Source organism: Myxine glutinosa, chromosome 3 (genome assembly GCF_964187855.1).
Source record: "Myxine glutinosa chromosome 3, kmMyxGlut1.1, whole genome shotgun sequence".
NCBI classification, from domain to species: Eukaryota; Metazoa; Chordata; class Myxini; order Myxiniformes; family Myxinidae; genus Myxine; species Myxine glutinosa.
Window position 1 is genome coordinate 183627694 of NC_136263.1, and position 144179 is coordinate 183771872.

At 45.6% G+C, this 144179-nt stretch overlaps 2 protein-coding genes across 3 annotated transcripts in view; one reads left to right on the plus strand and one right to left on the minus strand.

The window, feature by feature from the left end:
- The first annotated feature begins 19310 nt into the window (after positions 1 to 19310).
- On the plus strand, positions 19311 to 74117 carry LOC137422993 (ras-related protein Rab-40C). Its single transcript, XM_068109730.2, has 6 exons — positions 19311 to 19646; positions 43744 to 43804; positions 46568 to 46628; positions 53660 to 53737; positions 60468 to 60690; positions 73045 to 74117. Exons 1-6 carry the CDS (start codon positions 19505 to 19507, stop codon positions 73296 to 73298), a joined length of 819 nt encoding a protein of 272 aa, XP_067965831.1. The 5' UTR covers positions 19311 to 19504; the 3' UTR covers positions 73299 to 74117.
- Positions 74118 to 99130: 25013 nt separating this feature from the next.
- LOC137422991 (forkhead box protein K2) overlaps positions 99131 to 144179 on the minus strand; it is a 141518-nt gene continuing 96469 nt past the window's right edge. For both annotated transcript variants that reach the window (XM_068109729.2, XM_078774805.1), the window contains 5 exons: positions 110634 to 110827; positions 105071 to 105258; positions 104161 to 104361; positions 103463 to 103759; positions 99131 to 99702 (listed from right to left, as the gene is read on the minus strand). In XM_068109729.2, the coding sequence (XP_067965830.2) occupies positions 99461 to 99702; positions 103463 to 103759; positions 104161 to 104361; positions 105071 to 105258; positions 110634 to 110827 (1122 nt within the window). In that variant the 3' untranslated portion in view covers positions 99131 to 99460. The remainder of the gene's footprint in view (positions 99703 to 103462; positions 103760 to 104160; positions 104362 to 105070; positions 105259 to 110633; positions 110828 to 144179) is intronic.

A 144179-nucleotide genomic window follows, 5' to 3' on the forward strand; every position in this document is an offset into this window, starting at 1 on the left:
TCACCTCGGGCGAAATCAAGCCGCCGGCTCCGAGGGCACGCCTACCGGGTCGCTCACCGCGGTGTTGATTGGCTGTTAGGGCTGGTTCACTCCTTCCCTCTTATGACGAGGTGGAGACACGCCTTTCTTCCCCAACCCTACCTCGTGGCCAATGGTGGTTTGAAGAAAACCGCCCAAAATGCGGAAGGCAATTGGAAGGGAGGTTTTGGGGAAATTGGAAGGGCCTACGCTTATTTTGTTTGATACAATGCAAAGTCAATCTAGTGGGAAAACACATATTTAGCCTACATGGAATAAGGAAATACACTATTTAAAAGATATATCGTGACCTGCGTGTAAGTTTCATGCAATTAACTAGGACGCCGACTGCGACCATTATTTACATTAACAGGGTGTTACCGTACTTTTTGTAACGTTCACATTGTAACGTTTTTCACATTCGTTACACTTCCTCCAAAATTGTTACACTTCTCAAAAACCGTTACACTTCTCAAATTCGTTACACACTTCTCAAAATCGTTACACTGCACCCTCCTTTCTTCAGGCCCGTCCTCGGGCCTATTAAACTTTAACTTAGTGTGACACGTAGGTGTAATTCCCTCTACAATTAACCTGACCCTGAGTGTGACAATTTTAAAACACAAATAAGTATGTCCCCCTATTGCATTGCATCCTGTCTAACAGACTCAAGCCCACAGCTAACCGAATTACGGAATTATTCTCAAACTATACATTTACGGTGGGGAGCATTATTTACAATGACGTGATTTCTTATTTACAACGCAACCCAGGACCTGTGTTTTTTTTTTTTTTTTTTTGTTAGGGAACAAGAGAAAGAAATTCCTGTTGGGAGGGAGGAGACAGCACGCATTGCATCGATGCACCAGTACCAATACCACCAAAGCACCAAAAAGCACCAAAGCACCACAAAGCACCAAAAACACCACTCGGTGCGCAGTCACCATGGTTCATAATAAACACAACAAAACAACTGGTGGTGGTCTTCTCTTTCTCTGCTGGGCCGATGTTCTTCCCGACGTCTTCTGGCTTCATGCGGCCTAGTTGGAAATAATAAAAAGCACAACTTGTGTCCATTTTTATTTAGGGCCTCAGGGGCCAACTAAGGGTGGTCCACCTGTTTGGCATAGGTGCCACCTTACCGAGGTCCGCAAGCAAGATTCCCTGCCCACTATGGCCAGTCTCCAACAGAGGTGCCTTGCCCCAGAACCTGGGGTCCATCAAGTGGTACTTGGCCGCAGAACAGCGGTCCATAAAGTGGTACATCAACGCAATGCATGCTGGTTCTGGGAATCTCGGGCGCACAATGGCCACCTCACGCACGCTCCCCTTGGCACCCAATGGCGCACAGGTCATGTGGGAGACAAAAGAAAGACAATTGAGCGAGGGGTAAGGTCACAAGGGTACACGTCAATAAGGCAATGCAAGGCGAAATGCGTACGGAGGGCGAAGTGAGAAAGCTCGTCCCTACCGTACGTCACCCCCCTGTTACCTACCCTACTCTTGCCCTTACCCCATATGTACAAAATCTACACATTACCAATTCGTCACTACTGTCACGTCTTCCCCATATTTCCCCTATACCAAATTCGTCACCACAATCCCTCTACCTCAAAATTTGCCATCACCAATTCATCATCAATCCTCATAAGGAGGGAGAGATGGAATTACGCACAATGTCACACCCACGTCATGATGCGTCTCACAATCCAAACATTTGCATCATAAAAATAATCAAAACATGGTATGGTGTGGAGTACCTGTCACCTCAGGTGAGTGGATGCAGATGGTGCGAGGAGATCCTTCATCCTAACTATCCTCTAAATGACTTTAACACACTTTACACTACCCGGGGTCTTTCCCTGCCAATCCATTGGCCAACTTACACTATGGGTTCTAATAACCAATTCCCATTGACCAAACTGTGGTGCTTCTCAATTTGGGGTCTCACTCCCCCGATTCATCTCCCGGTGCCCTCGCACAATTTCTGGGCCGCGACGTCTAGCTCTCCCAACAGGTCTACCCACCTGCACACCTCCACCACTGTAGTTGCCACCCGAGCTTACCTAGCTCCTCACCCTAACCTAACTGGGGACAGCCCCTCTCCTGGCTCTGTCACCCCATGGTGCCCTCTGGCACTGGGCTACCCGGGTCCGTCCTCCGGATCCTCGGGCCCCATCCACAACAACTACTACCGGCTCCCAGAGCCCACCTGCGGCCTCTCCTGGCCGACATCCTCACAGTGGTGGAGTGCCCAAACCAACTACACACACTAACAGGCTACACGCCCAGCCATTTCCACAACACTAATGCACCCATCCACATACCATTCTGCCACCTGCACCACAGATGCCAATATCCAACCACAATTTACCTGTACCCTCTACCTAACACTTACACTACCCGCCCCGGGTATCCATGATGGGGGTCCACTCTTCCCCCATTCACACCTTCGCACCATCCACTCCACTCCACAATTTCCACCATTCTCACTCCACGACCATCCATTCCACTACTCCAGATATTCCACACTACCATTTATTCCACACAGCCACATACACCTGTTGTTGCACACCTGTGCCCTCACACCTAGTGCCACCTGCACCCTCCTTTCTTCCTGGACCATTTGGTCAACACAACACGCAATCACCACTACTCCCTCATACACTGCTCCACACACCTGTTCAGTTGCACACCTGTGCAATCACACCTGTTCCATTCTCACCTGTTCAATCCTCACACACACGGCATCATCTCAGCTAACTACTCCCCTCTGAAACTTGCGCTTCCCAGTCGTCCCTTTAAACTATTGAGCTCCCACGTCATTATAATCCACACTAATCTACCTGCGTCCCCACTACAGGTATCAGTCACTAACTAAACTTAACGTTACCTAATGTCATCTTCGCTAGATCCCTACAATTATCCAAGCCCTCCCTGGCTTGGTTGTCATAGCCACCCCATAAACTATTGCGCATTTGCCCCCCCTGCCCCCACTTCTGTGAGGGATGGTGGATTTGCCATCCCACCACATCGGGGGTCTCTCTCTATAAATTTTGCTCGTCCAAATTCCAACCAATTCAAAAAATTTCCATTTACTGCCAATTCTACCCACCTTTCGAAATTTCGTATCAATTCACTATCACCTTCCCCGTCTACTTATTACATCCTCTCGGTGCGCCAATTCACGTCTACAGCCCGGCTTCGTACAGCCGAGCAATGAACGCGGATTCTTTTGTGCCGGCGGCTGGATGCGTCCCGCATTCGGGGCAGGGGCGGGGGCTTACCCGGGCCGAGATCCCACGCACCACCTCGGCGTGGAGCCATCCAATGTCCCGATCTCGACCTGCCGGCACGTCTTAACAAAACGTGGTCGCCATGACGACCCTTCCTATCCAGTTGCCCGCTCCGCCTAGTGGAGCACGGACGCGGCCGTTCAAAGCGAGGCCCGGCACGCACCGAGGGCCCGATTCGGCTAAAAGTCGACCTAACCGCTGCTCCGTTTAACGTCGATGCTTCACCTGCATGCTTACACCCCGCAGCCCGTTCCTTGCTCACACATCCAGCCGTCTCCATGCTCCTCGTACCTTTCCTTACACACCTCGGTACACTCATTCCACTCCCAGCCTTGGTCACACACCTGACCACCGAACACTTTGGCACACATTCGTTGGTCGCACACCTCACCAACACACCTCTTCGCGCCCCCTCCTCGGTCACTTCCTCTGTGACAATCACAGGTGTGCTCTCATTCGCACACCCAACCACGTGCCTCACTACCAACTCAAATGTGCCTTCCCACACACGCTCTGCCATTCCAGGTGTGCATCCTTCCATTCCAGGTGTACATCCTCGCTCACCTGTCACAACCAACTCACGCTCCGTTTCACTCTCACTACTCTCACCTCCACTCTTGACAGCGCACTCACCCTTACTCTCGACAGCACACTCTTTCCTCATGCACCCGTCCGTTACACACCTTTCTCGCGCACACCCTCCCGTTACATCCTCTGTAACACTCACCACAGGCGTACACTTCCTCGTTACATCCTCTGTAACACTCACCACAGGTGTACACTCTCTCGTTACTTCCTCCGTAACACTCAGCACACCGCGCTTCCATGTACCCCCTCGCACACGCGCTTCGACCAACTCCCTCTTGACGGCACACTCACTCCTCGGCGTGCACTTTTTCCTCACACACCCCATGGTCGGACATTCTCGCACACCTCTTTTTTCGCACACCTGACCTGTCACACACTTCACCAACGGCCTCTCACGAACACCCGGATCCAACCCAATCCCCAAGCCGACTGAAGCTTTCCTCACATCATATACATTGCCACTCACCTCCGTACTTCGTCTCCGCACCTCCTTTGCCACCTGCAAACTCTTTATTTGGTTAGTGAGCATCACATTATGAGTTGAGCACCGACCTTGCACATATTCCGCTATCTCCTCCTTTATTTCTCTCTTAGTTTCTGTCCGTCTCTTCTTAATTTCACTCACCTCTTCTTCCACTTCCTCTAGTTTTTGTTTAACCTCTTTTATTTCTCGGTGCGTCTCCTCAAGTTCGTCCTCTAGGGCTACCGTGACCGTCTTTATGTGCATCCTCACCTGCCGGTCCTTTGTCTCCATTATCTCTGTCACCTCGTCCACCCTCATTGTCAGTTCCTCACGTACCATCTGACATTGCCTCTGTGTCGCTATCAAGTCATTTTTAATTTCTTTTTGTGTCGCCTTTAACCCTCCGAGTACTGCAGTGTTCCTTTGAACCTGCTCCACTAACTTCGTTTGTCCCTCTGTCAGCTGTTCCACCTCCTCCGTCAGATCTTCTATTCCCCCTTGTAACTTTGCCGTATTATTTCTCACCTCTTTCTCCATACGCTTCTCCCCTCGCTTTACCTCCTCGCGCAGCCCCGAAACCTCCTCACTTACCCCTCGTCGTATTTCCTCCATCTCTTTTGTAGATGCCACCCTCATCTGTCCCAATTCATCCCTCTGAGCATCCAGTTTGGTTTCTACCCCGATTTTCACCTCCTCTATCTGCTCTCCCATTTGTTTGATTTCCCTGGCAGATTGTTCCCCTATTTCCCGCAATTTGTCCTCCATCCTATTTTCTAACCCCATTAACCCATTTTTCACCCCCTCTAACTGATTCTCCTGGGCAGCCATTCTGTTTTCCACCCCCGTTAACCCATTCTTTACCTCTTTTATCCCGTTGTCTAACCCCTCAAAATTATTGTCTAACTTCCCAAATTTCTTGTCTAACTCCTCAAAATTATTGTCTAACTTCCCAAATTTCTTGTCTAACTCCTCAAAATTATTGTCGAACTTCCCAAATTTCTTGTCTAACTCCTCAAAATTATTGTCGAACTTCCCAAATTTCTTGTCTAACTTCTCACCGGTACCCCTCGCTTCGTCCCTCATTACCCCCATTTGGTTTCCCATTACCCCCATTTGGTTTCCCATTTCTCTTCGCTCTCGGGTGGACTTATCATTTTGGGCATCCATTTTTGCCATCATTTGGATCATAAAGACTCGCATGTACTCTGGCATCTCTGGCTCGGCTGCCGCGCCCATGGGCGTGGCTAAATTTGGTGCCGCTGTAACCACGTGCGCGAGAGCGCCATTTTGTGCACCTGATACCCCCTCAACCGCCTCCTCATTGCTCCCCTCCATTTGATCCTGGGTTACTCCTAACCCCTCCTCTAGCTCACCCACCGGCATTCGATCGCCTTGATTGTCCATGGCGCGATCTTAAAATTCGGGTTTTATATTTTCGTAAAACAAAATCAAATTTCGCCGTTATAATTTTGAGCGCGTGAAACGCGCTCCGGATCGAATTCTACTTCCCAACACCAATTGTTACCCTAATGGTACAATTGGTGTTCCAAAATTTGGGCCTAACAAATTTAGTCCCAGGTCCGAATCCAACTCCTCGACACCAATTGTTACAGACGCGGCTTTAGATGTTATATTGACCGAGCGGTGGTGTATTTAACCGCGTCCGAACAATTACTCCCCGATTAAAACCCGATTCCACCCGACGTTGACCAGATCGCCCCACAGATATTTAATCGGGAAACCTCTACAGCGACCGAAAGAGAATGAAAAAGAAGAAGAAGAAGAATACGGAGGAAGAACAGATTTTATTATACACACACAGCAATGGATGGAAGAAGCAGTAACACAGCGAATCATTAACTTACACTATTCATTTTTTCTTAACCCCAAGACAATGAGCAGGACAGGACGTTCACACTTACACAGGGGATATTGCAGGCAGGTAGGGCTTGAGATGGATTGCTTGAGAGGGAGGCAAAGTCGGGAGGCCGCAGCTCACAATTCCTCGTGGTTTTGGCGGGAAACCCGCCGTCGTGTATCCGCTGCGGTAGACGTCACGCGCTGGTTCGGCACACCTGCTCCTCTTCTTGGGGTGGAGCCGTCTCCCTCCTTTCAGCGCGTCTCTCCAAAGCTGGTTTCCTTGCCGAGTACCTCTCCTCTTTGGCTTGGAGCGTTTCACATCTCACCGCTCCTGTTGGTGCAGCCTCTTTGCTCATCTCCCAGGGTCATCTCCAAGTCATCTCTTAAAGCAGTCCCTTACAGTCGCTTTTATCACCTCGGGCGAAATCAAGCCGCCGGCTCCGAGGGCACGCCTACCGGGTCGCTCACCGCGGTGTTGATTGGCTGTTAGGGCTGGTTCATTCCTTCCCTCTTATGACGAGGTGGAGACACGCCTTTCTTCCCCAACCCTACCTCGTGGCCAATGGTAGTTTGAAGAAAACCGCCCAAAATGCGGAAGGCAATTGGAAGGGAGGTTTTGGGGAAATTGGAAGAGCCTACGCTTATTTTGTTTGATACAATGCAAAGTCAATCTAGTGGGAAAACACATATTTAGCCTACATGGAATAAGGAAATACACTATTTAAAAGATATATCGTGACCTGCGTGTAAGTTTCATGCAATTAACTAGGACGCCGACTGCGACCATTATTTACATTAACAGGGTGTTACCGTACTTTTTGTAACGTTCACATTGTAACGTTTTTCACATTCGTTACACTTCCTCCAAAATTGTTACACTTCTCAAAAACCGTTACACTTCTCAAATTCGTTACACACTTCTCAAAATCGTTACAATATATAGTCCGTGCTTGGAGCCTTCAAGTTCAACATAAAGTTTTTTTAATGAAAAATAATGCAGATGTATAACAATGCACCAATGCAAGTTCAGAAATGAATGCAGATCCTTTACTTTGCGATACAAACGCAATTCCCGCCATTTCCACTCACGATCGAGGCCCTCCACAGTGGCCGCGCCATTTCTTCCTCCTACAACTTCGTCTCACTTCTTTCACTCAAAATGTACGAAATTCTGCCGCATGAAATTATGTAGAGGCCTCGTCGGGGGGATATAAGGTACATAAGGAAGGCGTTGTAACAGAAGAATCAAAATAAAAGTGGAAGAACATGAGGAAATGGGAGCTATTCTGGACCCACAGCCAAACCCGACAAACCATTGCAATACACCCCGAACGTCTAGCGCCGCCACAAACCACCATGGAATTGCAGGTGGCGCGGTTTTTTTAAACCATTGATATTAAAATAAAACGTAGCCTATAACCACCAGGATTTTATGCTGATTCCGAATCTGTGTCTAAAACTTTTCTCCGAGGTGTAGTTCTTGAGTTATAAGCGGACATCCAGAAAGACACACATATACACACACACACAGACAGACACTCCTCCTTTATATATAGAGATGGTAAATTTTCCCAATCAAATTTTTCGAATAAATCAATAAGTTGTTTAACTGAATTTATTCTCTTCTTTTCTTTAAGCACCATGCAGGTACATACAACTCAAGACGTTCTTTATTGAATCTTCCATTTTTGAGCTCTTTCAGCCAGCGCAAGAATGAAATGATTCCTTTTTCTGTTTTTCTTTTCTTTTTCTGTCGTGGTATTTTTTATCATGGGTTTGTTTCTGCTAGTTTGATAAATAAGGGTTTAGTAAAGCTATCTAATTACTGGTAGTGAATCATCTTGTTTGATCCGGTTCTCCTTAGATGCCAACTAGAGATGCTATTTCTCTCCAGCAGGATTGTGCTGTGAAATCTTCTAAAAAGAATGTTTTCAAAGGAATGATTCATCTTCCATGTTTCCTTTGGGTTTCTCTTGATGTTTCTAGCTTGAGTGGAATTTGACACTGCTGGAACACATTAAGCATTCCAATATATCACATAAAGGTGTGCTTTGCGCAAAGCAACCTTTACACAATTTCAATTTATGACTTTTGTGAAATATTTGACAATTTAAGTCATATGTATACATACTCAACATCAAAAGAAACTCATCAAATCTTTAGAAGGACACTCATTGAAATCCTCCACGCAAAAATGAAAAATATTTGAACACAGGTAAAGTTCAGCTATCTTTACTAAACACATGTCAATAAACAAGAAGTTGCCTCAATCACAAAAAACAAAAAGCATGAACATCACAAGGGGTGGGGCAACAAAAGTCACAGCACTGCAACACAAAGGCACACACCTGAATACAGTCAAAACAAAATGACAAAGGAATGGACACAACACTCCTAACAGTCAAAGACAGAATGGCAACAGTCCTCAATATCGCGTGTATCCTCCCTGAGCTGTGATGCAGGCTGTACACCTCCGACGCATGCTCTGTACCAGGCGTCTGAAGCGGTCCTGGGGAAGTCTGTCCCACTCCTCCTGCATGTCTTGAATGAGCATTTGCCGATTGACAGCCATTGATCTTCTCGATGCAAGACGTCGACCAAGTTCATCCCATAAATGCTCAATGGGATTGAGGTCAGGGGAATAAGGCATCCAAGGCATCACTTCAACCCCCTGTTCCTGGAGGAAGTTGGTGGTCAGGCGAGCAGCATGGGGTCGAGCGTTGTCCTGCTGGAAAACTGCGATGTCAGGATGACCCTGGAGAAATGGCAGCAGATGAGGTCTCAAAACTTCATTGACATAACGCTGACTAGTGAGATTGCCTTCGATCACGACCAGAGGTGTCCTGAAACGGGTGGAAATTCCAGCCCATACCATCACACTGGGTCCTCCCCAACCAATGATCTGGCGAATACAGCATGATGCATACCTTTCCCCACCTCTGCGCCATACCCGTTGACGTCCATCAGCAGCATGGAGGCAAAATCTGGACTCATCGCTGAACAAGACTGCACACCGCTGTTGCTGTGTCCAGCGGCAATGCTGCAGACACCATCTTAGTCTGTTCCGCCGATGCACTGCGTTCAACACTGGACCTCTGCATGGACGTCTTGCCACCAGGCCCCAACTTCTCAAGCGCCTCCGCACAGTAGAGACACTGATGCGGTTGTTGTGGCGACCTTTTGTCACTGCAGCTATTTGCGTCGCAGGACGGAAACGATCACAAAGATGCTGCAGCACAATCCAGTGGTCTTAGTTTGGGGTGGTTACCCGTGGTCTTCCTCTTCGTGGACCATCATTCACAGTTCCACCGTAACACCTGGCCAGGTTGGAAATTGCAGGCTGTGAGCAACCAAGACGTTGGGCAATTGTTCGCTGGCTTACACCAGCCTCAAGCATCCCAATTGCCCTTCAACGTTGTTCAGATGTCAGGCGTGGTATCTGAATTCTCTTGTTGTTTTCCCTGTCAGAAGCCTCCAGAGTGACTATAGACAGCAGTAAATGAATGTCTAACCACAAGAACTGAAGGATTTCATTATGAGGGCCATTATTTAAAAGGAAAGATCCCTAGATCAACCTCAATGGTTGAAAACTACAACGGACATATACAGACCCGATTGAAGTGAAGTTCCCATTACATAATCAGCCATTACAATTGAAGACACGTATTTGTAAAGCTGTGACTTGTGCAACCTTGTGCTGCTTACGAACTAAGAAAATTAAATATCGGAATGTACCCCAAAGACCTTTAGAGTTAGACCATCTTGAACATTTTATAAGCACAACACACAAACATCTCTAGTCTTCTGGCAAAACACACGGTCTATATATTTTCAGCAAGTAATGCGAAAACTTGAGACACCCGGAATATGGATGGATCCTCTGCTAGTTCAACATCTATATTATAAAAGGAGCCGTATTATATCTGTCTGTTTGTTACTTGCAAAGTCGAAGATTTTTCAAGTATATTGGTCGGTTGCGTTTGTGGTTCTATCTGTCTGTCTGTTTGTTTGTTTGTCACCGGCCTACAAGTCACAATTTTCAACCAATTTTCACGAAACTTCACCAAATGATAGAGTTGGTCAAAGGCAAGAAGCCTATTGTTTTTGGGGTCAAAAGGTCAACATAGGCCAAAGGTCACTAAATTTGCTAAATTTCTAAAATCCTCAATTTTCATCCGATTGACTTGAAATTTGAAGACCACTTGCATATCTGGTCACTGAATTCAACCACCAAGTATTTTTGAGGTCAACATAGGCCAAAAGGTCAACATAGGCCAAATTTCTAAAATCCTCAATTTTCATCCGATTGACTTGATATTTGAAGAGGACTTGCATATCTGGTCACTGAATTCAACCACCAAGTATATTTGAGGTCAACATAGGCCAAAAGGTCAACATAGGCCAAAAGGTCAACATAGGCCAAATTTCTAAAATCCTCAATTTTCATCCGATTGACTTGAAATTTGAAGAGGACTTGCATATCTGGTCACTGAATTCAACCACCAAGTATTTTTGAGGTCAACATAGGCCAAAAGATCAACATAGGCCAAATTTCTAAAATCCTCAATTTTCATCCGATTGACTTGAAATTTGAAGAGGACTTGCATATCTGGTCACTGAATTCAACTACCAAGTATATTTGAGGTCAACATAGGCCAAAAGGTCAACATAGGCCAAAAGGTCAACATAGGCCAAAATTCTAAAATCCTCCATTTTCATCCGATTGACTTGAAATTTGAAGAGGACTTGCATATCTGGTCACTGAATTCAACCACCAACTATTTTTGAGGTCAACACAGGCCAAAAGTTCAACACAGGCCAAGTTTTTAAAATCCTAAATTTTCATTCGATTGAGTTGAAAATTGAACAGCATTTGCACATTGAGTCACTAAATAGGGAAGCTAACTATTTTTGAGGTCAAAAGGTCAAAGGTCAACCTTCCAAAATCATAATTTTTCATCTGAAAAATCGTCACTTTTCGTCCTATTGACCCGAGCTTTGATCAAGATTGTAAATTTTTAAAAATTGCTGTTTGCTGTATCATTTCTTGATGAAATGGACAATTTGCTGTATCAATGGAATTTTTTTTCTTCGGGGTGGGGGGTGGGGGTGGATTTTGCAAGTATCGTGCTCCGCATGACGTCTTCTTTTTTTTTTTTTTTTGTCGTGTTATAACTTGAGAACGGATTAACGGATTTCAATAAATCCAGACATGGTGGATTGGGGTAAATCCCGGGAGTGTTTGTGAGCCAAAAAATGTTTTATTTATTTTTATTTATATGCCTCCGCTGACAAAGTCGCCGTAGGTATTATGTTATCGGGTTGGCCGTCCGTCCGTCCGTACGGGCTAAACCTTGTTTTTCTCAGTAACCATATATCCGATTGAGACGAAGCTTGCAGGGTAGGAGTGACACCAATGCAGAATGTCTTTTATGATAATTGTGATGTCATAGGTCACGTGGTATGGCAGCCATCTTGGATTAAAAGCAAATAATTAAAAAATTATTTCTCAGAAACCGCTGAATGGAAAAATTTGAAACTTGGCACATTGTCAAGTACTCCCAATGGGGAACAAAAGCATGATAATTATGACATCATAGGTGAAGTGGTACACCAGCCAAAAATGTTAAAAGCGAATTCCTTATCCTAAAAATCTTAAATTGCATGCACATGATCTATGACCCATTTGTATTGAAATATTAAATTTATGACATCATAGGTCACATGGTTTGGCAGCCATATTGGATTGAAGGAAAATATTAAATAATTATATCTGAAACCGCTCACCCTATCGATGCAATTTTTACAAATATCATCTAACAGCACTATTGCATATAGTTTGAAAATGATGATGTCGTAGGTCACGTGGTTTGGCAGCCATCTTGGATAGAAAAACGAACCTCATCCGACCAACACGAAACTTCACAAACGTGATCCCCTACGCATACATATGCAGAGTGATGGCATCTACCCGTTGTGGGACTATGTGGAGGCATATTGGCGACACAGTCCAATTGTTCTATTTTGCTTTAAAAAAAAAGGTTATGGGTACATGGATACATATGGACGGACGGACGGACAAATATCCAGACATCATGACCCATTTTAAAATGTTCACGTCTTCGAGAATCGAGATGAGATGACCTAAAAATGAGCACAAAAAGGCGAATGGTTATTCTAGCTTAATTGGTGCCTTCTTTTCCCTTAAACATATTAATCGAGCAGAGAGGCACGATAGTTCAGCAGGTTGTGTGTTAACCTCTTATAACTGTCTCGTCCTGAGTTCGCTTTCCAACAGAATTTTATTTTACCAAACTAGTGCATGGTGCGTGGTGTCAGCAAGAGCCCTTGGCCTTGCAACATGGACGTCGCAGTCTTCAAAGCCAAGTTCAACTGCCTGATGTGTAATTTCTACATTGAAGATCTTTATACGGATTAATTTTAAGGAGCGAGCTGCTTGATTGTTCAGTACCTGGACAGTATTTCAAAATCATGACATGAAATTGGGGGCTGGAAAGACGGCCAACAGGTACGCACACTCGCCTCTAAGATTTCTAGCATGGGTTTGAATCCCGACCCAGCTATAAACTGCCATCCTGGTGTTTCACAGCAGCGTGATTCATCGATGTGTGTCGTCCCTTGGATGGATGTTAAACTGGGCGTCCCATCTACCGACATTAGTTGGTGAATGTTAGAGATCCCACGATGTCCTTCGTGAAGAGCAGGCGAGCTATCTCCGGCACCATGAACAAATTCGTCCCCAACGAGCAGGAGGCACTGCATCAGCGGCACAGCTGCGCCTGAGACAGAGTTGCGACTCAAACGGGATCATATAGCCAAGTCACTGTTTTGGCAGCACCAACGATCTGCATAGACAAAGAATATTGACGACGACGACGAAAACTGAAACTCATTAGATTAATTTAGAAGAGACAGAGAGAGAAAGGAAAAAGATTTAAATTTCCATCAACATGACCCTTGATAAATTCCAAACCGAACGAGGTGGTGCAAGATGCCCATGAATGCTTGTCCCCAATGTAAACCCCACATCCTGGCTCTTGAGATGATATTGTTGCGTTCCTTGCGATTAAAATCTTTCCAAGGAATGGATAGCCGAACAAGCTGTTACTCCGAGGCGTTCAGTTCAAATGGCAGAGAATATGCATGGGGAAGCAAGAGGGGGGGGGGTGGGGGGGGGGGAGAAATCGGAGCCTTACCTGAACGGCTTACGTCTCCATGCCTGAAAAAAATAACTCAAACGAAAACGGATTTTAAATGTACAAAAATAACAAGTTTATCTATCTATAATTCCAGTAATCTCTGTGTGTCTGTGTGTTTGTTTGTCTGTGACCGCTGTTTCTCGACAACCACGGGTCCGATATACTTGAAACTTGCCAGGTATATTGCTGGGGACCCGAGGATGTGCCTTTTCAAGGTTTCATATTAATCGGAGAAGTAGTTACCGAGCTATGTCCAAAAAACGATTCAACCAATCAGAGAGCAGCGAGCTATCACGTGTGCCGAACGTGGCGAACAGACTCTGCCTCGGACGGCACATTTGAGAGCGTATTCATTTATTTCACGTTGGCAAACTATGTTGGCGCTATGTTGGCGTTAAACTATGTTTTAAAACTAATTAAAACTAATTTGCGATTCATCGTAACTGCGATATGCGACCTTCCGGACAGTCAAATGAGGACGTCACTTCCGGACTTACGGATAGTCATAGTGACGACGTACTGATGCTGAACGTGGCGAGCAGACGCTGTAAGGTACGATCGATTGTAGTACACGTTTATAATAACTCTGCCGATACAGGCCCGATTAACTGCAGCGCCATCCGAGCTGCGGCGTCGGGACGATACATTCATTGTACGGTCACATCACGCACTTACGGGCACGCCCATGGGCCCATGGGCACGCCCATGCATGCATGGGCGAAGACATTTTTTTATTTTTTTTTGGCAAGGAACGGGCACCCACGTACGGGCACGTCCTAGTTTAAATAAATGCCAGTACAAAGAAAATGTGCGATAAACTAAATTCCTAAATTGGGATGTCCCCACGACAGACCCGAAAACAGATGAAGGTAAAATAATTGGAAAATAAAGAGCGTTTGTGCGCACTTAACTCTGATCCCTGGTGGGGTCTCGTCAGTAATCGTGGAAATCGTCCAGGGCCTTGGCGGGAACCGCACGTTCATTGGTATGCAGCGCGGGTAGCCAGGCCTCGCGGTGCATCTGTTCACTCCGGGTCTCGTCGCGCTGCAGCGAGCAAGTAGCGCCCGTCCACCTGTCGCTCTTGCTTTGAAAGCCGCAGCTATTCCTCCTCACAACCACCAGCCAGATCTCTAAACATGCCATTCACGATCGCTCCCTTGAGCCCGAGAGAAAAATGCCACCCTTCGTATGAGGTCCAGGCGAGAAGAAGCGCAAAAAGTAATCGTGACCATTCTCTATCGTCTTCAGAATGACAAGGCACATGGGAGGGAAATGTCGGTCTGAGCGAGGAGCCAAGGAGAAGAGAGCAAAATGTCCACCAGAGTGTTCTTTTATCACCCAGGCTCCGACATCATCTGGGGTGCTTCGCCAATCAGCGAGGCGCTTCCTACCAGCCCTTCCCTTCTCCTATCAGCAAGTCCCATCTTACCCCGGGCTTGTGCCAATCAAAACCCTGTCCAATCACTGTCCTTCTGGGCATGGCCTCATGGATCTTTCGCCCTATGTGCTTCAAAAGTTGGGGTAATTAGCACTATGCTTCATGCATGATTTCCGGTGGCTTATGTAAGTAGTTAGCTCAATTAGGGTGTCGATTGTGTGGCTTGGCTATGTGTCTGTGGTGTGGTGCCAAAAGGGACATAGGAAATAAATTACAGAGGTAACAACATACAGGGGATAAATTACCCATAATCCCTAAGCTAATTAACATTCCCCAATCCTTGTAATGGGGACGAAGATACACCTTACATGACATCCGGGCTAAACAGATTCCCGACTTATTACATGGTGGTCCTTCTTATTCATCAAGTCATACGGAGCATGTTAATTTATGCACTCTACCTGGTCCATGGTATCCCTACCCCCTACAAACGTAACAATATTATAGCATTTCTAATCTTTCTCCTGGAAATAACTTAATATGCGAGCTTTATAGACCCAGTCTCGTGTTATTTGTCTGTCTGTTGTCATTTCATCAACTTTTCAACATTTGTTGTACAGATTATCCACAAGCCGAAACCTCGACTTAACAAAACAAGAACGACAGCACTGTGTTCACAACCTGCGACAAAATCCGGTAATGTGCCGATTGGGAAACACACATTTAAAACAATCTTTAAAAATGAACAATGTGATTGGGAAACACACATTTAAAATGCTCTTCAAAGTTGAACAGCATGATTGGGAAACACACATTTAAAATGCTGTCCAAAGTTGAACAGCGTGATTGGGAAACACACATTTAAAACGCTCTTCAAAGTTGATCAGCGTGATTGGGAAACACACATATAAAATGCTCTTCAAAGTTGAACAGCGTGATTGGGAAACACACATTAAAAATGCTCTTCCAAGTTGAGCAGCGTGATTGGGAAACACATTTAAAATGCTCTTCCAAGTTGAGCAGCGTGATTGGGAAACACACATTTAAAATGCTCGTCAAAGTTCAACAGTGTGATTAGGAAACACACATTTAAAATGCTCTTCCAAGTTGAGCAGCGTGATTGGGAAACACACATTTAAAATGCTCTTCAAAGTTGAACAACGTGATTGGGAAACAGACATTTAAAACGCTCTTCAAAGTTGAGCAGCGTGATTGGGAAACACACATTTAAAATGCTCTTCAAGTTGAACAGCGTGATTGGGAAACAGAGACATTTTAAACACTCTTAAAAGATTAACTGCGTGAATGGGAAATACACACATTTAAAACACTCTTCAAAGATGAACAGCGTGATTGGGAAAAAGACACATTTAAAACATTCTTAAAAGATGAACAGCGTGATTGGGAAAAACACTTATAAAATGCTCTTTAAAGTTGAACAGCGTGATTGGGAAACATTTAAAATGCCCTTCAAAGTTGAGCAGCGTGATTGGGAAACACACATGTTAAATGCTCTTCAAAGTTGAACAGCGTGATTGGGAAACATTTAAAATGCCCTTCAAAGTTGAGCAGCGTGATTGGGAAACACACATGTTAAATACTCATCAAATTTGAACAGAGTGATTGAGAAACACACATTTTAAAAGTTCTTCAAAGATGAAGAGCATTTATGGGAAACACACATTTTAAAAAACTCTTAAAAGATGAACAGCGTGATTGGGAAACACACATTTTAAATGCTCTTCAAAGTTGAACAGCGTGTTTGGGAAACACACATTTAAAATGCTCTTCAAAGTTGAGCAGCGTGATTGGGAAACACACATTTTAAATGCTCTTCAAAGTTCAACAGCGTGATTGGGAAACAAACATTTAAAATGCTCTTCAAAGTTGAACAGTGTGATTGGGAAACACACATTTAAAATGCTCTTCAAAGTTCGACAGCATGATTGGGAAACACACATTCAAAACGCTCTTAAAAAATGAACAGTGTCATTGGGAAACACATTTAAAATGCTCTTCAACGTTGAACAGCGTGATTGGGAAACATACATTTAAAATGTTCTTCAAAGTTGAACAGCGTGATTGGGAAACACATTTAAAATGCTCTTCAAAGTTGAACAGCGTGATTGGGAAACACACATTTAAAATGCTCTTCAAAGTTGAACAGCATGATTGGGAAACACACATTTAAAATGCTCTTCAAAGTTGAACAGCGTGATTGGGAAACATACATTTAAAATGTTCTTCAAAGTTGAACAGCGTGATTGGGAAACACATTTAAAATGCTCTTCAAAGTTGAACAGCGTGATTGGGAAACACACATTTAAAACGCTCTTAAAAGATGAACAGCGTGATTGGGAAACAAAAATTAAAAACACACTTAAAAGTTGAACAGCCTGATTGGGAAACACACATTTAAAATGCTCTTCAAGGTTGAACAGCGTGATTGGGAAACACACATTTAAAACGCTCTTAAAAGATGAACAGCGTGATTGGGAAACACAAATTTAAAACACACTTAAAAGTTGAACAGCGTGATTGGGAAACACACATTTAAAATGCTCTTCAAAGTTGAACAGCGTGATTGGGAAACACACATTTAAAACGCTCTTAAAAGATGAACAGCGTGATTGGGAAACACAAATTTAAAACACATTTAAAAGATGAACAGCGTGATTGGAAAACACACATTTAAAATGCTCTTAAAAGATGAACTGTGTGATTGGGAAACACATTTAAAACACTCTTAAAAGATGCAACCAACAACATAAACAACAGCAGCAGCATCTGCAACGTGAAGCCATATTAGACATACAACATACATCGCAGGTAAAAAAGAAGACTTTCATTTGTACTGCTAATATTGCCAACATTGTTTACACAAATGTCAATAAAAATTGAACTTGGTTTAGAATGTGATCTTGGTCAGTCAACGGTTCATTACTAATACTATCCTCCATGGTGATTCAAATCAGGGATGTGAGCTCATAAAGCTACCCTGGGATGGAACTCGGTAGAGAGAATACGGCCTCCACCAGGATCATCAGTTTACGTTTTGTATCCCACCAAGGTCGAAAATCCCATTGTAAACCAATAGGACAAATCCCATAGGAAATTGAACCAGTAGGATCTACTGGTTTCAATAAGGAAAGTGAAATATTGGACCATCAGAAAATACCAATAACAAAACTGTATGTCAGTGTGACCAGTAAGAGACCAATAGAATACCAATATATAAATGTACAGGATTGAAAAAAAACAAACAATTGACATATGTGGGAAAATTGCATGCCGACACTGGGAATTAAACAAAGCCCTCTCCTGAACTGTAGAGAACATGGCTAGAACTCAATTCAATATGGAACTTGCGTTTGTTCATAACAAAATAAAATTAAAGTATTTTGGTTTCTATGGGTTTTCAGACCAGTTAACTCTAATGGTTTCTGCAGGACCCGTTGAACTTTAGGCTCCTATAATGGTTTCTATGGAATTTTCGACCTTGCGGGCACTGATAGGCCGGATCTGGATTCGGACCTGAACCAAAATCAAATCAACTTGTTCTTATCACTTACCCAACTCATCCACCAAGTTTAGTCATAATCCATCCACAACTTTTTGAAATGTGATGCTATATATCGTTTTTGGCCCTATATCACCCAATGGTGAAGAATCACTTATAAATTAAATAATTCTCGTATCCGGATCCGTATTCGGATCTTCACCAAAATGGAATAAATTCTTCCTCGTCACACACCCAACCTGTCCACCAAGTTTCGTCCGACTCAGTCCACAACTTTTTGCGATATCCTGCACAGGCAGACAAACAGACAGACAGGTGAAAACAACCTCCATTCACCTACTGGCGGAGATAAAGATTTAAAATGGAAACAATTATACCAAAACGTATTAAATGGACAATTAACTTAAAATATCGATATTTATTCGAAAGCAGGGACACGAACATTCCTTTCAGAGCTGTAATTAAAGTGCTCGATCGACATTCGTGTTATTTGTCCAAGATTTCACTCAGTGAGACGTGTGGGTAGGCCGCAGGCTCAGCACATGTAATTATCTGACGGATTATCGCGCTTATGGTTATTACATGGCCAGGATGGTGACGAGGTATCAAGCCTCGGTTGGATTCCCGACCGGCTAGACCCCAATCATTAACCGTCAGTTACATGTGTTATGGGAGCACAACAACTATGTTGTCGGTTGTGGCATCGTGTGATCGTGAGGTGCGTAAGAGACTAAGAGGGCACGGCAGTCGGCACGCCCTCTCTTGAAAAACCACGCCCCCGCCTGTATACAGGACACGCCCTGAAAAAAAACCACTCCCTCGCCTGTATGCAGGACACGCCCTGTCAAAAAACCACGCCCTCTCCTGTCAACCATGCACGCCTTCTTCTTCTTCATCAACGACACGCCCTCGTTTATCTCGAAAACAACATTAGATCCCGCCTTTTGGGCGACTCCCTTCTACGATAATCCCGCCTCTGATCCACGTATACTCTTATCTGCGTTGCGTACGGCCCGACCCATTCCGCTGAACGTGGAGTCCCGGTCCTGGTGTGATCCCCCTGCACCCAGCCCCAGGCCTGGCGCGCCACGGAGTAACAAGGCCGGGAATGCGGCGCGGCTCGGGCAAGAGGCTGTCGACGATGTTGAACGAGTGGCGAACATGAGCCGCGGAAGTCCGGGAAAGACGTACGACTACCTTCTGAAATTCCTGCTGTGCGGGGATAGTGACGTGGGAAAGGGGGAGATTCTGGCCAGCCTTGGGGACGGACAGAGCGAGGCGTCCGAGTACAACAGCGGGGTTGGTAGGTGTACATGCGCTGCGGACACGAGCACTGCGTACTTTCCGCAGGCACTCCCCGTTTGGTATCCTCTCTTCTCACCCGCACTCCCCGTTTAGTACCCTCTCTTCCCCTCACCCGCACTCCCCGTTTGGTGCCCTCTCTTCCCCTCACCCGCACTCCCCGTTTAGTGCCCTCTCTTCCCCTCACCCGCACTCCCCGTTTAGTACCCTCTCTTCCCCTCACCCGCACTCCCCGTTTGGTACCCTCTCTTCCCCTCACCTGCACTCCCCGTTTAGTACCCTCTCTTCCCCTCACCCGCACTCCCCGTTTGGTACCGTCTCTTCCCCTCACCCGCACTCCCCGTTTGGTATCCTCTCTTCCCCTCACCCGCACTCCCCGTTTGGTATCCTCTCTACCCCTCACCCGCACGCCCCGTTTGGTATCCTCTCTACCCCTCACCCGCACGCCCCGTTTGGTACCCTCTCTTCCCCTCACCTGCACTCCCCGTTTAGTACCCTCTCTTCCCCTCACCCTCACTCCCCGTTTGGTACCGTCTCTTCCCCTCACCCGCACTCCCCGTTTGGTATCCTCTCTTCCCATCACCCGCACTCCCCGTTTGGTATCCTCTCTACCCCTCACCCGCACTCCCCGTTTGGTAGCCTCTCTTCCCCTCACCCTCACTCCCCGTTTGGTATCCTCTCTACCCCTCACCCGCACGCCCCGTTTGGTACCCTCTGTTCCCCTCACCCTCACTCCCCGTTTGGTATCCTCTCTTCCCCTCACCCGCACTCCCCGTTTAGTACCCTCTCTTCCCCTCACCCGCACTCCCCGTTTGGTATCCTCTCCTCCCCTCACCCTCACTCCCCGTTTAGTACCCTCTCTTCCCCTCACCCGCACTCCCCGTTTGGGACCCTCTCTTCCCTTCACCCGCACTCCCCGTTTGGTACCCTCTCTTCCCCTCACCCGCACTCCCCGTTTGGTAGCCTCTCTTCTTCTCACCCTCACTCCCCGTTTGGTATCCTCTCTTCCCCTCATCCTCACTCCGCGTTTGGTATCCTCTCTTCCCCTCATCCTCACTCCCCGTTTGGTATCCTCTCTTGCCCTCATCCTCGCTCCCCGTTTGGTACCCTCTCTTCTCCTCATCCTCACTCCGCGTTTGGTATCCTCTCTTCCCCTCACCCTCACTCCCCGTTTGGTACCCTCTCTTCCCCTCACCCTCACTCCCCGTTTGGTACCCTGTCTTCCCCTCACCCGCACTCCCCGTTTGGTACCCTCTCTTCCCCTCACCCTCACTCCCCGTTTGGTATCTTTTCTTTCCCTCACCCAAACTCCCCACTGGGGACCTCCTCCCCTCCTTATCCGCCTCCACCTTCCTTTACGCCTCCTCCTCCCTTTACGCCTCCTCCTCCCTTTACGCCTCCTCCTCCCTTTACGGCTCCTCCTCCCTTTACGCCTCCTCCTCCCTTTACGCCTCCTCCTCCCTTTTCGCCTCTCCCCACCTCTTCTCCCCCACGTACTCCTGGCCGAGGACCCTCCATACGCACTCCCTGCGGGGAACCCCTTCCCCCAACACCCCTCCCAAACACGCAACCCCTGCAGGGGACCATCCCCTCACCCAAACAAACGCTCCCCGTCAGGGGTTCCCCCACCCACACACACTCCCCTCCCCCCGGGGACCTCCTCCACCTCACAAGCTTTCCCTGTGGGGGAACCCCTCCCCACAGTTCAGTACCTCACCCACCTGCACGAATTCTCCACCGGGGACCTTCCCGCCTCCCCCCCTCCCCCACCCGCACGTAACCCCATCGAGCTCCCTCCCTGCCTCCGCCCCACACGCACTCATCGCTGGTATCCCCCACCCCTCTCCCACATGCACCCCAGTTCCCCTTCCTCCTCAGCTCCCCTCCTCCCTAGCCCCCTTTCTCCCCAGCCCCCTTTCTCCCCAGCCCCCTTTCTCCCCAGCCCCCTTTCTCCCCAGCCCCCTTTCTCCCCAGCCCCTCCTCCCCAGCCTTCTCCTCTCCCCGCTCCTTGCCTCCTCATCCCTCCTCATCCCTCCTCATCCCTCCTCATCCCTCCTCATCCCTCCTCATCCCTCCTCATCCCCGCCTCATCTCCTCGTCCCCCCCCTGCCCCACACACGCTGCATGCCGGGAACACACATACCCCTCCCGCATAAGCACTCCCAACTGACGACCCCCCCACCCTCCACATACACTCCCTGCCCGGTACCCCTCTATCTTATACTTGCTGCCAGGTAGCACTCCCTGTTCGCATTCCCCACAATGTATGCCTCCTCTGCCAGCAACTCTGCCCCACCCTCCCCAATCCTGGTCTGTGCGCTGGTAAAAACACACCACGTACAAAATGTTTTTTAAAACCTTGCTATGTTTTGGACATCATTCTCAGAACTGGTTGATACCGCATGTTTCTGTTTCGCAAGTTGTGATAGCATGTGGTACATCGACTTTTCACAAGGAGGTATTGGCCAAAAGTTTCTGCACAACAAGGTGGTTGCTGCATACCTACCTACGTCACAACAAGGGGGTTGCTCCGGCACAACACAGAGTCCTCGACCCCTCCCTCACAATATGAGTCCACAACCCCTCCCCCCTCCCTCACAACACCGAGTCCTCGACCTCCTCCCTCCTCCCTCACAACACCGAGTCCTCGACCTCCTCCCTCCTCCCTCACAACACCGAGTCCTCGACCCCTCTCCCTCAACACCGAGTCCTCGACCCCTCTCCCTCACAACACCGAGTCCTCGACCCCTCTCTCTCACAACACCGAGTCCTCGACCCCTCTCCCTCACAACACCGAGTCCTCGACCCCTCTCCCTCACAACACCGAGTCCTCGACTCCTCTCCCAACACCGAGTCCTCGACCCCTCTCGCTCACAACACCGAGTCCTCGACCCCTCTCCCTCACAACACCGAGTCCTCGACCCCTCTCCCTCACAACACCGAGTCCTCGACCCCTCTCCCTCACAACACCGAGTCTTCGACCCCTCTCCCTCACAACACCGAGTCTTCGACCCCTCTCCCTCACAACACCGAGTCCTCGACCCCTCTCCCTCACAACACCGAGTCCTCGACCCCTCTCCCTCACAACACCGAGTCCTCGACCCCTCTCCCTCACAACACCGAGTCCTCGACCCCTCTCCCTCACAACACCGAGTCCTCGACCCCTCTCCCTCACAACACCGAGGCCTCGACCCCTCTCCCTCACAACACCGAGTCCTCGACCCCTCTCCCTCACAACACCGAGTCCTCGACCCCTCTCCCTCACAACACCGAGTCCTCGACCCCCCCACCTCCCTCACAACACCGAGTCCTCGACCCCCCCACCTCCCTCACAACACCGAGTCCTCGACCCCCCCACCTCCCTCACAACACCGAGTCCTCGACCCCCCCACCTCCCTCACAACACCGAGTCCTCCACCCCCTCCCTCACAACACCGAGTCCTCCACCCCCTCCCTCACAACACCGAGTCCTCGACCCCTCCCTCACAACACCGAGTCCTCGACCCCTCCCTCACAACACCGAGTCCTCGACCCCTCCCTCACAACACCGAGTCCTCGACCCCCCCCCCCTTCCTCACAACACCGAGTCCTCGACTCCTCCTTCCTCACAACACCGAGGCCTCGACCCCCCCTCCCCTAACAACACCGAGCCCTCGATCCCCTCCCCCCCCTTCCTCACATCACAGAGGCCTCGACCGCTCCTCCCTCACAACACAGAGCCCTCGACCCCTCCACCCCATGCAACCCCATGTTTTAAATTCCCTCCTCCTCCTCTACCAAGTCACAATTATTTAACTTCCTCCTCCCCCCCACCCCCCTCCCTCACCCACCCACGCCCCTCCCCAGCCCAAAGTCCTCGGCCTGTGTTTGTTGACCCATATGACATTACTGTATATATGCATAGGAAATGCTTGCCACAAATTAACCTGTCTGTGGTACAAAAACAGTTTTGGAAGAATTCATGAAAAGGACATTTTAAAATTTGAATTGTCCCTGGAGGCTCCTAGAACTGTTTTGTGTACGACAGACAGGTTCATGTGTGGCAGGCATTTCCTGTTAGTCAGGATGCATGCAGCAATAGCTGATGTGGCACTTGCTTCCTGGTACCCACTGCAGTAATGGGGTTTCATCTCGACTTAATGTCTTGTAGGGTTTTACCTCTGGAGAGGAGCTTCTGCTCCATGCTGCTCGTGTAATGGGGGCCTGCTCCTATTGAGGAGTGGTGCAATGGTATGACCATGCATTCTGGTCCTTTTGGATGAAGATGTGTGTGTTTGATCGACCATGTAGTTTAATGTGGGTGGAGGCATATCGGTCGACATCGCGACGTCGAAGAGTGTCGTTCTGGTTTAAAATTTAAGTTGTTCCTGGCTGCCCTGAGAACTGTTTTGTGTTCCACACAAAGGTTAATAATGTGTGGCGGGCATTTCCTGTTGGTCAGGGTGCATGCAGCAATTGCTGTTGATGGTACTCGCTTCCTGGTACCCACTGCAGTAATGGGGTTTGATCACGACCATAAACGATGTCAAAATTAACCACGGTGACGCAACGTTTAATTCACAATCTCGTGAGATTCCATCAAATTCATGATGGTGGACATCACCCAAAAAAAAGAATAATAATAATTAATTAACATTATACATGGGAGTAATTGACAGAGGGTATATGGAAGTTGTCATAACATTTTTTGACACTCTTGACCCTTCTATTTTATCACAGGGCTTTGCTTAATGACGTTCGGTATACGCACGATAATAAAGGCTTCAACGGGAAAGTTGTAACGACCATGAAGTTCATACTTTTTGTAACGTCAGTTACCATAACTTTGTCTTTTCATCAGAGCACGAGAGTGGCAAGGAGTTGAAAACAGCCAATCATAATTTTTCACATCTTTAAAATTATTATTCAGAGAGCCTCTGAACATGGTAATGCGAGTTACTATGTAACGTTAGTTACTAAAATGTGAGGTCGGTAACGTCAGTTACCAATACATCGTGAAGAGATATCTTCCGAGCATGGTTCTTTTGTTTGTTAGTTCTTAGTAGCTCTGATCACTGCTACTAGAGGGCACCAACTCTTGCATCAGGAGTACCCACAATGCACTTTGTTTCACTTCCTTTTGTCCTGTTTTTCTGGAAGTCCACAGAGGTTATGCCACCTGAATGCTGCGTTTTATCCTCTATGGTCCGTGCCAAAGCCGTATGCATTTATTGTTTTGTGTGATTTATCTATATAATAATAGCGTAAGGACTCGACTTTGTTATCCCTTTTACGCCGCACCCAGTGACCCGATGCCCACGGCACTAATGGATTTACGATCTACGAACCGCGCTCTTTGTTTATCACGTACAGCCATACTCGAAAAATCTGAATTAGCCGACGTTGGGGCCCAAAAGCATCCGATTAACTGCCGATACGACGCCATCGTATTGGCGTCTGCTGGGTGAAGGCGAAGCAAGCCGTCCGCTGATTGGACAGGCGAAGGCGAAAGCAAGCCGTCCACTGAGTGGACAATCCAGAGCATGCATTTGTGCCGGTGTCGTCGATCGCGGTGTACGCTAACCTCATCAGGTGGTTTTACCATAATTTCTTCCAACCGCGCTCTTTGTTTATCACGTACAGCCATACTCGAAAAATCTGAATTAGTCGACTTTGGGGCCCAAAAGCATCCGATTAACTGCCGATACGACGCCATCTTATTGGCATCTGCTGGGTGAAGGCGAAGCAAGCCGTCCGCACTCTATCCATACACCACATCCTCCCTTCCGTGGATGTTGCACGGGTTTCGGCCTGTTATTAATTTTTTTTCCATCTCAATAAGCATTTGATTTGTAACAGAGCCATCAGACTTGGATATAGAGCTCAGCGCTGTGATATTCCAGCAATCTACATCCAAAGGTGATTGTGGCAACCAACTAGACCCATGCCAAAGAGACTTTGCTGGCTTACGTCGACCAGTTGCTGTAAGCCATTCCTCCTACCGTCCAAGTGGTCTCCAATGATGACCAATGATATGACAGCTCTGCAACCAGAGTCGATCTGAAAGTGGTCCCGATGTCAAGCGTTCCCGATAACATTCAGGACAACGGATGGTGTGTTGGTGCAGTCATGGTGGTGAGCGATTTCCTGGAGAAGTAAAAGCTGCGTAGGGGAGGGAGGACTACGATGTATTCACAATGCCACGTGCTGGCCACTACTGGAAATGGCTCACTCGCAAGGCCAAAATCAATTCGACAAAGGACAAGATTGTGGAGATGCTGGTTGCCCCAATTCTGGTCGATTCTCGGGAATGCTGCACGATCACTGATTTTTATTTGTAGAGAGCTAACTTTGATTGTCGAGTGGTAAACTGCTGTGAATGCAGTTCAAATACCAATTGCCACGAGTCTCGATCGTGTATACAAAAAAAATGCTATTTTTTAAAAATTTGCCATCTGTGTTATCGGTACTTTCGATACCTGGTGTGTGATATTTAATCTGGTCATTGTACCGATACTGATGAGCAAATGTGAACCAAGTTGCCCGTAGTTTTATATACAGTACTTCATGTTTGTTTTGTAAATTGTCCACGACACCAGAATCGGTGGGGTTATGGTTAGTCTTGGAGTTCGGCAGTTCAAACCGGGTCATACCAAAGATGTTTAAAAAATGGTACGCGCTACTTCCTTGCTTGACATTCAGCATTTAAAAGGATAAGAGCACAGACAATCCCCATAGGCTGTCATCCATGGGGAGGAGGAAATTATTCCTTCGAAAGAAATTAATAAATCCCAACTGAGTGCCGTGAGAAAGGTGGCGCCATAGTTGTGACGTCGCTGGTACCCAGAGTGCACAGGGATGTGACACCACTTCCCCCAAGCTCAGTGGCTGTGTTTGTCTCGTCTAACAGTCCTGTGGTGTATCATGTATTCATCTGTATATCCATGTGTATGAAGTATAGCAGCTCCACTACGAGCCATAGATCCTGTAAAATAAAGAATAAAAGATCAAAACGTTGTGGACGGAAAAGATAAGTGAGATCTGAATCAGAGGCTGTTATTAACTCTGCCACCGAAGGTGGGCGGAGGTTATATTTTCACCTATGCCTGTCTGTCTGTATGTCTGTGTTTCTCTGTGAATAGGATATCTCAAAAGGTTGTGGATGGATTCGGAGGAAATTTGGTGGAGAGGTTAGGTGTTTAACAAGCAAGAACCAATTCACTTTGGTGAAGATCCGAATCCTTATCCGGATACTTTAAAAAAATAATTAAATGCCTATTCGCCATTGAGAGATGGTGCCAAAAATGATATATTGCGTGAAAATTAAAAAGTTGTGGGCGAGTTTTGACAAAACTAGGTGGATGAGTTGGGTAGATGACTAGAACGATCCGATTCGATTTTGGTTCAGGTCCGAATCCAGATTCAGTCTACCAGTGGGATACAAAACGCAAGCTGTTCAACCTGGTGGAGGTTTGCGCTCTACCGAGTGCCGATCTCGTTTTTTCTGCCTCTACGGTGAGGACAAACTTTACCATCTCTTCGTACTTGGTCCCGTTTATGAATAGAACAACAATTTGTTCTAAGCATTTTTTCTTTGTTACAACGAATCTACACTACAACAACAACAACAACAACAACACGCATTTTAAGGCCATTTTCCCTGCTAGAGCGGGGGTTAGCCTTGCGGTCCCCCTGACAATCTTCTCCATCTTGCCATATTTTCTGCATCTCTCCTTGTTAACCCCCTTGCCCGCATTTCTTCTTCCACCATCTTTAGCCAAGTCTTTCTCAGTCTTCCCCGTCATCTACTTCCTTCTACATTCATTTCCATCACTCTTCTCAACCATTCACTTTCATCTTTCCTCAACACATGACCAAACCATCTCAACCTGTTCCTCTTCACAGCATCAATCAATCACAGGCTCTATTCCTATCATCTTTAGCAATTCATCATTTGTCTTCCTCTCTCTCAACGATACTCCGCATATCCATTGAACCATTCGCATTTCCACCCTTTCCAACCGTCGTTGCTGCTCTTCGTTCATTACCCATGTCTCGCTCCCATAAATCATAACACTTCTCACACATGCAGCATAGCATACACCTTTCCCTTCAGCTTCAACGACACTCCCCTCATCATCAGCACGCCACTCAGTTCCCGAAACTTCTTCCATGCACATCTCACGCTTGCAACCGTTGCCGAGTCTGATCCACCTTCTCCATTCAGCATGTCTCCGAGGCAGCAAAATGTTTTCACACCTTCCAGCTTCATGCCGTCTCCAAGATCCAACTCAACATTTCCTCCATCTGCAGCTCCCTCTGTGCACACCTTACATTTGAATGTAGCTGCCACACTGGTTAATGACCCTCTCAGACCACTACATTTTTGATGAACCCACTCAGCGCACATTGTACATTGAATGGAGTTCACTCCGACACCCTTCCTGCACACAGCACACGGCCACTTCCCAGTTCTTTCCACCTCACCACATGCTTTACCACTTGCCATCACCTTCGTCTTTCCGATATTCACTTTCAGACCTTCTGTCTCCATACATTCCTTCCACTTGTTCATCTTTTCCTTCAGTCCATCCGTACTTTCCGCAATCAACACCAGATCATCTGCATACAACAACTCCCACGGTAAACCCTCCTTTACGTTCTGAGCCAGCATCTCTATCACAGCTACAAATAGTAGTGGACTTAGTACCGACCCCTGATGCACTCCCACCTTCACCTCAAACTCACCACTGTTCCCGTCCTTCGTCCTTACAATTGTGCGCGCTCTTTTGTACATTGCTATCACTACTCTGATCAATCATTCCTCCACTTCTAACTTCCTCAATGCCCATGTCAATACTTTGCGTGGAACCCTATCGAATGCTTTCTCCAGATAAACAAACCCAAGAAACAACTTCTTCCTCTTCTCCATGTACTTCTCCTGCAACTGCCTCACAATAAAAAGCGCGTCTGTCGTTCCTCTTCCTGGCATAAATCCAAACTGCATTTCGTCGATCTTCACTTTCTTCCTTATCCTCCTCTCCAACACCCTTTCCAATACCTTCATTCCATGCTCCAATAACTTTATCGCTCGGTACGAGCCACACTCCAGAGTGTCACCTTTCCCCTTGTATAGAGGGACGAGGGTACTCAGGTCCCAAGCCACTGGAATGCGGCCTTCTTTCACCACCAGATTACAGATCTCTGTCATTCTCTTCACACCCCAACTTCCTGCTGCCTTCAACATATCTCCCACAACTCCTGTCGGCCTTCCCGCTTTTCTACTCTTCAATGCTTTTATCGCTTCCTCAACTTCCTTCTCAGTTATCTTCTCTGCCGGTCCTAAAACTGGGTTACTCTCTATGTTGCCATCCCATTCGTTCTCTGTATTCAACAGCATTTCCATATATCTTTTCCATCTTCCTTTAATTCTATCTGGGTCCACAACTATTTGTCCCACTTCATCCTTCAAGCAACTCACCCCCATCACATCACACCTCTCTTTCGCTATCTGCTTTGCAAGAATCTACACTACATGAAATAAATCTAAACATAAAACATAAATCTAAGGAATCTACACTACATGACCAAAAGTATGTGGAAACCTGAACATCACACATCTCATTCCAAATTAATGGGCATTAATAGGAAGTTGGTCCCTCCCCCCCCCCTCCCCCCCCCCCCTTTGCTGCTATAACAGCCTCCACTCTTCTGGCAAGGCTTTCTACTAGATGTTAGAACATTGCTGCGGGGATTTGCTTCCTTTCAGCCACAAGAGCATTCGTGAGGTCGGGCACGGATGTTGGGCGATTCGGCCTGGTTCGCAGTCGGCATTCCAATTCATTCCAAAGGTGTTCGATGGGGTTGAGGTCAGGGCTCTGTGCAGGCCAGTCAAGTTCTTCAACACCGATCTCGACAAACCATTTCTGTATGGACGTCACTTTGTGCACGGGGGCATTGTCATGCTGAAACTAGAAAGGGCCTTCCCCATACTGTTGCCACAAAGTTGGAAGCACACATTCGTCTAGAATGTCATTGTATGCTGTCGCATTAAGATTTCCCTTCACTGGAACTAAGGGGCCTAGCACGAACCATGAAAAACAGCCCCAGACCATTATTCCTCATCCACCAAACTTTACAGTTGGCACTATGCATTCAGGCAGTTGCGTTCTCCTGGCATCTGCCAAGCCCAGATTCGTCCGTCGGACTGCCAGATGGTGAAGCGTGATTCATCACTCCAGAGAACGTGTTTCCACTGCTCCAGAGCCCAATGGCGGCGAGCTTTACACCACTCCAGCCGACGCTTAGCATTGCGCATGGTGATCTTAGGCCTGTGAACGGCTGCTCGGCCATGGAAACCCATTTCATGAAGCTTCCGACGAACAGTTGTTGTGCTGACGTTGCTTCCAAAGGCAGTTTGGAACTCGGTAGTGAGTGTTGCAACCGAGGACAGACTATTTTTTACACGCTTCAGCACTCTGCGGTCCCGTCTTGTGAGCTTGTGTGGCCTACCACTTCGCGGCTGAGCTGTTGCTGCTCCTAGACGTTTTCACTTCACAATAACAGCACGTACAGTTGACCAGGGCAGCTCTAGCAGGGTAGAAATTTGACAAACTGACTTGTTGGAAAGGTGGCATCCTATGACGGTGCCATGTTGAAAGTCACTGAGCTCTTCAGTACAGCCCATTCTACTGCCAATGTTTGTATATGGAGATTGCATGGCAGTGATGGCAGTGTGCTTGATTATATATACCTGTCAGCAATGGGTGTGGCTCAAACAGCCGAATCCACTAATTAGAAGGGGTGTCCGCATACTTTTGGTCATGTAGTGTGTGTAATTAACATAAACTTTAACATTGAAGTACAGGTTTGAGGACGAAATTATTTAAAAAATGGAAATCGTGGAATGTTGTTGAGGTTCTAAAGCCCCTTTACACCAACGCTGTAACTGTTTCTTTCATGCATCGATAATCCCAATTAGCAAACATTTTATCACCTTCGTTGAAAGCGACATTCGTAGCTTACATTAAATCGTGGTTTCCCCTAATTTTGGTAAAACAATCCACGTACTTTACCTCATTGCAAGCACTTGGTGGTTTGTTTCGTATGGTGCAGGCAAGTACCTCTGCACAAACCCTGGCAGCTCATATAATGACATTTTGCTACGGTTGAAATTACTAATAGATTATTAAATAGATTTGCTTTTCTTGGTAAAATTATTCGTCGTTTGCAAAATATTTCCCATGGCAAATAAGCTGGCTGAGCAAGGCACAGGTCTGCCACTTGCGCATTGAAGATTTGACAGGCTGACAAATCTGCAGCTGGAAAGTGATGGGTGTATGTTTTAATCGGGTGCTCTTTACCCTGTACACGTGAAGCAAAAAGCGGGGTTAAACAATTTGTTCACTTCTGTCTGTCTGTCTCTGTCTGTCTAAAAGTACAAACGTGAGTTTATGATCGAGGCACAACTTGATTTCAATTTAATGTTATATTTTAAACACAAATCGGAAAACGAACCTGTAGTTTAGCAGTACTTTGGCTCTGAATTTGTTCCGCTCGCACATGCATGGAGATAGTGAGATATGTTTTTTTTTTACTTTGTCTGCATGTCTGGCAATAAAACAAAATTGAAAACAAGAAGACATCATGCAGAGCAGGATACTTGCAAAATCCACCCCTCCCCAAAATAAAAAGTTGCCATGGATACATCAAATTATCCATTTCATCAAGATTATAATTGACTATCTTAATCAAAGCTCGGGTCAATTGGATTAAAATTGATGATTTGTCAGATGAAAATTGATATTAGAAGTTTGACCTTGAGTTGATCTTTGACCCTTGACCTTAAAAATAGTTTTTTCCCCAATTCAGTGAGGCACTATGCAATTGCTGTTTAATGCTCAAGTCAATCGGATAAAAAGTGCCAATTTTAGAAATTGGACCTCAAGATGACTTTTGACGTTTGACCTCAAAATCAATGGGCTTCTTCCTTCTGACCAACTGTATCATCTGGTGAAGTTTCGTGAAGATCGGTTTAAAATTGTGACCTGTACGTGATTGACAGACAAACAAACACACAACCAGACAGACAGAATAACGCACAAGACCAACGAATATACTTGAAAAATCTTCGATTTTGCAAGTAATCATTTCAAACAGGAAATTTACTGTTTTTTTATGAACGTCATAAAGGACACAAAAACAGGCACGAATAACTAATGTGGCGTGTTCTAAAATATGGTGGTGTATAAAACGCCACATCTGCAGCGGTAAACTTCCAATTTTTTTTTTTTTACAACTCTTAAAATCACCACTTTATTTCAATTGAATTATATACTTGAACACTGTATCAAACAAGTCGCCTTTTTGGCACTTTCAAAATCCTTCTGTTCAGCAATACGTGAACAAAATGTTCCGACATTTTACATCATGTTGACCAATCAAATTTGCTGCTCGCAAACCCTGCCCATGTCCTTTTATCTCAAAACTGCGTGGGGTAATGGTGTTCTTGGAACTCTCTCGTTTTATTCTTTAAATGGACCTTAGAAATGCACCCATTCAATTTTGATTGAGATAGCATTTTGAGCAGTTGTACGTCTTGATTTTGAAGGCAACCGAGTGACCAAATACCATACGACTTGGGGTCTGCAATGCAAAATAATAATCACAATTCTTGATGGCCTCGACTCATTCTTTTTTTTTTCTCTTGGGGCAAGCATTTCCCTCAAAAAAAAAACTTTCTTGCCCACTGAGTAAGCAAAACGCCGGTACAGGGTACTGGATAAACGTGTACTGCCCTCGGCAGCTAAGAATGCATTGGTACAAACAGCTATGAACTTGCGTCACTTATCTTGCCTCTTGAATGTGGCCAACTCTTCTCCATTCAGCCTTGATTGATCGAAAGATAGGATTTCTTATTCGGAACATTGAACCCTTGAGAGATGCATTCAGCTGCAATGAATGGTGGGTGCAGATTCTCTTTTGTCCCTCCTGGTCCATCTTAATTGTGTACTCGTGTCTGGTGGGTTTCGCTCACTCGTCTTTCTTTGCAACTACCGTTGGGCTTTATAAATTTCGAGTGGAATTCAAACTTTGTTGTATTTGTAATACTAGCAACGGTACCCGCCCTAAGGGCGGGGCTTCAATTGGGAGGCCCAAATGAAAAGGCAAAATATCAGAAATTGAAGGGTTTTTATTTTGTTTTAAACGATTTATATAAACATCCGTTAAATCATATCACACGCAAATCAACAAAATCTAAACAGTGTTTGTAGAATGTCAATAAAAGCCACATCACTGTTCATATCGGTAAATATTATTCCATCATGTTTGGAAAATTGGAAAAATTGGAATATTGGGGAAAAAATTGGAAAAACAATACAGCTTATTTTACTCCAGGGAGTCCCAGGATTACCCACCCAAAATTTCGTTTCGATCGGTTCAGCCGTTTTTGCAGTACCTGGGAACAGACAGACAGTCAGACAGACAGACATTTGGTGAATTGTGGTAATATAATTTATTTAACGTTTCTGATCAAATGCTTTCAAAATCCTTCTGTTCAGCAATACGTGAACAAAATGTTCCGACATTTTACATCATGTTGACCAATCAAATGTGCTGCTCACAAACCCTGCCCATGTCCTTTTATCTCAAAACTGCGTGGGGTAATGGTGTTCTAGGAACTCTCTCGTTTTATTCTTTAAATGGACCTTAGAAATGCACCCATTCAATTTTGATTGAGATAGCATTTTGAGCAGTTGTACGTCTTGATTTTGAAGGCAACCGAGTGACCAAATACCATACGACTTGGGGTCTGCAATGCAAAATAATAATCACAATTCTTGATGTCCTCGACTCATTCTTTTTTTTTTCTCTTGGGGCAAGCATTTCCCTCAAAAAAAAAAAAAACTTTCTTGTCCACTGAGTAAGCAAAACGCCGGTACAGGGTACTGGATAAACGTGTACTGCCCTCGGCAGCTAAGAATGCATTGGTACAAACAGCTATGAACTTGCGTCACTTATCTTGCCTCTTGAATGTGGCCAACTCATCTCCATTCAGCCTTGATTGATCGAAAGATAGGATTTCTTATTCGGAACATCGAACCCTTGAGAGATGCATTCAGCTGCAATGAATGGTGGGTGCAGATTCTCTTTTGTCCCTCCTGGTCCATCTTAATTGTGTACTTGTGTCTGGTGGGTTTCGCTCACTCGTCTTTCTTTGCAACTACCGTTGGGCTTTATAAATTTCGAGTGGAATTCAAACTTTGTTGTATTTGTAATACTAGCAACGGTACCCGCCCTACAGGCGGGGCTTCAATTGGGAGGCCCAAATGAAAAGGCAAAATATCAGAAATTGAAGGGTTTTTATTTTATTTTAAACGATTTATATAAACATCCGTTAAATCATATCACACGCAAATCAACAAAATCTAAACAGTGTTTGTAGAATTTCAATAAAAGCCACATCACTGTTCATATTGGTAAATATTATTCCATCATGTTTGGAAAATTGGAAAAATTGTAATATTGGGAAAAAAATTGGAAAAACAATACAGCTTATTTTACTCCAGGGAGTCCCAGGATTACCCACCCAAAATTTCGTTTCGATCGGTTCAGCCGTTTTTGCAGTACCTGGGAACAGAGACAGACAGACAGACAGACAGACAGACAGACAGACAGACATTTGGTGAATTATGGTAATATAATTTATTTAACGTTTCTGATCAAATGCTTTCAAAATCCTTCTGTTCAGCAATACGTGAACAAAATGTTCCGACATTTTACATCATGTTGACCAATCAAATTTGCTGCTCGCAAACCCTGCCCATGTCCTTTTATCTCAAAACTGCGTGGGGTAATGGTGTTCTAGGAACTCTCTCGTTTTATCTATCTATAATGCCAGTAATCTCTGTGTGTCTGTCTGTGACCGCTGTTTCTCGACAACCACGGGTCCGATATACTTGAAACTTGCCAGGTATATTGCTGGGGACCCGAGGATGTGCCTTTTCAAGGTTTCATATTAATCGGACAAGTAGTTAGCGAGCTATGTCCAAAAAACGATTCAACCAATCAGAGAGCAGCGAGCTATAATGACCAAACCATTTCATGGACCAAACCATTTCATGTAAATAGAGGGGGGGGGGGATTGTCACCGTACTCGCAAGCCGTTCGCTTTGGCTTTGCGAATGGACAAAACCATTTCATGTAAATAGAGGGGGGGGATATAATTTTAGATATATATATATAGTACGGGCATGCCCTAGTTCTTTAAATGGACCGTAGAAATGCACCCATTCAATTTTGATTGAGATAGCATTTTGAGCAGTTGTACGTCTTGATTTTGAAGGCAACCGAGATCCCAGACCCGACTACAACCTGCTGCGGGGGGCTGACAGGATAGCTCGAAGGCAGCATACTCACCTTTGAGCTCCATCTAGTCTGGGCTCGATCCCAGACCCGACTACAACCTGCTGTCCCGATATCTAACAGGGAAGCAGATGTCGGCAATCTTGAACCGGCTGTTCCACCTACATTGTTAACTTGCTCACAGATGAATAAAAACCACCTTTAGAGGCCATTTTTCCCCGCAAGCGGGGGTTGGCCTTTTTCGGGAACTGTGGTTGTTGTTGTTTTTCGGTCCCCTTTTTGAAGCAATGTTTTACGGCCGGATGCCCTTCCTGACGCCAACCCTTTTTGCCACCTTTAACGACAAGCAGGGAATTACCAGTGAACTGGTACTCAATTAGCCGACCTCGGAAGAATGACAGGCTGAGTCAACCCCCCTGGCGTTAATTCAGCGATCGACCGGAATTCGAACCCAGGATCCTAGGATCCTAAGCCGGCACCCTAGCCGCTAGCCCAACACCAGGGATTGATTCGTGACTTCGATTGTTAAGTTGATACAAGTCGGGAACACTTTCCTTTTTCTTTTTTTAGATGCCCTGCAACACATTTTACTTTTCATGTAAACACCTCCTGAAATACACAATACACACACTGGAGGCCGTTCTAAAGATAGGCAGTGTGGGGAGTGGGGGAAGAAGGAGGCATGGCGATCGGTACAGAAGGAAGGGAGGGTAACACGGAAATGGTGACAACTATGAGCTATATGGGTGTTAAAAAGAGAGTGAAGAAGATGAGGGACAGAAACTGAGAGTTTGACATAGCACAGACTGCGGTCGTAACGGTCGAAGTGGCACGGGAAAGAGACTGCTCGGTGGTGGGACAAAGATTGGAGATGGTGGGACAAAGTAGGATTGTTTATGAGCCAGATAGCATTGGCTCGGACACGATACGGAATACCGATGACCGATGGAGGAGCACTGCCCCGGACATGGAAGCTCTATTGCATCTCCGATTCACTGAACTGCCTTCGGATTTGTAGAGGGTGAGAAGCTGATTTTATGATTTGTGAGCTCTGAAGGGGAAACGATGTCTCTTGGAGGCAGATTTGGTGCTAATTGAGTGTGTGAAGTTTCCAGGAGAGATGGCTGGAGATTGTGACACCGATAATATTGAGAGGTGGATGCTGGAGACGAGAGCTGCACGTTATAAGGGGAGTGCTGTCCGTGTTGATCTTGATGGATATAAGGAGAGTAATTGGTGTTGGAATGATTGAAGGAGATGAGGTTGTCAGAGCCTCATTGGAAGGCCAAGCCTGGTGTTGGCTTAACGGGTAAGGTGGCTGGCTTGAGATCTTAGGGACCTGAGTTTGAGCATCTGTCATACCATTGAAATAACTCCAGGTGGTTTGACTCGGTCTGTCATCCGAGCTGGGAAAAATGAGTACCAGCTTACTGGTAAGGGGGCACTGCATCGGCAGCACAGCTGCGCCCCCATAAAACTGATGCAGCGAAGGAGCCAGAAGCCGCATCCGAAGCACCACCACCAGGCCTTCCTCTTTCCCATGCGAGTAACTATGATTATATCGGAAGACAAGAGAAAATGGACCTACGACAGCACGTTCAACATCTTAAGGACTCGGAGATCTACATGTCTCAGGGTCATTCCAACAGTTTTGTCACCCAATCTACAATCGGTCCACAAAATCTTCATCCTCTATTTTTGTGGATTTATTTTTCCTTTAACTTTCTGAAATGCATCTTGGTGGATTTCCTGCACATTTGTCTTCCTTGTCACCATGAAGTAAGCAAAGAGGTCACATGATTTATTCACTGAATCTTGCTCCTGTGGCCATGTCCTTGGTCCTTGCTGAAAGATGCTATTGTTTTCATTGAAAACTGAGAAAAACTAGAACAGCACTCGGCAGAGCGCAAACCTCTGCCAGGCTGAACACTTTATGTTTTGTATCCACTGTTAGGCCGGATCTGGATTCGGACCTGAACCAAAATCGGATCGGCTTGTTCTTGTCACCAAACCAACTTATCCACCTTGTTTTGTCATTCCTCCACAACTTTTTGATATATCATGCTATATATCGCTTTTGGCCCCATGTCTCAATGGTGAAGAATCACTTTAAATAAATAAATAATTCTCTGATCCGGATCCAGATTGGGATCTTCACCAAAAATGGAATCTATTCATTCTCATCAAACACCCAACCGGGTCACCAAATTTCGTCCGAATCCGTCCATAACTTTGAGAGGCCCTGCTCACAGACAGACAAACGAACACGATTGCAGACGAGCAGGGTATCTGATAAAGTTATGGACGAATTCAGACAAAACCTAGATTTGATTTTCGTGAAAATCCAGATGTGGATACGAGAATTTTTTAAATTTTATAATAATGATTCTTCACCATTGAGGGATGAAGCCTGGTGTTGGCGTAGCGGTTAGGGTGCCGGTTTGGGATCCTAGGATCCTGGGTTCGAATCCCGGTCGATCGCTGAATTAACACCAGGGGGTTTGACTCAGCCCGTCGTCCTTCTGAGGTCGGAAAATCGAGTACCAGCTTGCTGGGATGAATGATCCCGGTGTGTACCCCGGCTTAAAATAGGTACACCGTATCCCTGCGCATCGTAAGAGGCGACTAAGGGTTGGCGTCAGGAAGGGCATCCGGCCATAAAAACATTGCCTCAAACAGGGAACCATGATTGTCATGGTGCCCGCAAGGCCAACCCCTGCTCTAGCGGGGAAAATGGCCTTAAAACGATCATTCATTCATTCATTCATATTCATTCATTCATTCACCATTGAGGGATGAGGCCAAAAACGATATACGTATATATATAATATTTCAAAACGTTGTTGATGGATTATGACAGAACTAGGTGGACGAGTTGGTTCGTTAATTAGATTTTGGTAGGTCTGGATCCAGATAGGTGGAATACAGAATGTAAACTGTTCAGCCTGGTGGAGGTATGAACTCCACCGAGTGCCGCTCTAGTTTTATTTCATTTTAATGTAATCCTTCCTTGCACATCTCCTGAAGGAATCAAGAAAATGAATAATTTCTGCCTTAAAATTATCAAGCATGTAATAACGCATTAATTGAAGAAGAAGCCTGACCAGTGTGCAGAGTAAGATTACCAAAAAGATGGCTGACTTCACTTACTCTGAATGCCAAACGAATGCACACACAAAGGGTGCTTGTAATTGGAACAGCAGATGGTCAACTGAAGATTAGGCTTTGCACCCCTAGGCCCCTCCAGCCCCACAGCCCGGCCTGTCCCCATCCCCATCCCCATTTACTTTGGAGATTTGTGGCATGGTTCCCAAAGGATTTCATCACTGGTCGCGAACGGTGAATTTCACTGTAAATTTTTTTTAAATTGCTTTTGAGAGCTTTGATTTGTTTGTAAAATAATAATTACATTCGTTGTTGAATGTAATTGCAGGTGGTGATTGGCCAGATGGTCGCCGCTTTTGACGGGAAGCTGAACGCACACGTTACAATTTCCAATGGTCTGCGCCATTTCCGGTCCTTTGCTCACGTAGACGTAGGAAATGGTGCCAAATTACATGTGTGTAGACAGACATTCGAAAGGCGATTGAATGTTTTTCCAATTTTACAAGTTGACATGTTGTGAGTAGAAGTCTAAACGTCCCCACCTTACCCCTCCCAACCCCCCAAACCCCACTCCAACCCCTCGAAACGTGTAGTAATAGTAATGTGCACCCCAGGGGAACATCACTGAAGTTTGGCATTTCCACCCCGTGATATATTTTTATTTTATTTATTTTCTTCCCTGCAGTGCGGGACTTGATGGAAGCACTTTTTGACTCGATGTTTTTGAAAAAGGAAAACAATTCGACTCCTCAGTCCCCCATAGTATGGTGGAGTCCATTGTTAACGAAAGCCCTGGCGGAGGGCATAAAACGAGTTGTGTGACTTACTGAAAATTATTTTATCGGTGTTTGTAAGTGTGCTGGAGGCTGGCAGGATGGCCGAGGCTCTGGGGGCACCCACACCTGTCTCTAGTCTGTCTAACCTGGGTTTGAATCCTGACCCAGCTATAAACTGCCTTCCTGGTGTCACGGGCACGGTGATTCATCATTGTGGACATGAGACATTTAGCTCGGATGGGCATTCGACTTGGCAACCTGTCTGCTGGCATGAGTTCCTGGACGTTAATGATCCCAAGTTGTCCTTCACAAAGAGTAGGCGAGTTAACGCCTGCACCCTAAACAAATTGCCAATTCACTACTGCTGGAAAAGCAATGGCAAACCACTCGGTTTACTCGTTGCCAAGAAACTGGTTCGGCAGTACCGACGCTCTGTAACAGAGTATGGTCCATCAGAATCAGAAGAAGAGTGCTGTTTGATATTGATACTTCCATTCAGTTTGTAAAGCCTGGTGTTGGCTTAGCGGTTAGGGTGCCGGCTTGGGATCCGAGGATCCTGGGTTCAATTTATTTATTTTTCATTTATCCCTTTAGCTAAAAGATTTTATGAGAGGGCCAGTACAGGGCACTTACATGTGATGTAACCCAGGGGAAAGTTGGCGAGGAGACGGAAAGAAATCTAGAAAAATGAGGAGGTGTAGGATAGGGGAGAAAGGAGCGTTGGAGATTTGGAGAGGAGGGGTGAGAAAAGCGAGACGAGTTGGCAAGTGAATAAGGGTACCGGCAACAGCAGAGAATGAATTGCTAGAAGTTGCTAGAAGACAGGGCAGCATGCAGAATTATACTAACATAATCATAAGACTTTAAACAAACAAACAAAAATATACTTATTTTGGTGGGCAAACCCCCTCCCCCCTTTCACCCCGTGTACCTCCTCAGACACCAATTTTTCCAATGCCTTGAACAAACATTGGTACATCACGGATTATGATGGTTGTGGTGAATTCTCATCGAAATTGTGTGTGGGTTCTGAGAAAAATGCAAATACGTATTTTTGGGGCAAACCAACCCTCACCCCTCCCCCCCCCCCCCCCATAGACCACCTTATACCCAGATTTTTTTTTTTTTTTTTTTTTTAATGCCAGGAACAAACTTTGATACAACACAGGTGATTAAGGTCGTGGTCACGTTTCATCGAAATAGTGTTTGTAGTTTCAGAGAAAAAAGGTAATTCTTACTTGGGTGGGGGGGGGGGGGGGGGGGGGGATCAGACCTAGATCCACCTTGACCCCCAGTGGACCCACTTGGACACCGATGTTTTATTTATTTATTTTTAATTATTATTATTATTATTTTTATTTTTATTTTTTTATTCCGTGAACAAACTTTAGTCACAACACAACAAATATCATTTGTGCCAAATTTTGGTAGGTATTTTGGTAGGTATTTTGGTAGGTTACCTCCGCTACCAAATCAGACCTAGATCCACCTTGACCCCCAGTGGACCCACTTGGACACCGATGTTTTATTTATTTATTTATTTTTAATTATGATTATTATTCTTTTTATTTTTATTTTTTTATTCCGTGAACAAACTTTAGTCACAACACAACAAATATCATTTGTGCCAAATTTGGTCGCAATCCCATCAGCCGTTTCGGACAAGAAGTTTCAAGTGTTTACAGACGGACTGACGGACGGAAGACGCGCCATCGCATAAGCTCCCCTGAACTTCGCTCCAGGTGAGCTAAAAATATATTATCCTTTAACAGCCACAATTATTCCCAAATCCTTTTGTGGGGAGTGAGGCCCAAGTGTTTCACGAACATATTCCATATATAGCCCCTTACATGGTTTGATCGTCTCTGCAATACGTGAAAACTGTTTTACTTGTTGGGGCAATCTTGCATCAAGCTTCAAAATATGTCCAAACTTGGAGTAGGGAATAGTTTGGTAATTTGATTGTTTGAGCTCACTCCTCTAATACATCCATGAGTCACAACATGCACGAAATCTTGCAGTAACAACTAGAAGGCCACTCGGTAGAGCGCATACCCCTGCCATGCTGAACAGTTTATGTTTTGTATCCCACTGATTGGCCGGATCTGGACCTGAACCAATGTCTAATCTCCTTATTCTCGTCACCGAACCAACTCTTCCACCAAGTTTAGTCATAATTGGTCCACTTTTTGAAACTTCATCTTACGATTAATTCACCAAATTTCCGTCCGTTCTCAGGTACCGCAAAACTGCTGAACCGATCGCACCGAAATTTTGCGTGGGTAATCCTGGGACCCCTGGGAGTAAAATAGGCTGTATTGTTTTTCCAATTTTTTTTTGCAATTTTTCCAATTTTCCAGTTTTTCCAAACCAGATGGAATAATATTTACCGATATGAACAGTGATGTGGCTTTTATTGAAATTCTACAAATACTGTTTAGATTTTGATGATTTGCGTGTGATATGATTTAACGGATGTTTATATGAATCGTTTAAAATTTAAAAAAAGCCTTCAATTTCTGATATTTTGCCTTTTTATTTGGGCCTCCCGATTGAAGCCCCGCCCCTCGGGCAGGTACCGTTGCTAGTTCTATAAATTTGCCTTTGGTCGTATCTCTCAATGGTGAAGAATCGCTTTAAAAATTGCTGCATCCGGATCCAGGTCTTCACCAAAATTGAATCAATTCCTCCTCGTCAATGTCACGCACCCAGCCTATCCACCAAGTTTGGGCCGAATCCGTCCATGACTGTTTGATATTTCTTGCTCACAGACAGACAAACATTCGGTGGCAGAGCGAATACTATCGGCATCATCATTATCGTCGCAAAGCAGACTCCATTTGATGAAGGAGACGAGTTACAGCACCACTATCCACCAGCCGCAATAACAATAGCATGTAGTCCATCTATGTTCCCCATGCCCAGTGAACGCCCAGTTTAACGCACGTTCTATTGCTGGGTCGGGATTTGAACCCAGGATCGGCAGCTTAGAGACGAGTGTGCGCAGATCTAGAGCCTAGGCCATCCAGCCAGCCCCCCTGACCTACCATGCTGTTTTCCCTTTTTAAGGCTGCAAAGGCCTTTGTTTAAAAACCATCAATCCAAGCTTCTTGAGCACTTCCTCCATGAACATATCGGTCTCTCCGTATGGATCCGTACGGTGTGTGCGTGTTCATAATAATTCATATGAGGTGTCGATCTGTGACTGCGATTTGCAACACCGTTCAAACCGGTCTTTGTTACTGTACACTCTTCCAAAAACACCTGCTTGGCTTCACACTCCGATGCTTCGTCTTTTCACTTGGCAAGAATTTCTCTTCCATTACTCTTTCGGCGCTTTGCCGCAGAATCTCTCCCGACACGTGGAATTATCCTCAGGCCCCCCTGGATGCTACATTTGATGAGATGCATAACCACTGGAATTAATGGACACCTTGCGCTATTAGCCATCGAGTTACCTCCGCCACCAAAGGTGAATGGAGGTTATGTTTTCACCCCTGTCTGTCTGTCTGATTGTGAACAAAATATCTCAAAAAGTTGTGGACGGATTCGGACGAAATTTGGCAAAGATGTAGCGTATGTGACGAGGACGAAATGATTAGATTTTGGTGAAGATCTGGATTCGGATCCGGCTACTAGAATTTTTTAAAGTGATTCTTCACCATTGCCAGATAGGGCCAACAACGATACATAGCAGGATATCTCCATTTGTGGACGGATTTGGACGAAACTTGGTGGACAGGTTGGGTGTCTGACAAGGACGATTCGATTCGATTTTGGTGAAGATCTGAATCTGAATATGGATTGGGATTTGAGAATTATTTAATTTTTTAAAGTAATTCTTCACCATTGGGAGATGGTGCCAAAAATTGGGGCCAAAGCAGGATAAAGCAGGATGGGGCCAAAAACAAAGCAGGATATCTCAAAAGGTTATGGATGTATTTGGACGAAACTTGGTGGACATGTTGGGTGTCTGACAAGGACGATTCGATTCGATTTTGGTGAAGATCTGAATATGGATTGGGATATGAGAATTATTTAATTTCTTAAGTGATTCTTCACCATTGGGAGATAGGGCCAAAAACGATAAATAAGAGGATATCTCAAAAAGTTATGGATGGATTTGGACGAAACTTGGTGGACCGGTTTGGTGTCTGACGAGGACGATTCGATTCGATTTTGGTGAAGATCTGAATATAGATTGGGATTTGAGAATTATTTAATTTTTTTAAGTAATTCTTCACCATTGGGAGATGGGGCCAAAAACTATACAAAGCAGGATATCTCAAAAGGTTATGGATGTATTTGGACGAAACTTGGTGGACATGTTGGGTGTCTGACGAGGACGAATCGATTCGATTTTGGTGAAGATCTGAATATGGATTCGAATATGAGAATTATTTAATTTTTAAAGTAATTCTTCTCCATTGGGAGATCGGGCCAAAAACAATACATAGTGGGGTATCTCAAAAAGTTATGGATGTATTTTGACGAAACTTGTTAGAGAGGTTGTGTGTGTGACAAGGAAGAATCTTCCATTTTGGTGAAGATCCGGATCTGGATCCAGCTAGTATAATTTTTAAAGTGATTCTTCACCATTGAGTGATTCTTCATTCTTCACCTTCACCATGCTCTCTACTGAGTGCCGTTCTAGTGTTGTTATGGTAATAGCCAATGAAAGCAATGGCGTGTCTGTAAGGTGTCTGGGTGGTTGTCTGTTGAACATGATTGGTTCAAAGGAAGTGTTCTGCACGAGTCCGTTCTGCGATTGCCTTGTAATCCCACCCTCTGCTTTGGAATCCTTGCTATTTTGTTCAACCAACTGGATAAAAGTATCACTTTCTCAGCCAAATGCTCTTTGTCACTTTGCAGGAGTCGACTGCAAAACCACAACCATTTTGCTGGATGGGAGGCGAGTGAAGCTGCAGCTGTGGTGAGGCCTCTTTTGGGGGTAGAGTGGGGGACATTCCACCATTAGCTCTTGGAATACTAGAGGGAGGGGTGCAAAGTTATCCTTTAACCCCTTAACCCCCTCTGCCGCATCATCTCTTCATACATAATTCTCTCCACTCTTCTCTCCGTTTCCCCTTTCATCATTTCCGTGGCCCCGAGGCCTTTAATAATCTTCTATTCTTCAACGTGGCTTCTTTCAGACGCAAGAGGAACGCTGTGTCTCTTATTTCGAACACTTTGTGCCTCCACTGTTGACCTGAGTATAAATATTTCCCGCACAAAGTGTACCACGACGGTCCCTCATTACGGTTTTCTGCAGTGCTGAGCAAAAGAAGCGTTTGCTGTTATTCATTTGCAAACCATCGCATCTTCTTTTGATCATATCGACGCAGCTTCACGCAAAGTATTCCCTTATGTGGCCTTTTTTTTTTTTTGGTCGAGAATTGGCGAAAATGAAATGCAATCGGTGATGACCAGGACGTTGAGTTAACATTACAGTTATTGAATCTTTACTCCAGCCCTGGTCGTTGGCGGACATGAAATATCCCATGGTGTTTCGCAAAGAGTAGGCGAGTTGTCACCAGCATCCTGAACAGATTCCAAATTCATGCCACCTCAGTCGAACGACATACCTGGCCAGCTGTTTCACGAAAGACCTGGGTCAGAAACTTTCCCCGGCAAACCCCACAAGAAGGTGGGATTAATTACCTCCTTCACCAAAGGTGGATGGAGGTTATGTTTTTACCCCCGTCTGTTTTTCCGGCAAGTATGTTGGTTTGTCTGTCCGTCTGTCCGTCTGTCCGTCTGTCTGTCTGTTTGTGCGCAGTACTGTCTACATCGTTGCACATAGCATCGCCATACTTTACACACATATTTGCCTTGCCCTGGAATAGACTGTGCCCATTTTTTAACTTTCTAGGCCCAAGGTCAAGCTCAAGGTCACACAAATCGTGAAATCAGGGGGGTCGAGTTTTCATTTAAAATATATTTCAAACCACTATAACTCTAAAAGTACAAGAGATATGCATGCACTTACTGTTACTGACATACAGGAAGTCACATACGACATTTCATTTGGCACCATGACCTTTGACCTTGAGTGACCTTGAAAGGTGAAACTCAAGGTCAAAAATTGTTTTTTTTACAAATAACTCTGTCAAAGTACATTCCGGCAAGTCCTCGGTCTCTGACCGATTTCTAGTTTCTCTGTTTCTCTGTCTGTGAACAAGATATTTCAAAAAGTTGTGGACGGATTCGGCCGAAATTTGGCAGAGAGGTAGTATGTGTGACAAGGACGAAATCTGGCCTTGCCCCCCCAGCCCTCTCTGGGCTCTGTTCCCCAAATATTCCTACAGGTCGCACAAGATCTGCCTGCAACCCTCTTATGGTTAAACTGCCAAAATCAAGACTTTCTGCTCACCTTCACTCCTTCATTCCTCTTTTCTCCCGCCTCTGGAACAAACTCCCTCACTCTCTTCAATCCCACTCCACCCTCCAGGTCTTTAAAACAGCTGTTCACCACCATCTCTTATCCTCCCCCATCCAAAACCTTGATCTTTTCTACTCCCGCTAATTTCGGTCCCCATGTGTTTTATACCTCTCCCCCCCCCCCCCCCCTCCCCTTCCCACGCCTCCTGCCCCCAAGCCCTCTCCCTCCCACACTTCTCCCTGCTCTCAAATGTTGTGGTTGTGTGCTTCCCCTTCTCTCCCCATCTTGGCTTCCGCTCCCTCTTTTGTATATTTTGTTTGTCTGGTTGATTTGTTTGTGAAATAAATGTTAGCTCTTTCACGAGCCTCGATTCAGTATACAAAACAAAAAAAAAAAAAAAGATCCGATTTTGGTGAAGATCTGAATGTGGATTCAGATGAGAGAATTATTTAATTTTTAAGTGATTCTTCACCAGTGATAGATCGGGTGAAAAGCGATTCTATAACATAGTAAAAAATGTTATGGACGAGTTATGACTAAACTTGGTGGACGAGTTTGTTAGGGGACCAGAACAAGCCAATTCGATTTTGAGTCGGGTCCCAATCCAGATCAGGCCTATCATTGGGATACAAAACAACCTGTGCAGCCCGGCGGAGGTTTGTGCTCTACCGAGTGCCGTTCTGGTAAGGGCTGTTGTCGGAGTAGTAGTCGTCGTACGTAGCATAATACACGTTTGCACTTTTCATAGCACAAATGTTTTGTTTTACTTTTGTGTCTGCGGCCAAGGTAATGATTGTTTTGTGCAAGTTATGAAAATATTTGAGACTTTTATGGTGATAAGTGCCATTTTCTCTTTCGCATGATGATGGAAACTGCATGTAAAACACAATTTAGATATCTGGGCCTATCTGCTTTATCAGCCCTCTCTGGCATTGTCTTTTTCTAGGCTTGGGCTGCAGCTTGTTTGTTTTCCTGATGGGAAGCCATTACCACCCTTGTTATGTTTTCCTTTCGGTCTGTGCCAGGGTTCACCCCTATCTGAAAACATCACGCCACTGATGTACTCATGGTTTATAAATGGTGTTGATTTTTTTTTTTTTAAGAGTTCAACATTAAAATATTATATGTTTGATACGTTTGTCTGGTGATACGTTTTGTTTTATTTATTTATTTATTTTTGCACTCCTTGCTCATTACTCTTGCTCTTGATATCTCCCCTGCTCCGCATCCTCTCCCTCCCTCCCAATCCACCCCAGCCACTTGTAATTTACCATGGAAATACACATCATTGATGGTACAATCTCTCATTTCCAGGGACACTTCAGGCCAAGGACGATTTTGCACAATATTCCGATCGTATTCCAGAGGAGCGCAGGTAATGCTTAGCTTTTGGGGTTTTTAAATGGACTGCTTTGTTATTTGCTTCTTTTTTTGTGCAGAAATGCTTCTTTTGAAACCTTACTCCTCCATCCTCCAAACTTGGCTTCAATATCAACTCATGATACAGTTCAGTTCAGCTCACTTGTAGCTATTGTATAACTAAATTGGCATTTTCATTATGCAGTTCAGTCCCATTATAAGACACACTGATAATATTAATGAGTTTCTTGATAATAAGCGACTCCTTTGTCTTGATGTATTCATACATGAAAAATGAATCATGATTAATATTAATGAATGAATCATAAATGATGTACAGATATATTATTTTTGTCTAGATTATTTGTCTAGATGTCTAGATGTATTGTCTCGGTGTTTGTTTAGATGTTTATTACTAGATGGTATTCATAGAATACTTCCTCTGCGCAGTGAACTTGGTGCGAGCCAACTTTTCTGTTTTTCAAAGGTTTTTTTTATATTTATTTATCCAATATGGCTGCCAGACCATGTAAACGATTACATCATACATTTATATTCTCCAATTCTCCAATATAAATGTTGTGTAGATCATGCTCAATAAATTCCAAACTGATCAGATGAAGCGTTGTCCCTGTCGAATTATGACGTCATAATTAAGACACCAATGACGTCATCGTTAACAACACTTATTCCCCATGCGGAGTTCTTTACAATGAACCATGTTTCAAATTTTCCATGAAGCGATTTCAGATATATAGAGTTCCAAAGTTTTTTGGTTTTTGCAAGATGGTGCCTGTATCATGTGATGTATAACGTTATAATCTATATTATGAAAGGAGCCGTGTCTGTCTGTCTGTCTCGTGTTATAACTTGGGAACGGATTAATGGATTTCAATAAATCCAACTACGGTGGATTCGGGTAACTCCCGGGAATGTTTGTGATCCAAAAAAAAAAATTTAAATTTATTTTTATGGGTACAAAACACAAGCGTGTGAAAACTGCAAATGCTAACATGTGACTTTAGTTATCACTGCACGGAGAGCAGGATCTCCCAGGAATCCTTCTTTGTTAACTTGAGATCAGATTTCAAATGAAACCACTCTCATGAAGTAAACATCCCCACTTATCCCTCTCCCTACAAAGATATTTTATCCACCACGTTGATTCCACATCTCCACAAATACAAATCATACATTTTTCTCCATTTCTTTCATTTAATGTCTTTTTTTAACACCAAACAACAACAACCTTTTTATTTTTTTTCAATTACGCAAAGATTGGTTTCCCGTCAGCGAAGCGACGGGCCTTATATGCTAGTTATCATAAAAAATATTCTATAGGAGGCGCTCCTTTGGTGAAAGGTTTGTGTCAATCAGACCAAGAATTGCAGAGAAAAAAAAAATTAATACTGATCGAATCAAGCGTTGTACTTGTCGTATGATATCACAATGAAGGTACCATCATGACATCATCATTAACATATCTTATTCCCCGTGGGGAGTACTTGACAACACCATGTTTCAAATTTTTTTTCCATTGAGCGGCTTCGGAAGTATGGAGGTGTAACGTTTTTTCCCAAGATGGCGGCGTAACACGTGACCTATGATGTCATAATTATGAATAAAGAATTATACAGGCGGAGGCGCTCCTGTGGTGAAAATTTCGTATCCAGAAGACCAACAGTTGTTGAGAAAAAAATTCACAATGAACGGATAAGTGTTGTACTTGTCGAATTATGATGTCATAACGAAGGCACCGATGACGTTATCATTAACAAATCTTATTCCCCAAGGAGAGTACTTGACAATGCGCCATGTTTCAAAAATTTTTCCCATTGAGTGGCTTCGGGCATATGGAGGTGCAACGTTTTTTTTCCAAGATGGTGGCCGTACCACGTGACCTATGATGTCATAATTATGAATAAAAAAAATGGCACTATTATGGTGAAAATTTAGTGTCAATCGGACCAACGTTTACCGAGAAAATGAATTTAGAAAATGCAGACACGCACGTACGCTGCACGTACGCAACCGAATGCCTAACGCTGCTTTTTGCTTCGCGAGCGCAGGGTAAAAAGTCCCATTTTAACAACGTATTTTCAACTTTATGTATTGAGCAGTAAAATGTAGAACCTATCGTCGCGTGGCGGTAGGTCTGGCAAATATATCGATCTACCTGATATTTGGGTATAATTTTGGATTGTACCTTTTATTTATCGAAACAAAACACTCAAGATTGAGTTGTTACTGCTGCTCAGTACTCGCAATGGCACACATTTACAATTCACGCTCTTCTACTTCACACGGAAGTGACGAGGACGTGGTGGGAGTCAGTCACGTCCATTGAGAACTGCGCTTCTCACCAGAGGCAGGTAAAGCAAATGCAAGTTAACAATGCCATGCGTACGTTGTAAGCTTTCTGACTCTTGCTGCTTCAAAAGTGCAGTGAGAATGACATGCCGTGCTTGCATGCAATTGTTGCAAAGGCACTCGTGAAAAAGAAAAAGAAAAAAGAAGAAGAAAAAAAAAGACACTGATGACATGATAGGGATTGGAACTTGGAAGAATATGAAAGATTGGATACTAGCAGAAAATGAATGACGATGAATAAACTTTTATTGGGTTAGCGTCGATGCACTTGCGAAGCGGTTTCGCTTTCGCAGCAATCGTGACACCCTATAAATTGTCCAGTGTCCTCAACATTAATCTCATTACTTCATTGCTGGATGCAGGGCTGAGCTTGCAGCAAGGCCTCGAGGTACGCACATTCGCTTCTAAGCTGTCTAGCCCGGGTTTGAATCCCTACCTAGCTAAAAAACTGTCATCATGGTGTTTCACATGCAGGGTGATTCATCAATGTGTGTGCCGTCGCTTGGATGGATGTTGCTGGGCATCCCTTTGTCTGCCAACTCCTGTCTGTCATCATTAGTAGGTGGACGTTAAATAACCCATCATGTCCTTTACAAAGAGGAGATGAGTTATCACTGGTACCCTGAATAAATTCCAAATCCCTGCCCTAACCTGCAGTGGTTGCATCAGTGGCTCCGCTCCCTTAGCCAATGATGCTACCCTCCAGCATTGTGCTGCATACGAAATAAGAAGATTGCTGGCAGCAATCTCTCCATGCTGGATTTGAGTTTATGTGTGAGAGTTCCCAAATCCCATCTGAAACCCTGGTTCAGGATACTGTGTGTGTGCGTGCGCCCATCCATCCATCCATCCATCCATCTGTCCATCTGTTGTCCAGTGTTGTCCCTGTAATTGATATATTAAAGTAGCTGGATTAATCTGTCCCTCTGTCATGCTCTTTTCGCTTGGATGTCATTACGGCATTACGTTTCGCACTCACCAAGGCCGGACTGGCTGTTGGCCGGTCCACCACTGCCCACCTTGTTTGCCCAAAGGTCATTACGGACTATGATGGCGACCTGTTCTTTCCATCCGAGATGTGGGCTTGGGCCTGCATCGGCGATGGAGATTGCGAGTGGTGCTGGGGCAGTATCGTTGGTGTTTGCGATTGTTGGAGAACATAAAACTTGTGTAGTCGTCTCATGTGGTTGATCGGACGTGGCTGCGGAGAGTCTACCAGCTGGCCGGCATTGCCACACTGGCTTCCAGAACCACGTGTGCCATTGCAAGTTGGCACAGTTCCAAGTTGGTGTCGGCTGCTAACACACAACCCCTTTGGTGCGATAGCTTGGAGAGAAACGTGTCGTACGAACCAAGGATCACTGGCGTATTAGTAGCCTAATATTTTCTGCATCTGGCGAAGCAAATGGGACGGCTTGGAGTTACCTAGTTCAAGGTGGTATATCACTTGTTCCAAACGTTGAGATTTGCTGTTGGAGAACTGGGGGTTGGATCATGTCGGTTGCATACATCACAACATGGAGTGGCGAGGCGGCCTGCAGCACATGATCAAACATCGTTTGTTGCACCGTAATCCCACTTTCTGAAGGTTGCCTCCACTTGTGCAAACCACAAGGCCGGATCCTAGGCCCAAATCGTGGCGAGTTAGGGGAGCCACGTCGACCTTGTCAGGATCGGAGTTTGACATCGTGAAGCGATCAATCATGTTGAAGGTCACAACTTTAGCGAGAACGAGCTTATTGTTCAAGGATATTGTTTTTTTTACTTTCACTTCGGGTAAACAACAGGCAACCACCAAAGTCTGTTCCTTCGAACCGCAGCCGTGAAAAAACTATCATGGCCCCACCTCAATCCCCTACTCTTCACCAATTGCCTAGTTGCACCGGATGAGCGAGCGGGCATTACCTGGACTCCTACAGGTCCGACACGCCAACAGAAACACCATCATTCGGTCATTGCAGATCAAAAGCTTTTGCCGAACTTTCTGGTCACCGACCATAAGCTTTGGCCTCTTTAGAAGCTTTTCCTTTCTTGGAGATGCCGGTCGTGCTGACACAACAACCTGTATATTTCATGACCATACAAAATGAGTGCAATCTCTCTGGACATGTTTGTTCTTGACATGAGTTATTGCACCACTGAAAGGCTTTCTGTTGGAGCTATCACCAGGCACAGTTGGATATTTGTTGAACGTTCAAAAGCCCAGTTTTATTTCTCTTAGAACCATCACTTGTATTGAGTGCCACATACAAAGTCCCTGGTGTTGGGCTAGCGGCTAGGGTGCCGGCTTAGGATCCTAGGATCCTGGGTTCGAATCCCGGTCGATCGCTGAATTAACGCCAGGGGGGTTGACTCAGCCTGTCATCCTTCCGAGGTCGGCAAATTGAGTACCAGTTCACTGGTAATTCCCTGCTTGTCGTTAAAGGCGGCAAAAAGGGTTGGCGTCAGGAAGGGCATCCGGCCGTAAAACATTGCTTCAAAAAGGGGACCGAAAAACAACAACCACGGTTCCCGAAAAAGGCCAACCCCCGCTTGCGGGGAAAAATGGCCTCTAAAGGTGGTTTTATACAAAGTGAGTGGACGCCAAATGAACGAAGGGAAAACTTGTCTTTTTTTTTTTTTGGGATACAAGATCGAGGCTCGTGAAAGAGCTAACATTAATCACACAAAAAGTCAAACCGACACATAAAACACAAAATAAGGGGAGCGGTAGACAAGATGGGGAGAGAGGGGGAAAGACACGAACACAACATTTGAGAGCAGGGACATCGAGAGAAATGTGGGAGGGGGAGGGCTTGGGGAGGAGGTGGGAGAGGTATAAAACATATGGACACTGCAAGGACTTCCTGGAAAGAAGTTGGAATTTCAAAAAAAAAAGTGTATCTGGGGTGAATTAGCGGGGGTAGAAAAGATCAAGGTTTTGGATGGGGGAAGATAAGAGATGGTGGTGAACAGCTGTTTTAAAGACCTGGAGGGTGGAGTGGGATTTAAGAGAGAGGGAGTTTGTTCCAGAGGCGGGAAAAAAGAGGAATGAAAGATTGAAGGTGAGCAGAGTGTCTTGATTTTGGCAGTTTAACCATAAGAGGATTGCTGGAAGATCTTGTGCGACCTGTAGGAATATTTGGGGGACAGAGCCCAGAGAGAGCTGGGGGTGCAAGGCTGGAGAGGAGTCGGTAGAAGACAGAAAGACCACCAAACCTGCCTGCGGTGAGTGAGTGAAAGGCCCTTGGAGTTAGCTTCATCGTGGGAGATTCTAATGATTCTGAAAGCTTTGGTTTCAAAAGCTGAAGCCGAGCCAGGTGTGAGGAGGAGCACCAGCCCAGAGGGGGGAACAGTATTCCATTGAGCTGCGGATAAAAGCCTTGTATGTGGTGAGGAGCTCAGGTGTGCCAAGGAAGGACTTCACACGACGGAGGATGCCCAGTCGGCGACTGGCTTTGGAGGCCAGATTTGAAATGTGGTTTTCCCCAAGAAAGATCATGGCAGATAGTGAGACCCAAAAGCTTGAGTGACAGAACTTCTTGGAGAGGATTGTTCAGAAAGTGGATGGGAGGGTTGTCCAGTCGGTCTTTTCGGAGAGACATCGTAAGAGTGTGAGATTTGTCAGGATTGAAAGACATGTTCCACTTGTTTGACCAGTCTGTGATTTTGTCCAGGTCTGCAGAGAGCGAGGAGGCTGCAGATTGCCAATCTGAGGGATCTGAGGAATTTGATTCTGATGTGTCAAATCATGAATCTCAGCTTCTTGGAATGTTCGAGTTTCATTTTAAAATGATTGCACATACAAAGTTTCATTTTAAAATGTTTAAAAATGCACCTGTAATTGCCTTTTTCGGTATTTGTCCTTTTGATCCCACCTCAGGTGGTGGGGCTAATAATGATACTGCTCTTCCATCTTCTTGCCATGTGGTAATCACAACTACACAGTTTCGTGAATTTCTGCACAGCAGTTTAAGAAGAGATAGCATGATTCACAGACAGACAGACGAAGCCGATTACAAAACCCTCCTGCTTTTTTTTCAAAAAGTTTGGGAATAACAATAACAATATGAGTTCCCTTACCAGGAACTTCAATGCAGGAGTAGGAGGCCATTAGGCCCATTAAACTTGCACAATAGGCCCAAACTGTAGTTGTTTGTCCAAACTCTATCCTGTTTAAATTCTGAGCATCAAACATGTACCATCTTTTGTCCTTGGTATGACTCGGCCAGGGTTTAAATCACCTACCTCCCAAATACAGATTGGACACCACAACCATCAAGTCACCAAGTCTGGTTGAGTTGAACCAGCAGTTATTATTGAAGCAAGACCAGGGTCCACTTATTATTTGTAAATTAATTAAAAAGAACTTTGTCCATAATATTCCGACAGAATTGTTGTACAACCTATATCTCGAGTTCCTCCACTCCCAACTGCTTCGGCTGCTCCACACAGCAGATTGTAAGGCCAGAGGCAATGGGAAAACCAGGGGTGTGAGATCTGAAATGAATGCCATCATCAAGGCCTCACCTGACTTTTCTCCATCCCCCTTTCCCCCCATTTGTGCGTGCAACGTACCGAGCAGGTTATTGGAGGTTTTAACTTGTTACACTTTGGATGTGTTGTGTGGTACCTTGAGAAATTCTCATGCATATTCGCTTTGATTTGTGTTACTCTTCCGCTCCCCCACCCCGGCAGGGCATACTTTTGGTGTACGACATAACCAGCAGATGGTCTTTCGATGGCATCGACCGCTGGATTAAGGAGATCGACGAGGTAAGTGGAGATCGATTGATCGGGTGGATGATGAAAGCCAAGTTTTTCCACACCGTCCCCGCACACATCTGTGCTCATAATATATTCTTTCTGGAATTGTTTGAAATATAATAATGCTTCATTTCGTTTGTTTTTATGAAGCGACTGTTATTGTGCAGGTGTTGATGCAAAACCTACTGCGTTGTCGTATCTGAAACGGGTTGCCTGGCAGTCTTGTGCAATTTATTCACAATGGTCCTGGATTAACCGTGGCTTCTCCACTTCGCGGTTATGCTGATTACACACCACCCTATGCTTGCTAATGGTGGTATTTTCATGTGAATTGAGAAAACGTGCAATTTGAAGGTCTGCTGGGCTCGTTTTGCTCCCTGCAGTTTGCGGCGTTTTCATTTGCTCCCTCGGCTGGCAGGATGGTCTCGATGTACGCACACTCACCCATAAGCCGTCTAGCCTGGGTTCGAATCTCGTCCCAGCTATAAACTGTCATCCCAGTATTTCACTGGCAGGGTGTGCCATCCCTCGGATGAACGTACCATCTGCCGGCATTTGTTGGTGGACGTTGAAGATCCCATGGTGTTCTTCACGAAGAAAAGATGAGATATCACCAGCACTCTGGCCAAATTCAAAATCTCTGCCATCACCTATAGAGGGCATTGCATCAGCGGCACAGCCGCACCCTCAACCAATGATGCTACCCCACAGCTTTGGGTGGATATGAAAGAAGAAGCTCATGAACCTTAAAACTTCAAGACTGCAAAATCTGGGAGAGCGCTTTTGTTTTTCTTTTTGTTTTTGTATACAAGATCGAGGCTCGTGTAGGAGCTAACATTAATGACAAAAAAAACAAAAAGGGACAAATAAGACATAATAAAGGGAGTGGGAGACAAGATGGGGAGAGAGGGGGAATCACACAAGTACAACCTTTGAGAGCAGGGACATCGGGAGATCTGTGGGAGGGAGAGGGGTTGGGTGGAGGAGGCATGGGAAGGGGGGGTGGGGGGAAGGGGTGGGACAGGTAAAAAAAAACACATTGACACTGCTAGGACTTCCAGAAAAGAAGTCGGTATTTCAGAAAAGTGGATCTGGGGTGAATTAACGGGGGTAGAAAAGATCAAGGTTTTGGATGCGCTTTAACGCTTGAACGTTCCTTGGGAAATCCTGACCTTTCACGTTGTCCTACAAAGGCTGCTGTAGAAATGTGTGATAAAAGCCCGCATATTTCGAATTCTTACCAAAGTTATTAAAGTGAGTAAAATTAACAATTTGTGCTGAGTTTGCACTTTGAGGCTTTTTTTTATCGTTTGTTGAAAGTAGCAATGGGAAGAGGGGTTAAAATCGGGTAATGTCTCATTGACCCCAGTTAGGTTAAACTCGGCTGGGCCATCCGTCACATTACTGCATGGTAAGTGTGCTCATCATGGAAATGTTCCTCTGCATTTCATTCCTTAATTATTTTCATCCTTAACTTAGTCCCTCCTTTCCCGTTATAAATGTTCAATTATTCAACCATTTTGACAAATTTGCATCAGTGGTGAAGCTTTTAGGTTTGCTGCAGAGTGCCAGCAGCTTTATGCATTGATGGTCAACATTACGTACCCCAGTTAGCTCGATCAGTAGAATGGGGGTGGCACGATAAACGATAAACCCTCATGTATCATCTTTATGGCAATCATTGCATGGCTTGATTAGTTCAATTGTGGCACTGCTATTTTTCAGATTTATTTCCTTTAAAAATCATTTTCTCTGCAATAGTTGGACCGATTGACAGGAAATTTTCACCATCGGAGCGCCTCGGCCCTTAGAATATTTTAATGGTAAATATAACGTCGCAAGTCACGTGGTATGGGCGCCATCTTGGAAAACCTGAAAAACGTTGCACCTCCATCTCCAAAAGCGTACAGAAAAAATTGACATGTCTCATTGTAAAGAACTCTCCATGCAGAATAACAGATGCGAATGATTGTCATAGGTGCCTCCATTATAACGTCGTAATTCGACAAGTAAAAAACTTCATCCGATCACGATGAAATAAAATGATGCAGAAAAAAATTATGACGTTGTAGGTCACGTGGTTCAGCCGCCATATTGTTTTAAGTGTAAAGCCTGAAAAACCAATATAAACCCATTTTCTCTGAAACGACTGAACAGATAGAGGCCAAACTTTGCAGGCAGAATCGCATACCCATGACAAACAAAAAGTTCAGCAAGCATGACATCATAAGTCACATGGTTTAGGTGCTATGACGTTTTGAAGCATAAACCTTTAAAACCTAGCTCCTCCCTCGTTTTAAATCATATCGAATGGAAACTTAACAATTACGTTCCCCATGTCGGCATGCTAAAATGCGCTTTTGGAATTTGCGATAGCTCACATGGAATGGCAGTGATAACTAAACAATTTTTTTTTTAAATATATATCTCTTGAACCGCTTCATTGATCAACGTAAAACTTTATAATAAAGTAGAAGTCATGAAGTGGAACACGTGTGCAAAATTTCAAGATTATTGGATCTACGGTCTGGAAGCTAGAAGTTGTTGTGTGAAGAAGCAGAAACTCCAAATTAGCATCTCAGGCTATGTCAATGATTCCAGCACTGGGACTTTTCAGGTTTATTTTCTTTAAAAAACATTACATTTCAGGTCTAGAATCTTTTAATGCTAATTATGACGTTGTACGTCACGTGGTATGGGCCCCATCTTGGAAAAACCTGAAAAGAACTTTGCACCTATATCTCTAAAATCACTGCACAGAAAAAATTGAGACATATCTCATTGTAAAGTTCTCTCCATGCAGAATAACATATGTGAATGATGTCACAGGTGCCTCCAATATGACGTCATAATTCGACAAGTAAAAAACTTCATCTGATCGGATGAAATTTCTTGTGCATCATCTCAGTATAAATTGATGCAGAAAAACAATTATAATGTCATAGGTCACGTGGTTCGGCCGCCATTTTATTTTAAATGCAAAAAGCCCGAAAAACCACTAAAAACCCATTTTCTCAAACAGCTGAACAGATCGAACCAAAACTGATCCTATTCAAATTTCAAGTCAATCGGATGAAAATTTTGTATTTTGGAAATTTGTGAAAACGTGGTTGACCTTTGGCCTATGTTGACCTTGTCACCTATGTTTATCTCAAAAAATAGTTGGTGGTTGAAGTCAGTTTGCTGATATGAAAATCCAACTCAAATTTCAAGTCAATCGGATGAAAATTGAGGATTTTAGAAATTTGAATAGGTTGTTGAACTTTTGGTCTATGTTGACCTTTTGACCTCAAAATTTTATAGGATTTTGTTGGAACACGAACTCCAACTTTTGGTGGTTTTGTGAAGATCGGTTTAAAATTGTGACCTGCAGGCAAGTATTAGTGATCGGACAGACAAATGAAAAATCACTCCTTGAACGACACTTGGCAAAAGAGAACAAAGTAGAATGGCACTCGGTAGCGCATCCTTTTGATCTCACAAATAATTGGTGGTTGAATTTAGTGACCAGATATGCATATCGTCTTCAAATTTTAAGTTAATCGGATGAAAATTGCCAATTTTAGGAATTAGGTCTTTGTTGACCTTTTGGCCTATGTTCACCTCAAAAATAGTTAGTGGTTGGTGTAAGCTTATATGAAAATACTATTCAGATTTCAAGTCAATTGGATGAAAATTGAGGATTTTACAAATCTGAAAAAAATTGTCTGGCCTTTGTCCTATGTTGACCTTTTGGCCTATGTTGATCTCAAAAATAGTTGGTGGTTGAATTCATTTTGCTGATATGAAAATCACATTCAAATTCCAAGTCAATTGGATGAAATTTGAGGATTTTAGAAATCTGAAATGGTTGTTGACCTTTGGCTTCTTTTGGCCAATGCTGATCTCAAAAATAGTTGGTGGTTGAATTCAGTTAGCCGATATGTTAATCGTATTGAAATTTGAAGTCAATCGGATGAAAATTGAGGATTTTAGAAATTTGAAAAAAAGTGGCTGACCTTTGGCCTATGTTGACCTTTTTGCCTATGTTGATTTAAAAAATAGTTGGTAGTTGAATTCAGTTTGCTGATATGTTAATCCTATTCAAATATCAATTAAATCTGATGAAAATTGAGGATTTTAGAAATTAGAAAAAAAAGTGCTTGACCTTTGGCCGATGTTGACCTTTTGACCCTTTATCCCTCAAATATATAGGATTCTGTCGGACCACGAACTCTACCATTTGTTAAAGTTTTGTGAAGATTAGTTTAAAATTGTGTCCTGTAGGCAAGTATAAGTGAGCGGGCAGGCAAACAAACACACGAGCACACCAACACACAAACCGGAGTGATCAACATACTTGTCCAAAAAAATTGTTTTTTTTTGCCAAGTAACGCACAAGACCAACCAATATAATTGAAAACTCCGATTTTCGCAAGAGTAATGAACTCCACCGTTAAAGAAACTCCTTAAATTACATTTAATGACAACCAAGTGAGGGAGATCCATAACATGTATATTTCTTGTATTAGTTTTTCTTGTACAGTATTGATTACCTTTTACGTCATCAGTGTAAGCATCGGGTATTGGGGATGGGGGTTGGATGGGGCAGAGGGAGAGGTTGTTTGGTAAATTTAGTTTTCATTCGAACCACAGTCATTCACAAGTGAATGTAATGGCTTAATGTGCCAAAATCCAAATGGCAGGAATAGAAATGACCTTTAACCCCTATGAAATTGAAAATAAGACACCAGATCGACGTCTATCTATTTTTGTCTGAATGGGCTGTGCCAATGTATTTTTTGTGCCAAATCTTCTCTGGATTGTTATTGTAATATAAGCATTTGGCAAACCAGAAACCTTAATTTTGTGACTCGGTTTGACCTTTCTTTGATGCATCTGTAATCCCGGGAAAGACCCTAATCGGAAATGTTTCTACCGATCCCCAAAGGGGGATTTTTGAAAGCCAAACCCAAACATTTTGTGCCAATTTTCATCTGCATTGACTCAATTTTTTTTAGAGGCAATGGCCTCTAAAAATAGGAATGGGGCACCAATTATCCGTTAAAATTGGAATGTGGCACCAAATAAAAAAAGGGGTTGGGGTGAATCGGAAACACCTTTAGAGGCCATTTTTCCCCGCAAAGCGGGGGTTGGCCTTTTTCGAGATGGGGAGGCCTTTTTCGGGAACCGTGGTTGTTGTTGTTTTTCGGTTCCCTATTTGAAGCAATGTTTTATGGCCGGATGCCCTTCCTGACGCCAACCCTTTTTGCCGCCTTTAACGACAAACAGGGAATTACCAGTGAACTGGTACTCAATTAGCCGACCTCGGAAGGATGACAGGCTGAGTCAACCCCCCTGGCGTTAATTCAGCGATCGACCGGGATTCGAACCCAGCCAGGATCCTTGGATCCTAAGCCGGCACCCTAGCCGCTAGCCCAACACCAGGGATCTCAATAGTCATCAATAAATCTATTTGTTCATCTCAATTTATAGCAAGCTCCATCTGACATTCCTGATCAATTTGAGATCAAATTTCCAGGTTTTCTCGCCCCCGCCCCATCCCCACCCCACTTCTCGTAATCAAATTGTGCAGGTTCTGATAATGGGTTATTGACGTGGAGTACACCTGCAAGTGCACCGTTTCTCGTCTTTTGCTTTGCTTGTGCGATCTTGAGTCTTTCAGAGTCGGATTGAGTTTAGTGTGTAACTGCATTGAATATCACCAATTCAAGGTATGGCATGAGGCTTTCAAACTGTAATGAATTCAGCCTCGATTTTAATGTTGCCTTTCTTTGGTATTCAGGGCCACCTGCTCAAGTGGTTGTCCAATTTTGTCTTTGAGCAAGGAATACTTCATCATTATGGCCCTTGTTGGTGTTCTTTCCCGTCGGTCTGGGGAGGAATGTTGCCAGCGACGGGCATCGCGAATGTTGCCAGCAACGGGCATCGCGTCCTGTAGTCGGCAGGAAGCGTGTGCTGTCGACAGCATCTTACTCATCTGACTGGATTTAAACTTCCCATAGATATTCTTGGCCATTTTTATTGCTTGGCTACTCTCTGTACATAGATGCATTTATGGCTGTGCAGTACGTGCCATGTACTTTAGTTCATTTTACTTCAAACTTGAGGCCACAATGGGCAAGGAGAGCATTTACTTTGGGGAGGGGACAGACATTTTAAAGTTGTAGATGAATTATTTTTGGTAAGTATAAGTTATTTGTGGCCCCTTATATATATTCATAAACTTCACATCACACTTGGTTCAGTTCCCATTCCAACGACACCAGAGTATTACAGTGAATGAAATGAATGAATGAATGAATGATCGTTTTAAGGCCATTTTTTCCCCGCTAGAGCAGAGGTTAGCCTTGCGGGCTCTATGACAATCATGGTTCCCTGTTTGAGGCAATGTTTTTTATGGCCGGATGCCCTTCCTGACGCCAACCCTTAGTCGCCTCTTACGATACGCAGGGATACGGTGGACCTATTCTAAACCAGGGTACACACCGGGATCATTCATCCTAGCAAGATGGTACTCAATTTGCCGACCTCAGAAGGATGACAGGCTGAGTCAACCCCTCTGGCGTTAATTCAGCGAACAACCGGGATTCGAACTCAGGATCCTAGGATCCCAAGCCAGCACCCTAACCTCTAAGCCAACACCAGGATTCAGAGAGTACTGCAGTATCAGCATGATTTGCTAACATGATGATATCGGAAGCTAATAAACGCCCCACCATTGTGCATCTCTTTTCAGCATGCTCCCGGTGTACCAAAGGTGCTCGTGGGAAACAGGCTCCACCTGGCATTCAAACGACAGGTTCCAGTGGAACAGGCACGGGCCTACGCGGAACGGCACGCCATGACATTCTTTGAAGTGAGCCCGTTGTGCAACTTCAACGTGCTCGAGTCTCTCACAGAGCTATCGCGCATTGTGCTAATGCGCCATGGCATGGAACGTTTCTGGAGGCCGAACAGCGGTAAGTGGTGCAGTTTCAAGATTTGGTGTACACGCAAATTCACAGTTAGATTAACTGTTCTTTACATCAAATTTTGACCCAATATTTTTTGAAACTAAATGTTCAACAAATAAAAATACTCGTTTCCTTTTTTTTTTTTTTTTTTTTTTTTTTGTTGTATGCAAGATTGAGGCTCGTGTAGGAGCTGACATGAATCACAAAATGACAAACTGACACATCTATATATATAAAGTAGAGTTGGCCTCTGTGTCTGTATCCTGATCTATCTATGATCTCTAAGATCTCGAGAACCCGTGGACGGATTTGCGAGCGGAAAGTACTGTTCGACTCGGGATGGTCCCAGGAATGTCACGGAGACATAAACATTTAAAAAATTTCGGGTTTTAAAATTAGCGTATTATTAGCACTAGCAGAAGAGAGAGGGATTCGAAGGGAGGGAGCGCAGCGCTTCTAGCGCTTCTGACTACAGCACACCTTAAAATTAAAAAAACTTCGGGTTTTAAAATTAGTGTGTTACGCGTAATTAGCGCTAGCAGAAGAGGGAGGGAATCTAAGGGAGGGAGCGCAGTGCTCCCTCCAGCGCTTCTGTTAGCGTAATTAGCGTATTTCGGAACGTTAATTTTTCAACTTCATTATTCGGAATCAGTACGTCCCAGAGAACCTTCGTAACGTTAATTTTTCAACTTCATCCGATTGACATGGGACCAACGGCATGTGACAAAGAGTGAAACATACAGGCTACATTTATTTGACGACAATGAGTTCCGACTTCCGACCTCGGTGGGATGACAGGCTGAGTCAACCCCCCTGGTGTGAAGGGGGAGGAGGAGGGGAGGGGGAAGAGAAGGGGAGGGGAACGAGGGGGAGGGGGAGGGGGAAGGGGGAGGGGGAGGGGGAAGGGGGAGGGGGAGGGGGAAGGAGGGAGGGGGAAGGGGGAGGGGAGGGGGGGGAGGGGAAAGGGGGGGGAGGGGGAGGGGAGGGGCCCTTCTTCCCCTGGGCACCCCCGCACCCTTCCCTCCCCCCTTCCCCTCCCCCCTCCCCCCCTTCCCCCTCCTCCCCATTCCCCTCCCCTCCTCTTCCCCCTCCCCTCCTCCTCCCCCGCTTCCCCCTCCCCCCTCCCCCCCGTTCCCCTCCCCTCCTCTTCCCCCTCCCCTCCTCCTCCCACTCCCGTGCAAAGCCGGGTACCTCTGCTAGTAAAACATAAGATAAAGGGAGCGGGAGACGAGATGGGGAGAGAGGGGAGCACACAAGTACAACATTTGAGAGCAGGGACATCGGGAGATCTGTGGGATGGAGAGGGCTTGGGGGGAGGAGGCACGGGAAGGGGAGGGGAGGGCGGGAGAGGTATAAAACACATGGACACTGCAAGGACTTCCAGGAAAGAAGTCCATATTTCAGTACTATTTGAAAAGAAGAAGTGACATGTGTTTCAGTACTATTTTGAAGATTCCATGACTACAATTATCTCGTCAATAGCTGAAAGTTGTGCAGAGTTAAGAATTGTTTTGGAAAACGCCATAAATGGGTTAATATGTGAAAAAGTTTTTCTTCAGCAAACATTAAATTTGTCCTAGTATTATTTTGCTGTACATTATTAGGTAGATGATTGAATAGCTGACGGGAGTGTTCTGTGATTACGGGTTGCGAGGTTGGTGGTATGAAAAGCACTGAAATTTGATCTGTAGGTGTTCGGGAAATAGTAATTTAAACGTAGATACTGATTTTCATGAGGTTCGATTCACCAGCAAATAATATATGGTGGGGCCACCAGAAATGCTGGTGGGCCACCAAAAAGTTTGTGTAGGTGGATCACCAATTTTTTTTTAGGTGTAAAACATGGTGGGTATGTATTGTTACGGATCTCGGGGGTCGGCTCTCCCCTTTTCAAGGGGGGGGGGGGGGGTTAATCCTCTTGTCTTTTTAGCTGGCTGTCCCGAGTCCTTGGAAGTTATAACGTCCTTCCCGGCGCGGCGTTAGGTAGGTTTTGCTAGGCCTAGGGGTTCGCTGCTACCTTAGTACTAACGCCAGCCGGAAACAAGGGAATAACTCCCGCTCGAACCACGGATACGATGGAAAACGCCGAGCGGGTGGCAATCCACGATCCGAGCTGTTAACAATGACTAAACCCGATTATAGCGGTTCCTAATCGTGCCACAGGTACTCAATTGAGCAAGGACGGATGCGATCGGATGGAGAGGAAACCAGAAGGTAGGAAGAACAAAGATGGTTTATTAACAAATATACAAGAGAAGAGGAAACAAAAGGAATATACAAGAAAGGAAGAGGAAGAAGCAGGACACAGGGCAGTCTTAGCAACAGTCTTAACTTATGACCCCAGACAAACATACACACTCACACGGGGATTGTAGCTGGTAGGGTGGAAGGTCCAAGTAGATGGTCCAGGCGATGGGGTCCAGGCTCCGGTCCACTCCAGTCCAGCGCGGGAAACCCGGCAGGCAGCTCCACGTATCGTTCAACACGAACGGACCTTACATATAGTGGGGGGACTGGGATGCTTCGTACATAATAAATGGATGGTCGTGCTAAACGCACCCTCTCCAAGGTTCTCTTATACAGGTCCTATCAATGCGAGCGCTGCCGTATAAGTCTTTCGCAATGCGAGCGCTGCCGTATCTCTCTTTCCCAAATGTGCACTCCTGGATCAGTCTTCTCGGTAAGGCGCACGCCTTCAACAAGTCCAACCAGCTCTCTCTCATTAAAAGAAGTTTGTGTGCGCAGTCCAACCGAAAGAAGTCCGTTACAATGCATGCTCTCCCACCAGTCCTGTACAAGTTCTTTGAAAGAAGTTTTGCATCGCGCTTATATCATGCGAGCCAAGATCACTCCACGCTTCATAAAGCCACGCCCGTCGGTGATATTCCCTCAGCCCTGGTTGGCTGGTGAGGGCTTACTGGCCACGCCTTTGACGGCTGGTTGACAGGCCACACCTTGTTCTTGGCGTTCCGCCCCCTTTTTCCTCGTGCCTGACCGCATGGTTAATGGCGTCGTTTGAGCGAGCTCACGGGCAGCAGCGAAGGCTGCCGCTGCTGGCAGAGGCGCGTAATGGCGTCGCTGGGAGAGCGAGGTTGCAAAATGGCCGAAATTGGGACCTACCCTTATTTAATTGATGCAACGCAGATTCAACTATTGGAAACACGGCCTTATCTAAAACACATAATAAGGAAATAACTGGAATTTCTAAGGTGGTCTACGTGTTGCTTGTGGACTAACTATGGGTGCAACCTTTAACCTTTAATGTCATATTTACAAGTGATTATTTATTTACAAAAGTGTGGGTTCTAAAACCGCAACAGTATCAAGGATGAAATTATTCCATTTTGGTAAAGATCTGGATCTGGCTACAATAATTTTTTAAGTGATTATTCACCATTGAGAGGGTCAAAAACGATATATAGTGGGATATCTCAACTTTGTGGGCGGATTTGGACAAAACTTGGTGGCAGGTTGGGAGTGTGACAAAGACGTTCGATGTTTGTGAAGATCCGAAAACGGACCTGCAGGCACATACTTTTTTTGACTGTATGCAAGTAAGCCCGCATAATTTTTGAATTTGACCAGTGGCGGTGATAACTTCCCTAATCTTTGTCAAAAGACATCATGGGATGTTTAACGCCCACCAAGTAATGCTGACGGAGAGGACGCCGAGTTTAACATCCATCCGAGGGATGATGCCTTGCCCTGCCTGCGAGACACCAGAATGACAGTTTATAGTTGGGTCGAGTATCAATCCCACGCAAGATGGCTCACAGGTGAGTGTGCTACCTATGAGCTATCTTACCAACGCACATTTAGGAAAATGCTATCATATAATTATGGTGCCCCAATTTTTTTGAAATTTACTTTACTTTTAAAATATTTTTACATGCAAAATCGAAGATTTTTCTATTATATTGGTTGGTCTTGTGCGTTATTCTGTCTGTTTGTCTGTCTGTCAATCGCGTGCAAGTCCCAATTTTATACCGATCTTCGCGAAACTTCACCGGATGGTAGAGTTGGTCATAAGGAAGAAGCCTGTTGATTTTGAGGTCAAAGGTCATCTTGAGGTCAAGTTTCTAAAATTGACATTTTTCATCCGATTGACTTGAAAATTGAAGAACATTTGCATTTTGTCACTAAATTGGGAAGCCAACTATTTTGAGGTCAAAGGTCAACTCTAGGTCAGCCTTCCAAAATCATCCATTTTCATCTGAAAAATCATCAATTTTCATCTGATTGACTTGGAAATTGAACAGCAATTGCAGAATTCCTCACTGAATTTGGAAACCAACTATTTTTAAGGTCAAAATGTCAAAGATCAACTTCAAGGTTGATTAACTTCTAAAATCAATTTTCATCTGAAAAATCATCAATTTTCATCCTATTAACTTGCAAATTTAACAGCAATTACATAGTGCTTCACTGAATTGGGAAACCAACTAATTTTGAGGTCAAAGGTCAACTCAAGGTCAAACTTCTAATATCAATTTTCATCTGAGAAATTATCAATTTTAATTGTCCATTCTTCGGACATCAAAAATCATCAAAATCATCAAAATCATCAATCCGATTGACCCGAGCTTTAATTAAGATTATCAATCTTAATGAAATGGACAATTTCATGTATCCATGGCAACCCTTTATTTGGTGGATTTGGGGAGGGGTTGATTTTGCAAGTATCATGCTCTGCATGATGACTTCTTCTTATTATTTGTTTGGCTGCCAGAATAGTTGGACATGTCCCTTCACATGTCTCACTTGAACTCCTGGGTGCTTGAATTTATTTTGAGTATCCGCACAGGAACCACACCACACACTGATAGCGCAAGCAGTGTAATTTGGTGTTATAATCAAGCCTTTCTTATCTATTCCCTATCTGTCCAGTTCGTCGAATTTCCTCTTCTGTCATTCTCCAATTTATTGAGGTGTACTTGTTGTTTCATCTTGTAATTGTCTGCTCCGAGTCTGGGAGCTCGGCAGTTCAAACCCCAGCCGAGTCATACCAAAGACTTTTAAAATGGTATGTGTTGCGTCCTTGCTTGACGTCCGGCATTTAAAAGCATAAGAGCTGGGACAATCCCCATAGTTTGGCATCCATGGTGGAGGAGGCTTTCCTCCTTAGGAAATGCCCGGCTGAGTGTGTTGAGAAAAGCGGGGCCATTGTTGTGACCAGAGTACCCCAGGAAGTGACGGCACTTCCCTCAACCTACCTAAATGGCTGTGCCTGTTTGTGTTTGAGTTGGTGTTGGTGTTTGTGTTGTGTGTTGCCCTACGAGCCTCAAGAAAAAGAAACGTCTTTCATCTTTCCAATTGATGGTTGGAGCTGTGTTTGCTGTCGTTTCAGTGTCCATTGTAGTTTTTCCCATTTGCATGTGTTCTTGGAGATATTTTTTGCGAGGTGAGCTTGGGATCATTTTTTCTGCCTTGTTACCTCCGCCACCAAAGGTGAACGGTGGTTACGTTTTCACCCGTCAGTCTGTTTGTTTGTCTTGAATAGGATATCTCAAAACGTGGACGGATTCAGACAAAACTTGGTGGAGAGGTTGGGTATGTGACAAGGACCAAATGATTAGATTTTGGTGAAGATCCGGACCCGGATACTAGAATATTTTAAATGATTGTTCACCATTGGGAGATGTGGCCAAAACGATATATAGCACGATATTTCAAAAAATTGTGGACAACTTGTGATGAAACTCTGGATGAGTTGGTTCGGTGACAAAAACAAGCCGAATGGGGGAGAGATGTTTTCCTTCCATGCCCCCTCCATGGACCCCCTCTCCCCTCTCTAAGTCACTTCCTTAGGCTGTCCATGAGGCACAAACGAACAAACAGACGTTCACCAATAGGGTTATAGAAGTCAAGGTTCGAGGAAGGGTGTGAACACTGAACGGATCAGGACACAACAGAACAAAAGGAACAGCAGAAAGAGGGCGGACACAAACAGCAGGGCTGAAGGACAACATAGAAGGAGTCTTGGACAAATGAGAGATTTGGGAAGGATGCACGGGGTAGACAGGATGGATACAGAAGCAAACTCTCATGAAGGAAAAACTGAAAATTTGCAAAGAGGTGGGCTTCAGGGTAGCGTGGTATCGGGGGTAGAAAATATCTTGGTTTGGTATGGAAGATGATCTGAGATGGTGGTGGACAGCTATCTTGAAGACCTGGAGGGAGGAATGAGATTGAAGAGAATGTGGTACTGTAGTTCATTCCACAGGTGGGAAAAAGATGAATGAATGAGTGGAGGTGAGTAGTGATTATGGAGGATACTTGAGTGGCTCATTCTTCCCAGTCAGCCTGTACTCATTTTTCCAACCTCGGCAGGACGACTGGCTGAGTCAACCCACCTGATGTTGATAAACGGCATGACAGGGGCTTGAACTCAAGACCCTGAGATCTCAAGCCGGCTAACTTAACCATGAAGCCAACACCAGGCTCTCTGGAGCATGAACCAAGGGTCAAATCCAAACATCGTCACATATTTCATACATCCTTACAAAGTTTAATCAAACAAGACCGAAAGTCTAATAGCGGTGTAGCCAGGCTCTTTTGATACTTTAGTTGAAGAGGATAGTATGACCTGCATGGAGATACCAGTTAGCAAATAAGGTAGGTATTTAATTATTTTGAACTACTCTAATTCTCTAAGCTGTCTGTCACCATGGAAGTGAAGAGATTGCATTGAGACACCACTGGTTTTTTACCCTCGCCAGAGGAGAGGATATTGCATTTGAGTCCGTTTGTTTGTCTGTCTGTTTGTCCGCACAGAATAAATATGATTTTCTCTGCAACCGTTGGTCTGGTTGACAGGAAATTTTCACCATAGCTGCAGCCCACCTGTATAATTATTTAATGATAATTATAACGTCATAGGTCACGTGGTTCGGCCGCCATCTTGGAAAAACCGAAAAACTTTGCACCTCTATCTCCGAAAGCGCTGAATAGAAAAAATTGAGACATGGCTCATTGTAAAGAACTCCATGGGGAATAACATTTGTTAATGATGATGTCATAGGTGCCTCCATTATGATGTCATAATTCGACAAGTACAAAACTTCATCCGATCAAGATTAAATTTATTGAGCATAACCTAGGAATAAATTAGTTTAGAAAAGAAATAATGATGCCATCGGTCACGTGGTTCGGCCGCCATATTTGTTTTAACACAAAAGCCTTAAAAACCACTGAAAATACATCCTGGCGAGGGTTTGCAATCTCTGATTGCTCTTTCTTGTTCTATATGTTGTTCAATTAGTCAACATTATCAAAGTGACCTCAGCACCATCCCGATACACACCACTGTGGGTGTTACGGAATGAGGTATTTTACGGCGGCTGGAGTGCAAATTCTGCCACCAACCTCCTTGAGTGTACCCAGTGTGTTGGTACTCATTTTGCAGCAGTTATATTTTAAAGCAAAATTTTCTTGGGAACTATTAACCCTCCAAGTTCCACTCTCGATCTGCTCCTGAGTTTATATGATCTCACTATGAACAACGTTGTGGGTTAGTCTGTCTGCAGCATGTGCAGCTCCTCTCCTTATCTGGAATTCACTCTGGTTGGCAAAGATGCGCCGATCGAGTGGGTCTCCTACTCTACTTGCTGCAACGTACAGCTCTCCGTGTGTAAAAACGCATGACAAGTCCGACCGCTTCGACGACATGTTCGGCCTGTACGGCATATCATACTAAAATACACAATCTGGCGCCTGTCTGTCTCATGATTTTGGACCGCGATACATTCCATCGTTACTTACCCAATCTCAACCAAACTTGACAGGTTACACAATGAAGGTTGTTGCGCATTCATTCCCCCCCCCCCCCACCCCCCATCCCCAAAGGGGTTTTCGCTCCCAAGCGGGTTTCCCCGCCATTGCCGCCAATGTGGTTGCGTGTTGAGGTGTATATCCGTATTAAGCTAGCTTTATCGTGGCGTTTTCCCAAGGCCGTTTCTAATAACAAAACGAATGATAATAGCATAATAATGTTATTACAAAACAATATTAATATTTACTTGCAGTTCTGCAATATTTACTTGCAGAACTGAGCGAATATCTACTCTAATCTATATACCCCACAAGGGCTGGGTAAATAACATGACGCTTCCGCTAAAATGGCTTTTTTCGTAGTGGCCTTTTGAAACCCACCAATGAAACCCACTTTTTTCCTGCTGTTTAACTGAAAGGGTTGTTAGAAGAGAAGAAGCCCGGGGTGTGCTCATTTACCAAGCAGCTAGCTAGCGCTTGCCAAGCCATCCATTCCTTAACGGTTTTGAATGGAGTGCTTGCTCGAATGCTTAAACCACTTGGCGATCTCTCCACAAGAAACTTGGTAAATGAACACATCCAATGTTCTTGAGACCTGACTATAGATAGACTATAATTTGTATACCCCAAAGAGGAATGACCCTTCCTGCCGCTCCTGTATTGAGCGGGTGTACTAGTAAATTAAAATGTCGGTCGGTGGAGTTAGTTGTCGTAATGACACCATAGACGCAATGACGTAACAGACACAAAACTGCCGCTACTTTAATATGTAGAAGATGATATGTTTTAACCTCCAGTAACTTTGCAGTCACTACGAAGGGATTAGTGTTATGACTAGATTTACTATAATATTAACATTACGTTGCCATTATTCTGAAAATGATATTATTTAAAAAAAATCGAGGCCAATTCCTTACTTCCGTTGTTATTAGCACCGTACATCGCTTATCATTGATTCATGAACTATACACCGCTTCAATCTATTAACTTTGCATTCACGACATTGGGATTGAAGTGTTATGGTTATATTTACGATATCATTATTATTATGAGAACAACACGACTGTATTAATAAACCTTGGCTTAATTTGTCCGAAGCGACCTAAAGGTTTGTGCATGACGACATGAAGCATAAGGCCTATATGTACTGTGTCGTTGGAAGATCTGTAACGTCTATGCTTTCGATATTTCATGGTCATTTTAACAATCAGTTTGTTTGTGTTTCACACTGAATGAAAAACGTAAAGGCAGAGCATGGCGATTGCGATATACGACAGCATGGGAATCAAAATGGTGGAGTGCGGTGTCCGCCATTGTACGCCGCTGAAATGACATCAGACTTAATCACATCACCCTGTCATGTGACAAGATCCTCAGCTCTGATTGGTATATGTTTGTGGGGACATACATACATACATACATACATACATACATACATACAGACAGACGGACAAACGCTGTTCTAGACTGCTATGCCCTATGGGCTACGCCATAAAAAATGTAAACGTGCCTGGTATTTGTCCTTTTGACCTTACTCCAGGGCCCCATGGGATGGGGCCAAAATGATACTATTCTCGCACTTTGTTGTCATGCGGTGATCATAACTACTAAGTTTGGTGAACTTCCACACTTGTTTAGGAGGAGATAGCGTGACAGACAAATGGAGCCGATTCCAATATTCCACCATTGTTTTTTTGTTTTGTTTTTTTCCCAAAAAGTGTGGGCATAATTATATATTTGATTTGTTTGATTTGGATTCATTTCTTCACCTTAGTCTTGCTCCATATGTAATTTCATTCCGATATTGTGGAGATTTCTAACCATTCACACTTTAGAAAAGTTTTAGAGATTCTGAATCCAAAAACCAATGTTTGCAATTTGATTTGATTTAAAAAAAAAAAAAAAAAAAATCAAATGGAACGTTGGTTTTTGGATTTAGAACACCTCAAACTTTTCAAAAATGTATATGGTTACAAATATCCACAAACGTGGAACGAACCTTAAAATCTGGACATATGGAACCTGACTACCTCCAGGGGACACATGTGAGGCACTTGTGCTTTCGTCGTCAAAGTAACAGGAGAATTGTTGGTACAATTGGATATTGCAGCTGTTGTCGCTGAGGAAAAGCAATTGATATGAAGATCTTTGTCGCTGACGTTTGTTTTGTTTTGTTTTTTTCACATGTTTTCACATTTCATTTTTTTTTTCACACATTTTTGTTTTTCATTTTTGTTTCACGTTTTTTCACGTTTTCATTTTCACATGTTTGTTTTGTTTTTTTCACATGTTTTAGCTCTTTCACGAGCCTCGATTCTGGATACAAAAAAAAAGAAGATGATTCATCCAAGGTTTCAATCCCATATGCTAATTTGGATATCATCTACTAAAGTCCTTTTAAATCATGTGGAATACATATTTTCATAGCCTTTTCCTGCCTGCAATTTATGTACATTAGCGTGCACTTCACTGATGGGTTTAATCAAAAGACAACAAGCTTCAAGTTGCACTTCAAAACACATTGCACGTGTATCTGTGAGTGTCGATGAGGATGTAAAATGAAGTAGAGCACACGGAAAAGGATCTTTTGTAGCATGTAATTGTTGTCATGGCTGCAGTTGTTTATGTGCTCCTTTCATATATTCTTACATTCCTTAAATAAGTAAAGTGTTGCTTTACTCATGCAGCTTATAGCACTACCTCTTGGAGCTGTTTCACATTATGCTCGAAGAAAAAAAAATATTCATTTATAAAATACGATGAAAGAAAAATGAAAAAAACCCCTCCTAACGGCCGACAAGTACTGTATAGTACCGACCAAGGAAACAGCCGCTGGTACGTCCTACTAATGAGCCAATGACATTGTAGCACTCTCCCAAATAGCCAGCATCTCCTTAAATGTGTTGTTGTTGTTGTATAGCCCCAGACAGTTTTCTCATCCAAGCCAGCTCAGAGCCAGCTGATCGATCTCTCAGGAGCGACCCAGGGATCCCTCGGATCCAGGATGGTGAACCCCCGCCTTCACGAAGCCAGGGCCACGACAGAGACAGAGACAGAGACAGAGACAGAGACAGAGACAGAGACAGAGACAGAGACAGAGAGAGAGAGAGAGAGAGAGAGAGAGAGAGAGAGAGAGAAGGAAAGAGAGAAGGAAAGAGAGAAGGAAAGAGAGAAGGAAGAGAGGCAACAGGGAAAGGGCCAGTCCATGGGGATGAATCCGGGCAGATGGGAAGAAAGGGGAAGGTTTGGCCCCCGACTTGCATTTGGGGGTACAACCACTGAAGAGATGTCCCCGATAGTTGTCCTTACATGTGTTGTTGTGAGTGTTGTTTAGGGTTAAAAAAAAATTTTTTTTTATATTATGTTGTATGGCTATATGGGGTTAAAAAAACAACACATTTTACTTAAAAATTGTAATTTGTTCAGGGTGCAGGCGATAGCTCGCGAACAACACCACCAACTAATGTCAGTGGACAAGACGCCTAGTTTAACATTCACCGAGGGACGACGCACACATTGATAAATCACCCTGCCTGTGAAACACCGGGATGACAGGGCCGGCAAGTGTGCGCACTTCTAAGCCAAACTGTGCACAGACTTTTAAAAGTAGGAACCGCTACATTAAAGCTCGTGATCTGGCTTCTTCTTCCTCAATCCTGGAACACGGGCTTTTAAAATGGGGATCTTTATGATATTGTAGCTGCTGTCGGGATTCTTCCAAATTATTAAACGGGCACAATTTTTTTTGTTCCAAGTAAATCAATTAGCTTTCCAACTTTACCATTATTTTTTTTTATTCCACAAAAGCAGGAAATCCTTTAGAATGAAGTGTGACACAGATGGACGGATGCTTCTCTTTCTAGTAAAAGATGCTTCATCGTAAACTTTTAATTAGACATTGTCCATGCTTTGGCTCTTTTAGACATTGTTATACAAGAAGTACAGCAGTTTTTACGGTGTAGCCTATAGGGCAAAGCCGTCTAGAACAGTGTTTGTCCGTCCGTATGTATGTATGTATGTATGTCCCCTCAAACGTATACCAATCAGAGCTGAAAATCTGGTCACATGACAGGGTGTTGTGATTACGTCTGATGTCATTACGGCAGTATGGCGACTGACTCTCCACACTCCGCCATTTTGATTTTTATGCCGTTCATGCTGAACATATCGTCGAACCTGTCGTATATCACAATCGCCATGCTCTACCTTTACGTTTTTCATTCAGTATGAAACACAAACAAACCGATTGTTAAAATGACCATCAAATATCGAAAGCATCGGCGTTCCGTCTCTTCCAACAAAACGGTACGTACCCAACCCTTGTGTGGTATATAGATTACAGTAGATCTTCACTCAGTTCTGTAAGTAAAACTGACCTCATGGATGTCGGGATTCCTCCAAATTTATTTGTTTAATGTTATAAGCAGCATTAGCGACTGTTTAAAAAGCTAATCATACGTGTTTGTGGTTTATAATATTTTACAAGCCTGGCTACGCCGCTGTTAGACTTTCGGTCTTGTTTTATTTTTAAGTTGCATGTGTTTGTGCCGCTCATTTCTACTCTCATCCGTTTCTTTTGGCTTTCCCCAGTGCTCAGCCTGCAGGAATTGTGCAGTCGGGCCATCGTGTCGTGCACCCCGATGCACCTCGTCGATAAGCTTCCCCTGCCCGTGACCCTCAAGAGCAGCCTCAAGTCGTTCTCCAAAGCGAACGGGATGAATGCGCTGATGATGCACGGCCGGGCGGGGGCCACCGGAGGATCGAGACGCTCGGGAAGACCCCCTCATCAAACCCAGAGCCCACCGGCACAAAGTTGTACACGAGGGACCTGCAAGGTTTCCTAGCCGCACACAAGCCATTTTGACTGTGCGCCGTGTGGACATCCAGGACATCGGATTGAAACGAATGGCGGAAGAACAGCAGCAGCAAAGATTGCTTGTCATCTCATTCATTGTTTACTTTTATTTCGAGTCCTCTGCTGCCAACAATTGATTGCCTTGAAGCAAATGGATTCGACAGGAGTCTAGTTCGAATAAACCTCCTATACTCCCATAACCAGGGACCAGCTTTGTGCAGCATCGATGCTACAATGGTAAGACCTTCCCGTTTCCCTCCATGTAACTTGTGAAATGTACGTAGAATTGCCAACCTGATGCCTCTTAGGTATTGCAAAGGCATTATTCTGCTTTTAGTGAGTTTTGCCGAATTCCGAATATTTTCTATTTTCTAGCTGACATGTAGCATGTCCATTTATGGTTTCTATAAGTGTATGTGAGCAGTGGCATTAGAGTTAAACATTTAATGATAAGTGTACAAATTAAAAGGCAGCTACTTCTTTTAAGCTGGATATTTTGCCCTAATCTCAAATGGCCTTGCATTTCCAGCCACTTGTTTGTTCTCCCTTCCCTTGCTATGGGAGGAGAAAGTTAAGTAGATTATTTGAACATTGCGATTTACCTCCCGATGCCATGTAAGTGCTTTCTTCGCTTTATACTGGACGACTCTGTATATTTCCAAGGACTGAACGATTGGAATAGGCTGATGAACCTTCATGCATACGCTGTGCAAAAGCCATATAGTATGCATCGGGATCAGTTGTATATACTTTTATTTAATGTTTTGTACAGGTTTATTGCTTGAATAAAGTGCCGAACTTCCCTTGACATTTTGCTTCTTACTCGCACAACTAAATAAATGGATTGCAGGTACAAAAGATGATAAAAGTGCAACTGTCCAGCTCTGGTCTGGTTCGACCAACTAGTGGTCTTTCTCAAAGGATGTGCAGGCATGTGCTAGGTGTTGATTACCTTCCCAATGACATTTAAAGCTGGAAGGATACAGGTATGTCTTCCCCACCGTGCTGGTTGAGCTCTCCGGACAGAATCCCTTGTGGTCCTGGTCTTCGGATTGAATCCCTCTTGGTCCTGGTCTATGGATTATTTTGTTGTTGTTGTTGTTGTTGTTGTTGTTGTTGTTGTATACAAGATCGAGGCTCGTGTAAGAGCTAGCACATTAAACACAAAAACCATAAACGGACACATAAAACAATGAAGGGAGGGGGAGACCAGATGGGGAGAGAGAGGGAAGCACAACAGTAGAGAACAGGGACATTGGGAGATCTGTGGAAGGAGGGGGGGGGAGGGGTACACTGTATAAAACAAATTGACACGACTAGGAATTTAAGGAATGAAGTCTGCGATTGAAAGAAGTGAATCTGGGGTGTATTAATGGGGGTAGAAAAGATCAAGGTTTTGGATGGGGGAAGATAAGAGATGGTGGTGAACAGCTGTTTTAAAGACCTGGAGGGAGAAGTTGAATTGAAGAGAGCGAGGGAGTTTGTTCCAGAGGCGGGAGAAAAGAGGCATGAAGGAGTGAAGGTGAGCAGAGTCTTGATTTTGGCAGTTTAACCATAAGAGGGTTGTTGGCAGATCTTGTGCGACCTGTAGAAATATTTGGGGGACAGAGCACAGACAGAGCTGGGGGGGCAATGCCGGAGAGGAGTCGGTAGAAGACGGAAAGACCACCTACCAGCCTGCGGTGAGTGAGTGAAAGGCCCTCGGAGTTAGCTTCATCGCGGGAGATTACAATGATTGTGAATGCTTTGGTTTCAACAGCGTGAAGCCGAGCTAGGTGTGAGGCAGGAGCACCAGCCCAGAGGGGGGAACAGTATTCCATTGAGCTGCGGATGAAAGCCTTGTATGTGGTGAGGAGCTCAGAGGTGCCAAGGAAGGACTTCGCACGGCGGAGGATGCCCAGTGGGCGACTGGCTTTGAATTGGTTTATTCCCTCTTGGTTCTGGTCATGCTATCTGGACTGGATCGGTCGTGGTTGTGCTCTACGGACTGGATCACTCCTGGACTTGGTGCCCTCCCCTCCCCTTCCTAATGAGGGTGGGAGAAATGAGTAACATCTCACCTCTCCCTTTCGACATTGGAGGACACTTAACAACCGGTACACAGTGCACAATCCTGAATGACGACCACTCGGTGGTCTAAACATCAGACTTGGGCCTTTTGCAGGGCTAAGCAGTTGTATTAACTCCTCTGAGATGCTCCATATTCAAAATGAAAACACCACAATCAAGTTTATTGTGAATCTATGGATAAATGAGGCTCCCACGTATGACGATAACCAAATTGCAATTGGAATCTTCCATATTTGGTGATCAATAGATGATGCACTCCACTCAATGTAATCAATTGCTTTTACAAAAACAAATCTCAGGTAACTAACCTGAATGCAGACAGAGGTGTCAATGAGTGAGACAATAGTGGACAGAATGAGGCCATTTATCCTATTGGATGTTTTTTATTGACAATCCATTAACCTTTATCTCCTTTGTTCCCCATTATTGATAGTCAACATCCACATCCCATTTAATCAGCCAGGGTACGCTGGCATACAATTGCCTCATTGGAAAAGATAATGTGGTATCGTTTAATGTTCAATGGAGATGCACGGATAGAACAGCCAGTTATCTTTTTGTTCGGATATGGCATTCATCAAGTTCCAGAACTTCTTGATACCACACCAGGCCTCTTCGTCTCTAAAGGAAACAACTCGGGCAACTCGTTTCAACATCCACCGAAAGGTTTGCATCAAACTTGCAGAGCCTAGCATAGCACAGCAGGAGACGGTGTGTATGTGTGTGTCTCCTCCAAAACTCCAAAACCATGAAATGTAGCAGCCCAAAACTGCATGCATATGAAGATAACTCCAAACGAGTGCATGAACTTGGGTACATTGGTGTTTGAGTAAATTTACACACTCCTTTTGAAGATAATTAATGGATTAATTTCATGAAAGGCTTATCCTTGGTCAGCCAAACATCACCACGCAGGGGTCTTAGCAACCATTTTCTTTCTCCCTATTCAAACATGCTTTGCCTTGGAACCACAATGCACTCTCATGGACTAATTAAAGTATTTAATTGAAATCCGTCTTTGGGTCATCCGATTGGAGCTGGTGAACTAATTAACTGTCGAAATCTGACAATTTAAAGAAAATCCTGATTCTTATAACGAAGCGTATAAGCATATTTATTTAAGAAAGGCTATGTTCCCACCTTCTCCATATTCTCCAAATCTATTTATAGGTAATTCTTTCTACTGCTCATCTAGCAATATAACTATCAAGACTGAAGGAAGAGGTTGTAGAAAACAGGTTACCGCCTTAGCTAACGTAGCGAAATATATATCCTGCAAAAATTTCAAAACAAGCAATTTTGATCCGTGTACCTATGTAGTTGTTTTGAGAGTGTTCAGATTGTCCAACAACAACACAAATTTTTTTAAATCTTTTTCACATTGTCAACAATATGTGGGCTGCTCTGGAGTTGAAACACCAAACAATTTGTATGTTCTGGTCCTTGATGGGAAAACATTCAATATTGTCTACCCCAGAGCATTACAATATGTTCAATTTTGTTGATATTTCTGTTCAATCTTCTGCAGCTTGATAAATAAATTGTTCGTCTCTTAATATGAGGAGGGAGGGGTTGGGTGGGAAAAGGAAAGAGTGGGAGGTGGGAGGGGGAAGGGTGCGAGGAGGGACCATTGCCTAGCAACGCCGTGTACATTTGCTTGCACTCTCCCCCCCCCCCCCCCTTCCTTGCTCCTTGCTCCTTGCTCTCCCCACTTCCTCATTCCCCTCCCCTTCCTTGTCCCCCCCTCCCCCCCTCTGAGTTCCCACCTCCTCCTCCTCTTCACTCCCCTCATCCTCATCTCTCCCCTCCCTCCACCTCTATCCCCCCGACCCCCATCTCCTTCCTTTCTCGCCACCCGACTCTCCCCCCGACTCTCCCCCCCCCCTCCCCCCCTCCCCTCTCCTCTCTCACTACACCCTCTTTCTCTCTCCTTCCTTTCTTAGAAGCCCTGTCAGCGAAGTGACGGTTGGTATTTGCTGGTTGATAATAATAAACGTGTGTCTTCCATAACTCCAAAACCATGAAACTGAGCGAGCCCAAAACTTTCAAAGCATACGAAGGAAACTCCAAGGGAATGCAATGAATGAAGAATGGGTATTTGGGTAAATTTAAACACCCATTTTGAAGAGAACTAACAGGGTCTCCAGGATAAATTAATCATTGGTTTAGTTGAAGCATCATTGTTTCTCTTTTGGTTTGGTTGTTATGAAATTTTAAAACTGGAACAAGACTGTGGACGAACTACATTCCTATGCCCTTTGATACGATGCACAAACAGCTCGCGTTGCTATTTCCCATCGACGTGACAACGGGACGATTATTTTCCAAGATTCGACATGCGATCGGACACATTCCGGAAGGTGTGTCTTACGGATGTTTTAAAAGTACCATGACATTCATTTTCCAACACAAGATGTCGGAGTGAATTCCATTCAATGTACAATGTGTGCTGAGTGGGTTCATCAAAAATGTAGTGGTTTGAGAGGGTCATTAACCAGTGTGGCAGCTACATTCAAATGTAAGGTGTGCACAGAGGGAGCTGCAGATGGAGGAAATGTTGAGTTGGATCTTAGAGACGGCATGAAGCTGGAAGGTGTGAAAACATTTTGTTACCTTGGAGACATGCTGAATGGAGAAGGTGGATCAGACACGGCAACGGTTGCGAGAGTGAGATGTGCATGGAAGAAGTTTTGGGAACTGAGCGGCGTGCTGACGAGGAGGGGAGTGTCGTTGAAGCTGAAGGGAAAGGTGTATGCTGCATGTGTGAGAAGTGTTATGATTTATGGGAGCGAGATATGGGTAATGAACGTAGAGCAGCAACGAAGGTTGGAAAGGGTGGAAATGCGAATGGTTCGATGGATGTGCGGAGTATCGTTGAGAGAGCGGAAGACAAATGATGAATTGCGAAAGATGATGGGAATAGAGCCTGTGATTGATGCTGTGAAGAGAGACAGGTTGAAATGGTTTGGGCATGTGTTGAGGAAGGATGAAAGTGACTGGTTGAGAAGAGTAATGGAAATGACTGTAAAAGGAAGTAGAGGACGGGGAAGACCGAGAAAGACTTGGCTAAAGATGGTCGAAGAAGAAATGCGGGCAAGGGGGTTAACAAGGGGAGATGCAGAAAATAGGGCAAAATGGAGAAGATTGTCATGGGGACCGCAAGGCTAACCCCTGCTCTTGCAGGGAAAATGGCCTTAAAATGCCTGTTGTATTCGACATGCGATCGGACACATTCCGGAAGGTGTCTTAAGGATGCTTTAAAAGTACCATGACATTCATTTTCCAACACAAGATGGCAGCAGCATCGAGGCAACCACCGAATGAGCTCACCCAAGGTGGATGGAGGTCATCTTTTCACCCCTATCTGTTTTTGAACAGGATATCTCAAAAAGTTATTGACAGATTCGGACTAAATTTGGTGGACAGGTTGGGAAGGTGAAAAGGAAGAATTGATTTAATTTTGGTGAAGATTGGTCTCTAGATCGTAAATTTTTAAAGTGATTAGTCACTACTGACATCGGGCCAAAAACGATATATAACAAGACATCTCAAAAAGTTGTGCACGGATTCAGACGAAATTTGGTGGACAGGTTGGGTGTGTGACAAGGAAGAATTGTTTCGATTTTGGTTCAGGTCCGAATCCAGATCCAGCCTATCAGTGGAATACAAAACGTAAACTGTTCAGCCTGGCAGAGGTATGTGTTCTACCGAGTTACGTTCTAGTTTCCAATATTTTTGATGACTTGCCTAAAGATGTTGGATAAGTTGATGCAAGAAAATCCCAAAAGAAAAACAAGGTATTAAGATATTCTTACATCACTGGTAAAATACTATAGCTATGTGCCTTGGATAAGGAACTTGAGTGTTTGAGAAAAAGAAATCCCTTTCAAGCTTAGTCACGTGAAAAAGTAAGTACACCCCATGTAAAGTTTTGACTTTTTCAACATATTTCAACATCCAGCTATTTGATCTTCATTTCAACATTATTGATAGATAAAGGTGATATAATATAACAAATATCATGAAACATTTACATTTTGTAGTCCATTGTATAATTTAAATAAACATAAATGCAAATTTCGCATGTGGAAAAAGTAAGTACACCCCTACATTTATCATTACTTCAAATACCTAAAATTAGAATCAGGTGCACCAGCTCAGGTGCAAATGATTAGAACATTGTTAGAGAGGGTCTTGGAGGAACCTGTCTTATTTAAACCTCAGACATTTAGTTTGGTTTGCTCTTTGATGTTGAAGTGTGCGGCGTCACCATGCCTAGATCAAAAGAGCTCTCTGAGGCCTTCAGAAAGAAGGTCATACATGCCTCCGAGTCTGGGAAGGCATTTAAAAAGATCTCCAAACAATTTGAAATCAATCATTCGACTGTCCGGAAGATCATCTACAAGTGGAAAAGATTCCAAACAACTGCCAACGTGTCAGGCCAGGCCGCCCGAGCAAGTTCAGCCCGAGAGCAGACCGCAATTTGCTGAAAGAAGTCTCGAAAAACCCCAGATTGTCATCACGGGACCTACGGGGAGCTCTTGCCATGGGGAGATATAGTGGATCATATAATCCACAATAAATTCTTCATTGTACCAGAGGGTGCTTGAGGATAATGTGAGGCCATCTGTCGGAAAGTTGAAGCTCAACCGAAGGTGGACCTTGCAACATGACAATGACCCTAAACACACCAGTAAATCCACCAAGGAATGGCTGAAAAGAAAGAAATGGAGGTTTCTGGAATGGCCAAGTCAAAGCCCAGATCTAAATCCCATGGAGATGTTGTGGGGGGATTTGAAACGAGCTGTGCATGCAAGAAACCCCTCAAACATCGCACAGCTGACGGACTTCTGCATGGAGGAGTGGGCAAAAATTTCTCCCAGTCGATGTCGGAGACGAGTATACAGTTATAAGAAACGCCTACTTGAGGTTTTCTGCCAAAGGGGGCAATACCACCTATTAGAGCCAAGGGTGTACTTACTTTTTCCACATGCGAAATTTGCATTTATGTTTATTTAAATTATACAATGGACTACAAAATGTAAATGTTTCATGATATTTGTTATATTATATCACCTTTATCTATCAATATTGTTGAAATGAAGATCAAATAGATGTATGTTGAAATATGTTGAAAAAGTCAAAACTTTACATGGGGTGTACTTACTTTTTAACGTGACTGTATAATCTCATCAGATCCATCAGCATCTGCTGCACTTTGGCAACTGCCTATTATAGTCTCAAATGGCTACACAGTTGACTCCACACGTGAAAAAGCCGAATGCCTCAACTCTGTTTTTGCCTCAAAATCTTGTGTCCCAAACCCATCTCTCTCTGTTCCCACCTTAACCAGTCGAACCCAACTGCTCCTCGACACTTTCCTTCTCTCCTGACAAAGTGGAGAAGTTTCCGTCAAACCTCGACTCTGATTCTGCAACTGGACCAGACGACATCAGCCCACGTGTCCTAAAATCCTGCTCTGCCACTCTTTCTCACCCTCTCTCTGTTCTCTTCACCCTCTCTTTTGCTCAAGTTCATCTGCCAGCATCTTGGAAATCAGCAAACATTACCACTTTACACAAAAAGGTGCAAAAACAGATCCTTGCAACTACAGACCAATCAGCCTGCTCCCAATTATCAGCAAGGTCATGGAATCATATAATCCTTCCTTTTCTCCAATGGCTTGATCTCTGATCATCAATTTGGATTCAGATCAGGTCACTCTACTCTGGACATGCTGCTTCTGCTGCCTCAACAATGGATGGAGGTCCTCAATGTCAAACAGGAAATCAGAGCTGTCTCCCTCGACATATCACGTGCCTTCGATACGGTCTGGCACCCCGCTCTGCTCACCAAACTCTTCTCCTATGGTATCCATGGAAATCTCCACGCAGGGCTTGCTGACTTCCTCTGGTCGCAGTCAACGTGTGGCCCTGAATGGATTTCTCTCATCTCCCCATCCTGTTCTGGCTGGAGTTCCCCAAGGTAGTGTTCTGGGCCCTGTGTTTTTTCTGGTCTTCATCAATGATCTCTCCAACTCTCTGGAAAATCCTCTCTATCTCTTTGCTGATGACTCCACTCTCTGCCGCTCCATTCCTCATCCCTCAGATCGGCAGTCTGCAGCCTCCTCACTCTCTGCAGACCTGGACAAAATCACAGACTGGTCAAACAAGTGGAACATGTCTTTCAATCCTGACAAATCTCACACTCTTACTATGTCTCTCCGAAAAAGACCAACTGGACAAACCTCCCATCTACTTTCTCAACAAACCTCTCCAAGAAGTTCTGTCGCTCAAGCTTTTGGGTCTCACTATCTGCCATGATCTTTCCTGGAAAAACCACATTTCCAAGCTGGCCTCCAAATCCAGTCACCGACTGGGCATCCTCCATCGTGGCAAGTCCTTCTTTGGCACACCTGAGCTCCTCGCCACATACAAGGCTTTCATCCACAGCGCAATGGAATACTGTTCTCCCTGCTGGGCTGGTGCTTCTGCCTCACATCAGCTCAACTTGACACCGTGGCAACCAAGGCCTACACGATTATTGGTATATCCTGTGATGAAGCTGATTCTGAGGGCCTTTCTCTCTTTCACCACAGGCAGGTTGGTGGTCTTTCTGTCTTCTACCGACTCCTCTCCAGCCTTGCTCCCCCAGCTCTCTCTGTGCTCTGTCCCCCAAATATTCCTACAGGTCGCACAAGATCTGCCAGCAACCCTCTCATGGTGAAATTGCCAAAATCAAGGCTCTCTGCTCACCTTCACTCCTCTTTTCTCCCACCTCTGGAACAAACTCCCTCACTCTCTTCAATCCCACTCCTCCCTGCAGGTCTTTAAAACAGCTGTTCACCACCATCTCTTATCTTCCCCCATCCAAAACCTTGATCTTTTCTACCCCCGATAAAACACCCCAAATCCACCTGTTTCAATCTCCAACCTCTTTCCTGAAATCCCTCGTAGTTTTAATTTGCTTTATACCATGAACCCCTTCCCTCCCCTCACCGGCCCTCTCTCTTCCACAGATCTACCGACGTCCCTGTTCTCTTTTGTTTTTGTGCTTGTGTGCTTTCCTTTCTCTCCCCCTCTTGTCTCTCGCTTCCTTTATTGCGCTCGCGAAGCGAAAACCGGGGTTAAGCATTCGAGTATATACGTGTGCCGTGTGCGCATTTTCAAAATTCATTTTCTCGGCAACTGTTGGTCCGATTGACATGAACTTTTAACCATAGGAGGGCCTCCTCCTGTAGAATATTTTAGTGATTATTATGACGTCATAGGTCACGTGGTACAGGCGCCATCTTGGTAAAACTTCGCACCTATATATCTCTGAAACCACTCCATGGGAAAAAAATTGAGACCTGGCTCATTGTCAACTACTCCCCATGGGGAATAAGATATGTTAATGATGATGTCATCGGTGCCTTCGTTATGACGTCATAATTCGACAAATACAACACTTATCCATCCGATCATTATTAAAAAAATTAATCAACTGTTGGTCTGATGGACACGAAATTTCCACCAGAGAAGCGCCTCATCTTTTACAATATTTTACTGATAATCATGATGTCATAGGTCATGTGGTACAGGCGCCATCTTGGAAAAAACGAAAAATGTTGCACCTCTACATCTCCAAAACCGCTGCATGGAAAAAATTGAAACATGGCTCATTGTAAAGAACTTCATATGGGGAATAGGTGTTGTTAACGATGACGTCATTGGTGCCATAATTATGACGCCATAATTCGACAGGGACAACACTTACTCTGATCAGTTTGAAATGTATTGAGCGTGATCTATGCAACAATTATATTAGAGAATATAAATTTATGACCATCGCTCACGTGGTCTGGTGGCCATATTGGATCAAAGAAAAATAATGTTGAAAAACAGAAGAGTTGGCTCGCAACAAGTTGACTGCGCAGGGTAAGTATTCTATGAATACCATCTAGTTTATTGTATGTTTTATGGGTCTGCCTGTTCTCGTGTGTATTGTGTTAGCTCTTACACGAGCCTTAACTCTGTATACAAAAAAAAAAGTTCTGTCAAATCATGGCAACTGACTTGTGGTGACTTTCACGATCAGATTTCTCCAAATATCCCAATCCTGCACCGATTCCCAATACTCTGGTAGGGAGAGATTGGTTGCAGCCTTTAGCCCATCCACCCAACACATACAATGCCTTCAGAAAGTATTCACACCCCTTGACTTTTTTCACATTTTTTGTTGCAGCCTGAATTTAAAATGGATTAAATTGAGATATTTTTTTTCAACTTTAGATTTGATCTACACACAATCTTGCTATAATTCACCAAATGTCCGTCCGACCGTCTGTCTGTCTGTCTGTCTGTCTGTCTGTCCGTCCGTCCGTTCGAAGGTACCGCAAAAATGGCTGAACCGATTGCAACGATATTTTGGGTGGGTAATCCTAGGACCCCCTGGAGTAAAATAGGCTATATTATTTTTCCAAGTTTTCCAATTTTCCAAACTGGAATAATATTTACCGATATGAACAGTGATGTGGCTTTTGTTGAAATTCTACAAATAGTTTATTCTACGTACGAGGAGAGAGTACATCGACTCCTGACGAACTCTTCCGAATATAAACGTGTGGCTCCGAAGTAACACGGCAGTGTGTGCAAAACGACTGAGAAACAGGTGTAGCAGCCGCTTCCGTGTTACAGATTCGGCGCGCACTCTTCACACATAAACGTGCGACTGAGAAAGCCGTGTAGCGGGCCGCTTCCGTTTTGCAGATTTCAATCTTTTTTCAAAATGGGCGCCATGTACTGTTTAGATTTTGATGATTTGCACGTGACATGATTCAATGGATGTTTATGTGAATCGTTTAAAATAAAAAAAGCCTTCAATTTTTGATATTTTGCCTTTTCATTTGAGCTTCCCAATTGAAGCCCTGCCCTTAAAGCGGGTACCGTTGCTAGTACCCTATAATGTCAATAGTGGAATTAATTTTTTAGAATTTCTTACAAAATACGTAATAAGAGACACTTGAAAAATGAAAAGCTGAAATGTCTCGCGTCAATAAGTATTCAACTCCTTTGATGTGACACTCCAAATGGAGTTCAGGTGCATCCATTTTCCTATGATCATCCTTGAGATGTCTCTACAACTTGATTGGAGTCCACCTGTAGCTAATTCAATTGATTGGACATGATTTAGAAATAAACATACGTTTCTATATAAGGTCGCAGAGTTGACAGTGCATGTCAGAGCAGAAACTCTACCATGAAGGCCAAAGAACTGTCCGTATAATTAGAACTCAGATATAATTTTGAAGAGGCATAGATCAGGGGAAGGTTATGAAACAATTTCTAGAGTGTCAAAAGTTCCCAAGAGCACAGTGAGCTCCATCATTAGGAAATGGAAAGAATATAGAACTACCCAGACTCCTCCTTGAGCTAGAGTCCGACCAAACTAAGCAACCGGGCAAGAAGGCCTCAGGGAGATGACCAAGAACGCAATGACCACTCTGACAGAAATATAGAGTTCCTTGGCTGAGATGGGAGAACCTGCCGGAAGGACAACAGTGTCTGTAGAACATCACAAATCTAGGCTTTATGGGAGAGTGCCAGAGGGAGCACAGCTCATTGTGTGTTTGTGTGTATCCTCCATAACTCCAAAACCATGAAACCTAGTGGCCCAAAACATTACATTCATACCAAGATAATTCCAAAGGAGTGCATGGATTGGGTAAATGGGTGTTTAGGTAAATTTCAACACCCCTTTTGAAGATAATTAGCAGCTTACCTTCATGAAAGCCTGGTGTTGGCCTTACAATTGCCAGATTGCTGGCTTGAGGTCTCAGAGTACTGCTTTCAAGCCCCTGTCTTGCTGGTCAGCCCAACTTCACATTGTAGGGGCCTGAGCTGCCATTCTGTTTCGGCCTATTTAAAGGTGCCTCGCCTTGGAACCACGATCTACTCTCACGGACTAATTAAAGTATATAATCAAAATCTGTGTTCAGGTTTGAAGATCGGATCTTGTAGACTAAATAAGTGCCAAAAGCTGGAGTTAAATCTGAATATGTTAGGAAATGACCAATTTTTTTTCTCGAAGCATATCGCCAAGATTGTTCACCAATCATTTACTGTTTGCCTGCGTCAGTTGGAGAGTGTTTCTTGAGAAGATTGGGTAAGGGCTGTGTTTGTATCATCTATGCTCAAAGTAATCGTGCGGCTGAAATGTCTCTTAAGATATGCCAGGTCATACTCAACGCCCATTGGAGGGGCCCAGAGACACTTTTTGTTTTTAGCAAATGAACATATTTGTAGCAGTCGGAACTGTTGTTAAGCTAAATTCTGCAGTTTTAATTTTGAAATTTGGCTCAGGTTAAGAGATTCTAGAGGTTTTCGCATTTTAGTTGTAATTAAATAAAGGCACGAATACTGCCCGGAGACGAGTTGGATGGGGCGGAGAGGGGGTTTGGGAGGAGTTAAGTGTGAGGGGAGGAGAGGGGCTGTTGCAGTTCAATGGTGCATACACAGGGGTGCTAGTCGCCAAATTACCACCAAGTTTCGTCTGAATCCCTCCATAACTTTGAGATATCTTGTTTACAAACACAGACAAACAAACAAGAAAGAAGTTGCCATGGATACATCGCATTGTCCATTTCATTAAGATTAAAATTAATGATCTTAATCAATCTCCGGTCAATCGAATGAAAATTGATTATTTGTCAAATGAAAATTGACGATTTTAGAAGTTTGACCTTTTGGCCTCAAAGATAGTTGGTTTCCCAATTCAGTGACCCAATATACAAATGTTGTTCAACTTTCAAGTCAATCGGATGACAAATGACGATTTTCGAAATTTGACCTCAAGATGAACTTTGACCTTGAATCTCAAAATCAATAGGCTTCTCAGTTGTGACTGTCTCTACAACTTGGTGAAGTTTCATGATGATCGGTTTAGAATTGTGACCTGTAGGCAAGTGACAAACAACCAAACAAACGGACAGACTAAAAATTGAAAGTAACAAACAACCTGCATACATTATGTAATGTATATAATCACATCGAGGGAAAAAGACGTAGGTTGTGGTAAGTTTCGTAAAACGTCCGGCTTCTACATTTGTGACGTTTTGCTGGACAAACTGGCACTGACAATGCAACGATTGGCCACTGGAACAGAGGATTTTTTTTATTTCTCAAACTCATCCCCTTCACCCCTCCTCCACCAATTTTCCAGCCATCTTCCACAACAAGAGATGCATCAACCTTCGTGTACACATTCTTGCATCTGAGAACACATTTGTACATGGCGTGTGCAATTCCCTCCTACACGTGGGTATGCACTTTAATCAAAAGGACGAAATAACTCGTTTTACTCGGCCCAGCACACATTTGCATATCTTTTTTGTTGATGCTCATAAAATGAAACTTTTACAAGTTCTTTAAAAACAAAATGAAACACATGCAAACCGTATTAAGTGCTATTCGTAGTGAACGCACGGATTGACCCCCTCACCCTAAACAAAAAACTTCTTTGGTTGCCAAAAGCAACCTCATAACGCCGATTGCAAAGTTTACGAGCATTAAAAAGGAACACTTGGACTTTATGCTGCAAACAGACGGATGGACGGAAGGCGCAGCGGACGACAAGATGCTCAAATCATCGTTGACAACAAGAAAAAGTTTCCATCCACGAGCCGATGTAATGCGTTTGGTTTCTCTTTTTTCGTAGTCATTTAAAAGCAGCCATTATACCAGTCTCGCGTTCCGATGTACATAAGGACCAAACATACTGGAAAACACCAAAAACCAAACAGCCAAGAGGACAATGGAAATGGCATAAGCTGGAGATGCAAGAGTCACACCGATGGCCTGGAAGTTAAAACGTTGTCTCGGGAATACGTAATAAAGATACTTTTAAAACAAACTAACAAAAACAATGAAGTGGGGGAAATTAGTCAGCTTACGCAGGAATTTGGTCACTTGCTCCTTGGGGAAGATGCAGTTACCCAATCCCTCATCCTCGTGGCACAGCAACGCAATTCATGGATGCCTGATTGGTTTCGTCAAACTCAAACGAAGGACAGCCCCCATCCCCCAGTCTTGAGATTTGGGCACAAATAAAAAAGTTGAACCGAAATGCATACTATCAAAATGGCTACATCGACAATGCCATAGTAAAACACACACTCGGCCTACTGTAAAAAAAAAAGTAGTTTTGTTACAAAACATAACATTAAAATACATAATTTACCGAATTGTCTTGAAACAATCTTGCGAAGTATAATGATAGGTTGAGTTACAGGAATACGTAAACTTCAAGGGAGGGGAGGAGATTAAACGATGACTCTGGCTTTGGCCAATCGAGAGTGACAATCTGCCAAAAGTTTGCATTATAACCAAAAGTTTGCATTTTTGCCAAAAGTTTGCATTTTTGCCAAAAAAAGTTTGCATTATAAGCAAAAGTTTGCATTTTTGGCAAAAAAGTTTGCATTTTTGGCAAAAGTTTGCATTTTGGTCAAAAAAGTTTGCATAGTGCCAAAGGTTTGCATTTCGCCAAAAAAAGTTTGCATTTTCGCCAAAAAGGTAGCATTTTTGCAAAAAGTTTGCATTTTCGCCAAAAAGGTAGCATTTTTGCAAAAAGTTTGCATTTTCGCCAAAAAAGTTTGCATTTTTGCAAAAAGTTTGCATTTTCACCAAAAGTTTGCATTTTCGCCAAAGGTTTGCATTTTCACCAAAAGTTTGCATTTTCGCCAAAAAGGTAGCATTTTTGCAAAAAGTTTGCATTTTCGCCAAAAAGGTAGCATTTTTGCAAAAAGTTTGCATTTTTGCCAAAAAAGTTTGCATTTTTGCAAAAAGTTTGCATTTTCACCAAAAGTTTGCATTTTCGCCAAAAGTTTGCATTTTCGCCAAAAGTTTGCATTTTCGCCAAAAGTTTGCATTTTCGCCAAAAGTTTGCATTTTCGCCAAAAGTTTGCATTTTCGCCAAAAGTTTGCATTTTCGCCAAAAGTTTGCATTTTCGCCAAAAGTTTGCATTTTTTCCAAAAGTTTGCATTTTCGCCAAAAGTAGTTTGCATTTTTTCCAAAAGTTTGCATTTTCGCCAAAAGTAGTTTGCATTTTTTCCAAAAGTTTGCATTTTCGCCAAAAGTAGTTTGCATTTTTGCCAAGAGGCACAGCCCAAAAAGCCTCGTAGATGACAACAATGCAACCTGTATGAGCACAGAAATAACATCACCCTCACAATGAACAATAGCACTCGTCATCTTCCTGCACGTGTATTTGTGATACTTCTTCCTGTGACATCTCAGCCTCACATCCAGTGTGTGTATGCCACAGATGTAGCGAGCTCGGTGTTGACCGAATGGTAACCAAACAAAGCTTGGAGCCTGAAGTGCACAAGGGCTGGTAATTGTACTGTCCCCAAACCGAGCCCTGCAAGCAATGCATTAAGGGAAACTTGCGCCATCCTTCCCTTACATCCCATTTATACACAAATACCTTCCTCTAGTAAAATACGTGATTCATAACATTGGACGCACACCCACAGCACACCTTAAAGAGTAGAAATAGCTGCAGGATTTGGGGCTGGGGCAGGGGGAAAGGGAAGAGGGCTAGGTTGTTCATAAAACTGAAATAAGTTTGTATTACAAACAGACTCTCTCACATTAAAAGTAAAAACAAACAAAAGGAAAAATTCCTCCAACGAACTTGAAAATATACACATTGAATACAAATTCTCATTGGCTGAAAAAGGTGGCCTGCACACAAACCCACACACACGGAGGGGGCGAGGGAGGGGGGGGGGCAAGCACAGAAAGGCAGGCACAAAGACGAATTCAGACAGTGACAGCCATAAAAGGCAAACACACACAAACAACAGACAGACACATACGGACAGCGCCAGACGCACTGACATAGACAGCGCCAGATGCACTGACATAGACAGAGCCAGACACACACTGACATAGACAGAGCCAGACACACACTGACACAGACAGCAACAGGCACATACTGACATGGACAGCGACAGACACAGACAACGACAGACACAGACAGCGACAAACACAGACACAGACAGCGACAGACACAGACAGCGACAGACACAGACAGCGACAGACACAGACAGCGACAGACACAGACAGCGACAGACACAGACAGCGGCAGACACAGACAGCGACAGACACAGACAGCGACAGACACAGACAGCGACAGACACAAACACGGACAGCGACAGACACACACTGACACGGATAGCGACAGACACACACTGACACGGATCGCGACAGACACACACTGACACGGACAGCGACAGACACACACAAACAAAAAAAAAACCTGCCTTTTCAGTTTGTAAGTGACACCAATGAAAGTAGTGCACGATGTTCCCAATTTACCATTAGGTCAGCATTATGGAAGTACCAGCAGACAGTGACTAAGACCTGGAATACTCAGGTCACAAAACAACTGAATGTATTAACTCGGTGTTTGCCTCCAAAACTCGAGTACCCAATCCACCTTCTTGGTCTCCCACCTTACACCCTAACACCCACTGCCCCCTGGACGCCATTACCTTTTCACCTGAGAAATGAGATAAAAGATCTTGCCAACCTTGACTGTGCCCCAGATGTCATCAATGCCCATATTCTCATATCCTGATGCAGTATCTTGTCCTGTCTGCCAATTTGAGCCTTCACCTTAAGAAGCATCATGTCAGCATGGAGAACAGTGAACATCACTTCAACATACAAGGACGGTGTCAAAACATATCCTCTCTTCGACGGGCCAGTTATCTTACTTCCTGGTAGAAACATAATAATGGAATCCATCACCGCAGCTGATATAGTGTTTCCTTTTCTTAAAAGGCCATATCTGTGAGAATGGCAACCTTCTTTGCTAGCTAGCTAACTTCCGCCAAACCTCGTGTTGGTTAACGGTTAAGGTAGCTCAGGACATAAGATCCTGAGCTTAAGATCTTAGGGTCCTGATTTTGACCTTTGGGTCCTGGCAACATAGGTAGATCTGTTGAATTCCTTGGATTTTTCGATCAATTGACGAATGGCAAAGATCTGCTCTGTGGTACTCCTTCCAGGAGAGGATCCTGCTTCTTCTGGGTGGTGTTTATGTTCTGAAGCACTGGTCTATCTCGAGCAAGGATAACTAGAGTAAACAGCTTGCCAGGCATGCAGAATATCGTGATGACACGATGATTGCTACACACATGCTCATCACCTCCTTTCCAAAATTGGAGGTTACTTCCACGTCTCTGGTTGTTTGGGAGAGTCTTAGTGATCCATAGAGTACTAATAATGCGTGTTGGTACCCTTCGGGGTCGTCAAACAAACACACCGAATGATATATTTCTTCAAGCAACCACCAGAAGAGGTACAAGTCTCTGAACCCCATTGTACTCACTCTCAGCATCACTGTTATGGATTCGTCACTTCCGTTGTTGTGGTTTTCATCCACTTGAAACATTTCTGGTTATGTATTATTATTATTGGGGTTTGAAGGAAACGGCGATTATTGTTGTTAAAAGGTAAGGTTATTGTTGTTAAAAGGCAAAAAGGGTTAATATTTTAAATGAAACAGGAAACCGGATCGAGAACGGGAAGACGACGAGGGAGAGGAAGAAGAAGGCGTGGCGAGAAAAGTTGGACAAGACGCGTGTCTTGAAGCTCCATAGCGTGCGTGATCGAACGAAAGTCGCGAGTGAACTTTGAGTCTCCTTGAAAGGAATTTCCTGCGATAGGTGTTATCGCTGGAGGATTGAGAAATCTGCGTAGTCAGGTATAGGCGATGAGGTTCCGGAGAATCCTCGCCAGGTCGCTTCGACTCAAGTAAGAGCCGTTGGCCATTTTGAACCTCGCGCTTCGTTCACCGAAAAAGGTTTTGCTACGCGTCAGATTTTCTCACCATCCTGTCGTCTGCCGAGGGTTTGTGTGTGCACAAAAGCGGCATTTGAAGATTACGTGGCGGTTCGCTGATTGAACGGTGAACGTGCACGTCTGGATCGCACCTTTGGGATTTCCCTTTCCGATGCCAGTTTGCTTTTTGTTGGACCACGTGACGGTCCACGCTTTACCTCATCGTCTCATCGCCTCTTCGCCTCATCACTACTCGCAGGAGGGGATCACCTTTGAGTTATAGAGACATTGAGGAGTGTTTTTTTTCACTCACTTGGAACGCAGTGAGTTATCTGACTTTAGCTGATGGTACCATCATAAGATGTATGAAGTGTACTTTTGATTGCTATTAGTTGTACCGTTATTCTGGTGTGATTTTCAATACAATATTTGTTTGTTTATAATCATTGGTGTGGTTTCACTATTGATTTCTAACACAGAGTAACATATTTTTCTGCCGTGGCTCCTCTCAGGGCTCGGAGGTACATCGGGACAAGGGGGTCGGGGAGGAACACGTAACAGAAATTTGGGGCTCGTCCAATTGACTCGTGGGCTCGAAATTGGGTCTTTGTCCGGGATAGAATTCCCTAACATTCCCAGAATTCCCAAATTTGGAATTTTTCCCAACATTCCAAAATTTTTCAAAAAATTGGAAAATTTTGTGTGAAGGTTAACAGGTGTTAACGGATAGTCACCATGGTGTTTGACGCAGAAGAGTTTGCGGCGTCCCCGAGTGAGGCACAGCTCCAAGCATTAAAAAAATCGGAACTCTTGATATTGGCCAGACATTTTAGCTTGGAGGTCCGAGCTAATATGAAGAAAGCAGAGATGCAGAGATTGGTGATAGAATCTCTGGTGGGACAAGGAACATGGAAAGAGGAAGCCTTGGATTGGCTACCCGAGGGACAAGAAAATGTGGAGCTCCGGAAAATGGAGATGCAATTGCAGAGCCAGGAAAGGTTAAAAGCAGAGGAAAGGAGAGCTGCAAGAGAACCCGAGGAAAGAAGAGCAGCACAGGAAAGAGAACTCGAGGAAAGAAGAATAAAACAGGAACAAGACCTCGAGGAGAGAAGAACAGAGGAAAGGAGAGTTGAAAGAGAATTCAAAGAAAGACGAGAAAAGGAAAGAGCAGAACAGGAAAGAGAACTCGAAGAGAGAAGAGAAAAGGGAAAAGCAGAGGAGAGAAAAGCCGAAAGGGAGTTAAGGGAACGTGACATGGAGCTTCAGCAGGAAATTTAATGCAAAGAGCTGGAGTTAATGAGAGAACGGGGAGAGGTACCATCCATGCCGGCGAGTTCGACAACTAGTCAGAACACCTCGGATGTTGGTAGACATGTGAGGCTGGTTCCACTCTTCAATGAAAAGGAGGTAGCCAAGTTTTTTTTACACTTTGAGAAAGTGGCTCGAATGCTAAAATGGCCTGAGGAATCCTGGACCATGTCAGTGCAAAGTGTTCTGGTGAGTAAAGCTCAAGATATTTATTCGGCTTTACCGATTGAACAATGTGCAGATTATGAGATAGTGAAGAAAACCATTCTCAAAGCCTATGAATTGGTCCCTGAAGCTTACCGGCAAAAATTCCGGAATGCCAGGAAGAGGGAGAGTGAGACCCATGTGGAGTTTGCCAGAATGAAAGAAACCATGTTTGATCGGTGGTGTGATTCAAAAGGGGTTGGGAAAGACTTCGAACAGATTCATTGGAATCTCCCGCGATGAAGCTAACTCCAAGGGCCTCTCACTCACTCACCGCAGGCAGGTTGGTGGTCTTTCTGTCTTCTACCGACTCCTCTCTGGCCTTGCCCCCCCAGCTCTCTCTGGGCTCTGTCCCGCAAATATTCCTACATGTCGCACAAGATCTGCCTGCAACCCTCTTATGGTCAAACTGCCAAAATCAAAATCAAGCTCTCTGCTCACCTTCACTCTTTCATTCCCCTTTTCTCCCGCCTCTGGAACAAACTCCCCCACTCCCTTCAATCCCACTCCTCCCTCCAGGTCTTTAAAACAGCTGTTCACCACCATCTCTTATCGTCCCCCATCGAAAACCTTGATCTTTTCTACCCCCGGTAATTCACCCCAGAGTCCTTGCAGTGTTCATATGTTTTAATCCTCTCCCACCTCCCCCCAAGTCCTCCCGATGTCCCTGCTCTCAAATGTTGTGTTTGTGTCCTTCCCCCTCTTCCCCCTCTCTTTTGTGTCCTTCCCCCTCTCTCCCCATCTTGTCTGCCGCTCCCCTTGTTTTTTGTGTTTTGTGTGTCGGTTTGTCTTTTTGTGTGATTAATGTTAGCTCTTTCACGAGCCTCGATCTTGTATACAAAAAAAAAAAAAAAAAAAAAAAAAAAGAGACTCTCTGCTCACCTTCACTCCTTCATTCCTCTTTTCTCCCGCCTCTGGAACAAACTCCCTCACTCTCTTCAATCCCACTCCACCCTCCAGGTCTTTAAAACAGCTGTTCACCACCATCTCTTATCTTCCCCCATCCAAAACCTTGATCTTTTCTACCCCCGCTAATTTCACCCCAATTCCACTTTTTTGAAATCTCAACTTCTGTCCTGGAAGTCCTTGGTGTCCTTGTGTTTTATACTTCTCCCTCCCCCCCCCCCCCCTTCCCATGCCTCCGCCCCCCAAGCCCTCTCCCTTCCACACATCTCCCTGCTCTCAAATGTTGTGTTTGTGTGCTTCCCCTTCTCTCCCCATCTTGTTTTTCCGCTCCCTCTTTTTATATATTTTGTTTGTCTGGTTGATTTGTTTGTGAAGTAAATGTCAGCTCTTTCACGAGCCTCGATTCAGTATAGAAAAAAAACAAAAAAAAAACTTGCGACAATTGATCCTGGTGGAGGAATTCCAACAGTATGTCCACGAGGACATTAGAGTACATCTGGAGGAAAGGAAAGTACCAAAGTTGTATGAGGCAGCAACCATGGCAGATGACTATGCCTTAACACACAGGATGAGGTTCCATGAACCTAACTTCCCGCCTAGAGTTCGCACGGAGAGTTATGATACATCCGGTGCGGAGAACGAAGATTCATAGGGGCGGCCTGGAGATGACTATGAGGACAGATCTGATACCGCGACTCTTAGGGATCAGAGGTCTACAGTTCCAAGACCGACTTATCCTCCGGGGGGCTCGAGACAAACCACGAGTTTCTCCTCCGGGCCTACTTGCGCTTTTTGCAAGAAACCTGGACACTTGATGTCCCAATGTTATGCTAAGGAAAGGCAAAATCAGGAGCGGAGTCAGACTAGTACAACTCCGAATGCAATGGCAAATGTGAGAAATCGCCCTCAAAAGGGTTACCAACCATTTATTTCCGAGGGGTTTGTGTCATTGGATGGAGACTCGACTAACCAGAAACCAGTTAGGGTATTGAGGAACACAGGAGCACATCAATCTTTGATGCTTGAAGGCATTTTGCCATTGTCAGAGAAGACGGCAACTGGTGTTGGGTGTTCGTTTACAGGGGGTTGGTGGCTGTGTTAAAGCTCCATTTCATGTCATCGATTTAGAGTCTGATTTGGTGTCAGGACCAGTCACCGTAGGTCTACAAGCCACTCTTCCTGTAGAGGGAGTATCTTTTGTTATCGGGAATGATTTGGCCGGTGGTCAAGTTTCTGGTAACCCGATGTTTGTTAAAAAGCCTAGTATGGAAAATAACACTACCCAAGTCAGGGATGGAGGCAATGTTGGCAAGCTCTTTGTAGGTGGACTGAACTTCAAAACAAGGAAAGATGTTCTGGCCTCTGTCTTCAGCAAATATGGCCCGCCTTTGGAAGTGCTGCTGATAAAAGACAGGGAGACACAAAAGTCAAGAGGGTTTGGTTTTGTCACGTTTGAAAACACAAAGGACGCCAGAGATGCAGAAAAGGATCTGAATAACAAGGAGTTGGAGGGTCGGACCATAACAGTAGAGAAGGCATTTCATAGGTGTCGAGGGGGGCTACAGAGGAGGACAACGTGGAAGTAGTGGTTTTGGTGGTGGCCGCAGTCGATATTACTATGGAGGCTCCCAGAGTTACGGCAGCTCCCGAAGTTATGATTATCAGAGTAGTGGCCGAGAAGGAGACCGCTATTCATGTGACTACAGTGAGAAGCGGTCCAACCGTGATTATTATGAAAGTTCGGAAGAGTTGAAGCACTGAATGCTGCGGAGCAGCCGAGCCAAGATTCCTACACGGATTAACCGTGAACGCCACGTTCCTAAAGGCGTCCATGCAGTGAACTTTCCTACACGGATTAACCGTGAACTCCACGTTCCTAAAGGCGTCCATGTAGTGAACTTTCCTACATGGATTAACCGTGAACTCCACATTCCTAAAGGCGTCCATGTAGTGAATACTTCCAGGCCTCACCACCCAACCACCATGGAACCTGGCTCTCAGCTCGGCCTCCCGGAAAAAGTGCTGTAGATTTGCTTGACTTTGGATTTTTGATCACCACCCCTTAACCTTCATTCAAAAGAAACTAAAAGTAAAAAATCAGAGGGTGCTGAGATGGAGTTTGGCTTTGCAGGGGTTCAACTTGGAAATTGAACATGTAAAGGGCAGGGACAATGTCGTTGCTGATGCTTTGTCCAGAGTGAATTAACTTTGGAAATCTCTGTGGGTGGTGTGAAATTTTGTTGCTTTATTTTTGGGAAATATTGATTATTGTTGCTCACGGGAAGTGACGATTTGGGTTGTGAGTTTACTTTTGTTTGTTTAAAGAGTTTGCCTGCAAAGAAAGTTTTCGCTGTGTTCAAACTTTCTTTCTTGAGGGGGGGAAGTGTTATGGGTTCGTCACTTCCGTTGTTGTGGTTTTCATCCACTTGAAACATTTCTGGTTATGTATTATTATTATTGGGGTTTGAAGGAAACGGCGATTATTGTTGTTAAAAGGTAAGGTTATTGTTGTTAAAAGGAAAAAAGGGTTAATATTTTAAATGAAACAGGAAACCGGATCGAGAACCGGAAGACGACGAGGGAGAGGAAGAAAAAGGCGTGGCGAGAAAAGTCGGACAAGACGCGTGTCTTGAAGCTCCGTAGCGAGCGTGATCGAACGAAAGTCGCGAGTGAACTTTGAGTCTCCTTGAAAGGAATTTCCTGCGATAGGTGTTATCGCTGGAGGATTGAGAAACCTGCGTAGTCAGGTATAGGCGGTGAGGTTCCGGAGAATCCTCGCCAGGTCGCTTCGACTCAAGTAAGAGCCGTCGGCCATTTTGAACCTCGCGCTTCGTTCACCGAAAAAGGTTTTGCTACGCGTCAGCTTTTCTCACCACCCTGTTGTCTGCCGGGGATGTGTGAGCGCAAAAGCGGCATTTGAAGATTACGTGGCAGTTCGCTGATTGAACAGTGAACGTCCACGTCTGGATCGCGCCTTTGGGATTTCCCTTTCCGACGCCAGTTTGCTTTTTGTTGGACCACGTGACGGTCCACGCTTTACCTCATCGCCTCTTCACCTCATCACTACTCGCAGGAGGGGATCACCTTTGAGTTATAGAGACATTGAGGAGTGTTCTTTTTCACTCACTTGGAACGCAGTGAGTTATCTGACTTTAGCTGATGGTACCATCATAAGATGTATGAAGTGTACTTTTGATTGCTATTGGTTGTACCGTTATTCTGGCGTGATTTTCAATACAATATTTGTTTGTTTATAATCATTGGTGTGGTTTCACTATTGATTTCTAACACAGAGTAACATATTTTTCTGCCGTGGCTCCTCTCGGGGCTCGGAGGTACTTCGGGACCAGGGGGTCGGGGAGGAACACGTAGCAATCACCCTCTCGAGGGCAGATCATATAACAAAAGCTGGCCTCCAAAGCCAGCTGCAGATTGGGCATCCTCCATTATACCAAGTCCTTCATTGGCAAATCTGAAATTCCCACAACATACAAGACCGTTGTATGTCGCTCAATGCAATACTACTCCTCCTTCCGGTCTAGTGCTTCTGCCTTACAATTGTCTTGCCTGTATTTGATGGAAACTAAAGCTCCCTTTGAACATCAACAGCATCAGCTACTTCCTTTTCATTGTGACCTCTCTGTCGTTCCGCCTCTACTCAAGTTTTGCTCCTTCTGCTCTTTCGTCCCTATCCGTCTCCATTCTCTCCAGGTCTCACACATTTTCCCATCAATTCCCCCTCGTGAAGACGCCAAAATTCAGGGTTTCCGTCGCCTCCACTCCTGTAGTCGTCTCTTCTCACACATGTCAAACCACCTTCCCCAGTCTATTCAAACCCACTCTTCCCTTCAGCGCTTCAACAGTTGCCAGTACACCACCGCCTCAGATCATTCACCGTCCCTACCAATGATCTTTTCTATCTTCACAACACCAAGCCACACACATAGCATCGTGAAGTCTAATCCCTACCATCTTTCAAACGATAACACTACCCTCCATGTACCTTCGTGTGAAGCGGACAAGAGTACCAACGTTGAAATGAAAATGAATTTGAATCGGTACTTCCGACGAGGAGCATATTATCCATCTGCACGTAAAAGTCTCAGTGGCACATCAGTCGGTCCACGAATCTATGTCCATCTCTCTGTGGTGCCAATCCTAATTGCTGCCAAAGCAGCCACGTGGCAAGGATTACTCTGGGTGGTTTGCATTTGCCTTCCCAGCAGCAGTCAGGGTAGAAATTTGTCTTCTGTGGGGTCTTTAATGTCCACCAACTAATTCTAGCAGACATGACGCCCGACTTAAGGTCCATCCAAGGGACGGCAGACTTTGTCGGACTAGTGCTTTGTAGGCAGGGCGTAGCATGACAGTTTATTGTCGAGCCGATAATTGAAGCCAGACTATAAAGCTCAAAGGTAAGTGCGCCACCTATGCACCGTCCTTCCGGATTGGTCCACAAATTCAAACTGTACAACCCGTCCACAAATGGTGCTGGAAGTCTCTCGGTTCAGCAGGTAAAGGACAGGTCGTTGCAGAACAAGTTTAGATAGCCACTCCGACAGCTGCTTTGCCACACGGAGAACAGACAGACGTGCCATGGAAGGAAATAAATGGTTGTAATAATATGGTTAAATACGTTCCACATCACAGACACGGAATCACTGCATACAGGCTGAGCGGCACACCAAGGCTGAAGATGTGGTGTGAACAACAACAAACAAAGCGTTGGAGCTGGGATAGGAGTTTTAACTCCAAAGTGCATTTTGGCCCCTTTTGACAATGTATTAGGACAAGGCTCCTTTGTAAGGAACCGGGAGGAATAATGTGTAGATGAAGCAGGAAACAAAGGGGCGATAAAGCCACGGCCGTTGATTAAGTCGCCACCATGAAGATGCAGTGTGGCCACACTGTCACAACGTACATGATATTACAAACTCCGATGAGGTCGCAGTGGCTTTTTATGATCCCTATTTGGCGTACCTGGAATGTGCAAAACTAGGCTGAGCTTTGCTAAGTAATTCAAATCATAATTGCATCCTCTTAGTTTAATCCTTTTGCACCCCCTGCATATTTAACTCTCGTCCTTCACAATATGTGGTGTGTACCTTCTCCCTCGATGCCCCCAACCGGTATGACCCTTTCCTTTCCTTCCTGAGGTGCTCAGTTATGGTTTTACTTCTTCTCGGCCGCACCGTGGCCCCGCCACCCCACTCCCACTTCTGAGGCGTAACTGACGCGACGAGATGAATAATTTCCACCAATCAGGAGCCAGAATGGCGATTATGTCATGGGCTTCCTGGTTCTCGATCGGAAGGAAAATATTGAGCCTTCAAGGTCAGGCCGACAAATGCAGCCCGGTACAAGGACAAAGCCCACGTGTTTCCATTACTTGCAATGCGTGCAATGCAGCGAAGTCTCGGCTGGCACTTGTGAAGATATGCAAATGTGTTAGTGCAAGAAGAGCGACCCAAAACGAAATGGAAATGGTGATGAAACATCCACTCTGAAAAAATCCATTAAAATCAGTAAATTAATTGCCAACTCATCATTCATAAAGGTCTTCTGCACCTTGTTTACCTTAAAACCTTCAACCAACAACTGAATTGGGACCAATTTTAACATCACTCCAAAGAGAGAACAACACAGAGATACTCACTGGCTATCCAAGCTACTCGATCCATCAAATCACAGAGACTCGTCTATTCATAAACTTCGGATCAGACCTTGCCCGAACCCAGCAATAACCCACAAATCCTTTCCGCTCTACTTCCACTCCTTCCTCCTCAACCGATATTTTTTATCTTTTCCTACTGTGCCTTTTGGTGAGCAGAACTAGTTTCCCCCGTTCTGATGAATGAAATGCCCTTCGGAGCCTGCAATAGTCCCGTTGCTCGCAGCAATGCAGTCGCTCCCATTCTCCAACTTGGGCCTCTTTGACTCCGTCCCGCGCCCGGGGATTTCCCCCAAGGCAGGCGCTGCACCAGGCCGCTTCAATATGTGGGCACCCATTGTCAGCATGGATGTTGATGTACCATTGGGTGTGTTGGACAGTACTGTGGAAATATTGGTTTTGCCTGGGAATTGAAACAAAAACCACCGACACCCCAGCATTAAAAGAAAGGTAAAGGTAATGCATCGCGTCAAGTCAGACTTTCGTCATTTACATGGGGATACTGGTTCCTGAAAATTCACTTTGATACGTTCACACAAGAGAAAATGCTCATATGGCTAAAACCCCTAATACAGGACAGGTAGTGATGATGCGAATAAGCTGTCTGGCAATGCCAAACAAAAAGTTTGTTTCCAGTTACATGTGAAAAATAAATATGGACGGTACGGGAAAAAAAAAACCCCATTTTGTTAATCGAAGGTGGATGAAGGTTATGTTTTCACCCATGTTTGTCTGTTTGTCTATGGACAGGATGTCTCAAAAGGTTATGGACAGATTCAGACAAAACTTGGTGGACAAGTTGGGTGCGTGACAAGGACGAATTGATTAGATTTTGGTGAAAATCCGGATCCGATGACTTTTTAAAGTAATTCTTCACCATTGAGAGGTGGGCCAAAAAGATACTGTATATATAGCATCATATTTACCTCCGCTACCAAAGGTGGATGGACGTTATGTTTTCATTCCTGTCTGTTTGTTACTTGTGAAAATCGAAGATTTTTCAAGTATATTGGTTGGTCTTGTGCATTATTACTTGGCAAAAAATACATATATTGTTTTTTTTGCAAGTATGTTGATCACTCCGGTTTGTGTGTTTGGTACTTCGCAAAAAAAAAATTTTTTTGACAAGTATGTTGATCTAAAATTTTGTGTGTATGTGTGTTTGTGTAGGTTTGTTTGTTACTTGGCAAAAAAGAAACATTTTTTTTTTTTGCAAGTATGTCGATCACCCCGGTTTGTGTGTTTATCTGTCCACTCACTTATACTTGCCTACAGGTCACAATTCCAAACTGATCTTCACGAAACTTCACTAAATGGTAAAGTTCGTGGTTCGACAAAATCCTATATATTTTTAGGACAAAAGGTCAAAAGGTCAACAGAGGCCAAAGGTCAACCAATTTTTTCGAATTTCTAAAATCCTCAATTTTCATCCGATTGACTTGAAATTTAAAAAGGATTTTCATATCAGGTTAGTGAAACCAACCAACAACTATTTTTGAGGTCAACATAGGCCAAAAGGTCAACATAGGCCAAATTTCTATAATTGTCAATTTTTATCCGATTAACTTAAACTTTGAAGACGATTTGCATATCAGGTCATAGAATTCAACCACCAAATTATTTGTGAGGTCAAAAGGATGCTCTACTGAGTGCCATTCTGCTTTGTTCTCTTTTGCCAAGTGTCGCTCTATGAGTGATTTTTCATTCTGTCTGTTTGTCTGTCTGTCTGTCAGTCACCTACAGGTTACAATTTTGACCGATCTTCACGAAACTTCACCAAATGGTGGAGCTGGTCATAATCAAGAAGCCTATTGCTTTTGGGGTCAAAAGGTCAATAGGTAAACATCGGCCAAAAGTCACCAACTTTGTTATATTTCTAAAACCCTCAATTTTCATCCGATTGACTTGAAATTTGAAGACAATATGCATATCTGGTCACTGAATTCAACCAACAACTGTATTTGAGGCCAACATAAGCCAAAAGGTTAACATAAGCCAAATTTCTAAAATCCTCAATTTTCATCTGATTGACTTCAAAGTTTAAGAGGATTTGCATATATGGTCACTGAATTCAACCACCAACTATTTTTGAGGTCAACATAGGCCAAAAGTTCAACATAGGCCAAAAGGTCAACAACCTTTTCTAATTTCTAAAATCCTCACTTTTCATCCGATTGACTTTAAAAGGATTTACATATCAGCTGACTGAATTCAACCACCTACTATTTTTGAGATCAGCATTGGCCAAAAGGTCAACATAGGCCAAAAGGTCAACCTTTTTAATTTCTAAAATGCTCAATTTTCATCCGATTGCCTTGAACTTTGAATAGGCTTTTCATATCAGTTAACTGAATTCAACCAACACTTATTTTTGAGGTCAACATAGGTTACAAGGTCAACATAGGCCATAGGTTGACCACATTTTTTCGAATTTCTAAAATCCTCAATTTTCATCCGATTGACATGAAATTTGAATAGGGTTTTCATATCAGCAAACTGAATTCAACCACCAACTATTTTTGAAATCAGCATAGGCCAGATGTCAATAACCATTTCAAATTGCTAAAATCCTCAATTTTCATCTGATTTACTTGGAATTTATATAGGATTTGCACATCAGCTTACCGAAAGCAACCACCGACCCAACAGGTCAACATAGGCCAAAATATCAACATAGGCCAAATTTCTAAAATTGTCAATTTTCAACTGATTAATTTAAAATTTGAAGACTATTTGCATATCTGGTCACTGAATTCAACCAATTATTTTTTTAGGTCATCATAGGCCAACAGCATATTTTAGGGATTTCGCAAGTATCGTGCAATGCACGACATATTTATTGTTTGTTTGTCTGTCTCATTGTGAACAAGATATCTCAAAACGTTATGGACGGATTTGGACAAAACTTGGTGGACCGGTTGTGTATGTGACGAGGATGAATCGATTCGTTTTTGGTGAAGATCCGAATATGGATTCAGATACGAGAATTATTTAATTTTCTAAGTGATTCTTCACCATTGAGAGATTGGGCGAAAAGCGATATATAACATGATATTTAACAAAAGTTGTGGACGAGTTATGACAAAACGTGGTAGACAGGTTGGTTTGGTGACGAGAACAAGCCGATTAGATTTTGGTTCAGGTCCGAATCCAGATCCGGCCTATCAATGGGATACAATAATATGTTGTTCAGCCTGGCGGAGGTAAGTGCTCGACTGTGTGCCCTTCTAGTTCATGATGCAATAATGAACATGATGTTCTGCTGTCTAACATTTGCACTCAAACGACAGCGTTGCATCATCTGCAGGGTTTTAGATGGGCACCTGTCATTAGTCAAAAACAGTCTTTGTTCATTTATGAAATTTAAGCAAGGTGGTTTGACGGATTGTTTAAAAAGTTCAACAAGGTCACCACTTAGGCATTTTCAAACTGCTCAGGAAAGACGTACAAAGATTTGCACGAATGACTGACCAATCTGAGCAAGTTTATGACACGCTTTTAGAACACCGGACTGGACAGGAGATACATAAATAAAAAAAACATATTGATTCGTCAAAATAACACTTCCGTGATTGGCAGTGCTATCCCATCGTATCAGTCAGAGACATTTCTCTTTGTCTCCGAGCGGGATAAGATGGAATGGAAATAACTCCACAGGGCCAAATGGATCTCGTTATCCTCGCCTGTTCCTGCATCAAATCGTGTGTGCGTGCGTGTAGTGCACCTTTGTACGCAGATGTAGGGTACTAACGCTATTTCATTCTCAGATTGGTAATCTATATCCCCAGACCTACTAATCTGCGTTGTTAAACAAAAATAAAAAAGCATTTTATTTTCTATTAACTTAAGTTATTTCAAAATGTCAAGCGCAGTTAAAAAATATTGTAAAATTTTTTTTGAAATATCACTGCCAAAACTTTTGGGTCGCAATGATTAATTATTTAGACTCAATTGGGTAACTGGAAACACTCCATTGGGTATTTTATCCTAAGAACCCAGATGCAAAACGGCCACCTACAAGGCCAAACTTAGGATTTAGATGTTTATAAAACACGAGTTAGAGGAAAACAAATCAAGCTTGCTCCACTTTATGAAATGTGATAAGTAGGTTTGAAAAACTGCCCTTCGTGGAAAAGGTATCACAGCATGGCGTTATATCGCACCTTGTGATTCAAGCCATTGGCTGTGAAGCGCGGGGGTTGCTCTCAGTCCGTTCTGTGCCCTCGTCATCACCGGGAAATGATGTTGTCCCAGGCAGCCAGGCGAACGCACGACTGAAACGGCCGACGAGCAGGTAGATGCGATGTTTGTAGGTGCTCCCTGGTCAGATCCAGTTCCTGGTACTGCCGCATAGTGAGATTCCAGATTTTGCGACGGCTGTGTCTCCGACACAGAAGCATGTGAGGACAGCGGAGATTGTATGACACTCGATGACAACGAGAAGCCGAGCTTCACATGTCCTGCACGGGGGAAGTTGGGGAGAGGGGCACAATGGGAGGAGGTGGTTGTTTTTGGAATATGCGAACCTTCTCGAGATATTCCCTCAATTCAAAAAGTGACCCTCATCTATTCACCAAAATATGACATGCAGCCGAGTTGTGCGGGCACTCACTACCATGCGCCTTGTAAAGTTACTTAGAACCATTTGCAACTACCTGGTGATGTAAAACACAATGAGACAACTCGCATGTGACACAACATGGAACATGAGACACTTCAACAGCATAAATTTACAACTCCTTTAACTGTCCTGCAAATTTAGTGATTTTTCATAATTCTATTTATTTTTGAGCAGACACATGTAAATTTATAAGTAAAACAATTCGATCAATACGCACGGCATCAGGCTCGGCTTGCGCACCTTTCAGCTCTTTGGCGTCGACCTCCGGGCGAGACGTCCCAATGGCGCAGCCATTGGCATAGGTAGTAACTAATGCGGGCCTGGGCCGAGGCCCCGGGGGTATGGAAGCGGTTGAAAAGTGTCCGTAACTCATGGATCTCGAAACGACGGCTGGAAGCTGGTGCTGGACCAAGAGTCCGGTAGGTGCAGAGATGGGAGACCCTAACAACATAAATAATTACATGCAACAGTGGATGAACATGAAAAAGTTCCAAAATCGGTCATTACATAACGTCTTTTTAAAATGATTACATTCATATATCGTCGCAACAAATATTTTGTCACAACAACTTCCCCAACAACAAGGAGATCTTACTTTTACAAAATCAATATGCTGGTATGTGCTGACACACATTCCATATTCTTATTTTAACTGACAGGGAAGAAGAAAAAAACCGCCTTTCGAGGCCATTTTTCCCGCACAGCGAGGGTTGGCCTTTTTTGGGCACTGTGGTCCCCTTTTTTTTGAAGCAATGTTTTAAGGCCGGATGCCCTTCCTGCCGCCAACCCTGTTAGTCGCCTCTTGCCAGTGAGCTGGTACTCAATTTGCCGACCTCAGAAGGATTACAGGCTGAGTCAACCCCCTTGGCGTTAATTGAGCGATCACACCGGGATTCAAACCCAGGATCCTAGGATCCCAAGCCGACACCCTAACCGCCCTCCATGAAACGTAAGGATCCTATGATCCATGAAACATAAGGATCCTAGGATCCATGAAACAGAAGGAAACATAACCCAGGATCCTAGGATCCCAAGCCGACACCCTAACCGCCTCCGAACCGCCCTCCTCCCCAAATCCAAGCCGACACCGACACCCTAACCAGGCTATTTTAACTGAAAGGGGCAGGTCAATAATAAAATACATTCATACCTGGGGCACTTTGCGAACATCGATCCTCAGACCCGCCCTCCAGTTTGGCAGCAACATCTGTGGGCCCATTAGCCTCACCTCCCATGCTTGGCACAGGCGAACCTTCTCGAGATAGCGAGTCTGGTGTCTGACCTCCACCGACAGGAGCAGAGAGCGACCCAGAATGGCTGGGGGATGGTGGGGCACTCCTAAAGCCAGGCCAGAGAAGGATAGAGTTCAACATGCTGGGACAGAATTATATTAACAGTGAAAGACAATCATTGCTACTACAATTATTAATTAAGCATCAAAGGGTAGCAACTAATTCATCATAGACCTAAAAAAATAATAATCTAACGATAATTCACCAAATGTCCGTCCATCTGTCCGTTTGAAGGTACTGCAAAAACGGTTGAACCGATTGCAACTATATTTTGGGTGGGTATTCCTGGGACCCCTTGGAGTAAAATAGGCTATATTGTTTTTCCAATTTTTTCCCCAATTTTCCAATTTTCCAGTTTTTTCAAACACGATGGAATAGTATTTACCGACATGAACAGTGATGTGGCTTTTATTTAAATTCTACAAATACTGTTTAGATTTTGATGAGAATTATGAACCTTCCGCTAATGCGGAAGTGGACAGATTACGGCAATGCGCAGGTTTGATAATATCCCAATACAACCGTCATTCAATCGTAATGTTTAGTCGTTAATCGTTAAACGTAAAGTAACAATGAATGAATGAATTCATTTCATTCATTCAATCGTAATGTTTAGTCGTTAATCGTTAAACGTTAAAGTATCAATGGATGATTGGAATTGAGTGAATACAATTACGATTTTGAATTCGTAATTGTGTTCACCCACCCTTACGGAACTTCACATCAGGATTTAAATATTTGTTTATGTCACGAATGTTGTTAAAAGTTTATTATATTAATGTGTATTTGTGATTGCAGTTATGCTGTTTGGAATGAAAAAAGAGATATCGAGTTCAAGTGAATGACGAAATGCTGTGACGGTTTTACGTTCTAAACGTGAATTCGTGGATCGCCATATGCAGATTCGCCATTGACTGGGAATGGAACACACGTACCTGTTTGTTTGCGAATGGGTACGTTTTTCATGGAAGTCCTTCACGAACTTGCTGTCCATGTCTGACGTGCGACTGAAGGTGCTACAGGAATGTGGAATTTATTGGTTTCATGCTTTAGCATTCACCGTTTCTGCATTGTCTGTTTGCTTATGGCCTCCCACCCGTGCGTAGCACGGGTACCTCACTAGTAATAAAAAATTGCACCTGTCCAATCAACCTTTTATTAGGTAACATCCACATTCCATATTTACTTTACCTACATCTCTCTACCCCTCTCTCTCCATCCTTTCCTCCCTCGTTCTCTCTCTGTATGGTGCTGAGTCCAAACGCACTCTTCATCGCTGCCAAAGCAACACTAAGGTAATATTACCCTGGGCAGTTTGCCTTTGCCTTCCCAGTGTTAGTCAGGGCAGAAATTTGTAATTTGTTCAGGTTCGCCTAATTTTCACGAAAGGCAGTGGGATCTGTAACATATACCGACTTAATGTTAGCAGACAGCCGACAGGACACCACGCTTAACATACATATGAGGAGGGATGGCTTGCACTGTGATGGAACGACCAACCTGTAAATCACCAAACTGTCAGTTTATAGTCAGATTGATAATCCAACACAGACTTAACAGGTCAAAGGTAAGGCCGCAACCTCTGCACAATCCTGTTGGATACCTTACCTAAATATTCCACTCAAAATATTTTCAGGCCTTCTGTAACCTGTGAAAGTGCTGACCGGTACAGGGTTGGTTGTGAGCAACAGAAACCTTTATGACTTGTCGTAAACACCCCAAAGCTCTGCCACAATCTATGTTCTTGTGACTGAAGATGAAACAGCTTGCTTAACTCCCTCCACCAAGAATGTAATTCCTACAAAAGAGCACCTTACTAAAACCAGACTGGAATTAAACGAGAGTTTGTGGTGGGATGTGACTTTGCCAAGGATTCAGAAGCAAAGACTCAGGCAAATGCAACGCCAATAAGAATAGATTTGCATTCAAGGGCCAAATACCAAGGATATGTACAACTTTGGCCCATGGCAAGGTCACGTGACTGGCATCTCAGGAGTTGTGGTTTAAAATCTGGTGGAAGGTAGTATTATTGAGAATTTTGATTCGAGTAAATTTCTGGAAGTAGAGCTAGTCTCAGGACAATTGCCTTAACACAAATGAAGTCAATAGAAACCCAGTTAGCTCACTAATGCTCCGAAGAAATGGTGCTGGCAGTATTTCCCATCTGGTTTAATCTACACATGGTGCCATACACAGTTTATGTTTCATTCTTAAAAAAAAAAAAAAAAAAAACACCTTTAGAGGCCATTTTTCCCCGCAAGCGGGGCTTGGCCTTTTTCGGGCACCGTGGTTGTTGTTGTTTTTCGGTCCCCTTTTTGAAGCAATGTTTTACGGCCGGATGCCCTTCCTGCCGCCAACCCTGTTTGTCGCCTTTTACGACAAGCAGGGAATTACCAGTGAACTGGTACTCAATTAGCCGACCTCGGAAGGATGACAGGCTGAATCAACCCCCCTGGCGTTAATTCAGTGATCGACCGGGATTCGAACCCAGGATCCTAGGATCCTAAGCTGTCACCCTAGCCGCTAAGCCAACGCCAGGCTCTTTCTTATTCTTAGATGCCCTAAAATTGTAATTGCTATCAAAGTACTACCTTGTAAAAAGTAGCTCTGCTCAACTGTCACCGAAACCATAAAGGACCAAAAGACACTAAACCATAAAAACTAGAACGGCACTTGGTAGAGCACATACCTTCACCAGGCCTTACAGTTTATGTTTTGTATCCCACCTTCGGTGGCAGAGGTTCTACCCCCGTTAATACACCCCAAATCCATATTTTTCGAATCCCGTTTTCTTACCTGAAAGTACCTGTAGTGTCCATCTTGTTTATTCCGTGAACCCCGCCCCCAACACTCTGCCTTCCACAGATCTCCCGATGTCCCTATTCTCTAGTGTTTGTGTGCTTCCCTCTCTCTCCCCCTCTTGTCCCCTGCTCCCTTTATTATGTTTCATGTGTGTTTGTTTATGTTTATGCTTTTGTGCTTTTGTGTTAGCTCTTACACGTGCCTCGACTTTTTATACAAAAAAAGAAGAAAAAAAAGCATGAACTAATTGCATTGTAGTCCAAAAGTGTGAAGCATATGACGAAGCAGAAAAATTGGAAAGCACAATCTCGAAAGCCCGAGACCGAGGGAGCATGACGAATTCGTGCATATAATCCTTGAACTGCAGACGCTCAGCCCGGTGAGCCATAATCCAAACAATTTCGACAGAAACCATCAGATGCAAAGAAAAAAGGTTTTGACAAGTGCACGTTGCTCAGAACTTCTGGAATATTTAAGTCGAAGAATCTTTGAATTGAACTAGTAATTATTTCTTCGGATAATACAGACACACAGACAGTGTAATAGCATACAAGTACAGCAAGAGCAGGAACTTTAAAGGCCAGAGATGTGATTAGGTTGATTGTGGGTTGCGCAAAGAGAAGCATTACTTACTCTGTCCTACACAATCGGGTTCCAGGAAAGCAGTGATGAGAAGAGTGAAGAAAGGGAAGGATTGAGGCAGGAGGGAGGGAAATTGGAAAGAGGATTGTTTGCGGAGGAAAAAGGAATCGATTGGAAAAGTTGGGGGTTGGTGGGGATAGGGGGAGCAGTAAGATAATTATTGAGTTGATTTCAATAAAAGAATAAGGAAATGCTTGAAAGTAGTCTTCAACATCGACCACATTAATTCAGGAATTTTTTCCTGTGATAAAAAAAATAATTCCTTATCAATTTGCAGAACAAGCAGGTGGCGATTTTCCAAGCTGTTATGCAGACACGAGAAACAATTATTGGAATACCTGTCAATGCGGATTTGGTGTACCTGTTAAGCGAATATGACACGAATGACCCATTCTGAAAAAACCTGGATTAAACCCTGACACCCTAAATAACTTCAGACCCATCTCCAACCTACCCTTTCTGTCAAAGGTTTTGGAACGCGCTGTAGCCACTCAACTCAAACATCACCTCTCTGCCAATAACCTGTATGAAACATTCCAATCCGGATTCCGCTCCAACCACAGTACTGAAACTGCTCTCCTCAAAATCACCAACGACCTTCTCCTCTCCTCTGACGCTGGCAACCTCAACATTCTCATCCTCCTCGAACTCAGCGCCGCCTTTGACACCATCGATCACACCATCCTCCTCACCCGACTTGAAATCACCTTTAACATTACCGGCACTGCCCTCTCTTGGATTAAATCATACCTCTCTGACAGACGTCAGTTCATCTCCATCAAAAACTGCAAATCCCCCACTGCTCCCCTCCCCCAAGGTGTCCCCCAAGGTTCAGTTCTTGGGCCCCTCCTCTTCATCCTTTACCTGTCCCCCCTCGGTCACTTAATCTGCCGTCATGGTCTCCAATTCCACTGCTTCGCTGATGACATCCAGCTTTTCATCTCCACCAAGTCCATCTCCACCGCCACCCACTCTATCCTGACAAACTGCATCACTGAAATAAAATCCTGGCTTCAAATCAACTTCCTCAAACTTAACTGTGATAAATCTGAAATAATCATCATTGGCCCAAAAACGCTCACCAAGTCCACCCATAACTTTGCCCTCAACATCGACGGTTTCCCAGTATCCACCTCCCCTCACATCCGGAATCTTGGCATCATCTTTGACCAAACCCTCTCCTTCGACAAATACACTAAACAGATCACAAAGACAGCCTTCTTTCACCTGAAAAACATCGCCCGTCTCCGTCCATCCCTCTCCTCCGTGGCTGCAGAAACCCTCATCCACGCCTTCATCACTTCCCGTCTGGACTACTGCAATAGCCTCCTTTATGGTTCACCCTCAACAATCACCAATAAACTCCAATACATTCAGAACTCCGCTGCCCGTCTACTCACCCATTCCCGGACCCGTGACCACATCACCCCCGTCCTTTACAAGCTTCACTGGCTCCCCATCTCCCAGAGAATCCAGTACAAAATCCTCCTCTTGACCTACAAAGCCCTCCATAACCTGGCCCCATCCTACCTGGCTGACCTCCTCTCCAGACACACTCCCACCCGCAACCTCCGCTCTGCTGGTACCAACCTCCTGACCCCCCCCATCCGGAACAAATTTAGATCCTGGGGGGACAGGGCCTTCTCCATCGCTGCTCCCACCCTCTGGAACTCGCTACCTCACACCATCAGAGACTCCTCCTCACTCACCACATTCAAAACATTACTCAAGACCCACCCTAATAACACTGCATTCAACATTTAACCCACAGCATCTAACCCCTGACTATCTCCTCTCCTTCGCCCTCCTTTGTGCTTTGAATATTTCCCTATTGATTCTTCTTTTTTTGCAATTGTTTTTATGTTTTGCTCTGCATTATGTTTTGCACTCTGTCAAAGCGTCTTTGGGCTTCCTGAAAAGCGCTATATAAAATAAATGCATTATTATTATTATTATTATGACTGCATCTGCACCCACCTTGACGAAAGTGGTCCAAGTGGAGGTCTGAAGCAGGGAACGCCACGCTGCCTGCGCTTACGGAATGCCTGCTCCGTGAGCTTGGCCTCAGACGCTGGGTCGATGCGCCAGAAGGAGCCCTTGCCGGGTTCCTCCTGGGAACGCGGAACCTTGACGAAGTATCGGTTCAGCGAAAGGTTGTGACGGATAGAGTTCTGTGGGTATTGGTAGATGTTGGGATTGAAAGAGATCAGATTGTTTGTATTTTTAGCACATTGACTGCTCTCTGTTTCATGAGGAATGCAGAAAAGTGAAGGTTGCGAAATACTTTTCTTAGTAACCATGAAGGAATAAATGAATGATTTAACACCATAAAACTAACCCTAAACTAGGAGGGCACTCGGTAGAGAGCACACCTCCACCAGGCTGAACAGTTCATTGTTTCTATACCACTGATAGGCCGGATCTGGATTCGGACCTGAACCAAAATCTAATCTTCTGGTTCTTGTCACCGAACCAACTCATCCACCAAGTTTAGTCATAACTCGTCCACAACTTTTTAAAATATATTATATGTCGCCTTTCGCCAAACCTCTCTACGGTGAATAATCACTTGAAAAATTAAATAATTCTCATATCCGAATCCATATTCAGATCTTCACCAAAATCGAATCGATTCGTTCTTGTCAGACACCCAATATGTCCACCAACTTTGGTCCAAATCTGTTCACAACTTTTTGAGATATCCTGCTATGTATCGTTTTTGTCTCAATCTCCCAATGGTGAAGAATCACTTTAAAATTCTAGTAGCCGGATCCGGATCCGGATCTTCACCAAAATCTGATAATTTCGTCCTTGTGACATACGCTACATCTCTGCCACACAACTTTTTGAGATATTTTGTTCACAGACCAACGGGGGTGAAAACATAACCTCCTCCACCCACCTCCGGTGGTGGAGGTAATATCACATTTATATCGTAAACCAAGTTGTGTGTTGTCAAAATACCTTTCCTTGAAAAAGAAAAGCAGTAATGCAATTGTTATTGGCACAACAAATAGTGAAAGCAAGATTTCCACTCAGAGTGGTTTCAATTGAAACGTTAAAGCTTTTTTGATGCGAATTATTCTGTGGCTACTATGCGTGGCATCCATTGTTGACATGCGACATGCGAATGAAACGACATCGGAGGAAGGACATAATTGCCATAATCGAGGATATATCACAGAGGAACTAGATTGATCCTGGGCCTAGCTGGACTAAGCTATGAGGAGCGGCTGAAGGAGTCAGGACTTTATACTTTAGAAAGGAGACAATTGTGAGAGGAACTGGTAGAGATGCTCAGGATAATGAAGGGTACACACAAAAAGAGTGCAGAATAATTTTTCAACAGAATAGACGCCGACAGAACAAGGCCCTAACTCAAAATGGTGGCGGGCGGCAGAGTTTGAGTAAGGAAAAGGACAGTTAGGACGGTAGTAAGGCAGGAGTCTTTCACTCAGAGTGGTCCACGCATGGAATTTGTTCCTCCTGGAAACTTCAAGCGTAGTGGTAGTATAATCAGTGGGTTGTTTTAAAATCGAGTTGGATAGGTATCTGGAAGTACAGTAGTGGGGATGGGACAGCACTAAGATATTGCAGGATTGTGCAAGCTTGATGGGCCTCATGGCCTCGTCCTAGATTTAAGTTCCTTGCGCACACTTTCTGGTTACGCCATTGATAAAGACGCCGTAGAGGGCTTTGACACTGACGGATTTGCATCCTGCATTCACTTTGTGTGTTGTTTACATCATACTCAAGTTGGTTTGATGTGAAGGTGGATGACAACGAGGCTGTGTTAAACTGCACAGGTGTGCTGCAAAAATGAGTTTTGTTTTCAGATGCCGCTACACGATTAACTTAAAAATTCACCATACAAATGTCACTCGCCACCTGGACCCTTTCACATGTGTGGGAAACACACCTTTCTATATAAGGTCCCACAGTTGACAGCGCATGTCAAAGCAGAAACTCTACCATGAAGTCCAATGAACTGTCCATATAACTCCGGGATAGAATTGTCAGGAGGCATAGATCTGGGGAAGGGTATAAAAGAATTTGTAGAGCATTGAAAGTCCCCAAGAGCACAGTGAGCTCCAACATTGGGAAATGGAAAGAATATGGAACCACCCAGACTCTTCTTAGAGCTGGCCGTCCGACCAAACTGGGCAACCGGACAAGGACCTTGGTCAGGGAGGTCGAGCCTGGGTTGGAATCCTGACCCAGTTAGAAACTGTCACCCTGTGTTTCACAAGCAGGTCGATTCATCTATGTGTGTGTCTGCCGTTCCTTAGATGGTCGTTAAATGGGAATTCTGTCTACCAGCAATCGTTGGTGTACGTTAAAGATCCCATGCTGTCCTTCGCAAAGAGTAGGCGAGCTATTGTCGGCACCATGAACAAATTACAAATCACTGCCCTAACCAGCAGAGGGCATTGCATCAGATCTTAGCTGATGATACTACCCCACAGCCTTGTAAGGGTGCTGGCTTGGGATCCTAGAATCCTGAGTTCGAATCCCGGTCACGCCCGGTGGAGTTGACTCAGCCTGTCATCCTTCCGAGGTCGGCAAAATAAGTACCAGTTCACTGGGTCCTCTCTCAAGGTGGTTGGAGGATTTGCACTCCGGCCGCCATAAAAACACCTCATTCCGTAACACACACAGTGGTGCTGAGGTGTCGTCCAAGGACGCAGCGACGTGCTGATCCAGAGCATGCTCCCATACGACGACGACAAGCTTGTGCTGTATACAAACGAAGAAGAAGATTTATGATTTTTGCTTATTAATGATCAGACATCCAACTTTCTTTCTTCTGTCATCTTTCCTTTAAAAAGAAAAAAAACCCAAGTGATCCTGCATACAATGTGATCCTCACCAAATTTATACGTCAGCCTCCGTTTCATGTAAGCAAAAACAAATTGTTTACTACAACTGCCTGATCGCTGACGTTTTGACAAATTTTCTGCTGAAAAAAACCCCCCAAAACCCACAAAATTCATCACTTCCCATCTTGACAACAAGGCACAACAGGGTCAGTAATGAGTCAACATCAAAACCCCGGTGTGTATCAGCAAATAGTCATATTCACTATTTACTAGCTGCCATTTCACCGGGCCTCGCTAGTTTATGCTGAAAGGATTGATGAGGAAACAACGAAGACAGATGACACGATAACCCTGAGCATACATGGCCGTAGCCAACTTGCGCAGTCAGGGTCTTCCATTTCCTTCTCTCAACGTTCATACAGTACGGAACAAAGGGTTAACTACATCCTGCGGGTTGCAGTGACCACGCAGTTACCTCTCTTTAACCACGTGGTATTGCATGAGAGGAACAGCTTTGAGCATTTCCAGTAACACACTTGCAACGTGAGCCTCCCACGTTTCATTCGATTGTTTATACTATTTATTTTTTTCGGGTGGTTCCATTTTCAAGGGCAAAATGAAACCGCAAGAGCGAGATGTGAATAAGTGGAAGGGCCTCCGCTATATGACGCTCGGTCTAAGTGCGGTGTCGGGTTCTTGCGCCAAAAACCAAGACCCAGAACTGAAAAACAAGGCCCGACTTGCAGGATGTTTACAGGAACCGTGAGCGCACCTGTTCGACTCGTACAAAACGAAATGCCTCGATTCCAGGTATGGAGGATAATGGAAAGAAGCTTCGAGACAAAGGAAAAATGCTGAGAAGCATTAGCGTGGGGCGATATGGCACGAGGTTTACAAGAGCATTTGCCATTCCACTGGAAATTGTTTATTTTATTGCGATCATGAAAGAGCTTTCTGCATTTTTAAGCTCTCAGCAAAAGCGAGCCAATTGGAACGCTTCCTGGGTGATGCGTTATCTGCCACGTGTGTATTATTTGATGTTTTGTCGTTTTAAAAATGTATTTTATACACTTCGATCTTGATGCTAGTTTACAAAACTTCAGTGGAACTCGAAAATAAAAGATGTCGACATGCATTCCTTTTTTGATGTCAATTAGCTGATTTGTGTCACATGCAGCAACTTGCTGAATAGGCAGAGCATAAACATAAAAGACAACACTGCAATGTCTACATAGGCACTCCCTCTCACATCTGGCGACCCACAAAGCACATGTGTGCCGATAGTTCTTGACGTCGGCGACTCGTTCACTTTGTATTTTACGGCAATGAGGCTCATGGCAACACGGAGGCTTATGAGGTGAAAGTGGCACGGTTGGGCAAAAGTTGAACGCACTAAGCAAGGGAATGGACAAACAGGTGGTCTTTCTGTCTTCTACCGACTCCTCTCCGGCCTTGCCCCCCCCCAGCTCTCTCTGTGCTCTGTCCCCCCAATATTTCTTGAGGTCGCACAAGATCTGCCGGCAACCCTCTTATGGTTAAACTGCCAAAATCAAGACTCTCTGCTCACCTTCACTGTTTCATTCCCCTTTTCTCCCGCTTCTGGAACAAACTCCCCCACTCCCTTCAATCCCACTCCTCCGTCCAGGTCTTTAAAACAGCTGTTCACCACCATCTCTTATCTTCCCCCATCCAAAACCTTGATCTTTTCCACCCCCGCTAATGCACCCCAGATACACTTTTTTTTTTTTTTTTTAAATTCCAACTTCTTTCCTGGAAGTCCTTGCAGTGTTCATGTGTTTTATACCTCTCCCACCTCCCCCCAAGCCCTCCCCCTCCCACATTTCTCCCGATGTCCCTGCTCTCAAATGTTGTGTTTGTGTCCTTCCCCCTCTCTCCCCAACTTGTCTACCTGCTCCCCTTATTTTTTGTGTTTTATGTGTCGGTTTGACTTTTTGTGTGATTAACGTTAGCTCTTTCACGAGCCTCGATCTTGTATTCAAAAAAAAATTAAAAATAAAAACAGGACAGGAGGAGAGAGAGAGAGACAGGAAGGGGGGAAACACAGTGACCTGCAAGGAAGGTTTGGTAGGGCTAATGGAGTGCAGGAAGGTAAAGCAAAATAAATGTGTGCAAGGATGGGGGTAACATGAGAGGCAGTACACCGGAAGTTGGAGCGATGGAGTGGGATTGAACTGAACAACTTCTGAAAGATGGGAGATGGGAGGAAGAAAAGAGTTGAGGTGCGCAGTCAGCTTTTCTGCTCAAGAACTTCCCCCCGCTGGCCCCCCAGGCAGAATTAACTGAGGCACACAATACCAAACACACACACACACACACACACACACACACACACACACACACACACACACACACACACACACACACACACACACACACACACACACCTCAGCTGTCAGGACAAAGCATCGGAGCTACTCTTTTGTGAGAATTCCTCTGGGACATGTGAAAGAAGGCAGGAGAAGCAACGGCACCGGATTGCCAGTGACTAAACCTGCAACGGCCTGCCACATATTCTCACACAGCAAGTCTGGCCACATTCACAGACATCGACGGCTTTTTCCAGGGGTCGGGCGGGATCTGCAAACGGCGGCCCATCTGTTCTTGGTGGCTTCATTAAAGATGTGCAGGTTCGAGAACCCATGGTATGAGTATTTCTCAAAACATTAATCAAAATAACATTGGGTGCAGGTAACCTGGCTATATTCCCAACTTTTCACCACCTGCATCCTTCCCCACATGTCATCCTCTCCCGCCTCTCATTTGTCGGCCTTGCTGTTGGTGTTTCCCCTCTCTTTCTGTTCCTTTTGTTCTGTTGTTCCTTTTGTTCTGTTGCATCCTGATCCATTCTGTGTTGTGGCGTTTACTTTGTGTACAAAAAAAGTTAGTTATAAAACATGTAAGTGGATGTTAAGTTCTTAGCTGGAATAAGGTTACGATATCGGAAGTAAATTAATAGATTAACATATTGAGGAATTTAAACGATACAAGTACGTATTATGGGCTAAATGGCCTCCTCCTGTATCCATTTTCCTTGTATATCTTTATATGGTTATTTATTGTTCGTTGCTTTCTATGTTCCTCATATTTTTACACAATGATTATCAAAAGTACAGTGTGTCCTTGCTTAACATCATCCCAGTTAACGTTGCTCCATTATAAGGCCTGTGATAATTAATTAGATACCAATGCTTCAAAGTACATCATAATTATTTACCCATAACTCGCTATTACATCGTCGGTCAGAGCGGACTACTTTCATTAGCATCCCATACTGAAGACCTCACCAAAGAGGAATCGTCACTGCTAGCGCAAAATCCTGAGGAAGGTGGTGGCGATGACGACGACAACGACGAACCCCAGCGAACTCACAAGTAAACGAGCGGCGTTTGCAATCAAGCATTGAAGAGGGACTACAAACGTTTACCGATGATGACCCTAACAGAGACCGTAACTCTAAAAATTATGGAAAAATGACATTGAAAGTCTTCGGTGTTACTATGAAATTTATAAAGAAAAGAAGAGGCAGCGCAGCAAGCAGTCAACAATTGATGCTTTTTTCAGGAGGGAGGAAAATGATTATCTCGACAACCAGCAGAAGCCTTCTCATCACAGCAAGGGGGGGGAGTGGGGAACCCTCCGCATCTCAGCGACATATATATATATATTATATTATATTATATTATATATATATATATATATATATATAATATAATATACATCCTTATCCGCGGGCTGTAACAATATATATATAACAATATATATATATATATATATATATATATATTGTTGTATAACAATATATATATATATATTGTTGTATAACAATATATATATATATATATTGTTACGGACCGCGGATAAGATGTTGGTTTGCCGAGCGGATGGCACCGCGGCCCTAACAGTTACCCCGACTAACCCGATTCCTGAACGTTGGCCGAATCGCACCACAGATATTCAATGGGGAAAAGACTAAAGCGAAGGATGTGAAGAAGAAGAAAGACAATGGGTAAGGAATACAAATATAATTTATTTACTATTTACAAGACCAAAATAACCAAGGACAAGGAAGGATAATAAAATAATTTACAGAAGAGGCAAGGCGACACAGCGAAACTTAGCTTAACTATACAGGCTTAATTATTACCCAGGGACAGAACAAAAGACAGACTACGAACACACTTACACGGGGGATGATGATAGGAATGGCAGGAGGTGGATGGCTGGAGGGGGAGGAAGGGTCAGGTCCCTGCAAACGGCAGGGCTGGAGGTGACAGCTCCGACTCCTCGCGTTCTTGGCGGGAAAACCTCGGTGGCGTCGACACAACTCTTGGTGTCCCTTGTTGTGCTCCTCCTCAACTCAACCCTCACAAGGCTTGCTGTCTTTCTTGGCTTCACTCTGCCTCACTCCGCCTCACTTCTCTTTACTTCTCCCACTCTCTTTTGTAACCAACTCTCTTTCCGCCACCAACCACCAACCAACGTTCTGACGCGCCTTTCTTTGCACGTCTCTCGCTTGGTCCAACCACCCACTCGGCTCTTGCGCGCGCGCTTTTATAGCGCCTCAGGCGATCAAGCCGCCGGCCTTCAGGACACGCCCCTCGGTGAGCTCGCTTCAGCCCTGATTGGTGGGCACAGGCCCTCTGACTCCACCCTTGATGACGATGGGCGGGCACGCCCTTCTTCCCCGAGCTGAGCACATGCTTAATGGCGGCAATTGTAGTTGGCAATGCGAATGGCAATTGACGAAAAGGGAATGTGAACGGAATCTACTCTTATTTCACCTGGTGCAATGGAGTGTCATCTTAATGGAAGACAAGGCCTTACCCTAATACACATAATAAGGAAATAAACTACTGAACAGGGATATTATGGTGTCCTTCATGTATGCTTTATGGAACTAACTACGGGAACGCCCTTTGACCTTTATACAACACTGGAGTAAGGAGGGCGATATTTTAACAACAATTTACACTACAACAACAAAAAAAAAACATTCTCATATCCACAACACTGCACCCTCCTCCTCTTAGCCACGTCCCGGGCCTCTAACTTTAACTTTTAGTGTGGCACGTAGGTGTAGTTCCCTCTACATTTAACCTGACCCTGAGTGCGACAGTTTTAAAACATAAATAAATATGTCCCGCTGCTCCATTGCACCCTGCCTAACAGATTCACGCCCACAGCTAACCGAATTGCGGAATGGTCTTCAAACTATACATTGACGGTGGGGAGCATTATTTACAATGACGTTACTTTATTTACAAAACTAACCCAGGACCTGTGATTGTTCTTTCTGGGGGGGGGGGGGGGGGGGAGACAGTCTGCTCTGCATCGACGCACCATGAAAGCACCCAAAACGCACCAACACACCCTCAAGCACCAATCGGTGCTCAGTCATCACTGTTCATCAATAAAAATAAAAACAATAACCCCTAACCCTGCTGGTGGTCTCTTGCTCTTCGGCTCCCTCTGCTGGCTATTTGCTTTCTTCCAGATGTTGTCATTTTCTTTGCTGGCGGCCTATTTGCAATAAAACTTGCACAAAACGTGTCCATTTTTATTTTATTTATGGCCCACAGGGCCGACTAGTGTGGTTCACCTGTGGGGCATCGGTGCCCTGTGGCCAAGGTCCGCCAGCAAGATCTCGGGCCTTCATGGCCGGTGCCAGCAGAGGGGCCATGCCCCAACCCATGGGGTCCATAAGTGGTGCTCAGCCACAGACATGTGGTCCATAATGTGGTGCATCGATGCAGACAGCTGTGGTTGCGAGAGGTTCGGGCGCACAATGGCGGACTCAAAAATGCTCCCCTCAGCGCCCAGTGGCGCACAGGTCCTCATGTGGGAGACAAAAGGGGGGAAAAGATAGATGAGCGAGGGGTAAGGTCACAAGGGTACACATCAAACAAGGCAATGCAAGGCGAAGTGCGTACGGAGAGCGAAGTGAGAAAGCTCGTCCCTACCGTACGTCACCACCCCTGTCACCTACTCTACCCTTGCCCTTACCCCATATTTACAAAATCTACACATTTACAAATTCGTCGCTAATGTCACGTCTTCCCCATATTTCCCTTATACCAAATTCGTCTTCACAATCCCTCTATCCAAAATTTGCCATCACCCAATTCATCATCAATCCTCATAAGGAGGAAGAGATGGAACATCAAGTACAATGTCACACCCACGTCATGATGCGTCTCACATTCCAAACATCTGCACAATAAAAATAATAAAACATGGCATGGTGTGGAGTTACGTCACCTCAGGTGAGTGGATGTAGATGGTGCAAGGAGATTTTCATCCTAACTACTTTCTAAATGACATTAACACACTTTACACTACCCGGGGTCTTTCCCTGCCAATCCATTGGCCAACTTACACTATGGGTTCTAAAAACCAATTCCCATTGACCAAACTGTGGTGCTTCTCAATTTGGGGTCTCACTCCCCTGATTCATCTCCCGGTGCCCTTGCACAATTTCCGGGCTGGGTCGTGTAGCTCTCCCAGCAGGTCTACCCACCTGCACACCTCCACCACTGCAGTTGCCACCCGAGCTTACCTAGCTCCTCACCCTAACCTATCTAATTGGGGAAGGCCCCTCCTGGCTCTGTCACCCCTCGGTGCACTCTGGCACTGGGCTACCCGGGTCCGTCCTCCGGATCCTCGGGCCCCATCCACAACAACTCTACCGGCTCCCAGAGCCCACCTGCGGCCTCACCTGGCCGACATCCTCACAGTGGTGGAGTGCCCAAACCAACTACACACACTAACAGGCTACACGCCCAGCCATTTCCACAACACTAATGCACCCATCCAAATACCATTCTTTCACCTCGCACCACAGATGCCAATATCCAACCACAATTTACCTGTACCCTCTACCTAACACTTACACTACCCTCCCCAGGTATTCGTGATGGGGATCCATCCTTCCCCCATTCACACCTTCACACCATCCACTCCACAGTTTCCACCATACTCACTCCACGACCATCCATTCCAATACTCCATATACAAGACCATTTATTCCATACAACCATTCTCCATACACCTGTCGTTGCACACCTGTGCAACCACACGTGGTGCCACCTGCACCCTCCTTCCTTCCTGGACCATTTGGTCAGCACAACTCATCACTATCACTCTCATACACTGCTCCATCCACCTGTCCAGTTGCACACCTGTGCAATCACACCTGTTCCTCACACACTTTTCACAATACACTTCTGAATACACCTCCAACACTCATACGGCATCATCTAATCTACCTGGTGCCCTGCTAAAACTCGAGCTTCCCCGTCGCCCCTTACATTATTGCGCTCCCTCGTCATTATCATCCACACTAATCTACCTGCGTCCCCACTACAGGTATCACTGTCACTACCTAATCTTACCGTTACCTAAGGTCATCTTCTGGGTCCCTATTATTATCCTAACCCTCCCGGGCTAGTTTTCACTGCCATAAACCCCATAACTAGTGCTCCTTTGCCCCCGTTGTGAGAGATGGCAGAGTTGCCATCCCACCACATCGGGCATCTTCCACTACCAATTTTGCACACCAAATTCCAGCCAATCAAAAATTTGCCAATCACTACCAATCCTCTGCCAATCCTTTGCCAATCATCAAATTTTGCTTTTTCTAATTTCGGGGCCAAAACACTATCCTCATCATCACAGTCTACTCACTAGTGCTTCTCGGTGCGCCAATTCACTTCTACAGCCCGGCTTCGCACGGCCGAGCAATGAATGCGGGTTGCTTGGTGCCGGCGGCTGGATGCGTCCGGCATTCGGTGCAAGGACGGGGGCTTACCCGGGCCGAGATCCCACGCACCATCTCGGCACGGAGCCGTCCAATGGCCCGATCTCGACCTGCCGGAACGCCTCAACAAAAAGGGGTCGCCATGACGGCCCTTCCTATCGGGCTGCCCGCTCCACCTAGTGGAGCACGGACGCGGCCGTTCCGAGCGAGGCCCAGCGTGGATCGCGTACGGCGGTTCTTTCGAAACCGCCGTGGTTTGGATCCCCGCTGGTCCTCGCGGCACGCGAAGCCCGGCACGCATCGAGGGCCCGATTCGGCTAAACGTCATTCTAACCGCCAACCCGGTTAGCGTCGATGCTCCATTCGCATGCTTACCCCTCGCAGCCCGTTCCTTGCTCATACATCCAGCTGTCTCCATGCTCTTTGTCATTGCACCTTCCCTGACACACCCAGGTACACTCATTCCGCTTACAGATTTTGTCACACACCTGACCACCGCACACCTTTGCACACACTCGTCGTTCGCACACCTCACCAACACACCTCTTCGCACCCCCTCCTCGGTCACCTCCTCTGTGACAACCACAGGTGTGCTCTCACTTGCACACCCAACCACGTGCCTCACTACCAACTCCAGCGTGCATTCCCATACGCGTTCTATCATTCCAGGTGTGCTTCCTTCCATTCCAGGTGTACATCCTCTCTCACCTGCCACAACCAACTCACGCTCCGTGTCACTCTTGCTACTTTCACCTCCACTCTCGGTCGCGCATTCACCCTTCCTCTTGCCAGCACACTCTTTCCTCATGCACCCGTCCGTTACACACTTTTCTCGCGCATCCTCTTGCGCACACTCTCCCGTTACTTCCTCCGTAACACTCACCACAGGCGTGCATTCTCCCTTACTCTTGACAGCGCACTCTTTCCCCATGCACCCGTCCGTTACACACCTTTCTCGCGCATCCTCTTGCGCCCACTCTCTCGTTACTCCCTCCGTAACACTCCCCACAGGTGTACACTCTCTCGTTACATCCTCTGTAACACTCCCCATCCCGTGCTTCCATGTGCCCCCTCGCACACGCGCTACGACCAACTCACTCTCGACAGCACACTCACTCCTTGGCGCGCACTTTTTCCTCACACACCCCAGAGTCGGACATTCTCGCACACCTCCTCTTTCGCACACCGTACCTGTCACACACTTCACCAGCGGCCTCTCATGAACACCCGGATCCAAATCAACCCCCAAGCCGACTGAAGCTCCCCTCACATCATATACATTTCCGCATATATCGCCACTCACCTTGGCACCTCGTCTCCGCACCTCCTTCGCCACCTGCAAACTCTTTATTTGGTCAGCGAGCACACCATCACGATTTGAGTACCGACCTTGCACATATTCCATCACCTCCTCCTGTATTTCTCTCTTAGTTTCCGTCCGTCTCTTCTTAATTTCACTCACCCCCTCTTCCACCTTCTCTAATTTTTGCTTCACCTCTATTATTTCCCGGTGCGTCTCCTCAATTTCGTCCTCTAAGGCTACTTTGACCGTTTCTATGTGTGTCCTCACCTCCCGGTCCTTCGCCTCCATTACCTCCGGCACCTCGTCCAACCTCGTTGTCAGTCCCTCACGTACCATCTGACATTGCCTCTTCGTCGCTATCAAGTCGTCCTTGATGTCTCTTTGTGTCGCTTTTAACCCTCCTAGTACCGCAGTGTTCTTTTGTACCTGCTCCGCTAACTCCGTCTGTCCCACCGTCAGCTGTTCCACCTCCTGCGTCAGGTCCTCTATGCCCCCTTGTAACCTAGCCGTTCCATTTCTCACCTCTTTCTCCATACGCTTCTCACCTCTCCTTACCTCCTCGCGTACCCCCGAGACCTCCTCGCTTACACCTCGTCGTATCTCCTCCTTCATCTCCTCCATCTCTTTTGTAGATACCACCCTCATCTGTCCCAATTCATCCCTCTGAGCATCCAATTTACCTTCTAACCCGATTTTCACCTCCTCTATCTGGTTCCCCATCCGTTTGATTTTCCGGGCGGATTGCTCCCCTACTTCCCGCAATTTGCCTTCCATCCTATCTTCTAGCCCCGTTAACCCATTCTTCACCTCTTTTATCCCGTTGTCTAACCCCTCAAATTTATTGTCTAACCCCTCAAATTTATTTCCCATATTGTTTAACCCGTCTCTTAATTGCTCATTAGTACCCCTCGCTTCGTCCCTCAATCGCTCACTATCAGCCCTCGCTTCGTCCCTCACTGCCCCAATTTGGTCTCCCAGCCCCCTGTTCTCTTCCATGAGGGCCCGCATTTGCAGCATGAATAGGCCCCAGTCCATCGGCGGCGCTGCTACGGTCGCGGCCGCGGTGACATTTGGCGCCGCCGTAACCACGTGCGCGAGAGCGCCATTTTGCGCGCCTGAAACCTCCTCTACCACATTGCCATTGTTCTCCTCCTCCCTTTCCTCCACATACATTTCCCCGAGGTCCTGGGTCGATTCTACCCCGTATATTTCTCCCACCGGCATCCTGTCGCCTTGACTATCCATGGCACGACTTCAAAGTTCGGGTTTTTTTTTTTTTTTAAACAAATTTCAGCAGCTCGTAATTTTGAGCGCGTTAAGCGCGCTTCGGGTCCGATCCCACTCCTGACACCAATTGTTACGGACCGCGGATAAGATGTTGGTTTGCCGAGCGGATGGCACCGCGGCCCTAACAGTTACCCCGACTAACCCGATTCCTGAACGTTGGCCGAATCGCGCCACAGATATTCAATGGGGAAAAGACTAAAGCGAAGGATGTGAAGAAGAAGAAAGACAACGGGTAAGGAATACAAATATAATTTATTTACTATTTACAAGACCAAAATAACCAAGGAGAAGGAAGGATAATAAAATAATTTACAGAAGAGGCAAGGCGACACAGCGAAACTTAGCTTAACTATACAGGCTTAATTATTACCCAGGGACAGAACAAAAGACAGACTACGAACACACTTACACTGGGGATGATGATAGGAATGGCAGGAGGTGGATGGCTGGAGGGGGAGGAAGGGTCAGGTCCCTGCAAACGGCAGGGCTAGAGGTGACAGCTCCGACTCCTCGCATTCTTGGCGGGAAAACCTCGGTGGTGTCGACGCAACTCTTGGTGTCCCTTTTTGTGCTCCTCCTCAACTCAACCCTCACAAGGCTTGCTGTCTTTCTTGGCTTCACTCTGCCTCACTCCGCCTCACTTCTCTTTACTTCTCCCACTCTCTTTTGTAACCAACTCTCTTTCCGCCACCAACCACCAACCAACGTTCTGACGCGCCTTTCTTTGCACGTCTCTCGCTTGGTCCAACCACCCACTCGGCTCTTGCGCGCGCGCTTTTATAGCGCCTCAGGCGATCAAGCCGCCGGCCTTCAGGACACGCCCCTCGGTGAGCTCGCTTCGGCCCTGATTGGTGGGCACAGGCCCTCTGACTCCACCCTTGATGATGATGGGCGGGCACCCCCTTCTTCCCCGAGCTGAGCACATGCTTAATGGCGGCAATTGTAGTTGGCAATGCGAATGGCAATTGACGAAAAGGGAATGTGAACGGAATCTACTCTTATTTCACCTGGTGCAATGGAGTGTCATCTTAATGGAAGACAAGGCCTTACCCTAATACACATAATAAGGAAATAAACTACTGAACAGGGATATTATGGTGTCCTTCATGTATGCTTTATGGAACTAACTACGGGAACGCCCTTTGACCTTTATACAACACTGGAGTAAGGAGGGCGATATTTTAACAACAATTTACACTACAACAACAACAAAAAAAAACATTCTCATATCCACAACAATATATATATATATATATATATATATATATATATATATATATATATATATATATATATATATATATATATATATATATATATATATATATATATATATATATATATATATATATGATCAAGGCACCTCCTAGCTTTAATGGTGAGCACCAGCCACAAATTATGTCTCACACGGTAAATACCGCATAACCCGCAAGGAACCAACAGCCTGTCTGCTACACAGACCATCGTTCCCACCAGTGCAAACCAAAACCAGGGGGTGCGGTGCGATCGGCGGGGATAATAATCAACGAACATAACAGCGTGACGAGCGCTGTCCCGATCTCCTGTGGACCGAAGTCCTAGACCAAAGCGTCACCTCCGACCCAAAGGGTCTTCTGGAGGCTTCAGCCCGGCCATATATATATACAGTGAAACCTTGACTTACGAGTGCAGCAACTTACGAGTTTTCCAAGATACGAGCCGTCGCTCGGGCGGTTTATTGCTTTGAGATGCGAGCCGAGATCTGAGTTACGAGCTTACGCCACCCGCCACCAGGTGGGTTCCGGTCACGTGGTTATCTTGCCGTGCAAGCATCTCTGCCGTATATCGCTGCTGCTTTGTTTTCGCATTTTGGTTATTTTGGAGCTTACGCCACCCGCCACCAGGTGGGTTCCGGTCACGTGGTTATCTTGCCGTGCAAGCATCTCTGCCGTATATCGCTGCTGCTTTGTTTTCGCATTTTGGTTATTTTGGAGCTTACGCCACCCGCCACCAGGTGGGTTCCGGTCACGTGGTTATCTTGCCGTGCAAGCATCTCTGCCGTATATCGCTGCTGCTTTATTTTCGCATTTTGGTTATTTTGGAAAATTTCTTAGTTTTAACCATGGGTCCTAAGAAATTGAGTGCCAAGGGCAGTACTGAGAAGAAGAAGAGGATGATGTGCTTGGATATAAAACACGCAATCGTCGAAAAACATGAGCGAGGTGTGCGTGTTGTCGACTTGGCGAGGCAGTACGATTGTAGCAGTACGATCGAAACATTTTGAAAGGGAGGAAGAAACAAACCTCGTTGGACAGGTTTTTATTGAAACGCCCTGCAAGTGAAAGCGAGGAAAGTGTGGCGAAAAAGGCAAAAGTCATCTCCTCCACCTCCGCCAGCATCTGATCTTCAAGGTAAATACACTTAATAAAACCAGTTTATTTCTTTACATTGTGGCGGACACGGAAGCTCACTGGCGTGGTGACATCATTCCGCGCACCAAGTGGGCGGGGCCACGCCGAGGGGTAGGCGTGGCCTCAGGATATACACCGGGCGCGCAGCCCGGAGCGCGCCAGTGTTAATAGAGTGAGCTCTTGAATAAAGACTCTTACAAATTACCGCGTTGTCCGCTTCCTCCTTGTTTACAAGCAGCGCGCGTAACGCCGCTTATTATGTACAGTATATACGAGGTCGTGCTTGTTTATACATTATTTGTTATTTATAAAGTACATTTTTCTTATTTAACAACACGTAACAAAAAAAATTGGTGTGGTTTTTTGGGGGCTGGAACGGATTAATAGCATTTCAATGCATTTTAATGGGGAAATTTAATTTGAGAAACGAGCAAATTGAGTTACGAGCTTGGTCACAGAACGAATTAAACTCGTAAGTCAAGGTTTCACTGTATATATATATATATATATATATATATATATATATATATATATATATATATATATATATATATATATATATATATATATACATATACATATATATATATATATATATATATATATATACATACATACATACATACATACATACATACATACATACATACATACATACATATATATATATATATATATATATATATATACACACTACCGGTCAAAAGTTTGAGAACACCTCAATTTTTCCAGTTTTTATTGAAATTTAGGCAATTCAAGTCCAGTGAATAACCTGAAATGGTACAAAGGTAAGCAGTAAACTGCTCGAGGTTTAAAAAAAAGAAGTTTAGGTGAGCAGGAACGGGAAAAGAATGTAAATTGCACAGTTATATTGTAAAAAAAAAAAAAGGCCTTCTTCCGGGAACAAGTAATGGGTTAACATCTTACAGCTGTTCTGCAGCAATGTAAGTAAATTAAGCCTTGAAAGTTGATGCAAACAATTCCGACAGGTGTCCCAACCTCTTCTGATTACTTGATTACAAACACCCTGTCTGTATAAAAGCAGTAATGGAACAGACTGTTATTACACCCTCTGAAGCATTATTTGGACAATATTGCACTGCAGGAAGTAGTATATTGGAAACTGGAGGAAACTCTGACAGGAAGAGGTCTGGCAGACCCAAAGCCACAACAGAATCAGAAGACAAGTTTCTGAGAGTCAACAGATTGCGTGATAGGTGGCTCACAGGAGAACAGCTTCAAGCACAGCTTAACACTGGTCGAAGTAAGCAAGTCTCAGTTTCAACTGTGAAGAGAAGACTTCGAGCTGCAGATTTGATAGGTCGAGTGGCAGTAAGAAAGCCATTGCTAAGATGGCAAAATAAGAAAAAGAGGCTTGCCTGGGCCATGAAGCACCGCCAGTGGACTACTGAAGACTGGAAGAAGGTCTTATGCACCGATGAATCAAAATTTGAAATCTTTGGTTCATCACGCAGGGTTTTTGTATGCCGTCGAGTAGGAGAAAGGATGGTTCCTCAGTGTGTGACACCAACTGTCAAACATGGAGGAGGAAGCGTGATGGTCTGGGGCTCTTTTGCTGGATCCAGAGTCAGCGACTTGCACAGAGTGACTGGAACCCTGAACCAAAAGGGCTACCACAGCATTTTGCAGCGCCATGCAATACCCTCTGGTATACGCCGAGTTGGTCAGGGGTTCATCCTACAGCAAGATAATGACCCTAAACACACCTCCAGGCTATGTGAAAACTACCTTCGAGGAAAAGAACAAGATGGTAGGCTTCAAATCATGGAATGGCCAGCACTGTCTCCAGACTTAAACCCCATCGAGCTGGTTTGGGATTAACTGGACAGAAGGGTGAAAGCAAAGCAACCTACAAGTGCAACACATTTGTGGGAACTTCTGCAACAGTGTTGGGAAGAACCTCCTGAACAATATTTGATTTCCATTGTAGAAAGAATGCCACGAGTCCAACTTTGTGGCAACAGTTTGGGGAAGGCCCTTTCCTCTTTCAGCATGACAATGGCCCTGTGCACAAAGCTAAGTCCATACAGAAATGGTTTGTCGAGATCGGTGTGGAAGAACTTGATTGGCCTGCACAGAGCCCTGACTTCAACCCCATCGAACACCTTTGGGATGAATTGGAATGCCGACTGCGAGCCAGGCATAATCGCCCAACATCAGTGCTCGACCTCACTAATGCTCTTGTGGCTGAATGGAAGAAAATCCCTGCAGCAATGTTCCAACATCTAGTGGAAAGCCTTCCTAGAAGAGTGGAGGCTGTTATAGCAGCAAAGGTGGGACCAACTCCATATTAATGCCAATGATTTTTGAATGAGATGTTTCACGAGCACATGCAGGTGTGATGTTTGGGTGTCCACATACTTTTGGCCATGTAGTGTATATTGCAAATATGAACATAGAGCAATCAAGCACAACTATAATTCTGCATAAACCATACATCAAAACAAATCACGAAATGTTGTATGTGAATTTGTCCATATAAATTATAAATAAAGAAAAGTTTCCTCAACCATTCTATTATGCATCACCAGAAATGTATTTGCACATCAACTCCAAGACAAACACACAAGCATGGAAACACACAAATATGAAAACAAACAAACAAACACACAAGCATGGAAACACACAACACACAAATATGGAAACAAACAAGCACACAAGCATGGAAACACACAAATATGGAAACAAACAAGCACACAAGCATGGAAACACACAAATATGGAAACAAATAAGCACACAAGCGTGGAAACACACAAATATGGAAACAAACAAACACACAAGCGTGGAAACACACAAATATGGAAACAAACAAGCACACAAGCATGGAAACAAGCAAATATGGAAACAAACAAACACACAAGCATGGAAACACACAAATATGGAAACAATCAAGCACACAAGTGTGGAAACACACAAATATGGAAACAAACAAGCACACAAGCGTGGAAACACACAAATATGGAAACAAACAAGCACACAAGCGTGGAAACACACAAATATGGAAACAAACAAACACACAAGCATGGACACACGCAAATATGGAAACAAACAAACACACAAGCATGGAAACACACAAATATGGAAACAAACAAGCACACAAGCGTGGAAACACACAAATAGGGAAACAAACAAACACACAAGCATGGACACATGCAAATATGGAAACAAACAAACACACAAGCGTGGAAACACACAAATATTGAAACAAACAAACACACAAGCATGGAAACACACAAATATGGAAACAAACAAACACACAAGCGTGGAAACACACAAATATTGAAACTGTTACATATTTATGTGAAGGTATGTGGATTACCATTCAGGTCTTTGCTTATCCGTGTGTAGTATATTAAGGGTTGTTGTGATTGGAGGGTCAGGAGCCCTTCTGAACAAGTGGCCGGAAACGGAAGTGACCAAAACGGAAGGAAAAAGACACGAGGAAAAAAGGACGAGTATTATTCTTCCTCGCCCCGCTCCGACCAAAGGTGGGATCGACCTTGCGCTGCGTGGAAAAGCGGCGTTCCGAAGCCTGTCTGGCGAGAGGAATCACCGGGACGTGTACCTGCCCGGTGGAGACGTCAAGTTGACGTGGGGCCGTGCATCGACCCCGCGTCTGGTATCGTTCGCGGCACCGTCTAAACAGACGCGTGCGGGTCGCACGTTGGGGCCTAACGCGCCTTGCGAGCGGCGTGGGGTTTGGCTTGCTCTACCGTACCCGCTTTGCGTGGCCACGAGGGGCTGCAGCCACGGTGCCTGGTACGATACCTGCCCGGTGGAGAAACGTCCACCCGGGGTTCGTTCAACCGCCCGAGTGCGGAGACGCCGACCAGTATCTTGGTCAGGAGGGGCCCAGAGACATTGTGAGGAGCAGAGACCAAAAGGGGGTTGTGAGTACTCACCGGGACACACATATATAAGATGGCCATCTTACTCATAGGGAAGTGTTTGTGAATTGGGAATTGTTGATGGTTGTGTATTGTTGATTGCTCGGGGAAAATCTCCGTGGATGTGTCATTGAAATTGTATGGTATCATTACCATTGAAAATATATCCTTGAACATCAGTTGTCTCCTGGGTGAAATTCATATGGATTGCGTGGCGAAAGCGCATATATAATACAGCTTGCTGGCGGAGTTCCTCTCACGGTCCGGGGGTCACCGAGACCAGGTATTCACCGAGGGGACCACGTAACAGAATAAACAAACACACAAGCATGGACACACGCAAATATGGAAACAAACAAACACACAAGCGTGGAAACACACAAATATTGAAACAAACAAACACACAAGCGTGGAAACACACAAATATGGAAACAAACAAACACACAAGCATGGAAACACACAAATATGGAAACAAACAAGCACACAAGCGTGGAAACACACAAATATTGAAACAAACAAACACACAAGCATGGAAACATACTGTTGCGGATATGGGATTTGGCCTCCATCCATATCCGCTTGTAAATATTCCCCTATTTCCCCAATATTCCCCAACTATCCCCAATCCCCCATTCCCTAGTCCCATTGTCTGTAAACAACACTCTGTAGCCCCGACCTTCCCCTTTTTCCCCCATTAAATGTCGTGCCCAGGTTCACCGCATCTCACGTAGACAACTATAGGACATCTTGCTAGTTATTCTTAGTCTATGTCAGTTAAGGACTCGTTTCCATTAATTCTGACTCTTCGTTGCACCAGAATGTGATTGTATGGCACCATTAGTAAGTTTAGGACCTCCCAATACCTCCCCGCATCTCTTCCTCATGGAACAACAACACCAACAACAACAACAGCGGCGGCGGCGCGGCGAGTGCGCGTCCTCACTCCGGCTTGGTTAGCCGCCATTGACCATGTGCTCCGACGGGGTTACCACGCAGGGGCTCGCCGTCAGCTCCTCGTCAAGGGCGGAGCCCGGTAACCCCCCGCACCCAATAAGAAGCGGCGGACCGATTCCATCTGGGGCGGAGCTAACGAGCCGAGGGCGTGTCACTCCCCGCTGGACATGCGCAGGAAGACGGAGGTGACGTCAGATGCGCCTCAGCTTGAAGAGAAACGGACGCCACCTCCAGCACAACGATACCTACCCGCATCTTTGGACCGGACCGGGTCGATTCTGCCCCTGAGCCAAGGTGCACCTTGAGCAATCGACTGCCTGTCCTTCCCAGCCATCAATCCCTGTGTGAGTCAGTCTTGTCCCGTTTGTCTGTGGTCTGTCGGGGCTAAGATAAGACCGTGTCTAAGTGCCCATCTTTCTGTGCTGTACCTCTGTGCCGTGTAATCTAAACGTTCTGCATAACCCATATTATATCCTCCTCCGGAGGTCTTGAGAACTGTACCCCTGGTGTCGTGTCATTTAACCCAGCCGTTGTGTCCTTTCCATCATTGATTTAGCATAGCGCGACTTAGTCAACGTTCGAGTGGAATCGGGTAAACTGTGCGAACACGGCGGCCATTCCGCTCGGCCCTTCATAACATCCTAATAAGTCGTGTCCGTAACAATTGGTGTCGGGAAGTGGGATCGGTCCCGGAGCGCGTTTCACGCGCTCGAAATTATAACGGCGAAATTTGATTGTGTTTTACAAAAAAAAAAAAAAACCCGAATTTTGAAAGTCGCGCTATGGCAGACCAAGACGGCTGGGTTCCGGTAGAGGAGAGTGAGGCAGGGTCGATCCAGGACCAGATTGAGGGACATGAGGAGAGCGAAGCAGTGAGGGTAGCAGGGTCGCAAAATGGCGTCCTTGCGCACGAGGTTGCGGGCGCGCAAAATGGCGCCTCGCACATAGCTACGGCGGCCGCACCCGCTGCACAAGTGGGAGGGATGGCCCAAATGCAGGCCCTCATGGAGCAATTTATGGCGCAAATGCAGGCGTCCCTCAAACTGCAGAGTGAGCAATTGGGGGTAATGGGAAACCAAATGGGGGTAATGAGGGACGAAGCGAGGGGTACCGGTGAGGGATTAGACAAGAAATTAGAGGGGTTAGACAATCAGATAGAGGGAGTGAAAAATGGGTTAGAGGGGTTAGAAAACAGTATGGAAGGCAAATTGAGGTACATGAGGGACCAAGCGGAAAGGGAAGTTAAACAAATGGGGCAGCAGATAGAGGGGGTCAGAATGGGGGTAGAAACTAAACTGGATGCTCACAGGGAGGAAATGGAGCAGATGAGGGTGGCATCTGGGCAGGAGATGCAAGTGATGGGAGAAGAGATCAGAAGAGGGGTGAGTGAGGAGGTCGGAGGAGTGCGCGAGGAGGTGAGGCACTGTAAGGAGCGCATGGAGAAAGAGGTGAGAAAGGGGACTGTAAAATTGCAAGGTGGTATAGAGGAGTTGACGCTGGGAGTAGAACAACACAGTGGGACAAAAGGAGTTGGGGGACCAGGTAAAGAAGAACACAGCGGTAATAGAGGGTTTAAAATCGACACAGAAGGAGATGAAAAAGGACGTAGGGGTAATTAAAAAAGAGTGTCAGACGGTACATGAGGACCTGAAGAGGAAAATGGACAAGGTGGTAGAGGTGATGGAGGTTAAAGAGCGGGAGGTGCGGGAGCACATAGAAAAAAATAAAGTGGAGTTAGAGGAAGAACTTAAAGGGGCGCACGAGGAGATGAAGGAGGTGAAGCAGAAATTAGAAGAAGTGGAAGAAGGGGTGAGCGAAATTAAGAAGCGACGGAGAGAGGATAAGAAAGAGATAAAGGAGGAAGTAAAAGAATTGGTCCAAAGTCTGTGTTCGGATCGTGATGATGTGCTCATTAACCGGATGAGGGATTCGCAGGTGATGGAGGAGAAGCGAAGAGAAAGAGGACCCGGTGTAAGTGGTGACCAATATGGTCGTGCGTATGATGCGCCAGGTGATTTAATAAGCTTGGGGGTCGAGATAGACCCGGATGTTCGTGAGAGGCCAAGAGTGAGGTGTATGGCTGGTCCGGAGGGTATGGAACGAGAGGTGCGAGGTGTGGGTGAGCAAGGTTGTGGTGGTATGGAATGGGTAGCGGGTTGCGGAAGTGTGACCCATGCATCGACACCAACAGGGGTAGTTGTTAGAGGGACAGGGGAGGCACGAGAGCCCCTTGGGGGTAATGTACTGTGGGGGCCCGGCCGGTTCGGCCCCGCGCTGACCCCGCAAGGGGCGACGCACGGGGTCCGGCAGGCGGGCAACGACTCGCATACGAGGTGGTCCCACAAGGTCCCACTCGCGCCGTATGACGGCAAGAGTGATCTACGCGCGTACCTGGCGCAGTTTGACTGTGTGTGTAAGGGCAACGGTTGGGGTGAGGACGAAGGTGGAGTACACCTGGTGGCCGCATTGCGCGGCGCGGCGGCGGAGGTGCTGACAGCATTACCAGCGGGTGCTCTCACCCTGCCAGCCCTCCGCGACGCCCTAATTAATAGATTCGGCATTGAACAGCAGAGCGAGCTTGTTCAAGCTCAGCTCGCGCTGCGAAAACGCAAGCCCCAGGAAGCCATCGGGGAACTTGCCCACGACATTCGCCGCGCAGTGGGGATCGCACATGCTAGCATGGCAGCGGATTCCCGGGAAAGCCTGGCGCTGGACCATTTTATCCAGGCCCTCCCGGATATTGAGCTCCGGCAACAGCTCGCCATGTGGCGCCCGCAGACTCTGAGCCAGGCGGCTGACGCTGCGGCCCGTTGGGAAGCAGCGAGGCCCCTGGCCCGGGGGAGCGAGCGTCTCGCAATGGCGGTCCGCCAGGTGGGACCCCCGATGGAGGGCGGACCCCTAAGGGGGCCCGCCCCCGACGTGAGTCCTGACCTGGCGGGCATGGTCCGGAGGCTGGTGGACCAGCGCCTGGCGGGACCTGGACCATGGCAGGCGGCCCCGGAGGTGGCCCGCGGTGGACCACGAGCGGGTAATCCAATTCGGACCTACAGGGGGGGAAATTTGGAATTCCGGAGACAAGCACCTTATCAGGTGAGGTGCTATACTTGCAACCGTCTGGGTCACCTGGCGCGGCACTGTCGAGCCACGCGCCGGGATGATCCCGGGCGGTTGAGGTCCTCAACTCCGCCCAGGGGGGAGCGGGTTAGCCGACCCCAGACACCCCCCCCGCCAGACCCCGGGAAACTAGAAGGTGTCGGGCACGTAGGGCGGTGTTCGGCAGAAGAGGATGGAGGAGAGCCCTCATTGACGCGACAGGTCATTTATTGTGGCCAGATTGGAACCGGTAGCCTGACAATCAGATGCAAAATTGCCGGCGTGGGGGTAGACGCCGTAGTGGACACAGGAGCTAGCGCCACGATCATCAGCCCTGTGGTCCTTGATTCGAGCGCAGGTGGCTGGGATAAGATCCAGCGCCTGCAAAATTATAGTTTGCAACTTGCTACCGGGGTAACGGCCCCGATCATAGGGCGTGGTTCTGTGACCCTCAAGTTAGGGTCGGTAAGGAGGGAGATAGATGTTTGGGTGGCGGAGGTGTGCGACCCATGTTTAATAGGGTTGGATTTGTTGACTGCCAGCGGTTGTAAAATCGACTTGTGCCGGGGGATCCTGCAGGTGGGAGTAGAAGAGCTGCCGTTAGGGGGAGTGAGCACGGCCGAGAGAGCGGAGCTGGAGGCTTCCGAGGCCGTGACCATTCCCCCAAGGGCCGAGGCGATAGTGCCGGCCCGGTGGGCAGCTCGCCCAACATGGCAGGAGTCCTGCGGCCTGGTCGAACCGGTGGCAGCGCAGTCCATACCGGGTTTAATCGTGGGCCGCACCCTTGTAAAAACGGACGGACCGGTAGTGGCCGTCCGAGTAATAAATATAAGTACAGAACCACGCACTATAGTAAGGGGCACGAGGGTAGCTGGCTGCACCCCAGTGGAGGAAGTCGCGACAGTGAGGGGCGAGAACGTCCAGCCGAGCCGGCCCCGGGGGGAGCCTTCAATAAGAAGTAGGAATTGGCCCGATCCCATTTGCGAGATGGTAAATCGTAGTAGCGTAGAGTTGGGAGGTACCCAGAGGGAGGCCTTACACAAACTGGTTGGGTCCCATTTGGACCTCTTCTCCCTGTCCACCGAGGATATTGGACGTACGGGCCTGGTGAAACATCAGATCCACACCGGTGAGGCCCGGCCTATTCGTCAGGCCGCCCGACGGCTCCCTTGGAGCAAGAGGGCGGAAGCTGACGAGCAGGTTGAAAAAATGCTCGACGCAGGCGTGATCGAGCCCTCGGGAAGTCCTTGGATGTCACCTGTTGTGCTGGTCAAAAAGAAGGATGGGACCACGCGGTTCTGCGTGGACTATCGCCAGCTAAACAACGTGACACTCAAGGACTCGTATCCCCTGCCAAGGATTGATGACACCCTCGATGCCGTTGCGGGCTCAAATTGGTTCTCAACTTTGGACCTCAAGAGTGGGTATTGGCAGGTGGAGATGGATAGGGCAGGGAAGGAGAAAACGGCATTCTCCACAGGTAAGGGACTGTATCAGTTTACTGTGATGCCGTTTGGTTTGTGTAACGCCCCCGCCACCTTTGAAAGATTGATGGAGCATGTACTAGGCGGCATGCCGTGGCAATCATGCCTGGTGTACCTGGATGACGTCCTAGTACATGCCAAAACGTTCCCCCAGGCAGTAGCTAATTTGGACCAGGTGTTCGGGTGCCTCAGACAGGCAGGGTTGAAGCTGAACCCGAGCAAGTGCACCTTGTTTGCCAAGGAGGTAGCCTATTTAGGCCACGTCATCGGTTGCGAGGGGGTAAAAACGGACCCAGACAAAATTAAAGCGGTAGAGGAGTGGCCCGCACCACGTACCATCAAAGAGGTGCGGGGATTTTTGGGACTCTGCTCCTACTACCGGCGCTTTGTGGTGAAATTTGCGGAGTTGGCCCGTCCCCTCCACCGGCTTACGGAGAAGGGGACGCGATTTAATTGGACACGGGAGTGCCACGAGGCCTTCCAAAAATTGAAGGGGTGTCTAACATCCGCACCCCTTCTAGCTTACCCCACTAGCAACGGGGCATTTACCCTGGACACGGATGCGAGCCAGGAAGGATTGGGCGCAGTTTTGTCTCAGACACAGGAGGGCGTGGAGAGAGTGATTGGTTATTATAGTCGGGCCTTAAGTAGGCCCGAGCGAAATTATTGCGTCACTCGCAAAGAGTTATTGGCTATGCTGGCTGCCATGAACCATTTCCACCCGTACTTGTACGGGCGGAAATTTTTGGTTAGAACTGACCATTCCTCCTTGCAATGGCTCCTTCGGTTCAAGGAACCAGAGGGCCAAATTGCAAGGTGGTTGGAAAAGTTGCAGCAGTACGATTTTGATGTGGCCCATAGGGCCGGGAAGGCCCATGGTAATGCGGACGCACTCTCTCGGCGTCCTTGTCTGGGGGAAAACTGCAAATTTTGTGCGAGACACGAGGAGAGGGAACAATTGGGCGATTCAGACCCGACCCTCGTTGTCCGGGCAACCCGGGTGAGAGGGCCAATTTTGCCACTAACCGCAGATGAGGAATTCGGAACTTTGGCATGGAGCACGGCCCAGCAGGAGGATCCTGTCCTGGGGCCAGTGTTCAATTGGGTCAAATTGGGGCAAAGACCAAAGGGGGAAGAGGTCACCCCCCTCGGGGCGCAGACCAAGGCATATTGGGCTCAGTGGAAAACCCTGGAATTGAAGGATAACATCTTGTATCGCAAGTGGGTGGAGGTTCCCTCTGATAAAACTTCCTGGCTGGTGGTAGTCCCAAATAAATTTAAGACCGATATATTGCAACAGGTGCATGGTACCCGCCCCGGCGGCCATTTGGGCAGGACAAAGACGACATCGCAGGTACGCCGGAGGTTTTATTGGGTGAATATGGGGCGCGACATACAGGACTGGTGTCGGAGATGCGACGCCTGTACTGCCAAAAAGGGACCAGCACGGAGGATGAGGGCCCCCCTTCAATTACACCAGGTGGGGGCCCCCCTAGAGCGGGTGGCCATGGATATCCTAGGCCCACTACCCCGCACCCGCCTAGGTAATAAGTACATCCTCGTTGTGATGGACTACTTCACCAAGTGGCCAGAGGCCTACGCCCTCCCCAACCAAGAAGCAGGGGTGGTAGCGCAGGCCTTCGTGGAAGGATTTGTGTGCCGGCATGGGATTCCACAGGAGTTGCACACCGACCAGGGACGAAATTTTGAGAGCAAATTGCTAAAAGATGTGTGCAGTCTCCTGTCAATTCGGAAAACCAGAACAACGCCTTTAAGACCTCAATCTGACGGGATGGTGGAAAGATTCAACCGAACTTTAATCCAACAACTGGCACTGTTCACCGCCACCCGTCAGGATGACTGGGACGAACATCTCCCTTATTTGCTCATGGCCTACCGAACCAGCCAGCACGGGGCCACCGCATGCAGTCCAGCGTTGCTTATGTATGGGCGGGAGTTACGGGCTCCCGCCGACTTGCTATGCGGTCCCGTGCCAGACACAGTGGTTAACCCGCCGAGGGAGGGGTACGCACGTCACCTAGAGGAAGGCATGGAGCTAGTCCATGCCTTCGCCCGCCGCCAACTCCATCTGGCGGGGGAAAAGATGAAGCGCAGGTACGACGACCGGAGCTAGGGGAGTCAATACGCTCCGGGGATGAAGATTTGGTTCTTTAATCCCCGGAGGCGGAAGGGAAGGTGCCCAAAACTCACCTCCCCCTGGCAAGGCCCAGGAGTCGTCCTGTCGCAAATCTGTGACGTGGTCATTAAGATCAAAATGGGGCCACGAGCCCTCCCTCGGATCGTCCACGCCGACCGGATAAGGCCTTACACCGGCGAGCAGGCGCCCCCGTGGATTGCCTCGGCTTTAGATGCCGAGGCGGGACCCAGTACCTCTGAATAAGGGGGGCTTATTAGTGCTAGAGGACTGGGGGATTGATGAGCGATGGGCCCGGTGGGTAAGGGTGGCATCCCTGCCACCCTTCCCATGTGGGGCAAATGCGCTATAGCTTATGGGGTGTATGGCAGTGAAAACTAGCCCGGGTGGGTTAGGTTATATTGATAGGGCCCTAGAAGATGACATTAGGTAACGTTAAGTTTAGTTAGTGACAATGATACCTGTAGTGGGGACGCAGGTAGATTAGTGTGGATTATAATGACGAGGGAGCGCAATAGTTTAAAGGGACGACTGGGAAGCGCAAGTTTCAGAGGGGAGTAGTTAGATGAGATGATGCTGTGTGAGAACACCACAGGTGTGTGGAGCAGTGTATGAGTAGTGAGTGTTGTGGATCAGCGCGAATGCGCTTGGGGAGAGAAGGGTGCAGGTGGCACCAGGTGTGAGAGCACAGGTGTGCAAGTAAAGGTGGTGTGGAGAGAGTTGGAGTAAGTGGTACGGAGTGGTGTGCATGGTGCGAAGGTGTGGATGGGGAAAGAGTGGACCCCTTTTCACGAGTACCCGGGGAGGGTAGTTTAAAGAATAGTTAGAAGGTATAGGTAAATTGTGGTTGGATATTGGCATTTGTGGTGCGGTTGCAGAATGGTATTGTGGATGGGTGCATTAGTGTTGTGGAAATGGCTGGGCGTGTAGCCTGTTAGTGTGTGTAGTTGGTTTGGGCACTCCACCACTGTGAGGATGTCGGCCAGGTGAGGCCGCAGGTGGGCTCTGGGAGCCGTTAGTGTCGGTGGGTGCCTGAGGATCCCGGGTGTGGATCGGGCAGCCCAGTGCCAGAGAGGGCACTGAGGGGGTGAGAGTGCGAGAGGGCCTTCCCCAGTTAGTTAGGTTAGGGTGAGGAGCAGGTAAGCTCGGGTGGCAACTACAGTGGTGGAGGTGTGCAGGTGGGTAGACCTGCTGGGAGAGCTACACGTCACAGCCCAGAAATTGTGCGAGGGCACCGGGAGATGAATCGGGGGAGTGAGACCCCAAATTGAAAAGCACCACAGTTTGGCCAATGGGAATTGGTTTTTTAGAACCCATAGTGTAAGAGGGCCAATGGTTTGGCAGGAGAAAGACCCCGGGTAATGTAAAGTTGTTAAAGTCATTTAGGAAATAGTTAGGATTGATGAACCTGTCGCACCATACGCAGCCACTTACCTGAGGTGATGATGATGACTCCACACCTGTGTTTTCTTTGTTCTGTGTGCAGGAAATGAGAATTGCTGTGTGGATTGGTGAGATGCATCACGACGTGGATGAGACATTGGGGTGATTCCATCTCTCCCTCCTTAGGAGGGACTGATGATGAATTGGTGATGGCAAATTTTGATGTTGAGTTGGAGATGGCAAATTTTGATGAGAGTTGGAGATAGCAAATTTGATTGGTTAGGAGGGAGAGAAGACGAATTTGGTTTATGAGAGGAACGGGGAAGACAGTAGGGACGTTTGTTGATTTGTAAAGTAGATGTTTATGGGTAGTGTTGTGTTTTGTGGATACAGTAAGGGGTAAGGGAGGGGCAATGTAGGTTACCTGGTGGGGGGGGGGGGGGCGTACGGTAGGAACGTACCTGTCTCACCTGGTTCCCATGTGCCCCCAGTGTGCATCACCTTGTATTGCGTGCACTTTTGCGCCCTTACCACCTTACTCACTTGTCTTCTTCTTTTGTCTCCCACCTACGAGGATCTGGCTTTGGGGCAGAGAGAGAGGAGAGAGAGGTGCTGGCTCCGCAGTTGTGGGCCTGTACTTTCGCTGCTTGCTGCCTGGATCGATACACCATATGGACCGCAATGTTTGTGGCCGCCCACCATGGACCGCAGTTCTTTTGCGGGCAAGCACCACCCGTTGATGGACCTATGGGTCAACGTGGCACCTATGCCATACAGGTGAACCACTAATAGTTGGCCCCCCTGACGGCCACAATTTAGAAATGGACGCGGTTGGCGCCTTTCTTTATTTTTGAAGGAAGCCAGAACACCAAGTGGGCTCCAAGGCAAGACCAGCGGCAGAACATCGGCCGGCTGCGACACCACCGGTGACGTTGAACATTTTATTGGTGCACCGGATGGTGCTGACTGTGTTATGGGGTGGTGCTTTTGGTGCTTGGATGGGGTGCTCTGCACATTATTAAAGGCCGTAAGGCCACAGAGCACTCGTGGGTTGGTGTATCGATGCTGGCATGCGTGCTCTCTCTATGCATAACATCTGCATGTGTTCCTCAAAGAACAGGTCCTGGATCGTAGTGTAAATATCAGTGTAGTCTTGTGTAAATAATGCTCCCTACCGGCTGTATGTTTAGTTTGAGGATTCTTTCCACGATTCGGTTATCCTGTGGGTGTGTTTCGGTGAGGAGAAGGGTGCAACGTCGCAGGGGGACATATTTACTCATTTGTGAACATCTGTAAAACTGTCGCACTCAGGGTTGAGTTAATAGTAGAGGGAACTACATCTGAGTGCCACACTAACGTAGGTAAAAATTTATCGGGTCGGGACGCCCCGAGGTAGAGAAGGGTGCAATGTTGCGGATATGGGATTTGGCCTCTATCCATATCCGCTTGTAAATATTCCCCTATTTCCCCAATATTCCCCAACTATCCCCAATCCCCCATTCCCTAGTCCCATTGTCTGTAAACAACACTCTGTAGCCCCGACCTTCCCCTTTTTCCCCCATTAAATGTCGTGCCCAGGTTCACCGCATCTCACGTAGACAACTATAGGACATCTTGCTAGTTATTCTTAGTCTGTGTCAGTTAAGGACTCGTTTCCATTAATTCTGACTCTTCGTTGCACCAGAATGTGATTGTATGGCACCATTAGTAAGTTTAGGACCTCCCAATACCTCCCCGCATCTCTTCCTCATGGAACAACAACACCAACAACAACAACAGCGGCGGCGGCGCGGCGGCGGCGCGGGGAGTGCGCGTCCTCACTCCGGCTTGGTTAGCCGCCATTGACCATGTGCTCCGACGGGGTTACCACGCAGGGGCTCGCCGTCAGCTCCTCGTCAAGGGCGGAGCCCGGTAACCCCCCGCACCCAATAAGAAGCGGCGGACAGATTCCATCTGGGGCGGAGCTAACGAGCCGAGGGCGTGTCACTCCCCGCTGGACATGCGCAGGAAGACGGAGGTGACGTCAGATGCGCCTCAGCTTGAAGAGAAACGGACGCCACCTCCAGCGCGACGATACCTACCCGCATCTTTGGACCGGACCGGGTCGATTCTGCCCCTGAGCCAAGGTGCACCTTGAGCAATCGACTGCCTGTCCTTCCCAGCCATCAATCCCTGTGTGAGTCAGTCTTGTCCCGTTTGTCTGTGGTCTGTCGGGGCTAAGATAAGACCGTGTCTAAGTGCCCATCTTTCTGTGCTGTACCTCTGTGCCGTGTAATCTAAACGTTCTGCATAACCCATATTATATCCTCCTCCGGAGGTCTTGAGAACTGTACCCCTGGTGTCGTGTCATTTAACCCAGCCGTTGTGTCCTTTCCATCATTGATTTAGCATAGCGCGACTTAGTCAACGTTCGAGTGGAATCGGGTAAACTGTGCGAACACGGCGGCCATTCCGCTCGGCCCTTCATAACATCCTAATAAGTCGTGTCCGTAACAATTGGTGTCGGGAAGTGGGATCGGTCCCGGAGCGCGTTTCACGCGCTCGAAATTATAACGGCGAAATTTGATTGTGTTTTACAAAAAAAAAAAAAAACCCGAATTTTGAAAGTCGCGCTATGGCAGACCAAGACGGCTGGGTTCCGGTAGAGGAGAGTGAGGCAGGGTCGATCCAGGACCAGATTGAGGGACATGAGGAGAGCGAAGCAGTGAGGGTAGCAGGGTCGCAAAATGGCGTCCTTGCGCACGAGGTTGCGGGCGCGCAAAATGGCGCCTCGCACATAGCTACGGCGGCCGCACCCGCTGCACAAGTGGAAGGGATGGCCCAAATGCAGGCCCTCATGGAGCAATTTATGGCGCAAATGCAGGCGTCCCTCAAACTGCAGAGTGAGCAATGGGGGTAATGGGAAACCAAATGGGGGTAATGAGGGACGAAGCGAGGGGTACCGGTGAGGGATTAGACAAGAAATTAGAGGGGTTAGACAATCAGATAGAGGGAGTGAAAAATGGGTTAGAGGGGTTAGAAAACAGTATGGAAGGCAAATTGAGGTACATGAGGGACCAAGCGGAAAGGGAAGTTAAACAAATGGGGCAGCAGATAGAGGGGTCAGAATGGGGGTAGAAACTAAACTGGATGCTCACAGGGAGGAAATGGAGCAGATGAGGGTGGCATCTGGGCAGGAGATGCAAGTGATGGGAGAAGAGATCAGAAGAGGGGTGAGTGAGGAGGTCGGAGGAGTGCGCGAGGAGGTGAGGCACTGTAAGGAGCGCATGGAGAAAGAGGTGAGAAAGGGGACTGTAAAATTGCAAGGTGGTATAGAGGAGTTGACGCTGGGAGTAGAACAACACAGTGGGACAAAAGGAGTTGGGGGACCAGGTAAAGAAGAACACAGCGGTAATAGAGGGTTTAAAATCGACACAGAAGGAGATGAAAAAGGACGTAGGGGTAATTAAAAAAGAGTGTCAGACGGTACATGAGGACCTGACGAGGAAAATGGACAAGGTGGTAGAGGTGATGGAGGTTAAAGAGCGGGAGGTGCGGGAGCACATAGAAAAAAATAAAGTGGAGTTAGAGGAAGAACTTAAAGGGGCGCACGAGGAGATGAAGGAGGTGAAGCAGAAATTAGAAGAAGTGGAAGAAGGGGTGAGCGAAATTAAGAAGCGACGGAGAGAGGATAAGAAAGAGATAAAGGAGGAAGTAAAAGAATTGGTCCAAAGTCTGTGTTCGGATCGTGATGATGTGCTCATTAACCGGATGAGGGATTCGCAGGTGATGGAGGAGAAGCGAAGAGAAAGAGGACCCGGTGTAAGTGGTGACCAATATGGTCGTGCGTATGATGCGCCAGGTGATTTAATAAGCTTGGGGGTCGAGATAGACCCGGATGTTCGTGAGAGGCCAAGAGTGAGGTGTATGGCTGGTCCGGAGGGTATGGAACGAGAGGTGCAAGGTGTGGGTGAGCAAGGTTGTGGTGGTATGGAATGGGTAGCGGGTTGCGGAAGTGTGACCCATGCATCGACACCAACAGGGGTAGTTGTTAGAGGGACAGGGGAGGCACGAGAGCCCCTTGGGGGTAATGTACTGTGGGGGCCCGGCAGGTTCGGCCCCGCGCTGACCCCGCAAGGGGCGACGCACGGGGTCCAGCAGGCAGGCAACGACTCGCATACGAGGTGGTCCCACAAGGTCCCACTCGCGCCGTATGACGGCAAGAGTGATCTACGCGCGTACCTGGCGCAGTTTGACTGTGTGTGTAAGGGCAACGGTTGGGGTGAGGACGAAGGTGGAGTACACCTGGTGGCCGCATTGCGCGGCGCGGCGGCGGAGGTGCTGACGGCATTACCAGCGGGTGCTCTCACCCTGCCAGCCCTCCGCGACGCCCTAATTAATAGATTCGGCATTGAACAGCAGAGCGAGCTTGTTAAAGCTCAGCTAGCGCTGCGAAAACGCAAGCCCCAGGAAGCCATCGGGGAACTTGCCCACGACATTCGCCGCGCAGTGGGGATCGCACATGCTAGCATGGCAGCGGATTCCCGGGAAAGCCTGGCGCTGGACCATTTTATCCAGGCCCTCCCGGATATTGAGCTCCGGCAACAGCTCGCCATGTGGCGCCCGCAGACTCTGAGCCAGGCGGCTGACGCTGCGGCCCGTTGGGAAGCAGCGAGGCCCCTGGCCCGGGGGAGCGAGCGTCTCGCAATGGCGGTCCGCCAGGTGGGACCCCCGATGGAGGGCGGACCCCTAAGGGGGCCCACCCCCGACGTGAGTCCTGACCTGGCGGGCATGGTCCGGAGGCTGGTGGACCAGCGCCTGGCGGGACCTGGACCATGGCAGGCGGCCCCGGAGGTGGCCCGCGGTGGACCACGAGCGGGTAATCCAATTCGGACCTACAGGGGGGGAAATTTGGAATTCCGGAGACAAGCACCTTATCAGGTGAGGTGCTATACTTGCAACCGTCTGGGTCACCTGGCGCGGCACTGTC

Excerpts from the sequence above, each read along its gene's own strand:
- LOC137422993 (XM_068109730.2), top strand. The coding sequence starts at position 19,505 with ATGAGCCGCGGAAGTCCGGGAAAGACGTACGACTACCTTCTGAAATTC. Across the intron at positions 19,647-43,743 it reads CGAGTACAACAGCGGGGTTG|GAGTCGACTGCAAAACCACA; the intron begins GTAGGTGTACAT and ends GTCACTTTGCAG. Across the intron at positions 43,805-46,567 it reads CGAGTGAAGCTGCAGCTGTG|GGACACTTCAGGCCAAGGAC; the intron begins GTGAGGCCTCTT and ends TCTCATTTCCAG.